At 37.0% G+C, this 137394-nt stretch overlaps 24 protein-coding genes and 1 long non-coding RNA gene across 30 annotated transcripts; 10 read left to right on the top strand and 15 right to left on the bottom strand.

Moving 5' to 3' along the window:
* The first annotated feature begins 5305 nt into the window (after positions 1-5305).
* On the top strand, positions 5306-5962 carry LOC124459934. Its single transcript, XM_047009790.1, has 2 exons — positions 5306-5398; positions 5462-5962. The coding sequence occupies exons 1-2, from the start codon at positions 5351-5353 to the stop codon at positions 5915-5917; spliced, it is 504 nt and encodes a 167-aa protein (XP_046865746.1). The 5' UTR covers positions 5306-5350; the 3' UTR covers positions 5918-5962.
* An 11840-nt stretch (positions 5963-17802) lies between these two features.
* Positions 17803-18503, bottom strand: LOC6652131. The gene is made up of 3 exons (XM_002074806.2): positions 18429-18503; positions 18050-18370; positions 17803-17985 (listed from the first exon to the last, which is right to left on the bottom strand). Exons 1-3 carry the CDS (start codon positions 18501-18503, stop codon positions 17803-17805), a joined length of 579 nt encoding a protein of 192 aa, XP_002074842.2.
* Positions 18504-18884: 381 nt separating this feature from the next.
* LOC6652132 (endocuticle structural glycoprotein SgAbd-4) lies at positions 18885-19665 on the bottom strand. Its single transcript, XM_002074807.3, has 2 exons — positions 19413-19665; positions 18885-19345 (listed from the first exon to the last, which is right to left on the bottom strand). The coding sequence occupies exons 1-2, from the start codon at positions 19574-19576 to the stop codon at positions 19108-19110; spliced, it is 402 nt and encodes a 133-aa protein (XP_002074843.1). The 5' UTR covers positions 19577-19665; the 3' UTR covers positions 18885-19107.
* A 1881-nt stretch (positions 19666-21546) lies between these two features.
* LOC6652133 (endocuticle structural glycoprotein SgAbd-3) lies at positions 21547-22146 on the bottom strand. Its single transcript, XM_002074808.2, has 2 exons — positions 21956-22146; positions 21547-21882 (listed from the first exon to the last, which is right to left on the bottom strand). Exons 1-2 carry the CDS (start codon positions 22090-22092, stop codon positions 21615-21617), a joined length of 405 nt encoding a protein of 134 aa, XP_002074844.1. The 5' UTR covers positions 22093-22146; the 3' UTR covers positions 21547-21614.
* An 813-nt stretch (positions 22147-22959) lies between these two features.
* LOC6652134 (endocuticle structural glycoprotein ABD-4) lies at positions 22960-24600 on the bottom strand. Its single transcript, XM_002074809.4, has 3 exons — positions 24523-24600; positions 23901-24028; positions 22960-23581 (listed from the first exon to the last, which is right to left on the bottom strand). Exons 1-3 carry the CDS (start codon positions 24529-24531, stop codon positions 23314-23316), a joined length of 405 nt encoding a protein of 134 aa, XP_002074845.1. The 5' UTR covers positions 24532-24600; the 3' UTR covers positions 22960-23313.
* Positions 24601-34181: 9581 nt separating this feature from the next.
* LOC6652135 (odorant receptor 49a) lies at positions 34182-35640 on the bottom strand. The gene is made up of 5 exons (XM_002074810.3): positions 35252-35640; positions 34793-35095; positions 34529-34730; positions 34305-34460; positions 34182-34238 (listed from the first exon to the last, which is right to left on the bottom strand). Exons 1-5 carry the CDS (start codon positions 35638-35640, stop codon positions 34182-34184), a joined length of 1107 nt encoding a protein of 368 aa, XP_002074846.3.
* Positions 35641-38190: 2550 nt separating this feature from the next.
* Positions 38191-38833, top strand: LOC6652136 (larval cuticle protein LCP-14). Its single transcript, XM_002074811.1, has 3 exons — positions 38191-38205; positions 38278-38698; positions 38763-38833. Exons 1-3 carry the CDS (start codon positions 38191-38193, stop codon positions 38831-38833), a joined length of 507 nt encoding a protein of 168 aa, XP_002074847.1.
* A 6571-nt stretch (positions 38834-45404) lies between these two features.
* LOC6652105 (larval cuticle protein LCP-30) lies at positions 45405-48049 on the bottom strand. 2 transcript variants are annotated; one of them, XM_002074812.4, is made up of 7 exons: positions 47924-48049; positions 47521-47656; positions 47062-47088; positions 46681-46831; positions 46593-46608; positions 46137-46300; positions 45405-46074 (listed from the first exon to the last, which is right to left on the bottom strand). In XM_002074812.4, the coding sequence occupies exons 1-7, from the start codon at positions 47960-47962 to the stop codon at positions 45612-45614; spliced, it is 996 nt and encodes a 331-aa protein (XP_002074848.1). In that variant the 5' UTR covers positions 47963-48049; the 3' UTR covers positions 45405-45611. The 2 variants fall into 2 exon arrangements, with proteins under 2 accessions (XP_002074848.1, XP_046865576.1); XM_047009620.1 differs by lacking the exon at positions 47062-47088.
* A 3040-nt stretch (positions 48050-51089) lies between these two features.
* On the bottom strand, positions 51090-52530 carry LOC6652106 (microspherule protein 1). Of its 2 annotated transcripts, none has more exons than XM_023181159.2 (2): positions 52354-52530; positions 51090-52301 (listed from the first exon to the last, which is right to left on the bottom strand). In XM_023181159.2, the coding sequence occupies exon 2, from the start codon at positions 52243-52245 to the stop codon at positions 51166-51168; it is 1080 nt and encodes a 359-aa protein (XP_023036927.1). In that variant the 5' UTR covers positions 52246-52301; positions 52354-52530; the 3' UTR covers positions 51090-51165. The 2 variants fall into 2 exon arrangements, with proteins under 2 accessions (XP_023036927.1, XP_002074849.1); XM_002074813.3 differs by having other exon boundaries at positions 51090-52286.
* Positions 52531-56801: 4271 nt separating this feature from the next.
* On the bottom strand, positions 56802-57762 carry LOC6652107 (larval cuticle protein LCP-30). Its single transcript, XM_002074814.4, has 3 exons — positions 57730-57762; positions 57188-57672; positions 56802-57118 (listed from the first exon to the last, which is right to left on the bottom strand). The coding sequence occupies exons 1-3, from the start codon at positions 57745-57747 to the stop codon at positions 56863-56865; spliced, it is 759 nt and encodes a 252-aa protein (XP_002074850.2). The 5' UTR covers positions 57748-57762; the 3' UTR covers positions 56802-56862.
* Positions 57763-59756: 1994 nt separating this feature from the next.
* Positions 59757-61680, top strand: LOC6652108 (nuclear pore complex protein Nup50). Its single transcript, XM_002074815.4, has 3 exons — positions 59757-60090; positions 60145-61208; positions 61281-61680. Exons 1-3 carry the CDS (start codon positions 59886-59888, stop codon positions 61620-61622), a joined length of 1611 nt encoding a protein of 536 aa, XP_002074851.1. The 5' UTR covers positions 59757-59885; the 3' UTR covers positions 61623-61680.
* A 43-nt stretch (positions 61681-61723) lies between these two features.
* On the bottom strand, positions 61724-63414 carry LOC6652109 (coilin). The gene is made up of 5 exons (XM_002074816.3): positions 63240-63414; positions 63098-63183; positions 62190-63031; positions 61924-62130; positions 61724-61863 (listed from the first exon to the last, which is right to left on the bottom strand). Exons 1-5 carry the CDS (start codon positions 63372-63374, stop codon positions 61727-61729), a joined length of 1407 nt encoding a protein of 468 aa, XP_002074852.1. The 5' UTR covers positions 63375-63414; the 3' UTR covers positions 61724-61726.
* A 672-nt stretch (positions 63415-64086) lies between these two features.
* LOC6652110 (cytochrome c oxidase subunit 6A, mitochondrial) lies at positions 64087-64783 on the top strand. The gene is made up of 2 exons (XM_002074817.3): positions 64087-64239; positions 64362-64783. Exons 1-2 carry the CDS (start codon positions 64143-64145, stop codon positions 64592-64594), a joined length of 330 nt encoding a protein of 109 aa, XP_002074853.1. The 5' UTR covers positions 64087-64142; the 3' UTR covers positions 64595-64783.
* A 365-nt stretch (positions 64784-65148) lies between these two features.
* LOC6652111 (zinc finger protein 250) lies at positions 65149-70912 on the bottom strand. The gene is made up of 3 exons (XM_002074818.4): positions 70677-70912; positions 66116-67237; positions 65149-66050 (listed from the first exon to the last, which is right to left on the bottom strand). The coding sequence occupies exons 1-3, from the start codon at positions 70836-70838 to the stop codon at positions 65247-65249; spliced, it is 2088 nt and encodes a 695-aa protein (XP_002074854.4). The 5' UTR covers positions 70839-70912; the 3' UTR covers positions 65149-65246.
* Positions 67871-70403, top strand: LOC6652113 (caspase-1). The gene is made up of 3 exons (XM_002074820.4): positions 67871-68372; positions 69184-69755; positions 69814-70403. Exons 1-3 carry the CDS (start codon positions 68209-68211, stop codon positions 70068-70070), a joined length of 993 nt encoding a protein of 330 aa, XP_002074856.1. The 5' UTR covers positions 67871-68208; the 3' UTR covers positions 70071-70403.
* A 405-nt stretch (positions 70913-71317) lies between the features above and the next one.
* LOC6652114 (exosome complex component RRP4) lies at positions 71318-72547 on the bottom strand. Its single transcript, XM_002074821.3, has 2 exons — positions 72006-72547; positions 71318-71936 (listed from the first exon to the last, which is right to left on the bottom strand). Exons 1-2 carry the CDS (start codon positions 72450-72452, stop codon positions 71481-71483), a joined length of 903 nt encoding a protein of 300 aa, XP_002074857.1. The 5' UTR covers positions 72453-72547; the 3' UTR covers positions 71318-71480.
* LOC124459950 lies at positions 71882-73074 on the top strand. The gene is made up of 2 exons (XR_006953904.1): positions 71882-71942; positions 72002-73074. It is a non-coding gene; the product is annotated as an uncharacterized LOC124459950 (long non-coding RNA).
* A 70-nt stretch (positions 73075-73144) lies between these two features.
* LOC6652137 (phosphatidylinositol 3-kinase catalytic subunit type 3) lies at positions 73145-76556 on the top strand. The gene is made up of 6 exons (XM_002074822.4): positions 73145-73296; positions 73360-73981; positions 74038-74133; positions 74188-75386; positions 75454-75815; positions 75882-76556. The coding sequence occupies exons 1-6, from the start codon at positions 73226-73228 to the stop codon at positions 76325-76327; spliced, it is 2796 nt and encodes a 931-aa protein (XP_002074858.1). The 5' UTR covers positions 73145-73225; the 3' UTR covers positions 76328-76556.
* A 31-nt stretch (positions 76557-76587) lies between these two features.
* Positions 76588-77252, top strand: LOC6652138. Its single transcript, XM_002074823.3, has one exon. It carries the CDS (start codon positions 76588-76590, stop codon positions 77221-77223), a length of 636 nt encoding a protein of 211 aa, XP_002074859.1. The 3' UTR covers positions 77224-77252.
* Positions 77253-77650: 398 nt separating this feature from the next.
* On the top strand, positions 77651-79802 carry LOC6652139 (conserved oligomeric Golgi complex subunit 6). Its single transcript, XM_002074824.3, has 3 exons — positions 77651-78417; positions 78479-78699; positions 78771-79802. Exons 1-3 carry the CDS (start codon positions 77690-77692, stop codon positions 79712-79714), a joined length of 1893 nt encoding a protein of 630 aa, XP_002074860.1. The 5' UTR covers positions 77651-77689; the 3' UTR covers positions 79715-79802.
* A 1115-nt stretch (positions 79803-80917) lies between these two features.
* LOC6652140 (putative uncharacterized protein DDB_G0267716) lies at positions 80918-126558 on the top strand. Of its 3 annotated transcripts, none has more exons than XM_002074825.4 (5): positions 80918-81030; positions 123849-123954; positions 124030-124290; positions 124352-124592; positions 124658-126558. In XM_002074825.4, the coding sequence occupies exons 1-5, from the start codon at positions 81010-81012 to the stop codon at positions 125496-125498; spliced, it is 1470 nt and encodes a 489-aa protein (XP_002074861.3). In that variant the 5' UTR covers positions 80918-81009; the 3' UTR covers positions 125499-126558. The 3 variants fall into 3 exon arrangements, with proteins under 3 accessions (XP_002074861.3, XP_023036779.1, XP_046865800.1); XM_023181011.2 differs by having other exon boundaries at positions 124655-126558; XM_047009844.1 differs by lacking the exon at positions 80918-81030 and adding an exon at positions 104349-104661 and having other exon boundaries at positions 124655-126558.
* LOC26529373 lies at positions 126554-127140 on the bottom strand. The gene is made up of 3 exons (XM_015176563.3): positions 126914-127140; positions 126810-126851; positions 126554-126743 (listed from the first exon to the last, which is right to left on the bottom strand). Exons 1-3 carry the CDS (start codon positions 127034-127036, stop codon positions 126603-126605), a joined length of 306 nt encoding a protein of 101 aa, XP_015032049.1. The 5' UTR covers positions 127037-127140; the 3' UTR covers positions 126554-126602.
* Positions 127141-128887: 1747 nt separating this feature from the next.
* On the bottom strand, positions 128888-130182 carry LOC26528839. The gene is made up of 6 exons (XM_015176564.3): positions 130079-130182; positions 129954-130017; positions 129565-129719; positions 129403-129501; positions 129274-129337; positions 128888-129212 (listed from the first exon to the last, which is right to left on the bottom strand). The coding sequence occupies exons 3-6, from the start codon at positions 129576-129578 to the stop codon at positions 129006-129008; spliced, it is 384 nt and encodes a 127-aa protein (XP_015032050.2). The 5' UTR covers positions 129579-129719; positions 129954-130017; positions 130079-130182; the 3' UTR covers positions 128888-129005.
* Positions 130183-130246: 64 nt separating this feature from the next.
* Positions 130247-131256, bottom strand: LOC6652142. 2 transcript variants are annotated; one of them, XM_023181091.2, is made up of 2 exons: positions 130979-131256; positions 130247-130914 (listed from the first exon to the last, which is right to left on the bottom strand). In XM_023181091.2, exons 1-2 carry the CDS (start codon positions 131126-131128, stop codon positions 130714-130716), a joined length of 351 nt encoding a protein of 116 aa, XP_023036859.2. In that variant the 5' UTR covers positions 131129-131256; the 3' UTR covers positions 130247-130713. The 2 variants fall into 2 exon arrangements, with proteins under 2 accessions (XP_023036859.2, XP_015032051.3); XM_015176565.3 differs by having other exon boundaries at positions 130247-130923; positions 130979-131255.
* A 672-nt stretch (positions 131257-131928) lies between these two features.
* LOC6652143 (importin subunit alpha) lies at positions 131929-133696 on the bottom strand. The gene has a single exon (XM_002074828.4). It carries the CDS (start codon positions 133544-133546, stop codon positions 132191-132193), a length of 1356 nt encoding a protein of 451 aa, XP_002074864.1. The 5' UTR covers positions 133547-133696; the 3' UTR covers positions 131929-132190.
* Between the last annotated feature and the right edge of the window lie 3698 nt (positions 133697-137394).

Here is a 137394-nt window from a genome sequence, read left to right as displayed (position 1 = left end):
CCGCCTCCATAATTTAGAAAAAACCGATTGACTCTTGCAATTTTTTGACCATCGCGATCAAATTTGGCGGACTAGTAAATCTTATCTATTTCTATCAAACTACCAAATTTGATTGAAATCGGACTAGATACATGCAAAATATACGTATGAAGGTATTTTGCTACGCGATCCATAAGGGCAGAATTGGCCGTTGGCTAGTGGCGGCGCTAGAGTGCTTGTGGGTTTGTAGAGTGAGCGAGATAGCAAATGCTATGAGGCATGTTAAAACAATTTAGTAGATATACATTTGGTTTTCGAAATTTTAAATATTTGTTTCACCTGGTGTATGGTATACCCAAGTCGGCGAGACGACTTACTTCATTTTATTTTGTTATGAAGTCTAATTTGTGCTTTAGCAAGTTGAAAACTTATTCCACTATTTTTGAAAGCAGAAAATATGTTAACTTTTTTGGCCACGCCTACCCCTACCACACAGCACATTGCGTAAACTTAATTATAGAGTTGCGGTACCAAAGAAAAGCGAGAACATGATTCACCTGCACCCTTTAAAGGACTCAAGGACTTGCTATTTTCTCCATCGACTCGACTTAATTTAAAAATAAAAATTATTAGTTATAAAAAACAAAAAAAATATGGCATCGTTTTTCTGTTTTATATCACATAAGGCAAGGAATGCAATATAATTCCATAAATTAGCTGTTAGCTTGAAATATTTAATTGAAATACCTTTTTAAAACTTGTCCTCTTGAATTTCAAAGAATTGAAAAGTCATGTCAAACGGATGAGTTAATGTAGTAAAATTTGTGTAAGAATTATGGAAGATTGTGCTCCACACCCAAACTTGAAGATTTATATTCGTAATTTCGAAAACTTTATACATGTTAAGATCGCAGATTATTGAATTTCAACAATGAAATTTCCCGACTACATCCCCACTAGATGATGATATCAGATCTGGTTTGCGTGAGTTTCTCCAGAATCGAATTTTTAAGTTGATTCGGTAAATATTTACCATTTCTTTGTTCCCAACTTTAAAAAAATTTTCAAAGCAGTATTAGTTTTAATTTTTCGTTAAAATTTGCATTTTTGGTTTTTATTCCCTGTACTAGTTGTCCATTGACCAGATAAACTTAAAAAAAAAATCATGAGGTACATCAGTGGAATATGTTGCCGACTACGGTGGAGTGGACATTGCCTATACTGTGAGCCTCATCGATTCGCTGCTCATTTCCTTTAACACCACCTACGCCATCTTACCGTAACCAACGGGGAGCCTCAGCTATTGAGCCACGGCTGGCTCAGCTGTTTTTCCAATTCGCCCCTCAACATATGGTCATTTCGCTCCCAACCAGCCTTGCAGAAGTGCCAGTAAACGCTGTCTGCCAGTCCTCACGTAGACCAACTAAATGAATGAAAGAAATTCATATTTCCAAACGATGGTAAAACAGATCCATCCCGTTGCCCCATCCTTCATATAAGAAACGTAGATTTTTTTAAAATTACCGCCACTATCCGGGTAACATTCATCATTTTGCAACATTAATCTAGTTGCACTTCCCAGCACTGCATTCGTGGCCTGAAAAACAAAGCAAGAAACTCTCGATCTAGCCAAGAAACCAATCATTCATCTGGATAAAGGCAAAAAAAAAATTTAATAGTCCTAAGGGTGAGAGTAATTACAGATGCACCATCTGTTGGCTACTGAGTAAACTCCTAAGGGCTCATCGTTCGTGTGGAACTTTATATTGTGGAAGCTGAGTTATTGACGAACTCTAGATGGCGCTTTTACTTAAACAACAACAAGCTCGCACCCTTAGGACTATTACTCGCACCCTTAGGACTTTTACTCGACAAAGTTTTCACCACACTGCTAACTACTTTCACCTTTTTTTGTTTTATTCAACACAGCGAGCGGTAATGTTCTTATATTTATAGTAGATTCTTTTCGACTTATATTTTAAAGATAATTTTTCAACTCCAACTCAGTAAAACTATAAATTCATTTCCACAGGCCGACATGATTTTTGGTAAATTTAATTTGAAATGTATTTCTAACTAATTCGAAAATGAATGATTTTTCCCTATCACGTTCAAATTTTATAATTTCAAGGGATCTGGAGTTGGAAAATATGCACCTACAAAATTCCAATAGTCGTTTCATATTAAAAAACAAAAATTTCTTCGAATCTTCATATCCAAGTGTGAGATATTTTTATAGCATTTTAGTATAATGTGTTTCGAAGTTCGAACGGCGAAAAAACTCCGCTAACTCCGAAAATTCGAATTCATGGACTCGAATCGAATTTTTCTATTGGTCTCGAAATCAGCGAATTTGCACATTCTCCGAAACTTCGCCACAACATTCTTCAATTCTAAAACAAAAAAACAAAAATAAATAATTGTATCTGAAAGTATTTCAATGAAATATATTTGTACTTTGCGATTTTATAATTGTTTGTCATAAATAAGATTTTCAATTGATTTGAACTTGATTTGAAATCAATTTCGTACTTACCATGGAGGTCTGCATATAATTCAGCTATTATAGCATTTAAAAATAATATGTTTCAAAGTTCGAACGGCGATAATATGCCTAACTCCGCTAACTCCGAAAATTCGAATTCATGAGTGTATATATTATAGTAACTTACTCACCCTTAACACTTACTCAGTAGCCAACAGATGGCGAGAGCAGTAAAGTGGCGTAGGAGTTTACTCCGTAGCCAACAGATGGCGCAGTACAAAAGTTCTAAGGGTGTGAGTAATTACAGTGGCGTCATCGGTCGGCTACTGATTAAACTCCTAAGGGTCTCACTTCCTATCAATATTTTTCGAAAATACTACCTGATGAGAGATGGCGCTGTATGGAATATTACCTCTCACCCTTAGGACTGTTTACTCGCACCCTTAGAACTTTGCGGATAAAAATTGAGGGAGCCGGATAAAATCGGACTAAAAATTTGAGCGGAGTGCCCAAAGCTCCATCTAGCAATCAAAATATTTATTTCATTCTACTTTGCTCTTTTCTTCTCAATTGAATTGAATTGAAATTGAACTTCCAATTGAACGTTGAATTTGAAACTTCCAATTGAGATGGGAGAAATTGAAATTGAACTTCCAATTGAGATGGGAGTAAATTGGAATGTCATATAAAAGGGAGATAAAAGTCGGGTTTTTTTAAGTTTTGTCACTGTCAAAAGAAAAATTAAAAGTAAACGAGAAAGAAAATGGCAAGCCTGAAATTTAATGTTTCTCCTTCGGAAATTGCGGTGCTGAGGAGAATTCCCTATCCTAAAATTGAGGAAGGACTTCTAGAATTCCAGCAGTATTCCGAAAAATGCAAGGAGAATGTGGAGGAACGAATCCTGGAGAACTTCAATTCGCTTGGCGAATTTATGAAGAAGGCTTTTTATATAAGCATTGATGAATTGTTTTTGCCCCCATTGGTAGGTCTTCAGACATTAAAAAAAAAAACATAAATAAATAAACATTGTTTCGAATTACAGATTCAAATTAATCCCGGAGAGGAAGAAGCAGGTACCTCATCCAAAAAACGACGGGTTGGCCGTTCATACTATGGACGACTATGTGAGCGCCGAAACTATAATATACTTCAGGCCGCTGGACATCGAAAACCTCGCAGCAATAGAGGGATTTCGGTTTCCACCGGACCTGAAGGAGTACTATCGACTGGAGAAGGACTCACTGAAAATTGTTGCCCAATCGATCCTTGGGCAACAGTAGGAGCATGTTGCTATGCAACATTTCTAATAATAAGTTAGAAGGGTTTGGGAAACTAGTTGCAAGTGGTGTTAGGCAATACTTTACATTAGATAAGATTAGAAATTTAAGTAATTTTAATTTAGTATTAGATGGGGTTTTAGAGTTAGTATTTCTGTTAGCATTTAAGAGTCCTTGTTGTTGTTCGAAAAAATAAAGAATTCAAATGAAATATACTAATGAAAAATGTAAATGAATTTCATTCCATGTTCCAATTTCGTATGAAAGTTCAATTTGCAACTTGCGGAGTGAACCGCAAGTTGTTCAATTGCAAATTGTAGCGTCTTAAACTTTTGACAAACCAACAAAAAGGTAAGATATTTTGTGACTTTTTCTCTTATTAATTTTTATAATTTCTTGCACCCCTTGGAAAATGTGCGTGCGTATGTTTTTGGCTTGTATTTGCATTCGTTTTGGATATGGGTAGAGTTTTCCCTTCTCTCTTCGCTTTTATTTCTCACTTATGCAACATCTGAAATGGAGAATTCTCTTTCGCTTTTGCATATACATATGTAGAAAAACACCCACAAAAGCCAAAAAATAGCGGTTAGAATTTAAATTCAAATTGAAATGTAATTTGATAGTGTTAGACTACACATAATTTAGCTATAAGAACATATGATTGTTAGTGTTGTAGGGCACAGTGTTGGAAGACACTATAAGGGCTAGTGTAGAAAAGCGGTCACTTGATATCGAGCCGTGGAGAGAAAAGCGTGAGTAAAATTCGCCATTAGTTTTTAAGTTGATTTAATTCGTAATATTTCTTAGGAAATAAAACTCTCCTCACAACTTGGATGAAGTTGGTACCGGGGGCGTTTGGAGGGGGTCAGGAGTTATTATAAGCCAAGGGGTCCACGGCGCGTGGGTCGAGTCAACAAGAACTAAAAGCGAGAAAATACTAGTCAAAATCTTTTTTTTTTACTTTTGCTAGCATAAATGTTGTTGCTCAATTTCAAGTGAGTTTGGGATGACTTAAGAGCCATTTACATTTGAGCTTAACTACAATCCACCAAAAAAATTTCAGTTGATAAATCTTGATCATCATGAGAAGCTGAGTTGATATAGAAATGTCCGTCTGTCCGTCCGTCTGTGCGTATGCGTTTTACTCAGCCATCTTAAGAGGGAAGTATTAGATATAAAACCTCAGATCCCAAAATTTGAATCTGATCGGATAAATAGAACACATGAACTGTATGTGTATGTGTACCGTGCTTTGCTTAGGGAATGATGGAAGGAGAAGAAAAACTTGTAGTAAACAAAAAAACATTGTTTTGTTTGTGTATTGATGAATTCATTTGCAGGGAAACAAAATGTTAAAAAATTATTGCCAAGGACTGCAAGGGTATATAAACTTCGTCATAGCCGAAGTTAGCTTCTTTGATATTTTTATTTGTAATAATACAATGCTATCTTTTTTAATAGATGGAAGAAAACAAACAAATATTCCAACTGACATTGGAATCCCACCGAAATATAAGTATTTTATAATGCATACATTATAAACATTGTAAACAGATTTCCTTTTTTTTTTCAGGTGTCAAGTGCCCTGGATGTGGTCAAAACCGTTGTGATGCAGCAGATTGCCGCCACCAAAGACGCTGTCCAGAAAATTGTGGACGTAAGTACATTTGGATATTTTTTCCCTTTTCAAATTTTTGAAATTATTTTTTTTATTCCACAGAATCGGATGGCGAGGGTGGAACCAGTGTCACAGATTCCAGTGGCGCAGATTCGAATGGTACAGGTTTCACAGGAACCTCTGATCCTGGAACCTGTGACACCGGAATCTGTGCCACTGGAACCTGTTCCATTCAAACAGAACATACGTCCACAGCCGAAAGATGATCCGCACAGGATATCAATGAGAAAAAAGCACATTTGCGTTTTTTTCGAGCACCATAGGGATTGCGTGTACCGGACAATCCCCACGTGCACGAAGTGCAATATTGAATGGCCAAAAGGCGAAAAGGGAATGAGGAACCACGGAAGATTTTGCAAGGAGGATGATCCTGTGATAAACGTCATAAGGCAGAAGCGGGCAAAGTTGGTCGGGTCAGCGGAGCGACTCAACGGATTGGGTGAATTCGCCAAAAATGCCCAGTTAATCCTCCTCCGGCGTTTATCCAGATTAGTATGAAATCTAATTTGAATTAAGTATAAAATTAATATTTGGCACAGTTGTTTATAGGTATAATAAACTCATCAATATTCAATTACATGAAAATAACTCAGAAATTAACGTTGTTATTGAGATAAGTCACTGTTCCTGAATTTGCCGTTTGTATTGGAGCTATTTTAGCTCTATAGCTCTTCGTCTCGTTGTGCTGATGAAGAAAGTATATAGGTACTTATGGGTGAAGATGGTTTTATACGTCTCACACTTCTGACCAAAGTTAATACACCCTTTTGCAAGGCTATAAGCATCGCCAAAAATTAAAACTTCAAAATTCCTAAGAACTCCAACGCTTCAGCATAGAAGATGTGAAAGGTGTAAGACAACAATATAAATAATCACTTATTTCAATTTAATTAGTCAAACAAAACATGGGCTTTGTCCGGATTCCAAATAAACTTTTCAAAATTTAAGTATATTTGACAGGCTCCTTATTCCCCTAACTACACGATACCCAGTACTGAATTCTTAATAGTATTTTGTTGTTCAATACTTCATCTCGATTCGTAAACTTGCGAAGCCACGTATTAACCGGTATTCATTAAACTGTGCCGACACTGGGGAAACTGTTTCGGGTTTGGAATTGCATTGATTTTCATAATTAAATGCTAAATGTTGCGACTTGTCTGTGACGACGCCCTATATGCAATAGACGATGAGAACCGATTCGTGATCCAGAAGAAACGGTTTCAGCACCACTATGGATCAGTTTTGTAAGCACCGTAATCCTTCGAGGATTATTGGTTTTAAATGTGAATTTATTTGAACCAAGCTTCTCCCAAAAATCGTACATTGTTTTATTGTTTTGGCCGTTGGCTGGTGGCGGCGCTAACGTGCTCATGTGCGTACGCTATGTGTAGACATAATTTTGGTCTAAAGAGCTGCACGGTTTTACATACAACGAAATGAATGGACTCTATTAGAGTTGAAATGAGTGAGAGCGTGTGATCATGGCAAAGTAGCACATTTTGTGCATTCATCTCGTTCGTATCGCTTAAGAATAATGGAAGTGAAAATAAGCAAAATGAATACGAAACAAAATTTCATTGTTTCAAGAAAAAGGAGTGAAAAAACTACATACGCTGTCATTCGAATACATTCGAAACCAACCCCTTGCTTTCACGCATTACATTTCATTCAATTCCCTGTGAACATTGTGCGACTGAGTCCTGAGCACTCACTCATTCCAACATGTTCGGACTCGCGATCCAACTCACTCAAATCAGTTCGAGCATTGTCCATTTGAGTGTGTTTTTGTTTTTTTTGGGCTATTCATGCAACACGATGATACCCTTGCAAAGGGTATTATAAAATTGGTGAGATGTTTGTAACGCACAGAAGGAGACGTTTCCGACCCCATAAAGTATATATGTTCTTGATCAGCATGAGAAGCTGAGTCGATATAGCCATGTCCGTCTGTCCGTCCGTCTGCGTTTTACTCAGCCGTCTTAAGAGCTATCGGGCTGAAATTTTTTTTGGGTGTTTTTTATTACCCGGGAAAAATAAAGTATGAAGACCATAAGGATCGGACCACTATATCATACAGCTCTAGAAGGACTAGAAGAAACATTTTCATAAAAATCGGAGTATGCTATGAAATTTACATATGTTATAATATTGGATATAAAACCCCAGATCCCAAAATATGAATGTGATCGGATAAATATAACACACGCAGACGCAACGCTACATGAACGCTGTATGTGTATGCGTGCGTTGCTTTGCTTTGGGAATAAGGGAAGAAGAAGAACAAATTGTAAAATAGAGAGTAAAATTGTTTTGTTTGTATATTGATGAATTGAGTTGCAGAAAACAAATTTTGAACATGTAAAATTATTATTACCAAGGACTGCAAGGGTGTATAAACTTCGGCATAGCCGATGTTAGCTTCTTTGATATTTTTTGTTTGATAATCATTTTTTTTTCTGACAAGCACGAGTCGAATTGTTTCCGAAGTGCCGTTGCCGAACCTACACGAGCATTTACAGCAGGGGTAGGCACAAAGAGAGCCAGATCAAACTGTCAATGTATGCGTGCGCTTGCTTGTGTGCGTAAGCTGCTTTACACTGCGCGAATCGTATGTGAAGAAACGAATAAAAAAATTAAACTGCAAGTGAAACTGCGGAATTTTCCCACAACATTTTTTTACCGAATCGCCTTAAAAAACAAAGTACAGTCATGAGTCTTCGATTCCTTTTACCTTAATGTCATAAAAATGAATGCATATTTTGTATCGGCTATTATATGTATATATTTTTCATACTATACATATACATGTATATCTTACATTTATATTACATTATGCATGTTCGCTTATATTATAATATACTTTTTACCCTATAGTTGCCATGTACGAAAGTGAAGCATTAATTTTTCTGCGTGTAGCTGCGTAACAAAGCGACATAGTACTGCTTTCGTCAAAAGTCTGTGCGACACTAGCTGTTTTTTTACGCTTTGAACTTGTACTTCGTGCTCACATCGGCATGCACACAGACGGCCACACGAGCAATTGCCGAGCAAAAGTGCCCGCACGGGCTATGGGCGCCTACCTCTGATTTACAGTGTATCTGAGACGGCAGAGCTAGGCCCTAGTCCGGGGAATGGACCGTGCCGACCACTGCTTTAAAAAAATGCTGGACTGAATGCTCAGCATTCCCTTGCAACTAAAGTAAAAATTTACACAGCGATTGTGGTACCAACATTCACATATGTATGTATGCCCTTCCTATTTGGGGCTCTGCAGCTACATCTACTGTCAAAAAGGTGCAAACCATGCAGAACAAAGCGCTTCACCACGACCTGAGCCTACCCACGATAGCTGAACAAATAGACACAGTTGAACCAATAGAGACCTCCTCGAAGCTCATCCGAATCCCTTAGCCAATGATTTGGCCGTAAACACCTCCATGCGTAGGCATATTATCCATTATCTTTTTAGCTCTTTTTCTTGTTTTCTTGGTTTTTTTAAGCTTGATAATATCAAACAGATGCTCAATTAAAATTGTTCAAAATGCAAATGCAAGTGTTTCAGAAGCAGTGCGATAAACAAACAGAAGCATTTAAAAAACAAAACTTGGCAATTGCATCATTTTCGACAGTGGCAGCATCAACATCAGCAGCACCGGCAGCAACAACACCGACTGCGTTCGTGACGCCGATTCCACGAGCAGGGTCACCATTTGATCTCGGTGCTTATGACTGGGCCGAGAGGGTCATTAGGCGCCACACCACCTCGATGTTGCGAGGAAAAAAGTGGACGTGGCCGAGGTGGAAACACTATTGAGCCAGCCTCCTCCCAAAAAGGCGAAAATGGGCACGCGCCAGGGAAAGGTTGCAATTCTTGGCACCTTTCCAGGCCCAACACCATAAACTTGCATGCCTTGGTGTTTTCTTGTGTTATTGTGTTTAAATTTAAGGATTACTTCATTATTAAAAAGAATTTTTAGAAAGTTTTGCAGAAATGGTTAGGTTGAAGAGCGCACCAAAAAGAGCATAAACAGGGTGTTAAACAGTTGGCTTTTATATTATTTAAAAGCCAAAGTGTTTTAAATTAAAGATGAAACCTTTTTTCCTCCAATTTGAACCATCCTCGCCCGTGTTTTAAATCGTTGTGCGGCCGCGTGCGGATTACAATTTTACGAATGATGTTTGTCAATATAAATCGGCTCGGCTAAATGCTGCCGACAGCGCTGCCAACCGATGCTTTCCGAAGTCTACACTTAACTTCAGTGCACGTTTACTTGCTGGCAAGAACAATCACATCACCATCTCACTCGCACTCAATACTATGTTCCTTTCACTTGCACTTATTGCAAGTTATTTCATCATGAGCCAACTACACGATTGCTCGAAACCAACAGAACAGACACACATACAGACGCTATCTACTTAAACTGCATATGTGTGCGTGCACACATCCAATTGACATGCAAAAGAGATGGGAAAGGCCGTATAGCGAAACTGAAAGAGATAGACTCTATCCGTCTTTTATTGTTTTTTTTGTTTGCCAGTTAATTCACTCGCGTTATCTTTTTATACCCTTACAGAGGTTATTATAAAATTGGTCAGATGTTTGTAACGCACAGAACGTTTCCGACCCCATAAAGTATATATATTCTTGATCAGCATGAGAAGCTGAGTTGATATAGCCATGTCCGTCGGTGCGTTTTACTCAGCCATCTTAGGAGCTATCGGGGTGAAATTTTTTTCTGTGCTTTTTATTACCTGGGGCAGATAAGTATGAAAATCTTTAGGATCGGCACACTATATCATATAGTTATGTACGAAAAGTAGGCGAAGCAGTTGGAGTATCGCACTAATGTGATAGTATTAGATATAAAACATCAGATTCCAAAATTTCAATCCGATCGGATAAATAGAACACAACTTACAGACAATATAAATCGGTTCTGCTGGCAGCGCTGCTTGCTCCCTTATACGTCATTGGTCGAAATGAACAGAGCAGCAGACCGCACACTTCGTGTGTGTTGCTGCATACACATGTATGCAAAAGCCTTATTTGTGACTGTATGGGTGACGACCGCTCTTTTAGAGTCACCGTGTGTATCGTATGTTCTGTATTTTTTCATTCCATGCTCATAAAGAGAGCGAGAGGCAGACACGCTCATGCAACGGTAAACGAAAATAAAAGTGAGAAACCGAAGCTTCCCGAAGTGCACGTTTGCTTGCTGACAAGAGCAATCACATCACCGTCTCACTCGCACTCAATAGGACACTCAGTATACTATGTTCCTTTCACTCGCACTTGTTGCAAGCATACGTTAAGTGATTGTCTCTTGCCGACAGAACCACTGTATGTTACTTTGTCATGGTCAGAAAGATTGAGTCGCGTTGATTGTCATTCTTTTTCGCGTCACACAATGGAACACATGTCTTTCAATTTTCAATCGCTTTAAATAATAGTTGTGCCCCTTTATACATTGAGTTGGGAGTTTCTTCTTTTTGCTCCTATCAACAGATAAAGTGAAAGCAGACTCGACGTCGATTTTAAAGTGTTCCGATGAAAACACAAAATTTCAAAATAAATTTTATTTTAATAAATCCCCAGCGATCGCTGCCCGTTTTTTGCCGGATAAGGGACAACAGTGGGCGGTTTGGGTACGGCGAATGCTTATGAAAGTGCCGCTCAGTAGACCATACACTTCGCGCACATGTGTACAGTCCTTGTCACGTCGTAGTACTCTTAATAGGGCTCCTGCACTTTCTTTGCCGACTTGAAGCTTCGTCCGCAGCGTAGACAGCCATGCGGAATACCTATTCCAAAATGGCTTAACGAGCAAAATTTCAGTTAGAGTTGCGTGGCCAAAAGTCGAGACTTGTTTGCAAGTTATCCAACTCGGCAATACTCCATTTTGTTTAAGGACCACAACGGCTGAGTGTGTGTGGCATCGTTCTTAACACCACAAAAGAGACATAATGACTATTAAGCAAGAGGATACCGGTCGCGAGGCTAACCCTAACGAGGAGGTTGCTCCATCTCAGATAATGGTACAATGCCCTGCTGATGACAACGTCGAACAGGTGAGTCGGTGTCCACAAGGTAGGTATGCAAAATTTTTACAAATGCCTTTCATTCGCAGATTGGAGAAAACGATCTTGTTCCCTTGGTGGATGCTGTTTTGATTGTGATTAATTAATCTTTGATTAATCCATCAACTGCAGTAATACCGCCAAAGGTATGGATCAACGAGAACCCGGAAGAGCTCTTTGAACAAAATGAGCTTGTTTCGGCTGATGTAGCTGAGGTAGTCACAGACTCCGTTCCAGAAGTGAAAGCGGCTCTCGGCCACAGCCTCAGCGTAGCAATAGAACACAATAACTTAAGCAAGTTTTGATATAAACTCCGTGGTTTATATTTATTATTTTTGCCTGCAAGGATGAAAAACAAAATTAGTTCCCATTAAAATTATTATCCTCTTGCCCTTGCTTACCATTGAAGGAACTCTCGATTGTTTGGCATGATTGCTCAGTATATTTACAACGCTTGGTTGGAGGACAAGTGTCATCCGTGTCATCCTGAGAAGCTTGTCTCTTCCGGGGGTCTATGACTAAACTTACTGTACGACGTGGTCGTCCGCGTTTACCTTTGCTGGATTTTCAATTAGAATGAATTTTCATTCTTTGTTGTTAGAATAAGTTTTAGGGTGTTATTGGGCATTCATTTGTGTATTGAGGTTTGCTTGTGCAATTTCAATATTTTATGTTTAGAGCGAGTTAATTTTCATATGTTTTTCAGAGTTTATCGTTGTATTGAATTGTTATCGTTTTTATCGAGTTATGTTAAGTGTTGTATCTACGGCATAGCGACATATCTCCGACGACATATGTATTTCCGCCCAGTACATTTTTCTGGCGGAGATATGTGGCATTTTTAACGGCGATCTGCGCGGAGATATGTCGTTTCAAAACGCGCGAAATTATGTCGACATGTATGCGATAGTTAGGTATCGGCATCCATTTACATTGGCTGTTAATTAACATTCAGCTAACATTTCTAGGTACCATGTGCTGCTTTCAGGTTCGCCAGGCTTTGCGTACGGCAGGCGGAGAAAGAAAAGAGATTTCGTCAAACAGGAGTCCCGGATTCATCCTTGTCTTCTGATTTCCAGGTGTGGGCGTGTTTGGAGTGGAGGCCGAGTGTAATATGGACATCCCCATTTGACCCACTTCTGATTGGAATCCAAATATCTCCCATACAACAATGTTCTGGGTTTTTCTTTAATCACAAAGACATGAAAGTGTGACCAGTCGTAAAAATTCGAGGAGCCGCACGTTTGCAATTTGTCCGCCTGGCCGATCGGTTTGAAGAGCTTTCATCTTTTGGTGTTCTCAACACCTGCTGGGTCAAAATGACATGTAATTTTTTTCTTCAATAAATATTTCACTTATTATTTGATCAGCAAAGTGTGCATACGTGAATAATCTAAAAACACCACAAATTTGTCACTCGAATTCAAATAATTGTTGAAGATTTTCAGATTAATTCTTTTAATTTGGTTCTAAAGTCCGAGTAAAACTGCGTTCAACGCTGACTCATATTTGCTTTACAGTTTTGTCTGGCATAACGAGTTTCACAACAACATTTAATTTATGGGCGATCATGATCAAAGGGGATACTGTTTTCTCACATCCTTGTTTCCTGGGCGATGCTTGGCAATAGTGTGTATTTTGTTGAACAAATTTGTGCAGTGTTGCGGTATATTTTTACAATTGCGACAAACGGGTGGATCAGTTTCAAATGTTCCATTAAATCAGATTTATTTTGTTATTAGTTCACCAATCCTCCAAAGACCTGGAACAATTACCTTGGCCATGCTCCATGTTTGGAGAGGGAACCACATCGCCATCCTCTTTGCAACTTGGGATTTTAGTTTTGAACACACTTTGCCACATGCCAAAAAAACAGTTCTCGAATTACTACCCTAATGAAATGTCTGGTGGCAGACTATCGATGGTATAATAGGCATTTATAAATGATTTCTTTCGTGTCACTAGGTCATTAAAGTCGTTATGGAATAGTCGGCCAAGATCCATCCAGATCCGGATGATTTCTGCTTTACAAAAATTTGGTCCATTTTTTAATAAAAATGATCGAGCTGCTTGAAAAGCAGAGCAAAGGTCTTAATACTGATAAATGGGCCGTCGTAAGTAAAGAAAAATTGGATCCCTCTTTGGAAGACAATATAAAAAACATTTGTCCAAATCGTGAAGTTGACCTTTTTTTTTCTTTGACGTTTAATATATATTTGTTGAATCTACTCTTAAATTAGAGCCTAACAACAAGTTTGAGATATTTTTCTTACAATTAGTCTAGTACTTAAGATAAATCCTGGGGATATTGCAGGCGGCCCTAATCACTTGTTATTGGGTTGGTCTGTCATTTCTTTTAAGACGAGTTCTATTATTAGTTCGCGTAAGGGAATTGGCAAGAACATTTGGGTGTGCATCCAGTTTCGCAGACAACTTTAGTTGTTGACTACCTATTTCAGATTTTACGCTAGGTATATTTAGATCATTTTGAATGTTGTCGTTCCGTATGTACCACGGGTCCCCCGTGATTGATCTTAAAATCTTCGACTCTTTGTATAATATCGACATTGCTGGTACTTGCATTTCCCCATAGTACGGCTCCGTAAGTCCAGATGGGTTTCAGTACGGAGTTGTATAGGAGGACTTTATATTTATATTGATGACCCAATGTAGGCTACTCGCTTTCAGTCTAAGCTGTGACTTTTTTGCTTCGATGTATTATGGATAGATTCTGTAAGTGTCGAATTTACAAGGAGCAAGTGTTATCAACTGCACTATTATTTCTGGTTGATACAATTCGAATTGTGTTCATAGATGTCGCGATTAAGTAGAAAATATATAATTATATATGGTAATACATTTGTGATACAAAAAAATAAAATTATGAAATGAAAGCTTAACTGTCATGACGGAAAAAAATTAAGTAAGTTAGTCGACTCGCCGACTTGGGTATACCATACACCAGGTGAAACAAAAACACGAGCACTCTAGCGCCGCCACTAGCCAACGGCCAATTCTGCCCTTATGGATCGAGTAGCAAAGTACGTTCATACGCATATTTTGCATGTTTCTAGTCCGATTTCAATAAAAGTTGGTAGTTTGGTAGAAATAGACAAGATTAATTAGTCTGCCAAATTTGATTGCGATGGTCAAAAAATTGCAAGAGCCAATCGGTTTTTTCTAAATTATGGAGGCCGAAGTGAGCGTGGCAACATATTAAAATATATATAGTCTGCGCGCATACTAAGCCAGCATACATACTAAATTTGGTGACTTTAGCTTTGTAAGTTTACGAGAAAATCAGTTTTGTTTAATTTGCGGGGGCGGAAACGGGCGTGGCAAAATTTTTAAATAGTCAATATCTGCGCTTCTATTAGGCTAGTTTACATACCAAATTTAAAGTCGGTAGCTTTCATACTTTTTAAGAAAAACAGTTTTATGTAAATTCTGGGGCGGAAGTGGGCGTGGCAAAATGTTGGAACAATTTTGTTCATACAGACGGACAAACGGACGGACAGACGGACATGGCTAGATCGACTCGGTTGTCGATCCTGGTCAAGAATATATACACTTTATGGGGCCGGAAACGCTTCGTTCTGCCTGTTACATACATTTTGGCGACACCCTATGTGTGCATGGTATAAAAAATAAAGAAACTTTGCTGAAGAAAGTTTGTGAAAAAATGAATATACATATATGCAAATGGCAACTTTGATGAAAAACTACCGCAAAAAATTTTGTATGAAACCATCGTGATAACTTAAAAATCTAATGATGCAGTTCGATTCGCAGGACCCGAAATAGGGTCCAGTTTTATTTACTTTGCAAATAAATTTGGTATGTAGACTCGTGTAGTATGTAAATATATAGAGTTCATTTCAATTTTGGCCACAACTCCTTACGCACCCAGAATTTACATAAAACTGATTTTCTTAAGAACATTAAAAACATTAACACTAACTTTGGTATATATATATGTATGCTGGCCCACGTTTGCACATGCAAAGTAAATAAAAATGATTATCTCGAAAGCCAACAAAGTTAGTCACCAAATTCGACTCGTTTACTATGCGGGCCGATTATAATTAATAGATTTTGCCACGTCCACTTTCACCTCCTCCATAATTTTGAAAAACCGATTGCCTGTCGCAATTTTTGATTATCGATATCAAATTCGGCGCACTCATTAGTTACAACTTAACTAACAACTTAACCTAGCTTTTCATTAAAGGGAAACAATAATAGATCACAGTAGATATTTTCATACGTTGAAATAATATTACATTACCAAATTTACAAGACGGTTGATTTGATTACTCGTGGACCTATTAGGGACATTTTGGGTGGTATCGCTTCAGTCTTCTCTTCCTTGGTCTGTCAGTAAGACAGAGTCTGGCTAGAATATTTGGGTGACCACCGAGGCGTTGCAGATAGTTTGCTGCATATTGCTTCATAGGGAAGTTCAGATCCCTTTTGATATCCTTGTTTCGAATATACCAAGGTACGTTGGATATACTACTAATACTTGATTGTATCACATTAATCTTCTTTAAATTTGTTGTAGCTGCAATTCCATAAATTTGGACTGCATATTTCCATATGGGGCTTAGTATGGCTTTTTAAATTGACACTTTGTTGTGTAATGATAGTTTGTTTCTAGGTGCGAGCAACCAACCATTTTTCCAGTTTTTGCCATTACAAACTGCTTGACCATGGTGGAGTGGGATTTAGTTTTCTGTCCAAAATGTCACCCACTTTCGCTTTCATAATCTAAAAAAAAATTGAATCCCCGTCTCAATCCCGATCCAGATCCTCGATCAAACCCAATTTCAGCATACTAATTAGCCCTATTAATATCTACCAACCTACCAAATAATATCGGTATAAGAGTGTTTTACTAGGTGGTCCGTAAGGGCGGAGTTGGCCCTAGGCTAGTGGAATTATTTTTTAACAAATATATTTTTTTTTTATTATTAATATCATTTTATATCATTTCATTCATCAAAACAAAAAACTAAAGCATAATATAACCATTAGAAAAAAAACATAACAAAAAAAGACTTTCCAAAAGTCTGCGTACATAAAAAAGGACCAAAAAATATATAATATTTTGTATTAATATCTGGTTGGATAGCCTTTTTGCTTTAGCATCTCCGCCAGACGTCTAGGCATCGAAACTACAAGCTTGCCGTTATCGTCTGTGGTTATTTTGCTCCATTCCTCTATAATAACCTCCTTTAGCATTGTTTTTGAGGTAATAGTTTGATGCCACATCCTGCTCTCCTGGATTCAAGTCGGGTGATTGATATGGCGTAGGCAACTGTTTTTTGACGTTGTAGAGGAGCCATAGCTTCACGTTATGAGCTGTGTGCTTCGGATCATTATCTTGCTGAAAGTAAAAATCATCTGCAATCTATAATTTTTCGGCACTCTGCTTCAAATTCTGCTAAAAAAGGGCCTTTGTAGTCTTTGTGATCCATGGTAGACTCAATAAATGTTAAGTTTCCAACACCACTAGCCGCCATACACCGCTAAAATATTACTGCTCCTTCTCCATGTTTCACTGTTGGAACCAAATTTTCTTTTTCGAAGGCTGCTCATCTTTTTCTCCATATCAATTTCTTCCCCTTAATGCCAAATATACAAAACTTGCTCTCATCCGAAAATATGACTTTGTTGCAGAAGCTATTCGGCTTGGACGTGTGCTGATGGGCAAAGTCCATACGCTTTATTTTGTTTGCCTTTGAAATATGGGGCTTCCTATGGGCATCTCTTCCATTATTCTCCGCCTCCTTCCAAATGCGGCGAACAGTTTTATCGGACACTGTTTTGTTGAAGCGTTCCGCAACTTCAAGACTTCCTTGGTGGACAGAAATCCTTGGATTTGAAGCCACCAGCTGAACAACTCGCTTCTTCTCCATGTCTGTCAGCAAGGAAGGACGTCCACATCGGGACTTTGATATTGCCAATCGTCCGATTTCTTGCCAGGATTTGCCCTCCAAACGAAATTTTACAAACTTACATACATTTGGTTTTCGAAATTTGAAATATTTGTTCACTTGGTGCATGGTATACCCAAGTCGGTGAGACGACTTACCTACTTCATTTCGCCATCTGTAATTCTAATAAATTAATTATTTAAAAAAAAATGAACACAATACAGCCGTAAAGTTTTGCCCCGGAGTTAAAAAGATCTAGAGACTTCGCTGATTAGTTATAGCCATCTTGAACTCATATATTTATATTTTGAATAAATTTAAACAACACGAAATGTAGGGAATGCATTAAGAAATTAGTTTCTACAGAAACTTCTTCTTTCTGGCCTGCTCCTTTGAGATATCAAACAATCGGCCCAAAACTGTCACATTTGCCACATGAGCCAGTTTCGGTATAAACACATCAAAATGAACTAAGAAATCGGTTTCAGTTAACAGTGGAGGCAACGAGTCGCCAGCTGTAATGTTTTTGGAAAAATAATTACCCTGCAATGAGAGCGATGGGACAATGGGATAAACAAAATGAAGTTTTCGATGGATTCATACATACGTTGCCAAAAGGACATCTTATTATGGCATTTGAGCCACGATTTAAGCTTTTTACCAACAGATCTAGCAATGCCTTTCGCTTGCGTTCTCGCAGGGTCTTGCACAAGTCGAAGGTCAAGTCAAAGATTTTTGTAAAGACCTTTTTCGAATTGGGAATAGACACCTTAAGGGATCCAGTTAAGACGTTTAGCTTTTGCACAATTCGGAGTGAGGCATCAAGACTTCGATTTCGTGGAACCGAAACTTTGCAAACAAAGTTGTTTATATAACTTTGATTGGACTCACAATCCATTTGATGAATCTCTATAAAATATCCCATGTGCTGAAAGGTGTTTTGTTTAAAGTAACGCTCGGATTACAGCTTTGCTTGATCGTCTTACAGGTATTAGTTGTGCCGTTAAGTGCAGCTGCCAGATGCTGGCCAAAACGATGAAGCGTAAGCTAAATAACAACATGTCTCCAACTCTTAGGGTCGACTAATTAGGTAAGTACATAATCCAAAACGATTCCACTGGCGATGGCTGAAAAGCTTTTTTGTCTAATGGCCGTTTAATTGTGAGAGTAATCGATTGGCCCATTTACATGTGGGTAAATCTTAGATTGAGCAAACAGTTGAATGGAAATGTTTGTGGTTAAGTCAAGCAAAGAGAAGTTGATTCACACTCCGAGTGCACTTCAATGACCACAGATCGGTATCCACACAATGCCATTGCGATGTGGTTACGCATATGAGATTATGAGCTCACTGGCGTGAAGGGCATCACTTTTGTCATTGGTAATATTATAGGCCACGCGAGGCTGGGAAATTGCATCAGAAGGTGTAGTTGCGTTTAATATTTATTTATTTTCGATTTCGTTTGCTCATCGGGTGTGCAATAGGTGTAATTTGATAAATTTACTTAAACCTACAGATTTATGGAAATTAAAATGATGTTTTCTCGCGTTGGTTTCTTGTTTTTGGCATTCCAGGCAGTGCGTAATACTTTTTTGAAGCGAAAGATGAGTAGTAGCTGAGTTTCAATTTAGGTAGGTAAGTGTAGGTAGCTTGGGGGAGTTGTTCTATTGAGGAGCCACTGGCAAGTGATCACCTTGAGGCTGGAAGCCATTCTCATCGGCAACGTATTGTACACTTATCACGTTTCCATCGGGATCATTGTAGCTGTAGGAGCCAGTCTGGACCAAAATTACCGCTTCGTGTTCTTCAATGACCTGTCCATTGGCATCTTCACTCCTCGGTATGGTGATCTTCTTCAATGTTCCAATATTTTCAACTCGAATGCCATTCGAGGTTTCGTAGCTGGAGAAACGGACGACCGAGGACGGATGAATAAATTGGTCATTCCGGGGTTCCCCGTCTAGCTTACCTGCTATTGAATGTTCCATCGGCATTGTTCACATTTTCCTGTTTGATAATTGAAGCCGGTGTTGTGGTTGTAGTTGGAGCTGCTGCCCGCTGATCCTGCGGCCGGGCCAGGGCACAGCTGACAAGCAGCAGGGCTGAGGAGACGAGGCAAACGAACTTGTACATTTTGTTGAGTTTATCCTTTTTTCCCTGGATGGGTGCTGGTTCTATTTGGTAACTGGTGAATTTGGCGACTGATGCCTGGCCAAGCAGATGTCAGCTCTTTTATAGTTCTCGCCTCACACTTTTGGCTTCGTCTCCATTACCGATGGGCGCACTTAGATAAGCTTCGCGGTACTTCTCGCAATAAAATAACGAGCGGGCGCGATGAGTAACTGAAGACCAAAACACACATACATCAGATCGGAACCATACCGCCAAAGAGATGAAGATGAAGAGCGACGATGTCAACAGGTGACATGCCCATGCCAAGCGACAGAGCGTCATGTCTCTTTCGGTCTGTCTCTCCCTGATTTCTACGTGATTTGCGTATAATTCTTTTTTATATTTTTCTTTTGATACCCTTCCTACCAAGCGGGGGTACTCGTTTTCCGTCATAATTTGAAGGTTTACACATTAGGGACTATTAAATCGTTTATAGAATCTTCTGTCGGTTTCGTAAGGGTATGCAGACATCGTCTATCTTTTTCTCTCTCTCTTTCTCTCTTGGGGCCAAGTTCCGTAGAGCTCTACAAATCTGTTCCGTTAAGGGTTTTGTCAGAGAAAGATGATCTATTGATGGTAAATTCCAGGCACGTTTTAATTATGGAAATAATTTGCCAAATGGCCAATAGATCTAACGGTCAACGGTCTACAATCAGGGCAATAAAACAAAGTTGATATTTCTACAATGAACGTATATGCTAGGAATATAAACCACAATTTATGTCACAGCGAGTGGAAAATGTTGAATAATAATGGTCAATGAACTTTTCTAATCGAAATGTGTTTGTTGTCGACACACTTTCTTTCAGTTCAAAAAAAAAACTGAGGTGTTGGAATTTCTTTGATCGATGTAATTGCTGTTTCACTTAACAACAAATTAAGACTTCTGCACCCCACCAAAGTGTAGAGAGATCTCACTTTCAATTTCATTCTCCAGACTTACATAATTCGCAATTCTGCTTAATTCCTAACCTAAACTTGAATCTGTGCCATTTAACCTTGAGTTAACGCCCAAATCAGAGCATTGGCTCAAATACTTGCTTACTCAGGCACTTAGCTCTCAATTAGTGACTGTTTAGCAAGTCTTCTCCTCGCTGCAGATTTGTATGCCAAAGAGTGCCAAAAAAAACTAAATACCAAATGCTAAATGAAACCGATTTAACACACATCATTGAGTCAGCCGCAGCTAATTCCAATTTAGTTATGTACTATGACCAAAACCATTTGAAACTCTTTCATTTGCAACTTCCAGTCCGAAGAAATGCGTTACCAAATAGGTTTTCTTTCGTTGTCTATTCAGAAAATGGAAATTAACTTGTAACCAAAAGAGTTATGAGATCTTTTGTACAAAAAGAGTTACTAGAGTTTGTTTCCTAAGAACCCCATGGGATAGAGTCATCCGCATTTAATGAAAGTTTGGCAAGAATTGTTAATTAAACGAGTTTAAAAAACCTTAACTTTTTTGGTTACTGATTTTATAAGGAGCTAAAAGAAACAGGACACAAGAAGATGGAGTTAAAGATTCGAGAGAAACTATTAATCCGAGATGTGACTGTATATGTAAATGTTTTCTGCAGCTAAAAAGTTTCCAAGAAGAGTTAAACCTGACAGACAAGCTAATCTGATCAAGAGTATAAGTTTATATTTTCACACTGTGCGACAAGTTTTGGGTTGTCATTGTATAGCCATTATTGAGGACATTTGCACCGATTTTTTTATGCTTTATTCTAATCAGCTTAATTCTTTGTTGATATTGTACAACCGAACTAAACTAAGAGTAGTTCAAAGAATATTTTTAATTTCATACCCATATATGCATTTTATGCTCTGCATTTTTCTTCTCTTTTCTACAACGATTTACTAAGAAATAAACTAACCTTTTGATTATTTTTTATTACATTATTTCAGTTCTGTTCAGGTATTTTCACATATAGTTTATACTTGATGCTCCATTTGTTTCTTCTTGTTTTTGGTCACAGTTATGCTGAAGATGGTTTACTTAATGCTTCTGCTCTGGTGGATGATAGGGATGCAGTCTCTGATATTCCAAGGATCGTGCAATCCATTCGGGTGTTGGTGGCGGAGTGGGCAAATGATCGCCAACAGCTTGGAATCCATTCTCATCGGCTGTATAGGATACCACATAGGTTTTGCCATCCTCGCCCACAAATGAATATTTGCCGTGAATCGATTCTCCATCGTGTTGGGCATCCACAGTCTTCAGGACACCATCCTGGGTGGCTTTTGAGCCATCGCTTAGCTCATAGCTGAATTAAAAATGGCATTAGTACTAGGGAAGGAAGGAAGGGGGTATCGTCCCTTAGTTGATGGACAACTCACTGATAATGATATTTGCCATTATATTCCACATTCGATTCCTGGGATATTAAATCCGCTTGACTCTGGCTATTGCCAAGTGCTTGGCATCCAATATTGACAACAGAAATAACAACAACAATTAATGCTATGGACTTCATTTTAGCAACAATTAACTAGAAAACTAAATACAACAATCCAAACGTTCAAAGGTCTCTGGGGCGACTGGCAACTGTTTTAGTTAAACAAACTCTCTTATATATTCCAGAATTCCGACAAGAATTTATTCAAAATTTGAGTAATAAATAATATTGAACTTGTTTTGTTTTTTCCGTTTTGCTTTGGCTTTGGCTTTGGCATTTCGCGTGAATGGGTGTGAAATTTGGTGCAGACAACTTAAAACATTAACGTTAACTAAACAAACAAAAAACTCAAAAATAAAACAAAAACAAATCAAAATAATATGCTAAACACATCGAAAAGTATGGATGGGAACTTGTCATACCCAGAGATGACATTCTGATTCTGGTTCTGCTTCTGCTTAAACAACTTGTCTATATATAACGCCATAGTCATGTATGGTGGAATTTGCATAAAATATATTTGTCCATTTGCCTTGAATATGCAAAAGTCCAAATCAAAACATGGCATAGCCAACTACATAGATAAAAGGTGCTGACTTCAATATACCCTAGATAAAAGTGGAGTCGTACCGGAAAACACTTTTGCGGAATAATCTCACTGAAAGACTTTCCAATTTCGAATCTGGGGAGAAATAAATAACCGGAGATCGTTTTTGAAAGAATCTTTAATTCTTTATTTGCAGCTAAGGCTAAAGATATGTATTAATAGGTTCCTCTTTATCCATCCTCTCAAGTGACAAAACAATTAACCAACAAAGTTCAACATTATCATCAACTAAATAGCTTAGATTAGATGTTCTTTATATATATTACAGACTGAATAGCATATTTATGCATATTTATTATTATAATCTTCTCATTTTTTATTTTTTTTTTTTTGTTGAATTTTTCTTCTTGATTTCCTTTTCATTCATAGATGTATCACATGAGTGGTCCAAAAATGGCAGAGTTCCGGCGACTTAAAGATCAGAAGGAATGTGTATCTACATACACATAATAGATACATTGCGAGGGAATAGGACAAGTGTGTGCAAGAGGGAGTGTGTGTGTGTGTGTGTGTGTGTGTGAGGAGGTTGGGTCAGGTGTCGGGTCTTAAGAGTTGTTGTTTTCAGTCAGATATAGATGTAGGGGACAGCAGATGTGTCCAGAGGGTGCAGATCGTTTAGAGTGTGTCGTCATAGCATATCGGGAATTGGCATTTGGTCATTACTTTCACCTCCTCCTGGTTCCTATTCCTGGTTAACGACGCTTGGCTGGTGGCAAACTCAACAGGTAGTCAAGAGCCTTCTGAATTGCTGGTGGGATTGGTGGTGGTGTGGGCAAATGATCACCCTGTGGCTGGAATCCGTTCTCATCATCTGCCGCATAGTTCAGTGTAATCAAGTTGCCCTCCGGCGAGGTGTAAGAGAAGGAGCCTTTGGCAATGATCACATCACTTGAATCCGGGGAGGTAGCCTTCTTCAAAGTTCCGGTTTCCTCGGCCTTAATGCCATTTGCGGTTTCATAGCTGGCAAAAAAAAAAAAACAAACAAAAAAATAGAATAATTAAATTTTTGCCACATTTTTTATGCGTCATTTAATGGCGCCAAGCCGTGGGTTTTTGGCATTATCATTAAATAAATCCAAATGCTATATCCAAATACTATAATTGGTGATAATTTAGTTCAATAAAGAGAAACCTGACAGCTTAAGATTAAAACCGGAATCTTTCGCCTCCTCCAACGGCTAAGTATACTATGGACTGTCCGATTCGCTCATCTCGCCAAAAAGTATACCATGCTTCGGTAGTCATTTCATTGGGTCAGCTTAAAAGTATATTCACTTACTTGTAATTGTATGAACCATCGGGTTCTATGTTCGATTCCTGACTAATAATGGCAATCGGTTCCTCGGCCCTCTGCGGAGCGGATTGGACCATGGTAAGCCATGCAGCAGCGACTAGGCACAAAGCAAACTGAAAACGAAAAATAAATAATTGTGTGATGAAAATATTAATAACTATTGCTCTGTCTTCATTTGGCCAGAGTTCGGACTGTCCGAATTGTGCAGCATCAGCTGCATCAGTTGTCTCTTTGCTCTTTTCTTGTGACCTTTGGAAATGCATGTTTTTAAGTCGTAATTGCCAGGCCGGTCTGGTCCGTCGGCCAAATGGCAAACACGTTAACTCTAACTTTATGGGTGTCGCCTCTCTTTGTAATATTTGGTTATCTGCAGACACGATGCAAAGGGTTTTTGCAAAAAGTGTTTACATTCGTTTCACTGATTGATTTATGTTGACAGATGAATTATGAAACGCGTCAGACGAGTTGCAACAGCAAAAAAAACAATTTAAACGTGTTTGTGATTGTTTTTTTGCTATTTCGAAGATGCGAAATATATTTAATCACTTGCAGCGCGATTGCCACAGGGTTCTCCCTGGACTATTAAGGACACTCATTCCACACTTACATTTCTCATTATTGCGTATGCGTAATCCTCTGAAAGATGTCACAATTCAAATTGTTCTTAGAGCTGTTGCTGTGGATCGAGTTGGTTGTTCAATGAACAAGCGTTTTGATTGTAATGTTGTCCATTGCCGGCTGCGCAGTCTATTTATACGAAACTGCATTGGAACAAAGCTGCAAAATGTCAGTTTTACACCAACTTGAAGACTGCATTAAGCGGAGCTCAAAAAGCTGTTAGACTCCGCAGAGAGAGACCGGAGGAAGAAGAGCGCAAAAGCTTCTATTAAAATTTTGTTGGCCAAAACTATATAGCCATGGCATGAGCTCAGGTCTGGACAAGTATAATTGAGAATGAGAATATTAGAATAAAATTTAAATCGCAATTAATATATATGTACAAGTAAATATGTGTATAAGCATTGTATGCATATTTATAATAAAGAGTTACAGGTCTCTAAATTGCATCACAAGCAAAGGGCAGACTTATGGCATTTCGTGATGTTTTTTTTTTTCTCTCTGAACAAACAAAAACAATAATTTTGCTCGTATAGGCAGGTAAGATAGGTAGTAGGTTGGTATGTAAGGTGATGGCTGATGATGAAACAGAAATGAGTTCCAAAGTTGAACTGTTTAATTAACCCTTGAGAGTTGCATTAATTATCAAGTTAGTACTTAATATTGAACATTAAGTATATATATCATTCAATTATGAAAACTAACAAATTATCTTCTCGTCGTCACGTTTCTTGAGCCAAAACTAGTTGCGAATTACAACTAAATAGAACAATTTAAAGGAAACATTTCATTATTTTGTAAAAGAACCATTTGATCTAAAAATTACTAATAACGTTGAGGCATTTTCTTCCGCCAAATACCACATTGAGACAAACTTAACAAATGAAGATTATCAGTAAAATATCTTGCCACAGGCAGCAGCAGCAGCAGGAGCAGCGGCAGCAGCAGAAGTTGCCACCTGCTTCGAAATGAAAATGAAAATGGTAATAAAATTAAGCCAAGCTTGCGGGTGAAAAATTGCATTTAAATACGTGGCCATTAATCGGCAAATGCAATCAAAGTCAGTCAGGGAATGGCAAGATGCAGGTTAAGAGCTGCAGCCAGTCCATGATGAAGTTAGCTAAAGTTAAAGTTAAAGCCATACCATGAGGTCAAAGTGCCAAAAAAAGAAAGAAAAACAGAAACAAAAAAAGAAGAAAAAAAATTGCTAAACGCGTCGTCGTCGCTGCCAAAGTGTAGGCGCGTCTAATGAATAGCTATAGCTTTTGGGCCAGCAGATGGGGCCAGTCTGCGACTGCGCTGCGACTGCGGCTTCAACTTCAAATTCAGCTCCAACTTCGAGTCCGACACAGACAGACGGCGATGGCGACAGAACATCGTGACAAGATTGTCCCAAAGATTTCATTGCTATTGTTGTAGTTGTTGCCATTGCTTTTGTTGTTGCTAAACTAAAATACAATTGCCAGTTAGCGAGAATTTTTGTTTCTGTTTTTTGCGCAAAAAAAAACAAAAGTGTCTAAAGTAATCAAGTTAAAGTCGAAGTCAAAGTCTGCTACTTTGGCTTGTTCATTGTTTTATTTTTGGTTTTTTAATTCTGCTTATGAAGACATTCAACTGCATTAATTTTAATTTTTAATATTTATTATACTATTTTTTTAATGTGTTTTTTTTTTCCTAGTTTTTTCTTCTTTTCTTTTTGGTTTTGTTCTATCGGCAGCAGTAAACCTTGAATCGTTACGCATTACCAACGAACATCGAAAATGTCAGTTGTTTAGGTTTGTCCGGTTCTGTTCTGGGTATTCATCTTCTCATTCTTTGGATGTAATCTGTAACCTGTTCTTGCACCCGCTGACCACTTCTGAAGGTCGTCTAGGTACACAGACATACACACATATATGCTAGTTATATGATGGGTTTTCTTGAGGCCCCAAAAAAGGCAAACATTTATGAGTAAAATTATAATTCGCTCCATCAAACGATCAACTGGCATCGTCTTGAAGGGTATTTGACTTTGAGAATTTCGCAAGTAGCCGGAGTCCAACCGACCCCATTTGGCACACTTTACATTGGGCTAATGCTAATACTAATGCTAATGTCAATGTAGCATTAATAAATAATTGCAGATAGCCGATGCCAACAACTGACTAACTGGAAGGTTGTAACTGGTTACGATTAAATGTCAGCGGTTTGGTCACATCTCACAAGTCAATAGATCTCTCGCTCGCTCTCTTACCTGCTAAGTAGCCCGCAATTCCTCATATGTATGAACGGGGCTTAAATGCATGCAGATAGGTTGTTGGATAATCTAATCTTTGCAAGCCTATTTCATGGTCAAGGAAGAGTCAGTCGATTGATCGGTCGGCATGCTCTCGTTTTCTATGCGAAACTGGTTCACTGCTGCCACCGGCTGAAGGAGAGAACCTGACCTTGCTGGAGTGAGATCCGAGATCTCTGAACTTCAGAACCCAATTCCCAAGGCTGGCTTAGCCGTCTGAGTATCTTCTTGGGCTCGTTGGGCCCCACGTTTAATGCATTTTATGCAAATTAAAATACTCGTACTTTAAATGGCAGAGGGATTTCAGCCAAAGCAAATATCTGTGGGCGTTTCAAATGATACGGCATATGTGTAATTAATGTCAGATGCTCTGGGTGTGAGTCTGATCTTTCTGCATATTTCAAGACACAAGACATAAGCTATGTATAAGTTATGACGAGCCAAGCAAAATAGTGAGCGGAAGCAATTGCAACATAGTCACAGTAGCTGTGTCAGCTATTTAGTCGGTCTCACGGTCGTCCGAAATATGATCCTCCAGCTGAGGCGCATTGACCGCGGCCACCAGCGAGGCACGAGGCGCTGATTCAGCAATTCTTGGTTGGCTGTGGGCTTCTTTGGGTCTTTATAAGATATTATAAGTTTAGTTTCTAAATATATTTCGAGTCGGCAAGTTAGCCGCTAATAAAGAGAACAATAATTAAATATCCAACTTAAATAACTGGCGCCCAACGGCATAAGAAAAATATTTAATATTTAAAATAAATATATTAAAATAAATAATCGAAACTCCGTGGGTGAAAGTCTACGTAAACCAAACGCGAATCCACGAAACGCAACGCGTGTGAATAACAACAATTCAAAAAATTTTTTGTGGAAACATAAAACCATTAGGAGAGCTAAAGGCGAAAAACTACAAATCCAAACATCGAACAACGTCATCACCGCCCGTCACACCGACATCTGACTGACACTTGGGGAATTTGTTATAACTAAAATAAGGAGGAAATATCTTAAATTGCAGTCAATGTATTTCATGTAAGTGAGATTTTTGTTCTTGATTTCCATTTTTTTCCATTTTTTAATAAAAAAAGGAATAAATAATAAATAAAAAAATATATTAAAATTTTAGTTATAAAACAAAATTTGCTCTAATAAAGTGTAATAGGAAAAAAATTCCTTATGATAAGTGATTGCAGTGACGAAGAGTTGGTAGAGCTGTGTAAAGAAATAAAATCGAGTGCTGAAAGTGAAGAGAATAAAACAAAAATGAATGCCCAAGAAGTATTTAATTTAATGCAAGAAGCAGTGAAATCTGCTTTAAATGCTCAGTCTCAACAATTTTCAACACATTTAGAAGAAAAAATAGGAGATTTAACCAGACAAGTGAATGAGTTAAAAATGTCCACACCGGAAGTGGAAGTGTTTGAAACAGTAAAAATAGTACCAGGAGTTGAGTGCAAAGAACCACTTGACATAGTGAGATCAGTCCCTGAATTTAGTGGTAGTCAAGCAGAGTATGTTGCATGGCGGTCAGCAGCAACATTTGCTTATGATTTGTTCCGCCCATACAATGGGAGTTCGACACACTACCAGGCAGTGGGAATAATCAGAAACAAAATTAGGGGTACAGCAAGTTCGACTCTTTCCTCTTACAACACCGCGTTAAACTTTGACGCCATAATTTCAAGATTAGACTTTACATATGCAGACAAAACTCCAGCTCGTGTTATAAAACAGAAATTGGGTATACTTAGACAGGGAGAACTATCTCTTTTGGAGTATTACGACGAAATCGAAAAGACCTTAACTCTCTTGACAAACAAAACGTTAATGACGTACGATACATCGACGGCTTTAACCCTTAATGAACAACATCGCGAGGATGCGTTACATTCTTTTGTTTCGGGACTGGAAAAGTCCCTCAAAGCACATGTCCTACCGGCAAGGCCCAAGACTCTGCCAATTGCACTTGCAATGGCACAAGAGGCTGAAGCCAGTAACGAATACGCAAATTTCGCTGCAACCTTTGCAAAGGTTGCAGACGACAAAAACAAAAATTCGGTTAACAACCAAGAACAATCAAAAAAATCACAGTACCATCAAGATGGTAACTCAAATTCGGGTCATAACAAAAACCCACATTTCACTAAAAAACAGAACTACCATGGCAAAGGGAATCAAAGTGCCAGACAATATAATAGCTCAAAGTCCAAGTTTCAAGGCAGAAATCCAATTCAGCCTGTTGAGCCAATGGATGTTGATCCATCTACATCGCGCTTTAAACAGCCAACTGCATATCAACAAAGAAAGCCTTTCGCAAATTCGACGCAAAGCCGTCAAAATGTGAATCATAATCAAGTTGTGCCAGACGGTGACGAAGATTATGAATCAAAAGCAGAAGATGCTGTAACACATTTCGAGGATGAGCAATCCGACATTGAAGCCTGTAATTTTTTAGGCCAGCATCCTTCCTCCCGTACATCATTAAACAATTGCACGGGAGAACAATAAAAATTCTAGTAGACACTGGGGCATCAAAAAATTACATTAAACCATTGTCCGAATTAGAACACATAGTCCCAGTGCAGAGTCCGTTTCAAGTTAAATCTATCCATGGCTCCTCTTCTGTTACCAAAAAATGTAAAATCAGCCTCTTCGGAGAAAAATCTTTTTTCTTCATTTTATCCACTTTAGCTGACTTTGACGCTATTATAGGGTTAGATCTTTTAAGAAAAGTAAACGCCACTATCAATTTTACGAAAAGTAAAATTTTTTTTAATGGGGGCTCTGAGGATATTATGTTGCACAAATGTGCTGACGTAAACTTCATTGAAATAAATGATGAAGATGTTCCTCTTGCTATAAAAGAAAAATTTAAAAAAATGATTAAGCTAAGAGCTTCTTCCTTCGCGGACCCCAAAATAGCTTTACCTTTTAATATAAACACAGTGGCAACCATTCGAACACAGGGAGAACCTGTATTCTCAAGACCATACCCATACCCATTGGGGGTATCTGATTTCGTTAACACGGAAATAAAGCAACTTCTAAAAGATAAAATTATACGACCATCGAAATCGCCATATAATAATCCCATTTGGGTTGTAGATAAAAAAGGCGTTGATGAACTCGGCCATAAAAAGAAAAGAATGGTCATTGATTTTCGAAAACTAAACCAGGTAACTGTGTCGGACAAATATCCGATTCCCTCTATTACGACAATACTGTCGAACATGGGAAAATCACAGTATTTCTCGACTTTGGACCTAAAGTCGGGATTCCACCAGATCGAGCTGGCAGAGGGGGATAGGGAGAAAACCGCCTTCTCTGTCAACAGTGGGAAGTACGAATTTTGTCGACTCCCATTTGGACTAAAAAACGCCCCAAGTATTTTTCAGAGGGCCATTGATGATGTTCTACGAGAACACATCGGTAAAATATGTCACGTCTACGTGGACGATGTCATTATATTTTCCGAAACAAAAGAAGATCATGTTAAACACATTGACATAATTCTTCAGTGTCTTGGTGATGCGGGCATGAGAGTTTCCCAGGAAAAATCGAAGTTTTTCAAAAAAAGCGTCGAATACCTCGGGTTTGTTGTTACTAGGGGAGGTATAAAAACTTCACTAGAAAAGGTTCAGGCTATACAGTCTATTAAACCACCAACATCTTTATACGAGCTAAGGTCATTTTTAGGCCTATCCAGCTATTATAGGTGTTTTATAAAAAACTATGCCGCAATTGCTAGACCACTTACGGAAATTCTTAAAGGAGACAATGGGAAGGTTAGCACCAACCACTCCAGAAAAGTCAAAGTCGAACTTACAGCTACACAGCTGCAAACATTCGATAGACTTAAAAATATCTTAGCCTCTGAAGATGTCATGTTAAGATACCCGGATTACAAAAAGCCATTTGACCTAACTACAGATGCCTCGGGGCACGGCCTGGGAGCAGTATTGTCGCAGGATGGAAGACCCATAACAATGATCTCGAGAACATTGCGGGACAACGAACCTGACCTGGCGACTAATGAAAGGGAACTCTTGGCAATTGTTTGGGCTTTGAAAACACTTCGAAATTACATTTACGGAGTTAGGGACTTAAACATTTATACCGATCATCAACCCCTCACCTTCGCAGTGTCCGATCGAAATACAAACGCAAAAATAAAACGATGGAAATCTATTATAGATGATCACAACGCGAAGCTTATTTATAAGCCAGGGAAAGAAAATAAAGTCGCCGACGCGCTGTCGAGGCAAAATATAAATGCTTTACAGTCTCAAGAATCGGACATCGCTACAATACATAGCGAAGAATCACTGACCTACACCATTGACTCAACGGACAAACCGGTCAATTGCTTTAGGAATCAAATTATCATTGAAGAAGCAGATTTCCCTTCGGTAAGAACATTCTTACTTTTTCAGACAAAAACAAGACATGTTATTCAAGTGTCTGATAGGAGCACATTAATGCAAACGTTGCAAGATGTGGTAAATGCGGATGTAGTCAATGCAATTCACTGCGAACTTCCAGTGCTTGCCCTCATTCAGCATAGTCTCGTAGAAATGTTCCCAACTACAACTTTTAGGTATTCGAAGTACCTAGTCAGCGATATCCCTGACCGAACGGAGCAAAGGGAAATATTAACCACTGAGCATAACAGAGCTCATCGAGCAGCTCAGGAAAATGTTAAGCAAGTACTTCGCGATTATTTTTTTCCAAATATGAACAGGCTAGCAACAGAGATTGCTGCAAATTGCAAAATTTGTTCAGTTGCAAAATATGACAGACACCCTAAGAAACACATATTAGGTGTCACACCCATTCCTTCTTTTGCAGGAGAAATTCTACATGTCGACGTCTTTTCAACAGACAAGAAGCTCTTTCTTACATGTCTTGACAAATTTTCCAAGTTCGCTGTAGTACAGCCCATTGCTTCCCGAGCTATTGTCGACATAAAAGCTCCATTACTCCAGCTAATTAACCTCTTTCCGAAAATTAAAACTATTTATTGTGACAACGAACGGTCACTAAATTCTGAGACAATAAAATCATTGTTGTCAAATAATTTTGATATTCATATTGCAAATGCACCTCCATTGCATAGCACTTCGAATGGGCAGGTGGAGAGATTCCATAGCACCCTGACGGAGATCGCAAGATGCAAAAAACTTAGTTCTCAAACCAACGAGACAGTTGATGTTATACTGATGGCAACAATAGAATATAACAGAACCATCCATTCGGTGACAAACAAGCAACCGATAGAAATAGTCCATACATCAACCGCAGAAATGGAGGCGACTATTCGAAAAAAACTCGAAAAGACGCAGATCAAACAATTGGAACAGGGGAATAAAAAAAGGGCTGAAAAAAGATATCGAGTAGGAGACAAGGTATGGGTGAAATCTAACAAACGATTAGGTAACAAACTGACCCCACTCTATACAGAGGGTACGGTTGAGGCAGACCTGGGAACGTCTGTTCTCATAAAAGGGAGGGTGGTCCATAAGGACAACCTTCGATAAAATATTTTTCATTATTTTCTAATTTTTAATATTTCATTTAGGATTAAACTTTTGTTGCCGATACTAACGGCTTTATTGGTGGCTTCGGTGAAATTGACGGATTACTCGATGTCCAATTACATACCTGTAATGGACGGAGATGTAACTATTTGGGATGACTACGCGTACCTTGGACATACAACAAACGTGACGTCATACCAAACCTACGCCGAAGAAACGAGAGTGTTGGTGGAGTCGTTCAAACAAGAACATGTGAGGAAAGTAATACTAGCAGATATCGATAGAATTAGTACACTAATAGGGACATTAAGAGTTCATCATAGGTATGCTAGGAGCCTAAACATATTAGGCACTGCTCTTAAAGTAGTTGCAGGTACACCCGATTTTGATGATTGGGAACAAGTAAAATTTAGACAAAATCAGTTAAGCGAACAAGGAAATAGACAGATTGAAATAAATAGCAAACTCCAAGATAGATTAAATAAGCTCACTAACTCTTTAAACGAAATAAGCAAAATTGATGAATTAAATATTGAACACTTATTTGAAACTGTCCTGGCAAAAAATAGAATGGTAATTTCAGACCTTCAAAATTTGATATTAACTATTACACTTGCTAAAGCAAATTTAATCAGCCCCGTAATTCTTAATGACCTTGATATTGAGGAAATCAAAAACAAACATCTCACTAACATTAGTGTAACTGATATCCTAGAGGTGGCTAGCATTAAGGCTTTCCAAAATAACGAAATCCTACACTTTCTAATTAAATATCCTAATCCAAAATTAGCATGTAAGAAAATTAATGTTTATCCCGTTCAAAGAAAAAATATAGTTTTAGATTTTGAAAAGGGTAGCATAGTTGCGGACTGTGGTACAGAGTCGTATGCGGTTACTGGGTGTGATGTGGCGGTGAGCACAACATTCTGCAGAAGATCACCAACACCAAATTGCGCGCAGAACCTCATATCTGGGACACCGGCGAGATGCGGCACTCGTTCCAGTCATCTGGATCCACTGACAGTGGTAGATGATGGAATAATAATCATCAATGATGTCACCGCAACCATCACCAACAGGGTCAATCAAACACAAGTGGTTGCTGGCACATACCTAGCAACATTCGATGATGAGGTAACCATTAACGGCACCCTGTTCATTAACAACTATGGGGCATTGAAGAAGAAACCAATGGTTGCAGCTATCTCCCAAATCAACATAACAAGCCATCGGGAGAAACTAAGTCTGCCACTTCTACATGAGCTAAGCTTGACCAACCTACAAAACATAGGTCAACTTCGCTCCAACCTGGTATCTGGTTCCATCATCAGTAGTGGTGCTACTTTGGCCATAAGTGCGGTGGCAATCTTCATCATCTACGAGGTTCGTCGCCGTTGGAAATTAAAACATCAAGCCCAGCTGATTACAAGCCTTAAGACCGCTTTGAAGAAGTCCGAGGACGTCCATCACTTAGCTGAGGGAGGAGTTATGACGAGCCAAGCAAAATAGTGAGCGGAAGCAATTGCAACATAGTCACAGTAGCTGTGTCAGCTATTTAGTCGGTCTCACGGTCGTCCGAAATATGATCCTCCAGCTGAGGCGCATTGACCGCGGCCACCAGCGAGGCACGAGGCGCTGATTCAGCAATTCTTGGTTGGCTGTGGGCTTCTTTGGGTCTTTATAAGATATTATAAGTTTAGTTTCTAAATATATTTCGAGTCGGCAAGTTAGCCGCTAATAAAGAGAACAATAATTAAATATCCAACTTAAATAACTTATATTTATAGACATTTTATTCGAATGATCGATTAGCATGATTCCATCATAAATAAACTACTTGGCCAAGACGGTACGTACTACGGCGAAGAAACGAAATGTTATGTTGATCAACTGGAAATAATTGAAGGAAACAATTAATTATCGAAATATATGAAATATCTTGAGAGCACATCTTACTATCGTAAATGTGTCCAAGGAAATAATAATAATTCCTCTGGCCGATAGCTCGGCTGGCTTTTGAGCTCGCATAAGTATTAACAGCAAAGATTTCTTATAACTTGTCGCACTGTCATACCAATTTTGCTTATAGGCAGCCGCTGCGATGCTGTTGCTCTAAGAGATAGGATAAGAGATGGCATTAGTTTAAATATTAGTAAAGGTAAACACTCTCGGCGACTCACCGAATCGATTAAGATCTGACCAGAATGACAAACCACATAGAATTGAGCTGCTGTGGTGAAAAAGAACAACAGATATGACAATCCTTCAAGATTTAAGCCCTGAACTATCGTATACAAGGCCACGCAGCAAAGTGAACTGGCCGTGCTGAAGAGATTATAGGCCAGAAGCACTCCAAACAAATGATTTAGTTCCTTATGCAAGCTAATTGAAGATGTTAAACAGAGAAAAATTCAGGGTCCTTAGGATCTTTGTAGTCCACTCACCTAAATATCAGTTGATGTTCATTAACAAGATCAATCACAAATTGATGATTCTCTTGCTCGTTACCATTGCTCGGATTGTATTGATTTAGCTTCTTAGCCACATGGTCGAAGTGCATGGAGATTTGTGTGGACAGACACACCAACCAAAGATCTGTACCCAAATTCACATTCATTGTCAAAAGACTAAAGGCAGACTCGACTATTGTGGCAATTACATAGCCGCTCAAGGTTTTAGTACTGAAACCGAGTTCCATGGGATAAGCCCTTATGAACTGAAATGTATCATCTTTTCCCATTTTGTGCCTGTGCATTAAATACGATACAGTCGTTTGGGTAAAAGGACCCAAAATCACTAGCAATACCGCAAAATAATACAAATAAAGACAATAACGAAAAAATTTCGACCAGAAATATTTGTTCACTTCGTAATCCAAGCGTTTCCTTTGCTCTGAGGGGTACAATCTTTTAAGGGCCGAATTTAGTAGACGCAGTCGTCTCCGATATGCCACAAATGCAAAAAATTTCACATCCGAATTGAGCATCACGAATACCATGATGGCATAGCGCATTATCAACTTGGGATTACCACTCAAAGTGTCCCATTGTAGGATCCGTAGGATCATATAATACGATATGTAACAGTTGATGACAAAACCCAATCCGAAATATGCACTCAGTAGAAGATGCTGCCACAACGGTTTGCTGCCCGATAGAAAATCATATCCCATTGACTTAAATACCATGTTCGGTATGTAGGTGAAGTCATCGTAATCATAGTCACATCGTTGTTGTTGTTGTGGTTGCTGCTGCTGCTCCGGCGATTGCTGCAGTTGCTCGACTTTTGGCATTTGGTAAAGGTTCGACTGGTTTGAACTGAAGTGCAAGCCCCTTTTATACCCACAGGAAAAAGGATGCCTTTTGAATATTTTATGGCCTAATTGTTTAGTGGTAATTAATTTTTCCTATTTTTGGTGTCAGACAATTAACGCGTTGCATAATTTAGTTTTGTGACACGCAACAATGAATTATTTATTTGCGAATAACCAATAATTGGTTGTTGTCATTGATTACATGAAATGTCCATTGTCTTCCACTAATACATATATCTATTTTTTACTCATGCCAATGTGAGTGTGAGTGTTTTTGTGTGCCTCAATGGAGATGCCATAATGTTCCAATGAATATTAAAATATTTAAAGAAGCTCCAAAACTAATAGCGATAAATAAATCCGAGCCAATTAATTAAATGAGAAACGAACACAAAAGAAAATCGATAAAACCATAAACTTAAAAAATTCTAGTATTTATATGTATACTCTAACAAAGGGAATAAAGCACTAAGAATTAAAAATGCAGGGTATCAGTTTCAGGTTTAAGAAAGTCGCCGTAAATGTTTTAGCATATATTTTGTTGAATTTTGAAGAATTAAGCCCATATGAAATAATTTAATACGTTACGAAATCCTTAAAAATTGTTTGCCATGGCAATTTCGCCTTGTAATTCCCAACTTGTTCGAGTGAAAAGTTTTTTTGTTACCCAATTTCGACAATGAATTCTATATAAACTTTTTAAAGAATAAAATTTAAAGTTTCTCTTTCAAGTCTATGAAATTAAGTTTTTAAATTTTAGCTTATTGTGTTTTATGTGCAACCTGAAATGTTTCTATATGAGACTGAGAAAGGGGAAGAATGCAGCGTCCCATTGGTTCGCTGATCCTCAGTCTACAGACTCACCCTTATTGTTTCTATACCTGAAAACACGACCTTTTACTCAATTGGTTCTTATTTAGAGGATAACTCAAAACACACCCCTTTAAGTGTTTATAAGATGGATAAACGTTAAGAAATTAAATTAATACCCAACATGGCGATTAGAGTATAAATAAAACGATAAAACCTCTAATTTATGCAAAATGACAATAAATATCTTTTGTTTGCCTTTTGAGTTTAATCTATTTAACGCATTCTGTAGACATTCATTCGGTTGCGAATGAACTTGTTTGAAATCTGATGCTGGAATTGCTTTTATTTTAATCCGATAGATATAATCTAAATGGTTTGTGGTGTCAAACTCTGATTGCCTGCTGGTCACAATTTGTATGTTTCTCCCATTTTTGCATAATCATATAGTAATAGGGTATATTCACTCTGAGAAGAGGTTTGCCTGACAGGTTACTAGGATCTTATTGTTAGTCAAGAAATATAGACATTATCTTATGATTTGAGTTCAGCGAAAGCATCATTGACACATCAAATCAGATTTTATATAGATTCTTGTTCAGTATCACATGTCGTGTTAATATAGCTTTTGCCTCATTATCTGTTTTAAAGCTATTTGCATAAATCCTGTGAATTTTGCATTTTATTGATGTGAAAAGCAAATGTAATCGGAACAGAGTACCAGGCGTCTAGTGTCCATTAGAAGTACATGTGCGTGAAAGAGATAGACAAAGAGTTTTCCTAATTCAAAACATACGTTAAGGAATCATTATTTAAACAGATCGAACTACTATATTTTAAAAAATCCTATTGTCTTATATATCTAGGCTAGACATCGTTATAGGCAGGGTATACAAATGTAATTTCGACTGCTGATATCCCCGCCCTATTCATATTATGCAAAATTGTTTGAGCATTTGATGATTGGGTTTGCCTTTGTCAGTAAATGGAGGGTATAATTCTCATCAGCTAGGAGAAACAACAAATTTTGAGAGGTGGCTTTTGTTGTTTGGTTGGAATTTGAGATGAACTGGAGATGAAGTTGAAATTGTGGGCAATCTCAGAGCTAGAGCTGAATAGCTTTTGCCATTCTTGGCAATCTCAAGTTACACGCGAAATGTGAAGGCCGCATCATCAATGCAATTGCCTTTGTCTGCTCCCCCTCACAGCATCGACACTCTGTCAACTTCATTCATATTCATGCATTCATTCATTCATTGAAATCACTCATTCATGCTGATCTCTCTAAAAAAAAAAAAGGAAACACTACGTTAATTACAAAATATTCATTCTAATTTTATGCTGAAGCATAAAAATCATACATACATATTAAACTCTTCCGATTTAAGCCCTCCCAGCGAGTGGTAACCGCATTTTTCTTTCTTTTTCTGTGTTTGTTTTTTTTTTTTTTTATTTTAACTAACCGTTTTTGCTTATAATATTTGATTAAACATAAGCAGCGCGAGTCAATTTGTGCCAATTTGGCGAGTTGTACAAATTTAAATAACAATCAAAATTCTAAACGGAAATTGACAAAGCCAAAAAAAAAAAAACAAAAGATTAAGTTTATAGACCGAAATTTGATGCTTTTGTGCGTTTCGTTTGGCTATATAAAATGTTGAGTGGTTGGTTGGGTCTGTTACAGTTTTGTTCAATCCATCAGCATCGAAAGTTCTGAGAATGTCTTTGAAGACGGTAACAAATTGGAGAGCGATTAACTAAGGAATGTGTGAAATGTATTTTCTGTGTTGTGTTGAATTCTTCTAGATATCCTGCATTTTGGCCGCGTTGATCTTTGTGATCGTTGCCAGCGATGCCCAACGTACTCAATACAATCCATATCTGAAGAATCCCTACTATAGGGATCTGTACTACAAGAATCGGGATCTATACAATTTGCGTCGTTATTATGATAACTTCTACACCAAGTACAATCCTTTCATTGCCAATGCTGTGGCGCGGGCTGTACAGCAATCGAATGACGTCAACACGGGCTCCGGTGCCTACCGATACAGCTACGAGACAGAGAATGGACTCCACGGTGAGGAACAAGGCGTTCCCGTGAACATTGGCAACGGCGAGCAGGAGGAGCAGGTGGAAGGAGCCTATTCCTACATCTCACCCGAAGGTCTACGAGTTGGAGTTAAATATTTGGCCGATGCCAACGGATTCCGCCCTGTGATCACTTGTAATTATTTATATCATTTTAAATTAGGGATCCAGCACTTGACAGAAAACTATTCTCTTTTCAGATGATGGTGTCAATTCAGCCTTCTATGCCAGCCAGCCAGCGGCAGCCAATGTGGTTCACACCCTTCACTAGAAATGATCCATTACTTATACATATGTACTAGGTAGCTTATACATCTCTAATAATTACCATTCACTATGATCAGCCTTCTTCAATTAAAGTACAATATACATACATATATTCAACTATAAATGGTCAGTAGAACTGCAAGATTTTTCCTGGGGAGACACGTGATTATTACTCCCACTGTAAAGCTTAAAGCAGCGCATAGACATAGCCCGTGACCAGGGCCGTCGAGAAGATATCAGGGCCCGGTGGTAGTAAGCTACGGGCCCCGCTAAAAAACTTCGGGCCCGGTGGGAATCCCACCTTTACCACCCCCCTCTCGTCGGGCCTGCCCGTGACCACACTTTTCTTTGGCATTTGATTAACTCGAAGTTCACTTGAGAGCATAAAATCAGAATTAGTCTCAACAGCATTTCGACGCGAGCGCCTTTGTACACATATGTAAATACACATGGAAAATGAATTATGGGGTTGTTTTCATGAGAAAACAATCATTTTCTTGCATCTGATCATCGGTTGTGCTGGTTCGAGCGATTGAGACATATTTTACCTACTTTTCATTTTTCGAAGTGTAAAGCATTAACATACATTGACAGTTTGTGCTGGCTCTCTCCCTGCCTACGATACAAAGAAGTAAGCCACTACATACATATATAGTGGGAAATTGGGTTGTTGGTATATTGGGTTTTAATGTACGCACATTATTAACCCATAAGCGATCGAAATCGTATGCTGGGTTTTGTTCAAGTTGCGGAATTTCTGCATGACAATATTTAAAAAGTCTATGCATACATATGGAGAACCGAAAGAAACTTCGTCCCGTCGTTACTTTCTGCATTACGAAATTCAATAAAAAGTAATGGAGCTTGTATTAGGTTTTTGAATGTACACAGGCGAGAAGTAATCCATTAGTAATCGATGTAATAATGAGAATTTCCGGCACTGGGCCCCTGCACTAAGTCCTCTTGATTTTTTTGTGTGAGGATTTCCGTTGCCGTTCGGCTTACACGCATAAGAGATGCCGAACGTGTTTGTCTCCCTGCCTTAGAGCAACTAGTCCTTCTCTCGAAGTTTACCAGGCTTTATCTATTGGTATATGTTTACTTAAAAAGCGAATGATGAAATTTGAACCCATCTCAATTTTCTTTGATAATGTTCTTTATTGTGCAGTCTGATACTGGTAATTACTAACGAAAAAGACAAAACTACATATGTATGTATGTATCTTGCCTTGAGTAAAGTTCGGCCCGATATCAATCCCTAATCCCAAAGAATACATATTTTAACTCAGACTAAGAATTCTTAACATCAACTAAAGAACCTTATGAAAATATCTAACGAAAGAGTACAAATGTCAGACAGATACTACCGATTTCTCCTCAATATCCTTTTCGATTATTAATTTGTTGCTGAGGTTTGAGGACATTGAGGTAATGGGATCCTCCAGAATTAAATCATTTGAAACATCAATAAACTGTGGCTATTATTGAACTATATATTCGACACCTTGCCGCTGATTTGTATGCTGTAATTGCAGATAATTTCCATCGCTATTCCTTCTAGTCTTTTTGAACGCGTTATTAGTTGGTCCCCAAAACCTTCAAATTATTCAAGACGGTTTGAAAAGCCTCTCCCAAGAATAATCACCACTGTAAGACACTTTGGCTAGATAAATAAGTATTCCAGCGAGAAGGAAATAAAACCCTAAAAAATAAAACCTTTATTCACTGAATTCAAAACACTAACTCATTAATTTAGAAAAGTGTTGGAGTTTAGGAAATCATAGGCTCTAGGAGGTGACAATTATGGAGACAATTCTATTGTTGTGACCCACGTGTTCGGGAGTGGAAAATTATTTTTAATCTTTGCTTGGCGTTGGCCACTTGGCACTCCACTCGTTTTTATATTAAGCTAGTTTCTATTCTATAAATATTTTCCACAAAGTGTGAATGCGTGTTGTATATGACTACAAACAAAAGTACAATTTTATTGATGTGTGTTTAATCTTCAATATTGGCAATGACTTTTTCGTATTTAACATAGCTTACAAAATTTAAAACTGACAGTAGAACAATTAACTAACCAACTACTAAGAAGCCCCTAAAAAAATCGGTTAAAACAGCTTCAACCTAACCAAATTAAGACTCGGAACTGATTAATAACTGTTCACTCTGTGGGCGCTTGATATAAAAATGAAGTAAGTAAGTCGTCTCGTCGACTTAGGTATACCATACACCAGTAAAGCAAATATTTCAACTTTATTAAACAAATGCATTTTCACATGCTTCTTACAAGCATATCTTAGTATCTCGCTCACTCGACCTTATGGAAAAACGTTTATATGCAAAACTCGACTGTTTTTTTTTGGTATTTTGCTAGATGTTAGTATTAAATTTAAGTGTGCCAAATTTGATTGCATAAGGTAAAAAAATACGGGAGATAATCAAGTTTTTCAAATTACGGGGGCGGAAAAGGGCGTGTCAAAATTTTTATATATACAAAATGTGTGCATTTACTAAGCAAATATACATACCAAATATGGTGTCTCTAGCTAGAATAGTTTTTGAGATAAACGCTTTTTTAAATTGCGGGGGCGGAAGGGGCGTGGCAAAAATTTGAAATAAACTTGATCACTCTGCATACTACACGAGTCTACATACCAAATTTGGTGGCTCTAGCTCTTACAGTCTCCGAGATCTAGGTGTTCATACGGACAGACGGACAGACGGACGGACGGACAGACGGACGGACAGACGGACATGGCTAGATCGACTCGGTTGTTGATCCTGATCAAGAATATATATACTTTGTGGGGTCGGAGATGCTTCCTTCTGCCTGTTACATACATTTTGGCGACTTTAATATACCATTTCACCCTATGGGTGTATGGTATAATAAATATGAATCAATTTATGACAGATTTTTTCTATGGGAACTATGAGATAAAGTATTCCGATTCTGATAAGACCTAAGATATACAATCTTTGAACGAAGCACTTTTCAAGAGCTGCAAATGCAATTCCCTTAAGACAGATAAAAGATAAATTTAACTTCTTGACTAAAACGGCCAATTGCGTCTATAAAGAGGATATTGCTTGTCTCTTTACAGTTTATTATATTCTGATTTATAATTTATATAAATTAAAAGTGTAATGAATCATCAGAATAATCAATTAAATTAATTGGCATAAGATTGCAATTATCTCAACACCTGATACACATATAACACGATAGCAGCGTTCGGATCAGAATGTATTAGTGGCGACAACAAATTAGTCAAAAAAGCTTAATTAATGTGGCTTAAGCGTTGGAAAAGCTCGTCTCAATTGTTTTCAAGTTTATTTCAAGTTAGAGTTTGTGATATCATTCTTGCCTACTTTTAGGACGAATGAAACTGGCAATATTAAATTAATAGCATTCAATAAAAATGTAAAAAAAGTCGAAAAGCTAGCATTTAGTCGTTTAGGATTTAGATTCACTAAAACAGTGAAATGATAAACCAAAGTGCATCTGTTTGTACCCATAGATCTCAGAGTCTATACGAGCTATCAGTCTCTATCTAAGACAACAAAATTTAAAGAAACAAATTGCTGTGGTTTTTATAACCTTGCAAAAAGCGTATAATAACTTATGTCAGAAGTGTGCAAGGCATAGAAGGAGGCATCTCCGACCATTTAAAATATATATATATTCTTGATCAGCGTGAATTCATATAGCCATGTACATACGTTTGTCCGCCCGTCCAAACAATCGGTCGAAAACAGTGGCTTTTATGAATAATGTCGTCAGGCCCGGACTGGCCCACCGGGCAACCGGCCAAATGCCCGGAGGTCCCTTTTGATGTAGTAGAGTAGCAGTTTTTAGTCACTAGGGTCCTTCGTACGAGGTTCCCAGTAAGAATCATTTTTTACCATAATAAATCGATGGGCGCTGGGGCCCCTGTCGTTCACAGGAATTAAATCAAAATATTAAAGCTTTATACTTACAGAGCAATTTACTTCAAAAACTTTTGACTGTTTGATGATTTAAACGCCTTTCGTAGAAGTGCATTGTTGAAAAAAGATAGGCAAATAAAAATGTTTGTTTGTTTGTAAGAAGTCGTTTTTGTTTTATTCACATAAGCGATCATACTTGATGTAAAAGGGAGGCCCTTCAACTTGAATGCCCGGTGGGACCTCAGGGTCCCAGTCCGGGCCTGAATGTCGTTACTTTTGACGCCATTGCTTTAAAATTACATATTTGACGGTTTAATATATCTGTTAATGACTGCAAAATTTTATGAAGATCGGGTGACTATATTCCATAGGAACGATCGGTCAAAAATAGTAACTTTTGTCAATAACTTTGTTACTTTATTCCAGCCTAAAATTGTAGGCCGATTTTTCGCGAAACGTTAACAAAAACGTTTTTCCAGTTTGACGGCTATAGGTAAGGGAAGAGTAAAAAAAAAAAAACTTGCAAGGGTACGCAAACTTCTGCGGGGTCGAAGATAGCCTCAGGCCCTCTGGTTTCAAAATTCTTTATGATAATAACAGAAGTAAAGATAAAGCGATTAGTTTTTCAATGTGAAAGAGAATTCAAAGTGTCACAAGTTTCTATAGACATCGCCGCCCTGCGCATATTTTATCTGCTCGCCTTTTTTACTGCAACGATCACAAGCTTTTAAAAAGAACGATACAATATCCATAAGCTAAAATGTACAGAGTTGAGTTTGTCCCAAGTTTTATAGATATCATTAGTGCCTATAAATCAAATTTGACATCGCTAGTATGTAGATGCAACCTTTTGGGCATTTAGTTATTTATTTTTTATGACTTTTTTAGCTGAAACTGACTTAGTAGAATTTTTAAAGCTTTTGTATCGCTATACAATATGAGACGATTATTTGGCCCACTAATCGGCATTTTTCGATTAAATCAAATCGCATGAACACAATAATCGATTACTGCTTGTCATATGATTAATCGCGGTATATGTATACTAATGCAAATTTATTTAAAATCATTTTTCGTCTGGCAGTGGTATATACTTACATCTTCAGAACGCTGACATCTTATAGTTGCCGATTCCTGAAAATTGTCTTTAAAAAATTATTACAATTTAAGTAAATCTTAAGCAATCGCTTAATTTGTTTGACTTTCGCTAGGTTTTTTCTCCGATTTTCTAGTTATACTCTATAATACATACATACATTTATGATGATTTCATAAATTGTTTGACTTAATTTTGTTTTTTATTGACAATTATCATAAAAAATGTGGGAATGGTTTGGCAATCCTATTTAGCCAACCCTAGTTAAGTCAGCTAATTGAAGAAAAGGAAGACAATGTGGCAAGCCGGCCAGACAAAGTGTGAAAAAGACGAAGGGTGAGACGACACACAACCAATAAGAAAAATGAAAAGTTTAAGAGGAAAGCTGTCAGAGTAAGACGGAAAAGACGAATCTAAGACGACAAAAAGGGTTAACAAAAGCGATGAAAGACATTGAACACTAATTTATTTAAATCTACTATTATATAATAATTAATACGTATCGTAATATTAAATAAAATAACTATAAAACTTTAACCGGGACTGTGTTTATTCATCAGTCAATACCCCAGTCCCACAAAAATGTCACAATGAAATCGTGTTAATGAACCTCTTTCTTAATTTTTGCATCTTTTAATCACCATAAAAAAGCAAACAATTAAATAAACCATTAAATAGCTTTTTATCTAAATCGATTGTTGTTGATTTTTATTGACTTGTACTTATTGCACTTCCGGCACCAAATTTATTAATCGACTCTCCAGTCGCCAATCTTTATATTGCTTCGCGAGTCAAGTGCAAAAAGTAGACAGACCAGGACTAACGAGACATTTGAATTCAGACATTCAATTCAAGAGCTTACGTCATTTTGCCTAAACTGGATACAGGATATAACATCTTCATTCAAAATATCATACATTATGTTTTGTAGTTTCTGTTGCGGATTTTTCTTCTAAAAATAGGAACAAATGGCGGAGATAAGAATGCATTTTGGCATTAGGAATTTGTATGATCCAGATTAGTAATTAAAATGTGATATATTAATTGGACATTTTGCATTTCGATCATTTTTTAAATGTAACAAAAATAAATTCCCTTATTTGGCTGAATGTGGGTCATCTCGCTCTTATCGCCACATCAGGTTATCCCCGTAGTCGACACCCGAATTACTTGCTTACGCGACTTTAATAATAATATTATAATTTTTTTTTTGAACAGAAAAGTTCAAGAAACCCATTAATTTATTAGCAGAGCCCGCATTCGGTATAACAATTTGACAAAAACTGAGGCCGACTGTTTCATTATCAAACGAATGTGATTTGACCTATGGTATTCCACATTTCATAGAGTATACATATGTAGAGTATTTCACAAATATCAATGACTCAATTACTAATCTCTTTGTTTTTTTTTTGTAACAAATATTATTTTGAAATTTATTTCAATAAACATTTTGGGTTTTTCGATTTAATACACAACAAATTTAATAGTTATAGCTTGATGTTTCAATAAATAAAAAATAACATATATATATATGTATATCATATATATCAACAGAGATGCAACTCAGTTTCTCAGTGTTTAGTTTCTTAACTCATCTTTTCGTTTGCTTTTTTTTGTGATTTTTTTCTGTTTTAGCATGGGGAATGTGGGGAAGATTGGAGTGGATGGCGGTGGGTAGGTGTTATGACTTTGGGGGTAGGTTTTTAGGAGGTGTTATGGGGAATCCTGGATGATGGTCTATTGCTTTTGCTTAAGCCTTCTTGGCTAGGGCTGCTTTACGCTTGCGTTCCTGACGTTCCAGCTCGGCTTGCTCTTCGCGTTCCTCTTCCTCGGCCAGCTCAACTTCATGTTCGAGCATTCGAATTTGATCGCCGAGTTCCTTGGGCATACGCTCCAAATGGATGGCTTTGAGTTGGGCTTTAATGTCCTTGGTCATGTGATTAATGCGGAAGCCACGATGATCGAATTGAGCGCCATTCTCTCGATGCTGCTCCTCCACATACTTGAGGGCACGGGCAATAGCCTCTGGAATGGGCGGTGGAGTGGGTATGTGCTCACCCTCGGGCATGAAGCCGCCGTCGTTTGAGGCATAATTGACGCGATACAGTTTGCCATCGTCGCCGGTGTATTCGTAGCGGCCCTTGGCGTGAGTGCCTCCGGTATGATGCAATTTAGCCTGCTCCTCGCCGTAGATGCCGTTTTCAGTCAGGAAACTGTGGAGTGGAAAGTATTCATAGAATCGAGATGCGATTCGAGCTCCTTTTGTCACACTTACGCGTGATCATATTTGTCCTTCTTGCGGATCTCTTCTTGGTGCAGAATCTTATGGCGTCCCTCATCATCGTAGTTGAACAGAATGGGTCTGGGAGTGGTAGTTGTTGTTGTTGTAGTGGTTGTGGTTCGCTTAGTGGTTGTAGTGGGTTTCTTCGTTGTTGTGGACTGTTTATATTGAGTTGGGTTTTTGATTTTGAGTCAATGCAAAAATTGTGTTTCTTCATGCGCTTTTGGGTGGGATGTTGTAATCATGCAGGATTCATGTGAATTTTGTTTGGTTTTTTGTTTGTGGTTAAAAATAAAATTAAAGGGCTTCTGAATTGTTATGAAAGCTGGGGGATGTTTGGATTGGGGGGTAGTGGGTGGGATCCTTTGGTGGCGTTTAGTGATGCGGTTCATGATCTGGGAAGCCGTATTCCAAGCGTATTTCAGGCACTTTGTAATCGGCATTACTTACTGTGTACAGATCGTGGCTAAAAGCAAAAAAAAATAAAAATTGCAGTTAGGACAAAGTTAATCTCTTCAATCAGTTACATTCGACTTACTTATATGGTCTGGCATCATGTATATAGGGTAGATTTAGACCAGCATAGGGACCATAACCTCCATCGTATGGATATGGAATATGGTGATATACGCCCAATTCCCGATGATCGCTCACATGTTGATAAGGCTGGACCATGTGATGATAACGACCTAGACAAAAATTAAATTGTTCGCATTTGATAAACTTATCGATCTATTGAGAAAGCTTTTTCGGGTATCAGATGAGTGATGTTAACAATTTTGTACAATATCTACATCAAGTAAAAATACTTTTAGTAAATTTAAGAAAATTACTTCAATCTAAATCGATGAATATACTATATATATATATATGATATATAATGTGATTGTGTTGAATTGAATTCTATATGATGTTTTACCTAAAGAATCCTGTGAGATACCTCGGCCTATAAGAAATCAAATGTTAATATAACAATATAATAATTACAATGAATGCGTTTGATTATTTCGAAAGAGAGATAGAGGAGAGAGATCACTTTAGCTCGCAGCAAGAGAATTTTGAATCATTAATTTTGCATATTAAAACCCTAAGCTTGAGCCACCGTCCTCATTTCGTATTTCGCTTATCAAGTTAATGTCTAACATTAGATGTTATTAATTTTTGTATTATCAAAAATATTGTGCAAGTGTGTGTTTGTGAGTGTGGTTTTTAGTATCTGTGTGTGTATATGTACAACAATAAATGTATACACAAATGTTAGTAAATTTTTCACAGCAATATTTAGTATTTTTGTTTCGTTTCTCTCATGGTTAGTGGGCGTCGGCAACAACATGCGATCAGTAGGCGTGGCGGCATCAATAGAACATCACGAAAATACCTTCATTTGAGCCAGAACCATGGTAACGTCCATCGTCTTGTGGATGATATTTGCCATCGTTTAAATTATGCCCTGAACCCGTATACTTGCCATTGTCGTTATCAACGGGCAGACTATAACAGACTGCAATGAGGACCTACGAAAAGGCAAAGCGAAACGAAACAAAACGAATAATTATTTATTGTTGATTGAGTTTTAATTCAAAAACTGGCTAATTTTTAGGTGATTTCATTTCTTTATTTTTGTTTTTTTTTGGTTTAATTTTGTTTGCTAATTAAATTCCATTGCGATGTGTATGCGAATTTGTTTCTATTTAAATATCGTTCATGATTGAAAGCACTTGCACTTGTTGTATCACATTTTCACAGTTTCAGTATATATCCTTGATCTTCGGCTTACTCACCACCAGCACCAAATTACAAATTAACGATTTCACAAACATTTTGTGTCCTTTTGTTGGGGATACTTTTTAAAATTTTATTCTGTGCGTGAGATAATATTATAATCCTGCTTGCTGTTCAGGCAACTGGAACAGGAATGTTTGATTTTCGTTCAAGTACAACCGAATTTATATAGCAAATTGTGATCTGAACTGAGCCGAGCTCTCCAATTCTGTCGCTCCTCAAAATTCTCAGAGTACAATCAAGCGAGAGACAGAGACAGAGAGAGAGAGGGAGAGTGAGAATTTGCCTGTTTTCGGTTTCGGTTCATTTCAGTTCAGTTCAGTTTCTCTTCCCTTTGATTTAGACAAACGATCTCATGATCTTCACGATGATGACGAGTTCTTCTCTTTGGCAGTGTCTTCTTACCTTCGGTTGTTGTGTTAATTGTTTTTTTTTTTTTGTTATTGTTGCCATAATTTATATGCACATATAGCGTATCAATGTCTGGCCTAATTTGAATTACATATTTTATCAATTAAATACTTCTTTTTAATTATAATTTAGTACATGTCTAATATAAACAAATTTATTATTTTACTATGCACCAAAAACAGATTATTAATCAATGAATCATGGCAAATAATCAGACTTTATATAGATTAAACTTTTAAATGTTTATATATATATATATATTTGTTTCTTTTGGAGGATGGATGTGATGACAACATTCGGTAAATTCCATCAACTACCTAGGGGCACTCGGAAGCGCCATAAAAGTGCCGTAATGAAATCATAAATAACACAGAAACGGAAATACAGACAACCAAAAAAAACCAAAAACAAAAAAAAGGCAATTTTTTAAAAAATTGTACTCAAAACAATGCGCACGCCTGCCACAATGAGAAATGCATTAAGATATGGGGACAATGTAGATGAAGTTGGAACCGGAATTTGTCGTTGCCGGGCTTATGTTGACGGCGAAATAAAATAAATACATATGATGATTTTAATTGTTAAATTGCGGGGCAAACATGGTAACTGGTGAGACTTTTGGGCCAAGACATGGGATGGGCTTGGAATGTGTCCTTAACATCTTAACGGTTGCTTTCCTCCTCGCCTGCGCCGCCAGACTATGCAGCCGGGCTTAAGACAATTAATAACGAGCCATAAATATAAACATAAACAGTGATTAAAAAGTTTGAAGATCTGCTTCGTCAGTCACTGCACTCGAAAGGTCGTACGCTGAACCCTCCAAAAACACGAAATCGAAACCGAAACCGATTCGAGGCAGAAAATTAAAGTGGAAGTCGATTGTGAAAACCAAAAATCAAAATATTGCCAGAGAGATCAGAATGAATCACGACGCGTGCTGTTATTGGGGCTTTGAATCATTTGGCTCGAATTCATTCGGAATCCATAAAGGAGCAAAAAATTACTGCATTTACATCATAAATATTCAAATAAGTAACATTTCTCTCAAACAATTAAAAGATCAATTTTTGGGGTTGATATTGCCATTTGTTGACATTTACCCATATGAATGAATGTGCATTGAGAAGTCGGAAAGACGCAATTGTCACACTTTGCTTATCGGCTCATCGAAATGAGATTGTTTTCCAAATTGATTTGCGATTTATCTATAAGCTTCTTAGACGAATAGGAAATGCTATTGACACACCCTTAACACTAGCCTTAGATACTCGACTGGAATTAAAATAGTTAAACAAGTTTCACATTCGAATCAGTGTACACAAAAATGGTTAACGATGCTTCCTATTTTTGGTTTATTACTTTTGTTTGTAGCATTTTTACTTTAAATCCGAGGAAATTGTATTTGTCTATGGGAAGAGAAATTCCGCATTATTGTTTTCAGGGGGGATTCTTGATTGGGAGCTTGTTTTTTTGACCCTTTTAGCCGGCTTGAGGTCAATTGGCAACACAAAAGGTGAGCACCGCACTTTGCAGTTGCAAGCTTTGCCGTTCTTTTTTCGCTTCATGTAGTTTGAATTCCCAACTACTTTAAGCGTTGAAGATATAGTATGCTATACAGACAACCTGCACACCTTTAGTGCTGCCTATAATTAAAAATCTTATAAATTAGTAAGATTTATTGAGCTCAAGCCAGCTGAAACCCAGTTTTGATTAACTTCAAAAAAGGTTGAAATCTAGACAAACAAAAAAATATTATGTAAAAAGAGAAAGAGGTATTGGAATTATGTTTTGTTTTTAATTAAGAACAAATCAAAGTTAAATAAGAGGGCTGCTTAAAAAGTTCTCGGTTTCCAAACTTAACCAAATAAGAAAAGGCGTCCTGCTGGCGGTAAGAGTAATTCTGATAGGACTAGAAAATTTTGGTCATTCTGCATCGATTGCACTTTGTTTCTTTAAAATTGGTTCAATGAATGAATAAGACGAAATGTGCCGAATATAATTTCGATAGTCCAAAAATTACGTAAGGCAATTGGTTTTTAAAAAATTATATGGGCGAAAATGGGCGTGGTAAAAATTTTATATAATCATAAGCTGCGCACATACTAAAGTCTGCATACCAATTTTGGTGGCTTTAGGTGGCGGAATAAGGGCTTGGCAAAAATGTGAAGTTAACTTGATCGCCGTATTTCTAGATTATGAAGGCGAAAGTGGGCGTGACAAAAATTTGTAATATCATTAATCTGCACGGATACCAAACAAATTTTTATACCAAATTTAGTGGTTCTAGTTTTTGAGAAAATGTGTTTTAATTTTCGGGGGCGTAAGTGGGCGTGGCAAAATCTGCGCGTGTGCATATTCCAAATTTGGTGTCTATAGCCAGTAGTCCTTGAGAAAACCAGTTTTTGTAATGTGGGGCGTAAAGGAGCGTGGCAAAAATTAATAACAAACTTGAACACCGTAGGTATTACAAGAGTCTAACATAAGTAGCAAATTTGGTGACTCTAGCTCTTATAGTCTCCGAGATCTACGTGTTCATACGGACAGACGGAAGGACATGGCTAGATCGACTCGGCTGTTGATCCTGATCAAGAATATTCCGGAATATTCCTTATGGGGTCGGAAAAGCTTCCTTCTGCCTGTTGCATACATTTTGGCGGCTTTAATATACCATTTCACCCTATGGGTGTATGGTATAAAAAAAATCAGACCTACATATCGTTAGTGTTCATTAACTTTATGAGAACTTGTTCGAAATTCCATAATCTGCATTATCATTTTATTTATAGAACTCGTTATTCTACTTTTATATTTGGCAGAACTTTGGCAGCGATTAGACAAGAGGATTTGTCGTCTTGGCATTTTCCTGTCGTATGGCATTGATGAGGTCATAGTAGACAAGGAAAGTGAAACGTAATCCACATATCTCCACGGTGCAGTTGTTGGCTAGTCGTTTTTTGTTACCACTGAGAAGTGGAGAGCCATCGATGAGGATCGCCCTCTTACCCTCATTGGCAATGAAGAAGTCACCGTTACTGCGCAACTTGATGGTGCCCTGACGTCGAGAAATCTTTGCCGCTGGACCCTCTAGACTAAGATCCACATCGACCGCAAAATCCTTGGAATCACGACCGAAAGAAATCTCCTTGGAGCGCATCAAGTAGCGCACATTGCGGCCACATAAGCAAGCCAATGTTTGAGTGTCGAAATTGGAGGTTGCAGCTGTGCCCACCAGGACACCCCAACGGGAGAGCTCGTTCTCTAGAAGACGTATTTCACGTTTTATACGGCGATCATTACGGATAAGTTCTTCTTCCAAGGCCTCATCATAAGGCTCTTGAAGATCTTCATCGTTGATTTGTTCTTCAGCATCCGAGAAGCTTAACGGCTCCGTTCCATTGAGAGGATTGACGCTTTGATCGGGCAGCAGGCTATACTGCTTGAGAAGAAGCCAATGTTTCTGCAGAGACTTGCCAGTGCGAGCCGGATAAAAGACCGATGCATTCAGGTTTAGGAGCTCTTGAAATTGCTCCACGCTAGGAGTCTCCGTGCTCTTTATAGTGCCTAAAAGTTCCTCCTCTTGGTCGCTAAACAAAGCCTTTCGTTGTACGGATTGCACCGATTCCGGATGCAGGTTTCGAATGGCCGAGACAGCAATTCGAGATACGGTTGGGTCATAGAGCAGAGCATACCAACGATGCTGCAGCTCTTGCAACGTAAACTTGCTCGAGAACTTGACTCCCAGATGGACCGTCTGCAAATCACTTGTTTGCTGAACACCAATGATAAGGGCCAAATCGTCGATGGGCTTCCAACGACCTAGATCCTTTGGGGCCTTAGGACCCACAGGACGGCGACGATGGGTCTTGACTTTTGGCCGTTGCACCTGACGAGGACGACGCTCCTTTTCCATTGTAGGCAACAAAGATTTCCAAGAAGGGTTTGCGGCAGCTCCTAAAGAGGGAAAATCTGTAATGGAATATGTTGTCACCTAAATTGCACTACCAGGCGAAAGACCAACCTCAATAACTCTTATCCCTGTGTAATTTCAATAAGTTCTTCTGTAGCGATTTTTGGTTTCGTCACTTTGTATTCGACAAATTTTTATTGTGAAAATATTTAGCTTTAACTTGTTTTAACCTTGTTGAGAGTAATTCTCTTACTGTCTACTTCGCAGCGTCAATTAAAACATTTATTAATACTAAAACCATCGCCTACTGATTACGACAATGTGACATCAAAGGCAACTAGATTAAAATGTATTTTTCTGACTCAAATAAAAGTGACATTGATTTTATCGATTACATCAGTTCAATGCATTGAAAAATATCAAAATCATAGATGATTATGGTCATCAAATCGGCAAATTCTTTGGCGATTAACTGCACTACCAAAATAAAAAGATTCTTAAAGTTCAATATTTTTCGAAATTGTTTTGCTTTGTCATAAAAAAAAACAAAACCTGCTTGACTAATCGAATCGGCGCAAACTCAGTTGACTTTAGAAAATTCCAGCTGCTGCTCCGATGACAGCATTGTTCGCTCTTTTGGAGCTCCACCTTGTCGTCTCCAATTGCAATTGCTCCACTTATGATTTACGGGTCTGTTCAACTCTCCGGCAATTTTTGCAGGCGTTTTTTGATGGTGAAATTTTTATAGGAAATTAAGTTCTTTGTGGCAGTGTATTTGCTTCTAATAGAGATTTTTAAATGGAATCAAAATATATGTATAAACCACAAGCCGATTAATTGTTTGAGGGCTACAACTGTCCTTTCCAACACTGCACTGGACAGATTTTTAAATTTAGTTTTTAATAGCAATTATTTGATAAACTTGAACTTGCAACCATTTAAGTGAAAGACACTACAATAAATAAAACTATTTTTGGTCTAATTAGATCTGCACAAAATGACTTGACGAGGTTAGTTCAAAGAGTTTGTATTTATAATACTTATTAGGAATTATTTACTTTATTGATTTCAAATGAGAATAGAGCAAGGACTACGAATTCAATAAAGAGTGTGTAAAATTCGTACCAATTCTCACAGGCTTGTAAATTGCAATTTGTTCACAATATTACCATAAATTGTTACTTGCTTATTTTCGCGTGGGTTTTCACACACACTGATCCTAAAAATTTGTTTCTCGTGGCCGGTTTGCAAAGTTCATTGATTTTGTATACCTTGCACCCATAGGCAGGAAGAGTATATCGAGGTAAGATAAACAAAATAAATCATTTACATTCTGTAAATACTTATCTTTGCTATTAAAATAAGGTTTATATGCTTAAAGTTTTGGGATTTCAAAGTAAAAGTAATAATTCACACATTCGGTTTTTATTTGTACTAAATAACTATCATTAAATTAAATTAACGTACCATTTATTAATTAATAACTACAACAAAGGGTATTAGAAACAGAGACCGAGTTTGGAATTCAATTTTGGGTGAAATTGAGTGAAATATTCAAGAGAGTTTAGAGAGAATTTGGTTTCTTTTCTTTAATTAATACAGATTGAGGCATCACATAAATCGAAAATTGTATGGCCATAAATATTCGAGAAGCAGGCAAAAACTGAAGCCTGTTTAGCAACCGCATATAAGAAATAGATGGATGAGTTTCTGGTAGCCAGTCGCAGTGATATTCACATTTAATCGATTCAATTAAACCGAAATGATTTAGACCATTAATTGGTGAACATTTGTTTTAATTTACAAAGTCAGACATGAAAATCGGAGCAAAAATTGTTTGAAAAACGAAAACAATCAAACAAATTATCCGAGCACAATGAGTTGTAATTAGATATATATTTGTGGGATGGATCAGTATTTGAATCTGGTATCAGGCATCAGTTCAAAGCTCCCACACAAACATATATTAAGCAGAGCTATAAATTTATCTCTCTCTCTTCCCCTTTTTGCCACCCTTCAATTCCCCTTCAATCTCATCCCAGAATTATACCTTTAGAAGTTCAAAATTATCCAGGTAACATGATTACATCGACATTTCAATGCCCTTACGTATTAAAGACAGATCTGTGAATACACTGAAGATTATCTAGAGACTATCCTATATGCGATTTATGTACTTTAGCCTTTTAGGTCTAGTCTTTGTACGGTTGATATTATATAAACCATGACTGAATCCGAAAGACCAACTTGGTTTTTGGGTGCCATTTCCAAGGGTATACAAATTTAGTCACATTGCGAAATTTGATCGACTCTCTGGTTATTTTAAACTTTTTAATGCCAATTGTGAAACCCAATATCAAATTGGACAGATCTGCATTTGGAAACATAAATTTCTTCAACATTCGACAAGTGTGAAAAAGAGAAATGAACAACAAATGAGAAAAAAATAAAAATAAATGAGTAAAATGACAAATGACATCACCTAAAAGGAATTTCGCAACCAAAAGAATCCCCATAAGTATGTACATTGTATTTTTCCAGCTTAAAGTAATTAAAGTTTAAATAAATTTTTGGTAGGCGCCATCTAGACCCTGACAAAGTTAGTCACTTACTAGTTAAAGGTTAATAAAAATTGTTTTTGCCATATTCATTAATTTTGTTTTATAAATTGTGGTAATTTGCGTTTGCATATAAATTGTTTTTTGCCCGGGAGGGAAATTGGAATTTTACACATTTTATTTCGTGTTTTGTTGTTGCGATTTGTTGTTGTTTTTTCATTGTTATTTTTTTGTTTCTGAAATTAATTAATGCATGCAAAACACCAAATTACGCACAGATCTTATTTATTTTGTGTGTGCTTGCATTTGTTCATTTGGTTCGATGAATAATTTAAATTTTAAAATGTTAACAGATTCCTTCAGGTTCACAGACAGAAAAGGCGAGAGAGCGACAGACAGAGAGAGAAAGAGAAAGAGAGGGTGCGAGTAAGACGCCATATTAAATTCAACATTCAATAAAAACGCTGTACCTACATTTATAGGGCAACGAAGGGCATTTAACAATAATAAATAATCCATTCTAATAAGTAATCATTATATGCATGTAAAATATTAATATTTACTTCAATTTATATTCTGTTATTCATCATGATTAAATGTAGTATAAAGCAATTTACAAATTAAACAAAACGGATATGAAAATAAAGAATCGCATAATTGGCACAAAACAAATTCATAATTTTAATGGAAATTTTTTATTAAATACTCAAAAAAAGGAGCACATGTTGGATAATGGCATTTTCTAGCCCAAGGTTTCACTAATGTATTACAAAAAAAAAAAGTTAATTAAAATTTAAAATTTCAGAAAACTTAATAAAAAACTCAAAAATTGCCTGCTCACATTTGTTGAGTGTTGGCACATTTGTTAACAAATCGTCGTTGTCACAAAAACTAACTAAAATTGTCCAATGAAAACAGGATTTAACGTAACTAGTTAGTATTTCGAATTATATCCATTAGCCTGTAAGTAATTAATATTACAAGACATATTAGAACCCTATGAATATCCTATTTCAAGTACCTTTTCATTAACGCTAGCACCAATTTTGAGACTAATAGTGGAATAAATATTTAAGATAAGTCCTTAAGTATTAAACAAATAGATTCAGGATTATTTCGTGTTACTACTAGCAACTCAGAAATAGAGGAAAATGTTTAATGTTTCCATTTTGACTGGCGTATCTGAGCTTATCCTTCTAACCTTTAGCCATGGGGGAGGGCAATAATCGTAGAGCTTGCTTCCTCCTTCCAAAAGTCTATTGAGTCACTCAAATTATGTTAGGAATTCTGTTAGCAAAGTTCAAACATGGATCATCAACCGACTTATCTATCACAACTAAAACCTTGTCAAAATATAAGCCGCTTCCGATCTCACACACAATTGGCATAACGAGTTTTCCTGTTCTCACCTGACAAGGCCCAGCGTTAAGTGATGATCAGTATGATTAAACTGTTTTTTGTTGACCGATCTCCGACATGATCATGATTAATAGTCGGTTATTAGCTGTGGGAGTGGCTCATTAAGACAAATGAGACGCGTCTCACTTGTTTGTTATGCGTTTTTAATCATGTTTCAATAATATTATTATTATTATGGATGGGATTTGTGCCTCATAGTGGCTTAAATAAGCCAGTTTTCGATACAACATCGAATATGATCCAGATTCGAGTTTTAATTAGATGTAAAAAGCACATTCCACAAGTTTTGGGCCAAACAAAAACTTTAATCGAAACCTTATAGAAAAGTTTAAACTTCTCTTTTTAAATTTGAGCTGGAATTTCGAGATCGTATAATCAATCAGTATTATTAAGGTCCCCAAAATGTAACAGACATCAACAATTATTATAATGGCTGATAATTAATTACGTCAAAAAAAGCACCCAAATATTTGATAAACAATTATATTATTTTGTTTAAGTTCAAAGTTCATCAGAATTTGAATGTATTTATACTTAAAGATGCAATAAAATGAGGTCCAATAAACAAAATTTGTATTTATGTCCATGTATTATTCATCAATTTATTATCACTCAATATACATAGGATTATAAATTTTAATCATTATTTCTTTTTTGCGGCATTTGCCTCCAAGTAGGCCAACAATTTTGCCACATATGGAGGAGGAGGGGGAGGAGTAGGTAAATGTTCAGCACTTGGCACAAACCCATTATCGTCAGCAGTATAGTCAACACGATAGAGTAATCCATCGTCTCCAGTATACTCATAGAATCCCTTGGACCGTAGACCGTCTTCACCTACCTCTAACTTCTCGATGCGTCCACTTTCTTCGGCTAGAATGCCGTTTTCGGTCTCATAGCTTATTTGGCAAACAAGTTGGCAACAAAGTTGGATCAATTCACACTTGATATTGAAAACTCATACTTACAGATAATGATAGCCATCCACCTCGACGTCGTCCTCTTGGCGTATAATGGCCCAGCCATTACCGCCTTCTCCCGTTCCACGACCCTTGCCCAAGTTTGCTGTGAGTGGACGCAATGTTGACGCAACTGTGGGTCGTGTTGACAATCTTGTGGTGGCTGTTGCAGCACGCCCACTTCCACTTGCAGCTCCACTTCCACTTCCACCCCCACCACCTCCAGCTCCTGATCGACTGGCTCCACCCACGTATCGTCCATTGTCTCCCGCATATGGGTCAGCCAGGCGGCTATCGTGTTGATATTTGTTGTCCACATGAACATATCTCCCGTCATTACCTCCACTGTATCGGCCATCGTTGCCTCCCCTATAGCGACCATCGTTGCCATCGCGATAACGGCCATCTCCTGCTCTTATTGCGGATGTTGGGGGCGGGCGGTATCTCCCATCGTTTTGAGCCAAGGCCACCGCAAAGCAGATCAGCAGGGAAATCTTAATGGAGGACATTGAGTCAACTTCTAATTGATTATTGATTTTAATCCAACTTACCGTTAGATGCCACCACATAGTGGAATAGTGTTAGATCAGCAATGAGCAGATGCAGCCTCGAGCCGCTGGTTTTATATCTCTGCACGTTGCAACGCCCACCTAGTGATCGCCATTGGATAGACAGAGATTCACTCTCGTATATGCAAATGAGTTTGCCTAACTGTTTGCTGATTCTAAATGCATACAATATGTATAAAACTTGATCAATTAAGCACTTTGGTTTACGATCCGATTAATTCATAATTTGTTGCCCGTTTACTGGGCAGGTATATAAAAATTTCAAGAAGATGCCGCAATTTTATTAAGATTAATTACATTAATTTTATAAGCGACCTCATTTTATGTGATTTTGTCATAGCTTTGGGTCGTCTGTAATCAAAACTTGACCAACAAAATTCTCCTTCTTTATCAAGCAATTCTATGTGAACATTTATGTAAAAGAGTTTCAAGTATTTTATAGAATCCCCGATTGCATGCAATGAAAATTTTTCCTATAATTTTCCATACTCAGATTCAGCCAGAAAGATGCCCCATGGCCACCTGTTTTTTCAACCTGTCCAGTTAAAAATGTCAATGCAAATTAAACGGTCAAGGCTCTTAATAAATAAGTAAAAAAAAAAATTAGGTTTTTATTAAATGTGTGTGTCCAGAATAAATATTTCAGTTGTTTTCACCTATTTTAAAACGAGTAAGGCATTTATGTAATTGTCCTACCTTCCCAATTAGTTAATGTTCATAAGTCTTCATTGCACAAAAGAGAAAACAAAGCAGTCATTAATTTTCTAACTCTTGCAAAATGATATATTAATTTTGGTCAGAAGTGTGCAACGCATAGAAGGAAGCATCTCCGACCATATAAAGTACATATGTATATATATTCTTGATCGGCACGACGAGACGAGTTCGTGTAGGCTTGTTCTCAGAAATTAACAAAGTTATTGGGAGCTATATGATATAGTGGTCCGACCTGGCTGAGATCGAGATTTACAACCTGTGCAGTATATACTGCACACACTTTAATTTGATACCTACTAATATCTAGCAGAATACCAAATTTGAACAAAGAAGGGGTCATCAAGGGACAACTGTATTGCTTGAGTTGAATTTTTATGAAAATGTTTCCTCTAGAGCTATATGATATAGTGGTCCGATCCTGAATTTGCATACTTAATCTGCTCCAGATAATAAAAAGCACAGAAAAAAAAAAATTGAGCCCGATAGCTCTAAAGATGGCTGAGTAAAACGCATAGGCACCGACGGACGGTCGGACAGACGAGCATGGCTATGTCGACTCTGCTTCTCATGCTGATCAAGAATATGTATACCTTATGGGGTCGGAAACGTCTTCTTCTGTGTGTTACAAACATCTTACCAATTTTATAATACGCTCTGCAAGGGTATAAAAATGACAAGATTTTCTGATAGATACTGGATATCACCAGCAGTGTTGTCAAATCAGCTACATTGTAGCTAGAAATGGCTATTAGCTACAAGTCCTGGTATTTTCAAAAATCACAATTAGTTAAATAAAAGTGAACTAATAGTAGAATTAGTTGCATATTTGTTAGTTTCGATAAATTTTTTTGCTAATTTACCATCAAAACTACCGAGACGCATGGTTTTAAAGCCAGAGTTCTTAGACTGGTTGAGAAAAGTGTCCACAGATCCAACTGAAAAGTACTGTGTTTATTGCAAGTGCACGATAAAGACAAAATTGTTTCATTTGAATACACATAATCGTAGGAGTTTTGGGCAGAATTACGAAATTTCCATCGAGATGAGATTAAATTACAGATTAAATAGATTTTAGCTGTTTTAAAAGTATGTTAGCTACATTTAGCTTCTGGTTCAGCTACTTTTGCTGAAAAAAATTTCGGCATCACTAATCCTTAGTGTTACTTTTTAGTTTTTAATTTTTTCCAGTGCAGACAATTTATTTTTATCGGCTATCGGCGCAAAACTGTAATTTCATCAAAATGTCGATTTGTTATCGATAGGTGTAACAGAGCTAAAAATCAATCGATATAAAAAACCATCGGATGTGCAATCGCTAGCACAGTTTATTTTTTCGTAGCACAGTCCGAAAATTGCCGCAGTTTTTTTTATTTGCATCATAGTTTTAAAAACAGGCTATCACAGTTTGCAAACGTTGTACAATGTCTGCAAAGCGGCAAGCCACATCCAATCTCAACCATGAGAACTGGGATCAGGAGGAGGAGCCCGAGCAACGCGGGACGTTTAAGACAGCCACCCAAGAAGAACTGAACTTGCGCGTTATCAAAAAGGCACGCCGCAAGGTTGCCGGCGCCGGCAAAGACGAGACTGCAAGCGAAACGAAAAACGTGTTCAGTGGATTTTCAGGTAAATAAAATGGATTATTACGTGATCATAATGATGATTGATATGATTGTGCAGGTTTTGGTAAGCCGGCGGCATCCACATCGTCCCCCTATGCATTTCTGTCCAAACTGCCAGCATCAACCAGCGAAGTGGGCACAACATCATCGCAATCTACATTCTCATTTCTGGGAGGTGGCGATAGTGCAAAGCCAAAAAACGAGGCAGCGCCAGCGGGAACATTTTCTTTTGGCGCCAAGAAGGAAGCAACAAGTACATCGTCATCCTCCACCCCCTCCTCTATATTTGGCAAAATAGGCAATGAGCCGGCGAAATCCATAGCTACTCCAGCCGCATCCACGTCTATGTTTAAAGCCTCTGTGCCATCGGAGAATGCTCCAGTAGTAGCAAAATCATCATCTAGTAATAGCCAGCCTTCATCTGAGTATCGTGAGAATGTCGCCGATTTGAATCGTGGAATAATTAAGTTTATCAAAGATAACATAGACGAGAATCCGTACTGTATATTAACGCCCGTCTTTGATAATTACAACAAACACCTAGAAGAGCTGAAGGATGAAGAGGCGGCCAAATCAGGCAAAACAACATCTACTTCTTCATCAGCAGAGACTGCGCCAAGTTTCAGCTTTGGAAAGCCCTCCAATCCGATTGGTGGCTCGACACAACCGTTACTCTTTGGAAAGAAACCAAATTGTACAATTACCAGTGGAACATCGACCACCCCAGCCCCCAAGCCTTTGTTTTCCTTTGGCCAATCAACCACTAGTAGCACATCCACCACAACATCAACTACAACAAGCATATTTAGTCTCTCCTCCTCCACGCCGGCCACATCTGCGAGTGCAGATGCCACTAAGCCTGGTTTCTTTAGCCTTGGACGCAAAGACGATGCAACATCGCCGCCTAAAACTAATGGGTTCAGTTTTGGCTTAAAAACAGACGGTGATGAAAAGCCAAGTACTTCAGGGTTTTCTGGTTTTGGTAAACCGGCAGCAGCATCCGAAGGAGCTCCAGCAACAGGTTTCTTCTCCTTTGGCAAACCCGCAGAAACAGCACAACCAACGGCTGCAGCCACTGAAAACGAGGAAGAAGACACCCCACCCAAGGTGGAATTCAAGCAGGTAAAATCTTAGGAAAAGTAACGATCTTTTTTTTTTTTTTGCTTCCAAACTAATGACGTTTGTTTCGTTTAGGTCGTTGAGGATGATGCGGTATACTCCAAGCGTTGCAAAGTGTATGTCAAAAATAAAGATAAAGACTTTGCAGATCGTGGTGTGGGCACTCTTTTCTTGAAACCAGTCAAGGATTCGGAGAAGACTCAACTTCTGGTGCGAGCTGATACCAATTTAGGCAACATCCTGGTCAATCTAATTCTGAGCAAGGGTCTGCCCGCCGAACGCATGGGCAAAAATAATGTTATGATGGTATGTGTACCCACTCCGGAAGAGTCGAAGGCCACCACTATGCTGCTGAGAGTTAAGACAGCCGACGATGCCGATGAGCTATTGGATCAGATAAAGCAACACATTAAGTGAAAACAGTTTCTGCATTGCATATACATACACATATACACGCATTTTTGTATCATTTTTACTTTTATTATGGGTTTATTACTTATGAAGGAATGTATCTAGCTGTTTTAGTCTACAGTTGCTACGCAAATGCTGGCCTCAATAAGGTCATTGATATTTACATTCAATACAGGGACATCTGCTTCGCTTTCATCGAGATTGCTCTTGTATTGACGCAGCAAATGCAAAAGATGTTTAGGATACGCTGTAAATGCAAAAATTGAGAAATGAATCAGAGTTGGCTTAGGACAAAAATATTACATACAGATGAGATTTATGGTTATGACTTTGGTGCGTCGATGCACATAACAGCAGCTGCCAGCTAAAAATTCCGTAAGTCCAGATTTCGGAGAACCTTTAATCTTTGGCAATTTGAAGACAATGGTGTCACCTTTGCTTGGCAGGTTTTTCAACTTAACTCCATACTGCAAAAGATCTGAGATTACATCTGTAGTTTCAGTTTTTCTGGAACCTAGAAAAACAGACAGATTAGTTCTTTCCATCGTCTTTTTGAAGTTTAAGAAAACTTACCCACTGAGGCAACGGGTTGTACATCAGAATCTGAATCCTCCAGTACCATAACATCATCTTCAGAATCAGAGTTAAGTACGACATTGGCAGTATTCGCCTCCTCGATGGCTTCTTCCTGCTTCTCTGTTGATTCTATTTCGTTGATTTGAGTTTCTTTTGATGTTTCCAGATCAGGAGTTTGATCCTCGGATTCTGATTTTTTCGCTACATCCCGAGTGGGTTCAATTTCCTTTAGTTCCCGAATGGGTTCAATATCCTTTAGTTCCCGAATGGGTTCAATTTCCTTCGGTTCCAGAGTTCCAAATGGTATAGCTGGTATAAGAATGTTCTCCAAGATCTTAACAGGCGACTCTTGTCTGGGCAATTTAAATACCCGTGGGGTATTCAAATTTATCTCCAAAAGAGCGCAACGAAGAACTACCTCAGGACACCTAGGAGTTGGTGGCTCCATCACGACCTTTTTATGGCTTAAGTCTGATTGTAAGTTTTTTGTAGATACTAAAGGAGATTCCTGCTCCGTGGTCGCAATCTCAAGAGTATTCTCCTTGTTGCTAAGATCCTCTTCAAGAGTATCGGCATCATTTTTTAAATCCTCCTTGGCTTCTACTTTTCTCGATCGTTTCTTTTTGGTCTCAAGCTTAGGTGATTGCTTCTCAGTTGTGGCTAATATAGAACAGGGTTGATCTAATTGGTTTCTTGATCTCTTTGCATTATTCGGGGTGGAACTGGCTAATTCCAAATCTGATGAATGATTCTTTCGCCTTTTAGTTGATTTTCTTGTAGAAGTGGAAGCCATTTCCACAATTGTGTGATCCTCAATGGGAATTTGAAATTGAAATGCCCTAGCAGGATTTAAGAACAAATTTAGATGAACATATGTATCTATTTAATAAATAATGTATATCTACTTCAGGCAATCGGCATTTCTTAGTACTTCAATGGATTCCTTCGGCGGCAAATAAGAGCCATCGCCAGTCAAAAGACTGATGCCATTCTGAGGAAGTCAAAGGTTAAAGAATGAAAAATTTCAAGATCGTTCCCACAACTTACCAAATGAAAAAGATTTTGTATATGATCTTGCAAGTTCTTGATATTTTTCCAGCTCACATCAAGAAGGATTAGGGAGCATTTCCTTTCATCGGTAAAGAAATTGGAAAGGTCCAATTTCATTGGTTTATTGTGCATTGTGGCTAACTACTGCAACAATATGCACAATAGTTAACGAATTATTAAAGGATAGCCCACAATTGATTTCAAGAGTGTCAGTAAAGAACAGCTGGCAGTGCTGAATAATCTTCGAAGCTATGTTTTAATAGTTTTGGCGTTGCCAGTCTGTTGGTTTTTTGGAGCGATATTTTGAACTGTGCTATTTCGGCGTTTAAGTTTGAACCCTTTTAAGTTAAACCTGGATGAGCTAACGCTAGCCAGTTTATCATGAAATCTAGGAATATTTGGTTGCTGTGGCAGCAAAATGTGGCATCTGGCAAAGCACACTATCTGAAAATTTGATAGTTTTATTTAGATGGAAACTGCTACTTTTAACTCTATACCTGCTGAAAGCATAAATATTATTTAGTAATTTCAAAAACACTAGGCAATAAATCACCAAGCGTACTCAAGTTCAAAGTCGTGAAATTTTTTCCTACTCGTTGCATACAAATTTATATACCATAAGGGTGTTTTAGGCTCAATTAGCTTAAATAATAATTAACTCTTCCAGAAATCCACACTTTGGACACACATCCAAATACATGTTACAGTGTTTGCCGTTTTCTTTTTCGCTCTAAAGGACTTTGTAGTTGTTACAAGTGATTCGCATGAATGCGACAGCCCTAGTGTCATTATGACATAATTTGTAGTATCTGGTATTTCTAGCACTGACAGCTTCTGGTCACACTGTTAAGAAAAAAAATAAAATAATTTAATTGGAGACTAGATATTTAACTGAATAAAATGTCTGCTGTTCTAAATCACGCAATTCGCCGCCAATTGGTGGCAACTGGAGCCAGGAACATGTCCGGCACTGCTGCCGTGGCTGGTGAACATTCCGGTAAATATCCATAACCGATTTAAGTATCCTTTCAAGTTTGTAAGGTTAAGGTTATGTAATTTTGCTATTGGGCAAGAGTTATGATTGCAGTTTATAATTGTTTTCTTTGTGCATATTTCCAGGTGGTTACAAGGTCTGGAAGCGTCTGTCTTTCTTCGTGGCTGTTCCAGCCGTTGGTCTGTGCATGTTGAATGCCTACCTGAAGCACCAGGAGGAGCATGACCATCCCCGCCAGGAATTCGTCAAATACGAGTATCTGCGCCGCCGTGAGAAGCGCTTCCCTTGGGGCGAGGGCCAAAAGAGTTTGTTCCACAACCCCCATGTTAACCCATTGCCCGATGGCTATGAGCACTAAATAGGCGTGTGCGCGGGGAGAAACGAGAAGGATAGATGAGGACGATTGTGTAGTTTGTTTGGTAATCAAAACTGGCCTGGCGTATTCACATTTCAAGTTGTTAAGATAAGCGAAATATACAGACACATGTTGCCGCTGCCCAATGGAAATCTTATTGAAATGGAATAAAAACTGAATCAGTGAATCGAATCAATCTCGGGGTAGCGATTAGTTTATATGGATATTTCAATAGTGATCCATGTACGCCCTCTTAATGAGGACGAATCGTAAAACATACAGCCATCGGGAACGGACAATCAGCACCACGATTTTATGGTTTCCCCAAGAACAAAAGTTTATTCCTGTGTTTAAATTCAAGCATAGACATCAGTCAACTGACTACGTATTATAAATGTATTATGTGCCGGGAAACCTTTCCGAATAGTTCCTTGCAATTACTGTAGGTCTCTTTGGAGAATGTTCCATAATAATGGAGCAATGTGTTTGAGGCTTAGTTTAACTCGGGCAATGAATAGAATATATGTAATTATACTGGGATAACCAATGGCAAAATATTTTGAGCATATGAAATTTTATTCAAATTTAATCGACTTTACAAGTTGGTGATAGCTTTTTGTGTATATAAAAGTGAATGATAGAAAATGAATTTTCCTTAAGCGGGATGTTTTTTTGCTTGGCCTGTTGGTTTTCCATTCCTTATTAGGCGACCCTGTTTGTTTATAACTTCCTTCTTTGGTTCACTGTCCCTATGTGGTTTCTTGACCGTCTCGTGTGACTTATATTTTTTAGCACCATCTCGGCTGCGTGTCTGGCGCTTGTCTTCAGGGGAAGAGGGCGAGGTTGTTGTGGTTTTCTTCGGGAGAGACAATTTGATCATTTTTGCTGGCGGTGAAGCGGAAGACTTTGTGGATTCATCCACCCAGTCCTCGTCAAGAAGCTCTTGAAGAAATTCCGTTTCGTCTTCAGATTTCACCTCAGCTTTAGCTTTATCGGCCTCTTGATAGGGCACCATATCAACCACATGATCATCTTCAATATGCTTCTGAAGTTGGTTCTGATTGAGGAAAATATAATCGCAAAATTCGCAAGCAAATCGCTCGTTGTCCTTATGAGTTTGCAGATGACTCTGAATTTGATCGGTGCTAAGGATATTCTCCTTGCACAAGGGGCAAACCAAATCCACTTCTGCATGACCTGAGGAATGATCCACCAGACTTTCATATGTTTGATGCGTTTCCCGGCAAATGCTGCAGGCAAATGAGGTGCCGGATACCTGTTTATGCACTCGCAAATGTCGGGACAGGTGATGGGAGAGCAAATATGATTTATTGCAGTATTTACAGGGATAGACACGCTTGCCAGCATGGGCCACCAGGTGACGGGCCAATTTACAGGCGGTAACAAAGCTTCGATTACAGTGCTGACACGAGAATGGCAAATTGTTACTGTGGATAACCTGAGACGCAAGATACAAAGAAATATTTATTATATACTTTCGTTTAATGAAATGCAGTTTCTCACCTCATGCCGCTCTAGTCCTTGCTTAAAAGCAAACGACTTGTTGCATACGCCGCACTGGAAATTTCTTTGTTTCGTATGCCGTTCCGCGTGCTTCATCATCTCTTCCTTGGAGAGGAATGGCTTTTCACAGAATAGACATAGAAATTTCGGTATATCCGTATGGGTGCGTTCATGGCGATGCAACAGGGCCTTCCGTGTAAAAGCCTTATCGCACGCTGTACATTGGAACGGCTTCTCGCCGGTGTGGATAAAGTTGTGCTTCTGCAGATCATATTTCGAGAAGAAACTTTTATCGCAATCCGGACACTGGAAGCTGCGTTTTCGCGAGTGATTCAGACGATGAATCTCTAGCAGCTGCTCCAAAGGAAAAGAGCGTTCGCAATCTGGACAGGGGAATACATTGGTTGCCACAGGGGCAGCATTTTTAGTGGGATCTTCGGCTCCGTCCAAATCACGTGGATCAATTATTTCCGTAACTATGGCCGCCACATTGCCATCCTCATCCCTTTGGATTTGGGGTGTTGAAAGGCGTGGCTCGACAGGCTGAGAGGCTACCTTATTTAAAATTCGCATTGACGATTTGTTTAATACTTTGGGTCTACTTGGTACGACTTCAGGTGTTGGCTGTGGAGCAGTGGCCGGTGTTGGAGCACGTACAGATGGTGGATTTGGATTAGAAGGAGTGTCTTCCGGTTCAGTGGCCAAAGCTTCTTCCTCGAGCTCAGCAATTAAATTGTGCACATCATCCATGGACAATTCTTGGTTATTCTCTACTTTCATTTGATAAGCAGATTTACCCTTCTTTGAGGTAGAAATTGTAGAGGTCAATGAGCTGGTCTCCATCACCTGGACATCTTCTATTACCAACTGATTCGATTTAACCAACGAATTTAATAATTTCTTTGGTTGTGAATCTTTAAGACCCAAATCCTTCCTCGCTTGAGTTGCTATAAGAGGAGCTCGTGGTTTTTCCAATGGCTCCTCAGGCAACGACCCAGTCAATGGATATTGCCTCAGTAACGTCTCTGCTCGCTTACACATTTGCTTAAAGCGATAACAATGCTCAAAAAGTAACCTGCAGTCCAAGCAAATTAAAGAAGGCATCCCGTCGTCGTTAATCACCTAAGAAAACCCGTTATTTAAAATACAAAATTAATAATTATTGTCGTTAACTTCAGAATTATGGTACGGCTGAAGGCTGCGCACCAAGAGAAATTCAAATATTACTTAAACAAGTGACTGTAACAGCTTTTTTAAAATTTTTAAAATTTTCAAACACTTTTTAGCTACATTTTTTATGTTGTTTTCGATGAGTTAACAACACTGGTGCAGTGATGCCATTTTCGAAAAGAAAGATAAGCTGAATAAAAAATCCAGGTGATTTGATGATTAACCGACTGATTTTAAATTATTTTGGGGCACAGTTAAATAGAAAATAATCTTGTACACGCTGGATGCCTGGCGATCAGTGCTCATAAAATGTTTTCGAGGAAATGGAAAAAGCAAATTTCTGTTTAATAATTTTTGTTGAAGTTTGCAGAAGAATTAGTTATACACAATAATCATTAAGGAACACTAAACGGATGTAAAACTGGGCGGAATTGATTTTACAAACATGAAACATTTAAATAGCCAGTTATCCGCTATATTTGAATTTTTTCCCGCAATCAGACTTTCAAAACAGCCAGATCTGACGGGAAAAAAGCGGAAATGGCAGCACTACTCACACATGCAGGCACAACTACAAATGCAATCGCAGTTTGTTTTTGAAAGCGGCGGCGACTGAGCACGCTTAACCTCCGTTAATTAATTGATTACAACAAAAAATAACGCTAATCGTGTTTACCAAAAAAGGACATTTCGTTTATTCTGATTTGCATTAATAAAGTTAACAAAAACATTAGCAACAGCTGTTTGGCTATTGTTTATTTAGTTAAAAAGTAATTCAATAAAAAACAACAACAGTGAAGAACTCTTCCCCCCACCACCCGCGTACTGTGGAAGGGACAGAGAAAGAGAACAAAAGGAAGGCAGGGCCCAGGCACAAGGAGAGCATAAAGCAGAAACAGAACATTTGAAAGAGAATCGAGAGAATGACGGACGAATGCATAACCAGAAACTTTAGTCTTCTCAATAGAAGCAACAGCGGTGGCAGCAGCAATGGACAAACCAAGAGCAATCGCAGCAGCATTATTGATAACACTGACGCCAAGGGCTGTATGGAAGGAAGCAGTGGTGGTGCAACAGGAACGGGAAGGTAAATGCATATGTATGCATGCATGTGCTAGTGCATGTGCGCGCGTCTTTGCTTCCCTTTCGCACTTGAAGTCTTTATTTGGTTTTTGTATTTGTATTTGTTTTGTGCCCTTGGTTAACAGTGATGCCCAAAGAAGAAGAGTCACAAAGAGTTGAGAAAGTAAAGGCCGAAAAAAGCCAAATCGGGTGAAGTGGTTATTGACCAACTAATTTGGATTTCCCCCCAAAAGTATTAATTCTGATTCATCCTTCATTTTTTGCCTACCAATATATGTAATTCCCACAAACAGAAAATTAATAATCGATGAAGGAAATTATAAGTTACCAAGTTTTTGAAAAGGAAAAATCTACTTTCATTCAATTTATCAATACTATCTTTATCGAATTAACCACATTTGACCAGTGAGAATTGAGTTAGAAATCATTTCCTTGAATTCGAGAATTTTTTAGTGGGGCGGGGGAAAATAATATTAGAATGTAATGTAAGCTGAATGTCTTGGCAAAGAGAAAAGACACGTATTACAATTACAAAGCTGAGATTTTACTGCATGGCTCGTAAAAAGTCCATTCGCAAAAAAACCATTTAAATAACTTCATTAGATCACAAAGGAAAGAGTTCAATTAACCAAAACACAGATTTAATTATATAAATAAAACTTTGCCATAATTGTTAGTTTTCCTTTGTTAAATGCAGAAATTAATCATCAAATACTTTTTTCATAGATTGATTACTTATCACCCACTATCTAATCTCACTAAGATTATTAACCAATTTAGTTTGCCAATTTTTTGTTGTTTTTTGGCTCTTTTAGTGGTGTGCCATCCTCAATAAATAAATATGTAGCCCGAATGCCAGTGGATCGTTATGCCAGCGAATATAACATGAACCACAAATATCGCGGTCAGGCTATAATCTTTAATCATGAGTTTTTCGATATACCCTCGCTAAAATCAAGAGCTGGAACTAATGTTGATGCCGAGGAACTGCGCAAAGCTCTCAAGAGTCTGGGGTTTGATGTTTCAGTGCATAAGGACTGCAAATTGAGAGATATTTTGAAATATATCGATAAAGCCGCCTCACTGGATCATACGGATAATGATTGCATAGCCATTGCCATTTTGTCTCATGGCGAACATGGCTATATTTATGCCAAAGATGTGCAATATAAACTGGATGCCATTTGGCACTATTTCACAGCGCATATTTGCCCCACGTTGGCCGGCAAACCGAAGTTGTTCTTTATACAGGCCTGTCAAGGCGACCGTTTGGATGCGGGCGTGATGCTGGAGAAAAACGGGGTTACTGAAACGGACGGCGAGTCGTCAATGAGCTATAAGATCCCCATACATGCCGACTTCCTCTTTTCATATTCAACGATACCAGGTAAGCAATAAATTGGATTGGCAAATTATTTTCCTAAAACTTATTACATCATTTGTAGGCTACTTCTCCTGGCGCAATACAACGAATGGATCTTGGTATATGCAATCGCTTATCCAAGAGTTAAACACAAATGGTAAAAAGTATGACATTCTCACTCTGCTCACTTTTGTTAGTCAACGTGTGGCTATTGATTTTGAATCGAACGTGCCCTCTACACCTTTAATGGATCGGCAGAAGCAAATACCCTGCGTCACTTCCATGCTAACGCGCATATTGCGTTTCACAGATAAACCTAGTGGCAATAAAGCTGGCTAGGTATCACCATCATCGCTATCATCGACCATTCATCCATTCCCGCTCCCATCATATTCTTCCAATGATTTACATATACATATATATCTGGATTAAATTTGCTTCGCTTTAATTTAGTTAATGACTTATCTTGAGACTTATTCAACATTATGTGAAATGTTATTGTTGACAAAATTCATTCTTTCTCATATCTCAATCGCCACAAATTTAGTTTATAAGACCAAGAAAATGCCCTGAAGAGATGCATTTATATATATATACACAGACTTATATATACATATACATATATAAGAACAAATTTGATAAGAAAAATAAAAATCTGAATACAATTTTGAATAGTGCGGGTTTTTTTGGTTTACTGGTAACGCCGAACAGCTGTCATTTTGCCTTTACATGCGTTTCTGTGTGTGTGTGTGTGTAATGTAAGAATATTTAACAATTTCGGATAATTGTATGAATTTTTTTACAATTTGTGTTTTGTGTAGGGTATAAATGTTTAAGCACGAGTTGGAGTTGGTCGTTTTTGGTTGGATTAGCTTCTTAGCCAATTCTCTCACGCAATCAGTCTGTTCAGAAACCATTTTTTAGTTAGTAAGTTACAGTACCCACCTCGATCGAAGTAATTGCCATTATTTGAAGCGGCAGAGCTGCTGTTGACTTAATACGTTGATTTTCCCGGAAAATTGACGAGAGTTTGTTCTGCGCCAAACAAAAGCGGCAAATTTGCTTTTTACTTAATTCCTCCTCGCGTAACTTTGTTGTTTCGTCCATGGTTAAAAATACTTTTCTCTTCTCAAAATACACAAAAAGGCAAAAGATGCAGCGTCAATACACAAACCCGAAGAGTTGCCACCTTATATGAAAAATACTATGTGGCAGCCCCTATTGAATGGCAATTTTTTCTACCCTTGCAAGAAGAGTAGATTAAATTTCGTTACAACTGTGGACCATTTAAATTTTTTTTACGTTTTTAAGAATGTGAAGTAGAAAATTTATTAGCAATAATTTATTACGTTATTTGTGTATTTTATACATTATGTGTTGGAGGGGATAATCACATCGTGATTGTTTAATCGTTTTAGTGTGTCCGAGCAAATGAACTAAATATATGTTCCTAATCAGTTCGATCCTTTTTTTTAGATGTATCAACGCAAACTCCTAGAATCTTAGAACTACAGTCCAAGAAAAACTAATGGCATGCATTAGTGACATTCAAGTTAGGAAAAGTACCACAAAAATATGGAAAGGTGTATTGTTTCAATCTTTTAGTTTTTTTATCTTTTAAAAACCATTCCCTGTAAATTCACAGGAAAACTTCATTTTACACCTGTACAATATATATACAAATGCATAATCTATTTGAAGGATACTGGGTCACTTATGTACAATCAGGTTTTCTTTCAAGAATATTTATTAACTTTGTTCGCCAGCATCTCTCAGACGTGCCTGCGTCTGTTCGCCTATATCATGGATAACATTTTGCTGAAGCAATTCGTAGGCTTCGTATTTCAGAGACTCGTCGAATGCATACTGAATACTTGTATCATAGAGCATAAGTTTACATTTAGCCAGTGCCAGGATGCAGTTGCGCAGCCGGGCAATCACTTCACGTTCGGGACGTGGAACTACTTCGCTAAGATTCTGGGCAAAGCCTCCCTCGCCGCCTTCCTGATTCTCAGCCTTTGTGGGTGCAATCCAAATATAACCATTGTTACCCAGGATGATTGACGCTCCACAGGGAAGATTATGGAAATGCATTTTTCGCCGCTTGACCAAGGCGGGGAAAACTTTGACCAGAATGCCCTGCGAAAGTTTTCCATACTTCAAACTGCGCGTGTAAAGCGAAAGAGTGCCTTCTTCAAATATATTCTGCAGGTGGTAAATAGTTCATCATTCCCGTGTACATATATTAAATTATTTCTCTCATTCTTAAGTTACCTGCACTTCTGCGGAGATTAAATCCCCCTCATCCAAATAACGTCTCATCATTTGCTCATCCTCGGCCGAGCGACGTCGGAGCTCTCCACCTGGTAAATTAACCGATGAAAGAAGCAGTACCGAATCCAAGCGAGAATTTGTGTCCACCCGCCATCGTTTCTGTTGCACGTCTATGACACGTGCCACCACTACATCGCCAATCTCACCCACATAACGACTCTTGAGAGGGCGGACCGAAATCAATTTGTTTACTTTTTCTATAACACCGGCGACTGAAGCCTTAATATTCTCCTCCTCCACAAATGTGCCGTGTCCCCGCATGTAACCAGCTTCCGGCATAAGAATCTCACCGGGCGTGTAAATGCGCGGCAGCCGATCCTGATGTTCTGCAAGATCATTCCAGTCTACACGATCCAGAGCCAGTCCAATAGTCGCATTAATAGACATTTTAACTTTAAATTAAATGTATTTAAATGATCTCAACAAAAACAAAACGTGGGAACCAGGGTAAGGAATACCTGGTCACACTAGACGCCTACACTTTATTGTTAAAGTTAGAGATCGCAAATACTCTAATTACAGAAGCATGAATAGATTCAAACAATTTTTTGATATTTTCACTCTACGACGATTCCAAGAATGTTTTCGAATAAACGTTAAATTGGATGATTATTCAAAAACATTGTTGGAACGTTAAGTTGGATGATAGTTTAATGTTTTCGGCTTCAAGTAATTTTTTGTGATTTTTAATTTATCTGGGTAACATACGGAATTTTCAGTTTATTTAAGTTTCCAAATCGTTCAATTTTGATTCTATGTAAGGGACTGCAAGTGCAGTTGAATTTTGTAATATATTTAAATTACACTGTTAAATAATCTTGGAAAAAACACTTGTTTTCTTAGAACCTATGCTCTTGTAATTGTTGTTCTCAATTTCAGTTATCCAGATTTTCCAATCGATTGTGACGACAATAATAATTTTAATATTAATTATTTATATGAATTTTGTCAAAAGATACTGATTGATCTTTAATAAATAGTCTAAGTTTTTGCCTGCTGGTCCACTAAATCAATATACTCTCTCTCTCAGAAAGTGTATTCCACACTAGGACTCTAAACAGCTGCTGCGACATATGCTACGGTCACACTGTTAGCCATCAGCAATGTTATGGGTTTTTCTTTGTGCTTACAATTCATAAAAAGTGTTTAATTTATTGAAAATGGATCAACCCGATGACCATTTTCGTTATATACATAGCTCATCACTGCATGAGCGAGTACAGATTAAAGTGTATGCAAAGTTCGGGTATTATCTTTGGGAAAGCAATGCAATTTGATCCTTTCTCATTTTCAGAGGTACACTGGAGGGGAAGAAACGTCAGCCAGATTATGAGAAACTACTGGATGATCCTACACTACGGTTCTCTGGTCTCTATTCCGAAGAATATCCCTCCTTTCAGGTGCGCCTTCAGGTTTTTAATAATGGTCGGCCCTATTGCCTTCCCGTAAATAGTTCCTATAAGGCATTTGGTAAGCGATGGAGTTGGAATGAATGGGTAACGCTGCCCCTCCAATTTTCCGACTTGCCGCGCTCGGCGATGTTGGTGATGACCATTTTGGATTGCTCGGGGGCGGGACAGACGACAGTGATTGGGGGCACAGCTATATCAATGTTTGGCAAAGATGCAATGTTCCGCCAGGGTATGTACGATCTGCGCGTTTGGCTTGGTCAAGAGGGCGATGGCAGCTTTCCAAGTAAGACGCCTGGCAAGGGCAAGGAATCCTCCAAATCGCAAATGCAACGCTTAGGAAAGTTGGCCAAAAAGCATCGCAATGGTCAGATCCAGAAAGTCGATTGGCTGGATCGTTTGACATTCCGTGAAATTGAAGTGATCAATGAAAGGGAGAAACGTATGTCGGATTACATGTTTCTAATGATTGAGTTTCCCGCCATCATAGTCGATGATATGTACAATGTAAGTCACCATGTTTAACGAAGAGACTTTTTAATTAAAATGTTTATTCCTTTTAGTATGCTGTCGTCTACTTTGAGCCCGATGGCGATGCCAAATATAAACTTCCAGCAAAACCAAAACTGGTCTCTGTACCAGATTCAGAAATTCAAATGGTAAACTTCAATTGTACTAAGAGTGCTCAATCTCATTTTACTTTTCGTTGTTAGGAAAATCTTGTGGAACGGAAACATCATCGTTTGGCTCGTTCAGAGCGATCTGGCATATCGGATCGTGATGCCAAGCCAACAGCTCACATACGAGATCAACTGCATACCATTGTCTATCGCCAGCCACCTACATATGTCCTAAGCAGCGAGGAGCAGGATTTGGTGTGGAAATTCCGCTTTTATTTATCGTCCCACAAAAAGGCTTTGACCAAATTTCTCAAGTGCATCAACTGGAAACTTGAAGATGAGGTAACGCAAGCCCTTTGGATGCTGGCAAACTGGGCACCAAACGACGTTGAGGATGCCTTGGAACTATTAAGTCCACAATTCACACATGCCCAGGTTCGGAAGTATGCCATCAGTCGCCTGGCTCAAGCACCAGATGAGGATTTACTCTTATATTTGCTGCAATTGGTGCAAGCTCTCAAATATGAGGATCCGCGGAATATTCTCCACTTGCACAATTGCATTTTTCCCGAGCGGGATGTTGTACATTCTATCCTTGATGATAATGGCTCCCTGCTAGATCAGAGCAGCATTTCGGAACTGAGTGGGGCAAGCAGTGCATTGCACAATTCGGTAATTGCATCCAGTCAGAAAGCAGCGGCAACTGGAGTTAGTCCGGGTGGCACTGGAGGACGTGGAAGTCCAGCAGCCGGTACTGGCGATGCCTCATCCATAGCCTCTGATTCAACATCGAATGCATTGATTCTACCAGAGGGTATCAGCATTGGCACTGTTCCCTCCAATCTCTGTACATTCCTTATACAGCGAGCCTGCATGAATCCCACTCTGGCCAATTATTTCTATTGGTATCTGTCGATTGAAGTGGAAGATGTGGCGGAATCAGTACGTAAACAGGATGAACGGGCCCATGACATGTATGCCATGGTCCTTAAAATGTTTCTCAAAGTCCTGGAGAATGGAAACTTCAGTTTACGAGGTATTTTCTATAATCTCCGAAAGCAACGCCGTTTCATTGATGAGCTGGTTAAACTGGTCAAACTGGTGGCAAAGGAGCCAGGCAACCGCAATAAAAAGACAGAGAAGTTTCAAAAACTTCTTAACGAACAGGACATGTTCAAGGTGAACTTTACCAACTTTGAGCCCATACCATTTCCCCTAGATCCAGAGATTTGCATAACCAAAATTGTTCCGATGCGCACATCGCTCTTTAAAAGTGCATTAATGCCGGCCAAGTGAGTAAACGTGGAAAGGATTATTGAGATATCTAATGCATAAATTTTTCTCTATCCCTCCGAACAGGCTTTCGTTTGTGACTTCTATAGCTCATCATGAGTATGTGGCGATCTTTAAGCATGGGGATGATTTGCGTCAGGATCAGCTTATCCTTCAGATGATAACCCTTATGGATAAGCTGTTACGCCGCGAAAATCTTGATCTTAAATTGACCCCATATAAAGTGTTGGCCACCAGCTCAAAACATGGTTTCCTTCAGTACATTGATTCCTGCACTGTGGCCGATGTATTGGCCCGAGAAGGCAACATACACAATTTTTTTAGACGTCATCATCCCTGCGATAATGGCCCTTATGGCATATCAGCTGAGGTGATGGACACCTATATAAAAAGCTGTGCTGGTTACTGCGTAATAACCTATTTGCTGGGTAAGTAATTCCATGCCGAAGCTGATGGATCCGAGCGTATGTACAATTTCTGATTTTTGCTTGCAGGCGTTGGCGATAGGCATTTGGATAATCTCCTATTGACAACGAACGGCAAACTTTTTCACATTGATTTTGGTTATATATTGGGACGAGATCCCAAACCAATGCCACCACCCATGAAACTGAGTAAGGAAATGGTCGAAGCTATGGGCGGTATCAGTTCGGAGCATCATCATGAGTTCCGCAAGCAATGCTATACGGCATATTTGCATCTTCGTCGGCATGCCAATGTGATGTTAAATCTGTTCTCGCTTATGGTGGATGCCACAGTGCCAGATATAGCTCTGGAGCCGGATAAGGCCGTTAAAAAGGTGGAAGAGAATCTCCAGTTGGGTCTAACAGATGAAGAAGCTGTGCAGCACTTACAAAGCCTGCTCGATGTGTCCATCACCGCTGTAATGCCGGCACTGGTCGAGCAGATTCATCGATTTACTCAATACTGGAGAAAGTAAAATCTTAAGAGAGAAAAGAGGAGTATCTCTTTATTATGTGATAGGCAGGGAATGCAATTTGGGTAAATAATTGCGTGACAATTGCTTTCGCTTTCCCTGACTGTTATTGACTCATTTTATCTGACGATGTCTTGCGGAAATCGAATGAGATCTTACATTACATTTCTAAACTGTTTTAGTATGTCATGAAGCTGTATATATATATATTTATTCTGTATGTGCATATTCCTAGAGATTATATTAATTTAAATTCCTAAAAAATGCAAACTCGTTCCAAAAAGCCAGTATGGCTGCTATTTAAGGTGCTCGAGCTAGTGCTCAGTGGGGTTGGATGCTACGTTCATATTAGATGCTTTCAAAGCGAGGGCACTCCGCATATATTTCTACTGTGTGCCACCTATGGAGGATCGGCCATTATTTGTGCTTTGTCCATAATTGGCATGTTCTATGCCGAGAAGCCAACGATGAAATTGGAGGCGGCAATAAGTGGTCTGCTAGGCACTCTTCACATGCTCACCGTCTATGCGAATATGTATCTGGCCGAGCATGATATTGAATTGATGTTTCTTAAGAATCGAGAAGAACACCAACATGCATTCTATATATGCTGCAAAAAGAATGCCATAATAGCTTTATATGCGGCCGCTATATTCTATTTGCATTGCACCTTTGCCCTGGACCTGATGTACACTCATCGATCCGCTAATTTGATAAGGAAGCACCCCCAAAGGAGTAAGCGACCATTGAAATTGTATTTCATTAGCATTGGGGTGGAGCATTTTTTATCAAGATTCAAATGGTTCCATTTAATGTCCGCCAATATGCTCAGAAGCCGTCAGCAATCTGCCCGTACTCTTCAAGGTGCGGATATAGAACTATCTTTGCCCCATTTGTAGTAAATAAATTTTATGAGGATGTTATTAAACTCATTTATTTCATTTTAAAATAAAAAATTTATAGATAAAATGTCGTTATTAAATAATGCAAGACTTGGAGTTAAGTATAGAAATTTGAATTGCTTTAAAAGTATCGATAAATATCGATAATAAGTGATGATAACATCATTAAATTTTGAATCTCTATAAAAAGTACTCGTATTCAAATAATAACAGGAATATTCAATATAGACCTTAAAATAAACTAAACATTATTGAAACCCAATATATGTATAATAAATGACAAAGTACTTCTAAGCTTTTTATGGAGGTACATAATTATTTTGTTCTTGATGGCAGCAAAAAATAGAGTAAATGAATTTCGCCTGCGGACTTTTGTCACCTACTGTAAGTTAACATTATGTTAGTTGTGTCAATGTGTCAATTCTGTTAATAATAAAAATATTATTTCTTTAAAACAGACAAAATGACTTCAGCGCAGGATAAGTCTCAGGATGCTGATCAAGATAGGATACAGAGACGTGTCAATAAGATACTCGAGACTCGTCTGGAGTCAGACAAAGACACGCTTGATGCCCTCAATGGCCTGTCCAGTTTCTTTGGGGAAAACACCTTAAAAAATCGTCGAAATCTTCGATCCCAGATTGAGCACCGATCGGTGGGCATCAATGAGAACTTCCTTAAAGCATTTCGGGAAGTAAAACTGTCCCTAGATGCCGTTTGTGACGATTTGGATACCATGGCCACATCCGTGCAGACAATGAAAACGGATTTGGAGACTTCGAAAGCATTGACTAAGGATCTTATTGAGCAAACTAACACAATGCAGCAAGAACGCGAGCGGCTGGAAGTGCACCAACAGATAGCCCAGGCTTTCCTGGCGAGATTTCAACTGAGCGTCCCCGAACATCAATTGCTCTACGGAACGGCTAAGGATGCACCAATTGTGCCAGAGTTCTTCAAAGTTCTGGATCGGGTGCAGTCCATACATGCCGAATGTCGGCTTTTAATGCAATGTGGCTATCAGACGGCTGCCTTGGATATCATGGAGGAGATGACACTGCATCAGGAGGGAGCACTAGAAAGGCTCTATCGATGGACTCAAAATCATTGTCGAAATCTTGAAAACAATGAAATTGGTCCCCTAGTTGTGGAGGCAATGAGCCGTCTACAGGATCGACCAGTGCTCTTTAAGTAGGATTGAATGAACAACATTTTTTGGCTTTCAATTATATCAATCTATTCCCTAATTTAGATATGTCATCGACGAATACGCTATAGCACGGAGAGCAGTTTTGGTGCGTCTATTTATTGAAGCTTTGACCGAGGGTGGACCCGGCGGCAATCCTAGACCCATAGAGTTGCATGCTCATGATCCTAAGCGTTATATTGGCGATATGTTCGCATGGCTTCATCAGAGCATACCCAATGAGAAAGAGAATCTGGCTATGTTGTTTAAGAAGTGTGATAAGCATGGTGAGTAGATGTCATCCAAATCCTCTATGGATAAGAAATTATTCCCACTTCTTTACTCATATTGTACACAGATATTTCGGAGCAGATGCAAAAGGCCCTGTGCTATATAGTCGATGGTGTCTGTCATCCGCTTAAGGTGCGCGTAGAGACAATTCTCAGCTCAGAGAAGGACACCATTATTTTGTTTACCATATCGAACCTGTTGCGTTTCTATCAACAAATCATGAAGCAAGTGGTCCTTGGTGGCAGCTTGGAACAGTGTCTCATTGATCTACAGAAAAGTAGTGAGCAAATCTATCTAAACGCTTTGGCCAGCCAAGTGCGCAGTGTCCTGCAGCGTCCTGCTGGATCTACATTGGCATTGGAGCCTCCTCAGCGGGATCTGGTACCACCTGCAAGTGTTGCTCGATTGCTGAATATGTTGAAGGAGATTCTTTCGGTGGCCACTATGGTGGATGGTCGTCAGGCAGACATAACCAAAATTGTTAGCTGCGTCATCGATCCTCTGTTGCAATCAGTCCAAGAGAGTGCCGCTCACTTGCCCACTATCGATATGGGTGTTTATCTACTGAATTGCCTCTACCACATGCAATCCACTCTGGCTGTGTACGAGTATATGGATGAACGAGTGGAACGTTTGCAAGCCCAGTCGGATGCTCAGTTGGACACCCTTACCTCAGAGCAAGCGTCTTCACTGGTGGCAAACCTTAATTTGGGACCCATTTACACCATTTTGCAGAGTAATCAGACTAAAATCGAAACGAATCTTTTGAAGATATTTATGTCAAAAATGGATGCATTCCTTGAGCTGCCCGATGTGCTATTGTTGCCACAAATACAGCTCATTATGTCAAGTTCTCATCGAGCTACTGTCCAGCGTCGTGCGTTTAATGTAATTGTTGCGATTTATAAACAGATCTATGATCGTGTCCACGATCCTGCCAATGGTTTTCAACCCGATCAGATGTTGCAAAAGACACCGGAACAGGTGTCCCATATACTCCTGAGCCCATGATGTGAAGGGGGAAGTGGAAGAAACTATAATTAATATGTACATACCTATTATTCGTATTCCAAACTAAAGTAAAAAGAAACTTAATCAAGCTATTTGGGATAGGTCACTATATAGGGGAGTAAGGGGGACAAAGTCAAAATTTCGAAAATCTACCTTTTTTGACCCCTTTTTTTGGTCGTAGGTCCTTTATTTTTTGACCGATCCAGAATATCCTAGTATACGCCAGAATGGTGGGTATTAGGAGTAATTTTTAAAAAAAAAATATTGAAAATCGACATTTACTGAAGTTATGTTTGGTTTCGAGATAATCGCGTTTAAAGTTTAAACAACTTTTTCCAATCAAACATAAATTCTTTTTAATAGATTTCAAGCATTCATTCGTTGCATTGGGAATTATACCAAATTTTTTTCGGTATATTATATCTTGTTTCCTATCTTATTCTCAAAAATTTTTATTAATTAAAATCACAATTTTTTGGTGCAGTCGTACCACTATACCAAACCCCCCTATTTGAGCAATCCTGTATTTCCCTGATCCCCCTATTCGAGCGATGCGACGCTCGAGACTGAGCGGCGAAATGTTGGAAACATATTTTCCTGCTGCAGGTACCCCTACATGAATGCATTTTTCTTGAAAACGTTACGAGGAATTTTAATGAAACTCTCTGAGCATATTCCAAAAAGTCATACCTAAATTCTGGCATTCAATCTTCATAGAGCCGTTACCATATAGTCGAGATTTTCCAGATAAAGTCGGCGTAATTGTTTGCACATTTTGTATGGAAAAACTCATGGTTGGTTCAAAAAAATTCAATTTTTTCGAAAACTGTATGAGGAATTTTAACCAAACTTGGTGGAAATATAGATAACTAATTGGGGAAAAATCTGGCATTCAATCTCCATTGACCCGTTGCAGTATATTGGAGCTATACGCAAACGAAAAAAGGACTTTTTCATGGAGAAATTGTCAATACTTGGAATGCTGAAAAACGACCAAAATTTAATTAAAACGAAAATTTAATCTATTCTAAATAATTTAACGCTTTATTTGTTTCAAAGAAGTTTATAAATAACTAAAAAATTTAAAAATAAAAATGCAAAAAACTTAACAGAGGGTTAACAGAAGACCGTCGATAACTCTAGTTAAACAGTGTTGGTAACTTGACAGACATAGTACCGCAATATTTTGAAAAAAAAATTGACAATTGTTTTAGTTGTAATTTGTGATTTATACAAGAATCTACGGCAGTTCCTTCATCCTTTTTTGTTGTCTCGGGCTTAACTCTCTTTTTTAAATGGTAATGGCGAGCACTGCGGTAAGTTTAAAATTGTACGCTTTGTTTAAATTTCTGTCTGTAAAGTTTTCTTTGCCATAACAGTGCAGTTCAATGCGTGGTATTTGTGCCGGCAAACTTTTCACCCCATTCCTATCTTCCTCCCGGTTTCCTTATGTATGTATGTATGGATGTGTGTGTGTGTGAGTGCCTGCTTAGTTAGTGGCAGGTACTCAAATCAAAAGTTTTTGCTAAAAGTTAGCCGGGGCCACTAAAGTTTTGACGCACCACCGCAAATTTTACATTTGCCCAGTCCCTGGAGATTCCAAAAAAGGGGGCATGACGGAGTTAGGATCTAAAACTCCATATCAACCGAATTGGACTTGGGGCAAAAACTTGGGACAAGCATTTTTGCTAGTTTTGTTACTAATTTATAAATGCAATGTGCTCTTAGTCTTTGTCTCTATCTCTCTCGCTCTCTTCTAACGGACCCAAGAGAGCAGGCAATTGCATGCGGCAAGAGCAGACGAGAAAGAGAGAGAGTGAGTCACCTACAACAACACAAATGCATTCAACTTTTGGGCTTTGCATTTTGTTATTGTCTGGTTTGTCTGGCGTCAGAGGCGGCGTAATACCAAGCTATAGTTTAGGAGATTTTCCCCCACGCTCCCCACTGCCATGCCCTTCTCTTCCAGATTCGTCCTGACAGGCACAAACTTGCAGCACGTGTTCATTTTCGTGCAAAGTCACTTGGAATGCCAAGTTGAGTGGCAGGCAGACCGCGGTTGAATGTGTGCAAATCTACACACACATACATATGTATGTATGTATGTAAGTGTGTGTTTCATGCGATGTGTTTGTGTGTGTGAAGTGTTTACTAGATCAAAAGAAGGAAAAAAAGTTGGCAGCTAAATTTCACTATGTGTAATTTTTAACGGTCATTGTTTTTCCTTCTTTTGATAAGAAACGATAACTTTTGATTTATTCAGATATTGAAATTAATTCAGTGTAATTTACAAAACCTAGAAAAATTTAACTGTACATTTATGTAAACGATTGCGCTGTATCATTTTTGACCAAAACTCGAATTCTAAAAATCTAATCAAATTGACTAATTTTTTTAATTTCGAAAACAGTTTTGACTTAATAAGGGGACGAAATGAATTACTTCTAAGGAACATCCATTTAACAGTGATGTTTGTATTTTTATTTAAAACTTTGCTACATCGGAGATTGCAAAACTTTCTAATAATTTTCGTTAAGTATCCCATTCGATTCCAAATAATTTAACCGATTTCCAGTCTAAGAACTGCAATTCTATTAAACACGATGCTTTTAATGTAATTCTAGTGCTAACTTTGACTTCCTATAGTATGACACAGATTTCGTATGGGTATGCAATACTTTTAGAACTTGACTATCTTGGATGTCGTCCGAGAATTGAGTCGTAGTCATTCGTTGATGACGGTTTTGGTTGTTGTTGCTGTTGTTTGTGTTTTACTTTTGAGAATCAAACTCCCAAAATGAAGGTTTCCCATAGCGCGCTTTCAACCAAACGTTATGTACGTGCCGCTTGTGCAGCTCCATAGATTGTCGTCGTCGTCGTCGTCGTCGGGGGTAATCAGTTTACGCTGACGTCGTTTTGGTTCCCACTAACCTCTCCTCCTATTCCTCCTTCGCCATATCTACGTGTGTGTGTGTGCATATTCAAATCCAAGTGCAAGTCGTGTAGCTACATGCGAAACTCTATGTAAACCGAAATGGTTTTCGTTTTTTTTTTTTTTTTGTTATTTTTATTATTTTCATGAACCCATACTAACACGGGTGCTACTATTTCAGTTGGGTTACTAAACATTTAGTGCCCAGCAAGCGGGCTGACTAAGCGAACGGCAAACGACGCCAGCGAACTGTCGCGCCATATTAACCAGAGTCGCCTCACAAGAGCCCCTTCGCAAGCCGTGCAAAAGAGAGGGTCTCCCCCCTCCGGTCCTCACCCCTCTCCCCACACCTCAGTAGCCATCCCTCAGTTACAGTTCGCGTTCGCGGGTTGCATTTTCTGCTCCATATTTAGTTGTTTGTATTGGCTCAGTCTATACATACACACACGGTTGAAAGTGAAGTGTTTGTGTGTGTGTGTGTGTGGCGTCCACACAACGTGATAAAAACTTTAAACATTGAATTGTGATACTTCGTCACTTGGTTGTAAATTGAAATAAGACCCACAAGTAACCAGCAGCACCTCCTCCGCACAGCCCTCCCCACTCCGTTGTCGTCGTTGTCGACATCCATTCAATCGCCACCATCTCCAACACCATCCAACCCTAGTCGGAGCACAATTCTATTGCAATTGTCAGCAAAAATTTCTTCAAAGGGAAGAGCGGAGAAGAGAGTAAAATAAAAACAAAATATTACACTAACAAGAACAACAACAACCACATGGGAGACTTTTGTTTAGTTTGGTTTTTGCAGTTTTTCATTTTATGATTTTAGATATTATTTATTGTTTATGTGAAGCAGCGCACGCTCTTTAAGGTCTCGGATACCAAAAAGAAACAAAACGACAAACAAAATTCCATCCTTCCTAGTGCCCGCGATCAGTGCAAATCGGTGCTCTTCGAGTGGCAGTTCGGTAACTTTCGCAAATAAAAAAAAATACGTTTTCCCTAAAGGTGTTGGACGTTTTATAGTATACATAAACAAATCTGCACTTAAGAGTTTGTAGTTCCCCAAATTATATGATATCTTTTTGGTAAGTTTCACTACATAACACTTAAGGGAATTTGATTTAAAAAATTTCATATACTACATACATATGTATGTATATATTTTGGATTGAACCGATTTCGCAATAGCCGGCACATGGGAGGGACTGTGTACAATATACAGAACAATCATTGAATTTGTCAAATTTAAATTTCAAACGTTATTTTAATGTTTGATGAATTAAGATTAAATTTCAAACGTTATTTCAATGTTTGATGAATTAAGAAAATGCGTCTTTTTGTCCCATATTTCAATATAACTAAAACTATTAAGTTTAGTTATAGAACTAAACTAATGTAGAACTAAGAATACTTTTTGTGTGGATATAGAATCCAGAATTATACTCCTAATGTGAAACCAAAATTTGGTATTTTAGACCGATTGCTCACTATAAGGTATATATTTTTAAAATATATGGAAATTTAAAGAAAATAGTCAAGAATTTTAAAATTTTTATTCAAATTTTCCATCCTGGAAATTTGTATGAAACTGCATTCAAAATTCGCTTAAATAAGAGAAAAACCTCTTAATTTGTTTAAGATTTAGTTTGACAGTTAGAATAAATATACATGTGTAGGTGTAGACGGGCTAAAAAAAAATTTAAATTTTGACCTCTTTGAAGTTATTAAAGTTGGATTAAATAATTGGGTAAATTCTATGAAGTTTCGTTCAATAAGTATTGAATATATAAAATGGATCAAAAATAAGCATGATATATTCCTTTCTAAGTCTATATCTTTTAGTCTAAACTTGGAAAGTAATCACGAGAAAATCAATGTTTAATTGGCTTAATTTTACCTCTAAGGCAAGTTATCTTTATGATGCTTGAGTCACACTCTCAGCGTGGAGAGTGTGGACGATTATTACGTCTTTTGACGACCAACCGCCCTCCCGCCTCGTTATCTGATAAAGAGAGAGAGAGCATATACCGGCTATTTGTATGGTTTGTTGACCCCGACCGATGTCTGATAAAGATTTTGCAGAAAATAAAGACCGCAAACTTTTGCACGAAGATCATCTTGTCAATATAAAAAGAAATACGGTTTTTTGGTTTCTTGTTTTTATGGCTAAAACGCACTTGGATAAGTAGTGTTTACCATAGAAAGAATGCCTAGAGAGAGATGGACTGACTATATGGTAATTAAGCAACGACAGAACACAACTTGGAAATGAGAACTTTGGCTCATAAGTAAAACCGCACACGTAGAACAAATAAAAATGGTAACAGAACTTATGCTAAAATGGAGTGACAAGAAAATTAGAATCGCTGTTGGAACGCAAAGTCGAAATCTAGTTATTTTTTTGTCTTGTCCAAGGCCAATCTATGTACAAAGATATATACATATATACACAGATACATATATCTGTATGTATATCAGTTTAATTACCTAACCATTGTTAATCCTACCTATAGACCAAAAGCAAATCAAGCTCAGTTAATGCCCCCCTCTCCTTTTAAAATAGTTGTTAGTTTTGTGTTGTTTTTTCTTCTATTTTTTATTTTGTCTGTGGTAATAATGAATTCAATTATTGTCACTCGAGTGCGTTAAGTATGCGGCTAAGGTATGTATTGTCTGACTCTCTGTATCGGTACGATACATGTCTATCTGTATCTCAGTCTTTTCTGGGTGTGTGTGTGAGTGTTTGAGAGTGTTTGTGTGTGTGTGTGTGGATACGTGCCCAATGTGTAGGCAAAAATGCTTGTGCGTCACTTGAAATTAAAATGTTTGCCTTTTTATGCAAAAATGGGGGGCCAAAAAGGAACAACAACAAAAACCACACAACTCACAACTCGACTCACAAAAAAAAAACAAAAAATTAAAGCCCAAAACTAGTTTTCGACGACGAAATTGTTGATTTTTGATTTTTCGGAACGAAGGGAATTTTGTAGAGAACGAGGATATAGAGTGATCAATTTTCTGTCCATTTAAATGGCAAACTCTGTTGACTTTGACTTTTAGATAACCGAAATTATATGTATTACTATTTCCTTAAAAAATACAATTTTTTGCATACATTGATCTTCGAAAAAGTTCTTCGTAAGATTGTAGGGACTTAATGTTGTTATGTCATTTCGATCAGCTTACTATATTGAGTGTTTTTGATTCTTGTGGTATGCCAACATTGAGTAAATTAATTTACCCTGAAAGTGCAATGGTATTTAGGTTTTAGTAAGTGTTTTACGATCGGTAACTTTTAATTAGTACAGTTAAAAATGAGTTCTTTTACAAAGCGTAAATAAGTAAATGTGTGAACCTTTTAACTAAATAAAATGCTTTAAGAAAAGTTATCGCTCTTTTTTGATAATATTTTACTGCACTTACAGATTCAAATGAAATCACCAACTAAATTATCTAATATGTTAGATTGCCATTATTTAAAAGATAAATTGGAAAAAGTACCTTAAAACTCGTTCACATGATTAAACTTGAACCAAATAAAAAATTATTTATTTCAAAGGTAGTTCTATTTCAGCCAGTTTATAAATAAATGATAAATACATATTTGCAAGACCATTTGTTTAATAAACTAACAGAACTTCTTAACATAGTGACTAGTAATAAAAGTAATAGCTTCACTTACTACATATGTATCTAAGTAGGTATATACAATTATGTATAGTGTGCCATTCTTTCCAATTAGATTGAACGACTAAACCACTCTCATAGGTCAAAAAGAAGCGTTTAGCGGAATATATTGTGAGCCCAAAGCAAGCTCTGGCAAAAAAGGAATTTACTTTGAAGCAATGTGCATAAATTGGCACTAGATAGAAATCAGAAATCATCATTCTTATAACGATTAGACAGTCCTTTTGTTTTGCCTGTTACTTACATACATTTAATACCGTCTGTGTATGATATAAAAATGGTAATTTTTTCTTTAACTTTTAAAATTTTTTAAGCGCATCCCTTTGCCTTTAACTTACGTTTCCTAACATGATGGCACAAAAATGTTTAAACTTTATGCTGCGGAATTAGATAATACTTATTACAGATGTGTTTGGATATAGTGAACTATTCGGTGTAACGAGGTTGTTCACTTTATCAAAATTTAAATTGCACAAAAACTCCTCAAAAACCGTTCTGTACAGTTTGAAAACAAGGGACAATTAAAATAAATGACTAGTGAAAGCATTAACATCAACAATTTCCCTTTTAATCTAAATCGCTGTTCGTTTTTCCTTTAGCTGTTAAAACTATTGCGGGGAGCCACGATGGATCATTTCTTATAAAGTCAAGGAATATAACATTTTGAAGCAAAATCAAGAACCTAAATTCAAATTGGTAAAGTAATCTTTTTAATTTATAATTTGGTCTTGTATCATTTGCTGCTTTTTGCCTGAAATTATTTTTAAAATGCTTTTCACAATTTGGAGATCAATATTGGGCGTTCACAGGGAGATTCAGTGTACCCCATACATGTATGGAATTTATTCAGATTAGATTACTATATTTTGGCACATTAGATATTTATATGTAAGGCCTTTATGCATATTTTTTAAAATTGTATAACCAAAATTACAAGTTTGAACAGGATTTTAAACATAAAAATACACGAACTTAGCACATTTGGTATTTTCGAACATTGATTCTGATTTTCTCAATTTTTTAAAATAGCTTAGTGAAAAAATTTAGTTTAAGTTAACTAGGCTTATATGTAACTACTTCAACTATTCATAGGTGTATCGACAAAATTAAAGATTCAAAAAAAGGAAAAATGTGCTAAAGAACCGGCTAAATGGCGCCATTTTGTCTTAAAACGCAACTGACTGAAAGAGGGTAAAACGAAATTTTCGGATCATAAATCCCCAATGTGTTAAATTCTTAACTGTCACTGTGCATAGTAATGTATGTATTCAAAAAATGTTTCAAATTATAGTATTTGACTCTCGTTCTAGACAAATGCTAGGATCTTAAGATTTATTAGAAAAATCGGTACCATAAAAAACAAAGGTTATTTACGAAAACAGCCCATATTAATTTTATTATGAGTAAATCTTTCGCTTCATTGTGTTTCAAACAAGATCCCAAAATTAAAAATAATAATAAAAAACTACATCCTTATTGGAAAAGTTGTCAGATAAAGTTGTTTAGTTGTTGTAAATATAGTTTTTGATCCGCTACTTCTAAATGGGGTAAGTACCCCAATTTGCAATTCGTTGTCTTCGATTGTGTAACAAAAATTGTCACAATTTAGACAATTAAGATCCAGCATATTGATATAATGATGGTTATATTCTTCGGAAGTACATACATAGTTGGAAAAATCTTATAAATACAAAATGCCCATCTTTAAGAAATCTCTAGTTAATCTACCCTTGGCTCGAATTTTTTATTAATATTTAAGACGATATGTAAATACATTTGTATTTATTTATTAAGAATTTATTTCTATAGATATATATAGTCGTTCAGTATAAAATATGCATCCCCCGCAATATATTGTGTGCGACTACGTGATTATATTGCCATTCAAGAAACAAAATAAAAAAGTTTATAATGAATATCAAATATATATATCGTCGTTTGTGCCTTCTCTCTCCTTCTTTCTTTTCAAGTCCTCAGCCCATTCTAATTTATTAATTTCATTTTAAGATAAGTGCTAGCAATTTGATTTTGTTGCCTTTTGCTTTTTGTTGTTGTTGTTGTTGTTATTGTTTCTTTTAGCTTTCTGTTCTTTTTGGGCTACGTTTCGTACCCCGCCTTAAGCTCTCGACATACAAACGTACAAAAAATTATTTGGTTGTATTTTTTTTTTTTTTTTAAACAAATGGATGAGCCTTCTCTTTCGCACTTTTCTGACTGTGCGGGCTAACCCCTCTTGCTTGCTCTGCGAGAATATGGTTCTTTGTATGAGTGAATATACCGATGTTTGTGTGTGTGTGTGTATGTGTGTGTGTATGTGAGCTTTTATAAACATGTTTTCGCATTAATAATACATTTTTATTCGCTAATTTAAATAAACCAGTTAGTGGTTGGTCATATAAGCGATATATGTGTATATAGTACAAGCACTTGGGTGGAGCCTAACAAAAATATAGTGTTTTTTTAAGGTGCGAGCGAGCTGGTATTACTAGTACATAGTACAAACAGGGTGACTATGCCTCTAGCCATATTATCCTAATATTTCCTGTAGACGAAGATCGTTTGAACATGTCTTGAATGCTAATACGAATGTATTTTCATCGTGCCTTGAATTTGAAAAGAACTCCAATGCATTTTCCCGTCCTTAAAACCTTTTGATTTACTGTATTACAAGAATTTCAAGTTTCATCATTCTGTAAATATATAGAAAATGTAATGAAACACTTTCGGGTGCCCTACATCCAATACATATGGAGGAGAAAAATGGAACACTCCGCACACCATTTGAAATGCGACAATTTTTGTTGTTTTGTATTTTCAGAGAGGGGGGCCGGCCCCTCGTCAAGTGCCAACAATTTGAGTTGAAGTTTTTTTGAGCAATCACAGCAGGAGGAACTGCTTTGGGGGCGCTGGGGCAATAATAATATTACACCAATCAATCCCATGCAAACCAATCCAACTCAATTCAATTCAATCCCTTGTAACCAGCTGCCTTTTCGTCAAATTCGGAAATAAACAGAAACCATTAGCAAATGTATGTAAAAACACAAGATGCACAGCATGATCGTCGACTACTTACTGCGACACTTGAGATCAGATACAAACATACATATGTACATATAAATGCATACACACATAGCTGGTGCATGTAATCAAATCATAAATTTTATATACCTACATATACATACATACTGCTATATTCTATTAATTTCCATTAGGGTCGACGTTGTCGGCATCGATATCTAAAGCAAAATGACGCTTTCAATTTGGTTCAAGTATCTCAAAAAACAAACTGTACTTTGAGCTGTAAATTTGTTTGTAAGAATATACTACAAGTCTGTATATGTGTCTGTCTGTGTGTGTGTGTGTATGTATTTACCAGCTGAAACTCCTTATTCTTTATCTCTGATTTATATCAAACTATGTATTTTGGGTATCCCTCTTCTCTAACATCCCTCAGAAAAAAGGACAATGACAGTGATGATAATGACGAAAGTGCCGATGACGATGATTCGAAGTTTATGTCGAAATCCTGCTTCTGTTTGTTGTGATGCCTTGACTCTCTTTCGCTCTCATTGTTTTTAAATACCCTAACCCAAGGATATATGAAAATTTGTGGTCAAATTGATAAATGATGCAAAAAGTTTGACAAGTATGCGAAAATTATCCAATTAATTATGCCGACTTCGGGGAGGATTTATGCTTATTTTTACATTCTAGTATGACTAACTTTTTGTCAGATTGATTGGACTAAACGTGAATAGCTTTTTAAGGACATAGTTTTCTGTTATTTTAGTAAGTCGAAGATTGTTTTTTTATTAGTTTAGTTAGTTTAGTTTGGTTAATTTGTATTCAAAACAAAGTTAGCTTAGTATGAAATAGAGTATTAACAGAATAAAATTCTGTTGGTAAATTACTTCGTACTACCCCAAAATAAAATAACTTAACAAACTTAAAAACCATTTGTTAAATTCTCAATAAAAGGAGATTGGAATCAGGGTATATCGTAAGTCGTCCATGACAAAACAATGCTCTTTAACCCCTTTTTCTTAACATTGATGTTATTGTTGTTGCTGTTGTTGTAATAAGCCAAAAGAAATTCAAATGGTAGTCGACGCATATTTTAAAGAAATCATTTCTTGATTACGACGTTTGAAAACAATTTGTCTTTTACTCTTTCGCTTCTGCCAGTTTCGTTCTCCAGTCATTTTTTGGGTACTTATTTTATATATGTATGTATGTACATATCTTTGTATAGATTGTATAAATGGAATAAATGTATATAACTAGGTGTGTATGTATTTATGTGTATGTAAATGACAGTCGGTATATACATATTTTTGTATAGATAGCTCAAAGTTGTCTGACTTGTTGAGACTTTTGAGAGAGGCTGAGTAACTTTTTCCATTATTCTTGCGCCCATTTTGATTTGTGTAATTGTTGTTGTTGCTTTTTGTTGTTACTGTCGTTTGTTGTTGTTGTTGTAGCTTTGTCATTGGCTTTTTGAAAATTCAAGTTTAAATTGAGGTTCTTGCTGTTGTTGTAGTTGATAAAAAAGTGTAGACCGAAAAAAAGAAGATAAAATTGCATTTTTAATTCTTTTGTATCCGCTTTTTGGGCTATATTCCTTCTGCTCATCTGTTCTTGTCCATGAATGAATTGGGAACTGGCAAGGACACACACACACACACACATACATGCATAGTAACATATATATATATTTATAGGACATCATGAGCAGGTCAAAAATAGTCAAAACAACACCTGTTGAGGCTACACACGCAGTATTCCCCATCACTTGCTCACTCTCTCCCTCTCTCTCTCTCTCTCTCTTTGTCTAACACATACTCAGACACGCGCCCAAAGGAAAAGACAAAAAAAAAGGACAACAAACGTCGACGCAGTTCACTCACTCGTTGGTTCGCTCACGTGCTCTGTGGGCAAGAGAGATGGTGGCGGGAGGGAGAGAGAAGAGTAGCAGCCGAGGTCGTCGTTGTCGTTACCGAAACTCACTCGACACATGCTGGGAGTACGCACAGACACACACACACACACATACACATACACGAGTGTGCTTGCTCCGTGTCCCTTAACCCTGTATCAAGGTGAACGCACACACATATACGCAGACTCATGCATACAGCAGACGATTTCCCCCTCGTTTCGATGTTGTTGTTTTTCCTTCTTTTTTGTTTTGGCTATTCGTTTTCACATTTGGCAACATGTGCATAGGTCAGGGATCAGGACTCTTTTGCCCTATCCAGGACATGTTTGGTAGCTAAATAAATGCCACTAAATATGCAATATAATGTAGTGGTCCTTTCTTCTTCTTCGTGTTCTTCTCCCGCCTTTGTTCCCTTTTAATAGTGTGAGCGACAGCAGAGAGCATGTGTTCAGTGTTAGCCCAGTAACTGGTAACCGGTACCTTATCCTAGCTGTTGTGGCGTGTCACAACAACATTGCCCCGAACTTACCATATCGGCATGTCATGATAACAACAAAGACCACCAACAACAGCAACAACAACAACAAATGAAAGAAGCGAGTGTCAACAGTTGGCATCTTCTAAAACACATGTTGACTGTGGTTATCGCCAAGGAGGAAGTATGAAAGGAAGGAAGGACGGGATCGTAATTTTAATTTTAATCCATAGAAAATTATGTACTATTAATTTTTATTGAAGAATTGAAAGTAATTGTATTTAAAGTCATTTTTAAATATCGTCTTAATCAGTATTTTATATACGTTATATTTCATAAATTTTGAAAGAGACTAGTTTTCTTTTAAATTTGTGTTTTTTACTTGACTACTTCGAATCAGATCGTAAGGATCAAATTAGGTTATATATTTTTTTTTTGTATTGCCGGATATTTTTTTCTGCAATCTGTGCGAGTAATAACAATCAGCAGAAAACATTACATTACTTTTATTGAGAATTTTAGCTCTCAAAAAAGAGAATATAAATATTTGAATGATATGGCAATTAATCTTTGGTTATTTTTATTTTTGTGAAATGGAACTTTGTTATTAAGCCTATAATGGCATTTTTTTCCAGAAGTTCGTTAATGTCAACAGTCTAATTGTAGTCTTCTTGGAAATTGTTGAGAGATTTCTGATCATAGTGCCTCCTTGGAGTTCGCAGCACTGTCTATATGCAAATGAAATATGTATACATGGATGTACATCTAATCCATACATCTGTAATTTACATTATGACTATGTCACGAATGAGCCGGTTTAAGGTAATTTTGAAGCAACCAAAAATAAGGTGGTTATCTGCATAGCGCTATTTGGAGAACTATCCTTTTACCCAGAAGCAGACTTCGCTACCCACTCTAGAATTGTAATGCCATACCACAACTTCAACACTAGAACCTGTTGGGAATTACAACTGGATAAGCCGAAAGGAGGAAGGCATAGCTTCCAGGTCCAAAGTTGAATTTTTTGGAACAAAGTTCCAATGCTTCACTTTGTAAACACAGTGATGTGTCTTTGACATTGTGATTCATATATATTATTTCATTCGTTTGATTGAGTAGACTCGAATGATTTTTGGCACAGTCGGTTGTAATTCCCAATTGGTTTTACTGTTGAAGTAGTGGTATGGCATTGCGATGGTAAAAGAAGGTTACCAGTTTGCCTTTTTTTTTCAATGTTAGTAATCAAATGTTCAAAGTCAATGTTTAAGTATATGTGAAATTTAAAGGATATTTAAGTGTGTCACTGTTACGAAAGCTTCCTAGGCTGCAATGTCGTTGGTTGTGATTTAAAATGAAAGGAGTTCTGGAAGAAAGCAAGCCCACGATATTGGGAATAGTGGCACCATTTTAGAAGAGTGAAAATATTTTGTTGAAAGCGTAAACAATGAATGCTTTTTAATTGAATAATGATGGATTTCAACATCCCCTATGTATGTAGTTGGTAGTTTTAGTTTGGTTAAATCTCAATGGGTCTACCGATTTCACAATTTACCAATGCGGATTGTCAGTTCTCCCATGGGCCCAAAAAAAAACACCAACAAATGGGCGCAACTAATTTGCACATCTTTCAGCACTTTGTGCTTCAGAGTTTTAATGTAATGTGAAATTTTAAAATAACAACCCTTGAAGTACAGACAAATCAACAGCCCTCTTTGAGAACCTTAGAAATAAAAATTTGATAGATAGATGGAGGAAATATTGAGGAAGTGGAAGGGGTGGTCGTTTGCTCGATAGCTTAACTTAACCCACTGACAGTGCCATATTGCGCGGGCACAGGCTGAGTAAGAAAAGTAACAAAAAAGTAGACAATAAAACCAAAATTGTATTTATGAAACAATAAGAGCACGAGGAGCCGGAGATGTGGAGGGCGGAGGGCGGAGAAGGAGCCGCCATAAGCGTAACAGAAGTCGAAGCTGAAATTCAAATTCAAACTCTCTGCCTGGCTGCCTGCTTGCCTGCCTAATGGCTGCGTAATCAAAAACTTGCTCATTAATATTATTTTTGCTATAGATGGATGGATGGATGGATGGACAAACGTAGGCTATAAATGTATACATATATATATATATTTGTGTGTGTGTGTGTGTATTATGATGATTATTGCCTTAGCAGCTATCCCTTAGAGTTGAGAATGATGGTTCCCCCTTTTTGTGTGACGTTACGTATTCATATCTCAGGGTAAATATCTAACTCGAGCTCTATCTTTGTCTCTCTACTAGAGAGTGTGTGTGTGTGTGTGTATGTGTGTGTGTGCAACCCTGCACTAAAAGTATCTTTGTGCGTTTTTTTTTTTTTTGCGTCCCCTTGCGTTCTTCCTTCTTGCTCTTTCTCTCTAAAATGTAAATACATTTGCCTAACTTTAGATTTTGAAATCGTTTCGTTCAATCAGCACTTCACTTCACACAAAAGGGAAATTCAAATATGACGACGACGACGCTCTCAACAGTTAGATTTGAATTTCAAATATTTTTTAGGTACAGTCAAGTTTCAGTCGGCAGTCAGCCAATAGTTGCTTTGTTGCTGGCTGTTAAATCTAGATATGAATTTGTCGTAGATACTTTTGCCTCACTTTTGCTCATAATTTTTGCCCATTGCCACCGCTGCTGCTGCTGCTGCTGCTTCTGCCGCCACCCTTTTTGCTTAGAAAACAATAGCCGCCTCAAAAACTCTGGCAGACATTTTAATTTGTTTAATAATAGTTTGCTAGCTTTAACCCCTTACATTTACACAAAGACTGAGCGAGCAAGTGAAAGAGAGAGAGAGCTTTTTATACCCTCGAAAAAGTATTAATAAAATTATTAGAATTGGTCAGGAATGGAATTTAAAACCTTGTAAAGTATAATTATTCTTGATCTATTTTTATGAAGCTCTGAATATAAAACTTTTTATTAACATAATGAAAGATTTGTAGGAATCAGTCGTAGTCCTCGATAAGAGCTGTATGAGTGTGAGAGAGATGGCCTTCGCATGTTTGGCTACAAAAAAAATTTAAATTATTTTGTGTTGTGAAACGGAAATATGTAAAGTACAACTTTTGAGAGAATTGACATAAAGAGATTTGGTTTCATTAAGAACAAAGAAAGAGAATAAGTTCTTTGAATAAATTGTTAAAGAATCTTTAAACTTAAATATAGTAATTACATTAGAGTAGAAAAATAGAAGTTGAACAATTTTCTTGAAAGAGTAACAACTCTCAATTAGTTTTCTGAAATTTTGAATATTTTGACATTGTCGTCGTAAATATGAACAGGTTAGAGTATATTAACTTCGGTATGTCCGAATACAACTTTTTTAATAGTTACCCAGTGGAATTGGATAGAGTCGCAGGGGGTCGATGGGGTTGCAGTTTTAACTTTGATTGCATTATTAGTGTGGAAGAAAGTTTTCAACAATGGCAGAAGATGATGGGGTATCTAGGGGTTGTCGGACGGCCACCTGTCATCCGAATCAGGATGATGATGACGATGATGATGGAAATTCGATCTCTGTTTCCGTGATTTGAAGAACTCTAAATGTATAAATATGCGTACAAATACCGACTATGTATCTGTTTGTAACTGTGTGTGTGTGTATGTAGAATAATCTTCAAACAAAAGGACAATCTATAGATAGTTGGCAAATGGCAAAAGCAGCTGCGCAAAAAATAAGTAAAAGAAGCAAAGGAAGGAGAAGGAGGAGGAGGAGAGAAGAAATAATAATAAAAAGGAAAACCAGCAGAACTAGAAAATATACACCCAAAAGAGTGAGGACGATATAGAGAAGAAGAAAGAGAGAGAGAGAGAGAGCGATTCACACACAATGAACCATTTAGTTTTCCCTACAAATTCCTTTCCTGCCACACAGTTTTTCATTTCATTTGTTGATTATATGCCTAGCATTTAGCTTAAGGAGCCGACGAGGATTGGCATAGATTTCAGCATTAGGCGCTGTTATTATTCCGTTCCTTAATTCATGAAAGGAAACCAGAACCATTAAAGAAAAAAAGGATAACGTGTTCCCTTTGTTCGCTTCGTTCTCTCTGTGTATAGCTTGTGTTTGCACAAGACGCAAAAATTTTTACTTGGAACTTGGTGACGTACCAAAAACTGAATTTCAGGTAGTCAATGGTTTTTTGCTCGGGGGTTTAGTCTCTTAGTTTCTGCGTTTCGATTTTGAGGCATTGCCAGGGCGGCGATTACTATGGCTATAGTAGATTTATGACGTTGCTGAAATTAGAATTGAAATGGACCAAAATGTTATATGATACAATACTAGTCGTTTGTCTCGTTTATTTAATGGATGATAGATATTTTATATTGTCTCTCAACATCTGGCACAAACTGCCAACTGTATTAAAAGTGAATTTTATGAAAAGACAAATAGTTGTCTATAATAGGGAAAGCTAAGAAAAATAGTTTGCTTGTTCTTGATTGATTTGGAGTAATTGTAAAGGATCTTTTTTGTAATGCTGTCTGGTTTCTTTCCGCATCATTTGTAAAATTGACAGAAAAAAAGAATTATCTGGTCAATTGTTATTAATTAATTTTCGAACTACATTAGTAAAAGATTTTATTACTTAAGGAAATATGTACACACAACCATCCTAAAGATCTAGCAACTTACATGCTGATGATATCTGATACGATTTAAGATACATTTTTATACGCTTGCAAAATGAATATATTTATACCCTTGCAAAAAGGGTATATTAATTTTGTTCAGAAGTCTGCAACGCATAGAAGGAAGCATCTCCGACCAAGCATTCTTTATCAGTACGACGAGACGAGTTCACATAGCTATGTATGTCCGTCCGTCTGACCGTTTGTCCGTCCGTCCGTCTGGATCAGCGAAAACTTCTCCTAGACCGTAAGAGCTACAGAGGTTGTATATACTGCACAGTTTGTATATCTCGGATTGAGCCGGATCGGATCACTATATCATATAGCTCCCATACAAACGGGCATGTCACGAACAGTGACTTTTATTAATAACTTCGTTATTTTCTGAGGTATTTAATATTGGTGTGTTTATTACACCTAGAAACGACTCTGCCAAATTTGATCAAGATCGCGTGACTGTATAGGAAAACATACAAGGAAGCATCTGCGACCATAAAGAGTATATAGATTTTTGATCAGCACAACGAGACGAGTTCATTGGTAGCAATGTCCGGCCGTCCGTCTGTTCGTCCGTACATCACATATGAAATTTTTCTTGTGAGCTTCTTTAAACTGCAGGGTTTGTATATTTCGGATTTAGACAAATCGGTTCACTATATCATCTGCCTTCCATAAAAACTGCAAAATTACGAAAGGTGACTTTTGTCTAATACTAATGTATTCGTTACTTTCTGAGCTATTGTCATAAAAATTTGTCAGTTTTGTGTGCCTATAATTGACTTTACCCAATTTTAACAAAATTGGATGACTATATTATATAGCTGTCACATAAACATACGATTAAACGGCTATAGATAAAGAAAGAGTAACAAATAAAACTGGAAATGGTATACTGTCATCGGCGCTGTGGTTAGCCGCGGCCCTCTGGTTCTATAAGGATCAAGAATGATTCAATATCAGCAACAATCTTTCAAAACAAATTTGATCAATCGGTCGTCAACATAAAATACGTACTTACACAAATATACTGAATAATAGAATCAATCCATTTGATTACCGAATCATAACTGTTTGATTTCTTTAATAATTTAGTAAATAAACGATTATAGAGAATATAATTTGAATTTACAAATATTTTGGAAATTTCTGAACATACCAAAATTAAAATAAAAACCATTTTTATATTTTAGAAAAAAGTCAAAGTAAATTAATACAAATTCTTGTGTAAAAGAAGAATATATATTTTGCTTAACCTCTTTCACACCGCAATCAAATTGACATTTGAAAAATATTTTAAAAACGTTTAATTTGTCAACACATTTTTTGGTAGGTATCCATTCGTATAAATGGAATCCTGATTCAATTGAACTACCATTTATGGTCTGCTTTTCTCCAGTTGATTGATCTACGATCAAAAAAGGACGAAAGCGACTGATTTAAATTTCCCACACATTGCATTTCCAATGAAATTCCATCAACTAAATGACAATCATTGCTCACACATGACTTCTTGTTGTTGTATTTTCCATTGTCTAATGGCTTTACTTACAATAATTAATTTTCCCCAATCGTGATATCAGTTTATCTTAAAAAAAAAAATGTTTTTATTTTTTCTCTAAGCTGCACCCCTAACAAAAAACCAAAATGGAAAAAGAGCAAACGAATTCAAACAACAATGAAAGATTCCTAAATGGAATTTCAAAATTTAATCCTCACTAGGTACACGGCTGTACCTTTCTCACACATATCTATGCACAACACGTATATATATATGTCGGTTTGCTCTTAACTAAACCCAAAAAAAAAAGAGGAAAAAACCAACCTTAGAATGCAAGTTGATGTTGTTGTAATTCATCACCTACAAATCAATCATTTTGACGAACCTTAGTCTCTAGGAAGAAGAAGCAAGATAGAGATAGAGAAAACACAAAAACCGAGAATTGAGAAGCGTATAAAATGTAAAAAGCAATGCACACACAATAGATCAATGCTATCAAAAGAACCACGGACCAGGCCTAGACCAGTCGGCTGACCTTTTAACATAGACCCCAGAGCCTAAGACAGAGAGCCAAAGACAGAGATAGAGATGGAGATAGAGTTCTTTAGTTGATGCAAGGGAGATGGAAGCCTGTCTGAACTAATTGTCCGCCTGTCCAAATGTCTCTTGGCTTGCTCGTCAGCCTTTTGCGCTTGCGCATGAAAAATGTTTTCATTTCAAAGATATATAGATATAGTCCCTCTGTTCTCTGTGTGTGTGTGCCGGTGTGTGTGCATGTGTGTTGGCACTTAATTTGTTGTTTTTGTCTACAAAGTATTTTTGGTGTGAGATTACGCATTTTACCATATGCAGAGGCAGAGGTTCGACCGAACGACCTTTGCCCGATCTTTCTTTTCTATAGATTGCTTGGCTGTTATGTTTTTTTTTTCTTCGTCGATCCTTTAGAATTCCAATCTTGTCTTGGCTTAGTTTTACAATGCTCTTTTGATTAGGCTACGAAGGTGGCCCCTATTCTACCTCTCCACACTACTCCCCCGACAATTTACTTCTCTCTCACTCTTACTCTCCCTTTTTTCTTGCTTTCTGTCTGTCTACGTGATTGGTATTATTCATCACTACTTGTCCTGTCCTAGGAATCTCTGCTTATCAGTTAAAATTTGTTTAGGCTCTGAAATACTACTTGTACCTTTTTTTCTTCGTTTTCTTAGTGCTTGTGGCATGTTTAATTTAAATTTTAAGTATGTAGCCTCTACAGGTAAAGATATGAGTTTCTTCTGGTAGGTAAAATAAATACTTATTTACTTACTTACCTACATACATAGATGATATTCGTATTTCTATGTTATTGGAAACTATTTCCTATGGCAGGAAGTAATAAAACACATTGCCATAAGGAAAGACAAATGGCAGTTCTTGACTTTACGCTATCGCAACTTATCGGCTAAGTCACAAATGTAAAACCATCCTTTAAACTAATTTAAGTAAATAGCTATTGACCTTAACGGATTGGTTAGGTTATCGGTCCTTATGCACTAACAACTTTTTAACTTTCATTATTGCATAAAATTTTTTACAAATCTCCCTGGAGTTTCCGTATATTTCGAAATGTTATTACCAACTAATTTTAGGATAATTTTCCTCGTATAAATACAAACCCCCGACATTCCCCGATGAAGCACTACATCAAGTATATTTCCATCGAGGATGATTGGCATACGCTAGGAGGTCCAATCAAAAAAAGAATATCTTTCTACTTCAAAACTTACAATTCGTAATTTTCGTTGTTGGCATCTGGTCAGTAGACAGTCTATTAAATTTACATGAACATTTCGAAGACTCAGTAAGGGGTAAACGATAGCCGAAAAAGTGGAGAATCTTTGAGAAGATCGATATTTCAACGGGTTCCTTAATCTCATTAAGCTTTTTGTTCTTTTTTGTTTCACCACTTCTTTTCTAGTTTATAAAATTAAGATCTCAAACATTATGGCCGAGGAATCAACATAGGCTAAGAAGAAATGTATAGTACCAGATATTCATATGGAAGCTTGAGGTTTTTGCATTGAGGGGCGTTTATTGGGCGTGTCCTCCCATTTACCACCCACTACATAAAACATCTCTAAATATTGTAGGATCGATCATTTTGTTCCCAACTCTTGGGATTTTAGCATTTCTTTCTTTTACAAAATATAACAATAAATTAGAGTTTAATTGGCAAAGTTTTTTTGCAATTTCTAAATTGCAATTTATTCATCATTTTCATGGCTGCCTGGAATATTTATGGAAAACTTTATTTTAACTAGACACTTGCAGGTCTTCCAGTCCAGTTCAGCTCTGGAAGTTGCCAACACCCAAAAAGAACAAAAAAAAAGAACCAACCAAACCAAACCAAACCGAAGCAAAGCAAACCAAAACGAAACGAACCGAAACTTTTTCTAGAGTCCTGAGAACAACAATGCAATGTCGATAAGTATGGCATAAGTACAATTCATTCAACAAATATACAGACGATGAGAAATGAAACGAAATGAAATGCTTCGCTAGCAGCAGCCCAGCAAGTACCCCTTGCCCCCCTCCACCCTATGCCACCTCATCCCACCCTCATACCATTCTGAAACCAAAGTAAAACTCAAAGTCAGACCCAAACCCAATACCAGCCGACTCAAGTCAAGGCACAGCTGTTCCATTCCATTGAGAAGGTGGAGTAGCGAGGAGAGGGAAGGGGAGGGGAGGGGATGGGCCGGGCCGAGTCTCAAAATAGTCATTGTAATAAGAAAATTTTGATTTCATTTTTAGTATTTGTATAAAATTTAATAACCGCCGCCCAAGATGGCTGACAATGAAGTCAACGTCGTCGTCGACTTCGACGCCGACAGCGCTGCCAATGCCAATGCTCTCAGCTGAAACAGGAGAAGGGATTGGAGGGGTGGACAAAAAGAAGAAGGCAGCAGGGCAGGAGTCGACGGCAGGAAGGGCAAACTAAAACGCTTAAAACACACAATCTCGTTTTTGGGTTCGGTTTGGGATTGGGATTTCGGGGTTACGCTTAAACTCTAAGTACATTTTAACTTAACTGCCTTTTTTTTTGTTGAATTTGTATGCTCCTCGTCCTTGCTTGGGCTTGGGCTTGGGCTTGGGCATGGCGAATTGTAAGGCGAGAAGGCAAACCAAAGCCAGAGCGAACGAGGAGACGATGATGATGATGATGGCTGTGATGGGGTGGTGGCTCTTGTTTTTGGGTGGTGGGTTGAAATTCCATCTCTCTCTCTCTCACACACACACATACACACTCTGCCACTCGCCCTTTCACTCTTTCTGTGTGTGTTTGTGTGTGTGTGCACAATTATAAATTTTTGGAATTGTTGTAATTTAGTTTGTTTGTTTGCCTGTTTGTTGGCTAGTATTTCTACTATGTATTTGTATGTATGTACATATGTAAGCCAGTATATACTTATGTATATATGTAAGTATGCTATATATACATACTCTGACTTTCGTTTGTACTTTTATTTGTATTAGTACGTCGTCTATGTGGCAGTTGGAAAACAAGTGAGATGATTGCAGTAATAATGATGGGCCGAAAGGACTATTAAATACCCAGTAATTGAGTTCAGAAATATAAATGCTGGTCGCTTACTTTCTCAATGTCATCAGGAAAAATAAGTAAACTGAGAATGATTTTGAATAGTTTTCTCACTTGCCTAGACGTTAATATTCTAGCGAAAAGTTTAGAATTATCTCATCTCATAACTATCCCAACTAAGTTGGTTATGACTCTTTAGCCATTTCGAGCATTTCATCAATATTAATAAATAAGATTGATTTACGTTTTGGTTGAAACTTCTTTGTAAACAAAATAATTTCTGTTATTTATAAAAATATTGATCTTTGCGTGTTTAAAATTTTCCGAGTTAAATTTTACAGTTTCAAAACTTATTCACATATAGTTTGGCAAGAAAGTGTTTACACACAGAGAAAACATTTTAGTTTTTGCTTTAAAGCGAAATAAAAACAGTAAGAATATGATTATCAAATTTTTTGTTTAATGAAAATATGTAAATTAAACTATAACCTATTAGTAAACATAAAAATATGTTTTCATTAACAAAAGAAAATAACAAAAAAGCAAAAAAAGTAACAAAAATCAACTGTCAAGAAAGTGTTTACACAAGTAAAATTATTAATTCATTATAGCGTTTTAACTACTTTGTAGTTAAAACTCCTAAGCGGCTATACATCCATCGTCCATTTGTATTTCCTTTCCGTTTGTTTTAACTTTTGACTAATCCCAATATACCCTTCGAATACTTTAGAAACATTTTCTTTTTCCAAGGGTATTCAAAACTTTGCTGCTTTTGCTGCTGCGGCTGCTGATTATTACGATAAAGCATAATGATTACATTTTTAGTAGCTGCTCTCCGTTTATATGAAGGAAGATGGAATGAGAGGAAGCAGGAGAGGCAAACGGAGTGTGAGTGAGAGCCAAACAATTCGCCTTGTAATTGTTGTTGTTCACAGAACTCGGAGTTTTGAACTTGTTGTTGGGATTTTGGATTGAGTTAGTTTTTGGGTAGGAAAAGGAATACGAGGAGGGTTGCTCCTGCTGCTGCTGCTTCAATTCACAGGGTTAAGAGTTAGGAGGAGAGTTAGAAACGATTTTTTTCTTCCTTTGTGTCTCTAGTTGGCATTGGCTTGCACTTGATTAATTGCGATTTATGTACAATATATGTATGTTTGTATATGTATATGTATTGTGTATGCGTGTGAGCGGGAATGTTGTATGTATGTGTGTAATTATAATGAAGATGGGAAGGGCAATTGAAGATCGACGAAATAACGGTCGTTGACATGAGGGTAAAAGGATATTTATTTTATTTTTTAAAAATGTGTAAAAAAGGCTTGGGGTGGGGTTGTAACTCCCTGAACTATGCTATGCAGCTGCAACATTTCCTAACTGTATTCCTGAAAGGCAAATAAAAACCAAAATAGCAAAATAAATGCATCAGAATTGCTTGCGAATTATATGTGGATGGCAGCGGGGAGAGCATTCTATTGTGGGGGGCAAGATGTGGACCATAAGCATTTTTTGCCTTTTTGTTTTGCTTGGCTCATTTGGCACCGAACCTACACACACACACGCACACAAATGTAATCAGACATACAGAAATGCTCTCCCACCCACTCAAAATGAGAGTGATAGCCAGAGAGAACGAGAGAGAGTGAGGGAGTTTAAAAAAGAGAGAGCTAAAAAGAGCACAACAATTACAACAATTGCCGCTATTGTCATTACTTTTGGCCCATATTCAAACCGACAATAGTGGCCACAAGTATAGTACAACACGCAGCCATACAGGAGGATAATTTATTAAAACAATTTTTATTGCTAATATTATTAGGATTCTGTCGTTGAATTCTAAATGACGCCAGAATATAAATTTGTAGGAAATAACTTAAATTTTCGTTGCGTTTAAAATTATCTTGAATATTTGCACTTACATATGTAAAAGTAATAACCTACGGCCTAGGTCTTTCGATTTTATAATTCATTTCCCTTCGCCGATTAATTTGTACTAAGTTGGTTTCGAAGTTGCGTTGTTTTGTGTTTAACTTAATCAACTTTTTTAAAATTTCTGGAAACGACAACATGGATTTTGAACTCTAGACATTTTTTTTTTTACATTTTTACGTTTACGTTGTAGTTTTATTTTTTTTTTTACAAAATACCTGATAGTTATGAGGTTTTATTGGAATTAGTACCTGAAACCTATCTTTACATGGTTTGTTATAGAAAGTCTTGATTCACTTTGCGTCTTGTTTTTTTGGAACACAAAAAATTAAACTGCATAAGAGACCAAAATGTATCTTCAGTTTATAGTTGGGTCATAGCCCCATGGTGCACTAGTTATGTGGCCACTATTATAGAAAAACATAACAGAGAGCATAAAGACAGCTAAAATGTTCTTGCACTCTCTGTCTCTCTTTTCTAGCACTTCGTCGTGTTGGTTGAGCCTTCGGGCTAAAACAGTTCGGGTTTTAACGAATCTCCGTAGCATGTTTCGGTGTGTGTGCGTTTGTAATTGATTTTATTAGTTTTTGGTTTTTGTTGTGTGTTTGCTGCTGTCGACGCTGGCTTCGACGTCGACGTCGACGTATTCAGTATGGCTCGGCGAGACTATTCACAACGGCTGGGCGAATATTCACTATGGCTGAGAGAACTCGTGTGGCTGGGCGAATTGGCCTTTGGTTTTTTTTGAATTACCCGCCCTTAGTCATTGACTAAACGTGCAGCAGTGCGAACGCGCGCAGCGGCAAAAGAAAAATAAGAAATTGGAAATATATATTTTATTAATATTATTTTATTAAAATATAGTAATAAACGGAACAGAGTCTTCCGTGTTAACAACAACAACAACAACAATACAATTGTGTTTATTTGTGTGTGAGAGTAAATTTCCTTTTTCAACACGGAATCGGCACGCGTCCAACAAAACTATCTAACTAACTAAGTGCTTGACAAGAAGAAGAAAAGAACCCACGAAATTGAATTTGCAAAACTTTTGCAAAAACTTCTCTAAACATTTGAATATGTGTTAACAAAAAAAAAAACAACAACAATAACAACAAAAATCGAAAACTTTTGCAACTCTTTGGGATTAAAAGCAAAAACAACAACAAAAACAAAACAAACTTTTGCACCGACAAAACTTACCAGCAACAAAAATAAAGGATAATCAAAACCTCAAAACAAAATGGTAAATACTTTAAAAAACCCTTATGAATTTCACAGATATATAGAACCTAGATATACATATCTACAAATGTATATAAGTACATATACATATGATTCAGCGGATCATTTAGCTAATTTCTATTTTATGAGCTAATTTTTGCTGTGTTCGACCGCTCCTTAGTCTTAGTCATTAAAAAAAAAACCAACAACCATTTAGAAATAGAAAAAAGTATAAGAAGAAGAAACTATACAAACTATATATTACGATTGCATATTATAAAGATTTGAGTGTGTTTGTGATTTTTTTTTTTTTTATGGCACGCATTCAACGACCATAGAACGAACGTTGCTCGTTGCTTGTTGCAGTGACGTACTATACATATAAATTTGTCTTAATCTCTATTGCTTATTCTTGAATATTAATTGATTTTTATTCATTATATTTATTGGCATCTAACAATATCCGGAGAATACGTTTTTAGGCCCTTAAAAGGAGCTTAGATTTGTAATTTAGCACCACATAAAATCAAACTACATTAATCTGATATAGAATTTCCGCTTGGACTTATGCGGATATAATTGAGGAAACACATGCAAACACTAGAACACTTAAAAACTATATACACGCACACACATACATATACAAAATGATCTCGGGGGTCTTTGATTTTTGACCATACAATATGGGTCCCTTAAGTGCCTAACTCGACTGGTGATTTCCCGACCCAAAATATAAGGAAACGTTACACAAAACCTTGATAAATTTTCAATTCTCTTAAAAACTCGAAAATTAATTTCATTCCTATGGGATATAATTTAGGATTCTATTTACCAAGGGCACTGAAAGTGTTCCTATATAAACATTTATAAAATCAAAAAGGATAATGAAATGAACTGACGTTTTTTTTAGAACAAAATTCAACTAAACAAACATCTCGATAGTTTTACATCTCTTAAGGCGTACTTAAATTAATCGTCTTGAAATTGCAAATGTATAAATTTTATATAGACCAAAATTCTTTAACCATATGGGATGTATACATTTACATATTGCAATTTCTATTCATTCGAGTTTCTATGTGTGTGTGTGTGTGTGTGTGATTCGTGAATTTTGGCACATTAAGAACATCACAAAAGTGTTTTGGGGAAAATGAGAAATACTCGAATACTGAAATTATGATTATGATGTTGTTATAATTAGAGAACAACGAAAGCGAAAAACGATTCATAATTATTCAAAAATTGACTTAAAACAGCCGCCGCCATACATATTTCTAGATAGATATAGAAAAATACATATGTATGTATATATGTCATGTGTATATGTATATGAATGCCGACCACAGTCGTCGTCGTTCCCTCGTATGCCCAGATATCGTTCAGATAGATCTGTTTTGGCCATAAAGATTTTAGTTATGGTTTAGCATGTGCTCCACTCGATTCGCCTTTATGAGAACGCCCGTTTCTGGCTATTTTTAAGTGCAATCCACCAATACAAATGCAATTGGAAATTACACTTAAAGTGCTTAATCACAGCTGAATGCCCGATATTGCCGAGTAGCGTCGAAACTTTTACACAAATCATATTTTCGCTCCCTTCCTTCTCATAATTTTCCCGTGTTTTCCTTGGGCGCGTCTCTTGCGTCTCTTTCAATTTGATTTTTTTCATTTCATTCGTTTGAAAATGTTGTGTTTTCTTTTTTTGTTCATTGAGAAAAATGAAATGTGGTCCACAATGTTGTTGCTGTTGTTGTACTTATAATTAAAAGCAAAGTATGTTTTAACTCAACGAACTCAGGCCAATTTCCCATTACCAATACCGATTTCAATTTTCCCCAAAATGCGAAATAGCCACATTTGTTTTATTAATTGGTTATAGTTAACACGATATCGAGATGAATACATATATATGTAGATACATACATATGTATGATCGATAATCGTGGCATAGATTATAAATAATAATTCTTAATCATTAAATATTTGAGTTTCAATGGATTTAGCCCTGGGACAAGGTCACTTTAGATGACATTATTCATAGAAAAATGTTTGCAGTTTCCATTTTACAAACAGATTCAACAATATTAATATTTTAAACTTGAAAAAATAAAAATATATTTATTAAAATTCTTTAATTTACTTCCGAAATATATGTATGTAAGTGTCAACATTTAACTTTTCTGCTTGGTGATTCATAAAATCTTTTGCTAAATGGCATTCCGATATTTATTACAATGATATGAAAATATGCTGTAATCACAAGACTTCTTAATACATATATCTAAATGGTATGTGAGCATTTAATCTTTGTAATAAGAGTTTTTCGTTTTGATATGCGAAAAATAAAAATGAATAAACATTCTTTGCATTCTTTTAACGTGCAAAATACTTCTGAAGATAAAGTTTACAACTAAATACTGAAGTGGAAATAAAGACTTTTTACCTAGTAACTTAAAATTGATCTGATATCAATTGCAATAAAATTATTATTTTGCTCTATAGGTTTTCATTGAGTTGGGGATTCAAAGGGCAAATATTTGTTACCATAATAAAATTTCATAGTGCATAATGAATGAATAATGCTGATCTATATGCTTCTCATTAAATTAGTCACTAGCTATTTGCCAAATATAAAAAAAATAAAATTTATTCAAATGGCAATTATTTGAATACAACAATTTTCATTTATGGTATGTGTGCATCTTCTTTGCGCTTCTTTTGCTTCCTCTTTTGTCACTATCATCATCCCATTTGTTTCTCTCATTTCACCATCTGGCGGACCGGACCGGCTGACTTGACTGTCTGTGTGGCTGGGTGAATGTGACTACTTAATTTCCAAGTGCCATAAAAATATGTAGACCCAATCACATTTTCTATGGCGTTGAAAATCAGTTTGGCTTATTTATTATAGCCAATGCTTATAAATATTTAAAAAGAAAAGAGCTTTAAATGAAATAAACAATTAGGTTTATTTATTGGCACTCAATTGCCGACAGAGAGAGAGAGTGAGAGAGAGATAGAGAGGGGGACAGGGTGGTCAAAATGGGAGACCTAAAGTACTCAATGCTGAAAGGTATTTGGGATTCTGTTTATGTTCAATTGAGTCCCTGTCTATAATGTAAAACGATCTACTCCACACATACATACCCTGTAATTCGCTTCATTTAAATGCACTGTCGATACAGTCAAGGTTCGTAAATTAGAATCACTTGACTCCAAAGAGTTATTTTCTATCCTTTACACGGACTCATCACCTTACAAAGACAAAGATAGGGCTTTAATTACTAGATTTAAATGTAAATTTATGACAATCATATTTGGCGTTACTCCCGTATGAATTAAAAGTCACACCCCAATGAATTAGGTCTTAATAAAGATCGAGAATATATATGTGTATGCACTCCATATTCTCTGGCTATAAATATTGTATGCTAATTCGTTCCATCACTCTTTTCAGTCAGTCTTTTAGTGGAAACTCTAAAGAAAAGCATAGACAATGAATGCATATGTCCATCTATCAGTCAGTCAGTCAGTCAGTCACTCAGTTAGCCAAATGGCTTGAGTCATTGCATCCTTATTTGATTTTAAGCCGAAACAATAAACTGACCATCAATCAAATGTTTTTTCTTATACTTTTTATTTTGATAATGCCGACCCCAAAAACTTGACAAATCAGTTAGCTTAGTACTTGGTGCTTTTTAGATCTAACAAGAGAATGTCTACAATACCAGAATGTAATTAAATATTAATTAAAACATTGCGCAAAAGACCACAATTTCATATGTATGTATAGACCAATTGGTTATGTATAATATATCAGAGGAATAGACGGACGGACGGAGAGACAGACGGACGGACAGTCAGTCGTCACCCAAAAACAACCCATTCGAAGTCGCTTCAATTAAAGACGATTTAAATTTATAGATACACGATTGGCCAATGCAACAGAAATAATAATAATAAAGATATGGGAAATGGGGGGCGGAGACAGTAAGACAGTGACTGAAAGAAAGGCGGAGGCCATACTACATATGTATGTATGTATATCTATACAATACATAACAAAAATGTCTTAATTAATTTTAATTATTTTCAATGGGGAGCGAGCAACTTTCAAGGCGCACAAACTAACATAAGACCCGCGCGATAAGAACGGCAACGGCAGCAATTAAGTAACGAATTAATAGCATTTAGTTTAGACATACATATACACATATATCTACATACATATGTATGTGTATATAGGGGTACCCTTAGGCTTAGCTCATGTGACAATTGCCTTATAGAAAGACCTTAACCCGCTCTTGCTACCAAATTAACAAAAACAACAACCAAACTCCACACACACACACACACACAAATAATTGGGGTAAAGTTTTTCACGCCAACTAAAATTAGGGAACATTTATACATATATATTTTTTTTTCCATTTCTCTCTAATGTTTATTTTAACCGACAAATGGCTGCAGATGCGGGCCTCATAACCGATTCCGTCCTACTGTCAGTCCGTCAGTCAACAGAAACAACAACAATGAGTATTCCACGATCTGCCGCCCTCTTCCCCGAAAATGAAATAAAAAGCCCATTAATTTATTTGTCTGCAACATGCAAACCAATTGACAACCAATCGCAATTAGTCACAATAAAATAAAAACAAAATCCAACTAAATGAAGGGGGGAAAAACGCATTTTCTTTACATTTTTCTTCAGTTTGGACTTCTATCAATTAATAAGAACTATTTCTTGTTTCTCGTCTTCAAGTCATAAATTATGACAGCTTTATGAATCCCATGGATCTCAGGTAGCTCCACCTGGTAACGCCCCAAGTTGTCGGCGCCTCTGCCCGACCCATCCGAAATGGGGCAAACCAGAAGAACAGAACAAAATAACTTAACTCTTAACAATTAATCATGGCCAAAACGAAGACAAAGGCTTTTAAAACAGAAAAACATATGCCAAAAATATTTAAACACCATCTTTTATATTTTTATGAAAATTTAATACTATTTCCATAAAGAAGGAAATGTCTTTTTACTAAGAAAATGCGTATTATTATTAGTCATAGCTAAAACATTTTACTTAATCCCTTGTGTATCAAACTAATAACTATTTCTTAAGAAATTTTAAAAACACTTTTGGGTACTTTATTATCGGGAATTAAAACAATGAAAATATTATTATTATTTTTTATTTTGTATTTTTAGAGAAAAGTCAAAAATTGAAATATTTTGCCAGAATTATAGTCTTAATATCTAATTTAATACCTTAAAAAACAAACTATAACAATTCTGCGACCTCCCTCTTCATTCAATATAATCTCACCCCTTAAAATCGCTCATTTTCTTATATATAATATTACCAAAAAATGCATTCTTTAATCAGATGAAAATGTTGCTCCGAATTTGCATATTTCGCAGTCTCAAATAGGAGAAACAGAAAATTGTGATTTAATTAATACCAAGATTTGCGTACTTACTGTATATAAGGGGGTAAAAGTGAGTTTTAAAGGGTTCTATGTATACAAAATCCTGTTAGTCGGTCAGATGGCAACAAAAATGAATTCAATGCAAAGAAAACAATTTATACTTCTACCCTCGGTTTGGGCCTTGACAACTTTTTTTTTGAGTTTCGTACTTTTTTGGATTTGGGGTTGGGCTCCGTGCACTCTAATAATATAGGATTAATATTTCAAAGTGCCATTGTGTCGACGATAGCATCTTTTTAGTGTCTATCTCTCCGTCGACAACTGCGCAATTTGATGCCAAGGGAAGTGCCTCTATGTGTAGATGGGTTTTAAATAGAAATTTAAGGCAACCATCGAATAATTGAAACGCAGTTCTAACTCGCTTGGAATTTAACTGAGAACTTAATTACCAAACAAGAAAAAAAGTATAAGTATACCAAAAATGTATACGGTAGGTATTTTATATCATAAATTTGAAGTTATTGTTGTTGTTGGTTTTTGGTTTTCTGTTTTAAGTTTCTTCGAAATGAGTGAATGAACAAACATTATTAGTTTGCTGCTTAATCGCATAACCCAAATCATTTGTCAAGAATTAAGAGCTGAATCTTAGCTGGGTGTGTGTGTGAGTGAGTGAGTTAAAAGATACAAATACGAAATCAATGCGAATTCGGTATAAAAAAAGCTGACGACATTTCGTTGATCCTCTAAAATCGAGACTAAAATCAAAGACACACACAGGAAATCTGTGCCCAGTCATCATCATCATCATCATCTTCTTCGTCATCGTCATCGTTGCTAGGTGGGGGAGTTTTACCTGAATGAATCTCTGGAATCGTCTGCCTTTTATTATCGACGAGTTCGTGCGATCGCATTGGGAAGGCATATTAAGCCAAAGCAAAAACACAAAACTCCAAAAGAAGAACGAAACTCTAACTGAAAATGTACAATCAAGATTAGGATTTAATAATTCAAAGTGAGTATCTGCTACTCCTCTCGCTCACACACACACACACACTCTCTCTCTCTCTCTCTCTCTCTTTCGCTCTCTGTGAGATCTGTTAAATGAAGGGGATTAGCTGTCGTCGTCGTCGGCGTCGGCGTTGGAACGAGTCTAATGCGAGAGTGTGCGTACTTTAAGTAAAAACTGAAATCATGTTACGTTTTTCTCCCCCGCCCCAACTCCTTCTTCTTCTTTTTCTACTTCTCTTCTTTTTGACAAATTCGAAAGAAATTAAACAAGCTAAAATATAGCTGAGGTAGATTATGGTAGGGGGCAAGAGGGTGTGCTAGTGCGGTAGTATGTGTGTGTGTGTGTGTGAGTGCGATACGAAAGGAAGTGGTGGCAGGCAGCAATGCGCAAGCGTTTCGAGCTATTAAAATACAGAACACACCCAAAAATATTTTAACGACAACAAAAAAGAAAAAAAAAAACAATCAAAATGAAAGAAAAGACAAGAGAAGAGGTGAGTTGTGGGGAGGGGGGCAAATCAACGAAGAAAGACGAACGACAAACGATCACCATAACCGACGATCATCACGATGATGACGGACAAGACATGGATGACAAAAGGCAGTCAGAGAGGAGTAGAAGTTAAATCAGAGAATTCTCCCTCTCTCTATCTCTCTCTCTCTCGGCGACGGGGTGACAACGCGCGATTTATGCTCAAGTTACGCGTTGATGCATAAGTTATGATGCCTCCTCGACAGAAAGTATCTCACAGATATACACATGCCCATGCCATATGACAAAAGACATCAAACTGCGAATTAAAATGCTCCCCATACAAACAAAAAAGGACAAATGGCCTTCATGTGAGCTAAGCCAAGCCAAACCAAGCCGAGTTAAGTCGAGCCGAGCATATCACACAGCTGCGCGCACTGTCATTATTTCAATAACTGGTTATATTTAACCCAGATGCGTTAACATCAAAAATACAAAATACTTATTCTACAGCCCTTCAAGAGGGGAGGGGGTAGGGGTTGGCAAATTATCAAAGTGAGAAATTATCATACAAGTTATCGAAATTTTTCATCTTGTTCTGGGGCGAATTTTATAAGAGAAGCAGCTTCTATGACATAAGGCTTGTCCTGAACCATTTTCACTCAAGTGGATCCCGTGTCCTTAGATACTTGTTCTTTGTCAAATAGCAAAGTCGTTTCTATGACCTTAAATTTGGCCTAATTTAAATGCCCTGCTAGACCTATGTAATGGTATGAGAACCACTGAAAATCGTCATACATAGTACATATGTATTTATTCATAGATTGAATGAAATGAAATGAAAGGAATCAAATAATGTATTTATCAATGGGAAGAAAATTGTATTAATCAAATGCGAAATAAACATAAAAATATTTTTCTTCCAATTGTAAATTTACTTAGACAGATTAAATGATCAGAATTTGTTTTTTTTTTATTGAATAGTCACCGTTATTAATTTATGAATAATTTAATGGTTAAGCTTAATAATAAATTTATGCATGTATATGTATGTTGTCTAAACGAATATCTCGCTCTATATGAGTCATGCATCATAGTTGGGGGAGGAGAAGGATAGACGAAAGGGAGGGAGGAAAGGTAGACGTCGGCGCAGGCGCAGCAGTTGCTGATTTTGTGGTCCAGTTGATATCAGAAGTCTTGGTTTTGGCCGAATGGCTTGGCTTTGGCTGCTGCTGGCGTTTTGGGGGCTTATTGTTGTTGCCGGGTCTAGATTCTAGATACCCACCGTTGCGTCCAGGTGTGCACTATATACATACAGACAAACATATGGAAAAAATGTGCAAGCTGTGTTCAAAATCATACAAGAGATATGTATGTCTGTATGTATTTATAGAAATATGTATCTGAAATAGTTGTTGGACTATTTTTTTTTCTTATTTTTTTTTTGGTGTTTAGCGATTTGACCGAGTGCCTTGGGCATTTGTCACCCACCTTCCAGCCAGAAAAAGAAAAACCAACAACAAAGACAACTTAATTAGCGTCATCTATCACATGTCTCTTACCCTACATAGTAGTTCTTAGAGTTAAAATTTTATAAGCCCCTCTAAACGATGCAATTAGCAATTAAATTTCAGTTCAATTTAATGCAAAGTAAAGTCAGTTGACTTATTTATCAATTATATAGACACAAGGTGCGTCGAGTAGATAAACAAAAGAGCTCAACATTCATGCACACGCACACTCACACACACACACACACACACATTCAGACACACACAAATTATGTAGCCTTAACAATTTGTTGTTGATTTAACAGACATAGAAACGAAAATCACTCCCATGACTTTAATTACAATTTAATATTTATTTAGTTCGATAAGGCAGCGGCAAAAAGGTAATTATTGTATAATGGTGAAAATACTTATGACTACACCTAAACTTACAAACACACACACACACACACACGCACACATAGACAAACTTATGTAGATACTATATGAGGCCATCAATTGGGGGCGACTTTCTTGTGTAAATTTACTTAACTTCGTCACTGATACCAATTTAATTTTCGTGGCTAATTAAAATTTAAATCTTGTCTTTATACATATGTAAATGCTGCTTAAGGCATATACATACATACATACATACGTAACTTTATATTAAAAAGTGCCGACCCCTAATTCACTATCTTAAAGATAATACAAAAAACTTGTTTACATAGACTTACGACTGTCCTAAAATTAGTCATTTCATGGCATGACTTTTGACTATCCATAAGTATTTCAGTTAATCCTGATCAATATAAAAAAACCTGAGTATTTAAAGTATAAACTTGTATTAAATTTGTTGTTTAAGTGATTAGTCTGTTTAATAGATTTACATTTTGATAAATTTAATCAAAATTTCTTTAAAATCCAACAATTGTAAATCAATCGCTCTAAGTTTTGTATTCATTTGATTACCAATTGATGTAATTTTTTCATTAAATTCGATACACTTTTGAGCTCCAATTTCTAATTGACAATATTTAAATGGATTTCAGTGCATTACTCTCATCTTAAGCTCCAAAGAAATGGATTCCGAATAGTCTTAAACACATAAGTCGAACACTTTCCATAATGTTTGGCATAATTCTTTACTTGACTTAATTAACTTGGATCACGTTACCATCACTAAGCCTAAGTACACACATCCGCTCCTAGTTTTCAATTTTTTTAAACTTTACGTAAAACTACAACGGGAAAGAGTTATAAACTATACAAAGAAGGCGTCACCAGGCTAGGCCAGACCACACCGGAGCAGGGAAATGTCTTTGGGTGCGTTTTTTTATTCGTTTCGTTTCGTTTGGTTTCTCTCTTGTTTTTTTGTTTTTTATCAGAGAATAAGTTAACACTTTTGTTGGTCTTACTGAGGGCATAATTAAACAATTTGTTATACGTTATGCGCATTTAATTTAATTTCTTTCTCCTTTGGCTTTAGCCGACTTACCGACCGACCAACTGAACGAACGAGCTGGCGACCTAAAGATGATAAGCTCATAAAAACACGCCTAAGTAAACATTTAAATTGCCGATTGCAAAATGCAAAATATATAACGATAAGGAAGATTACAATGAATGGTTAACAAAAAGAAAAAAGAACGTTAAAGTGCCAGCTGCATTTATTTGTTGTGTGTGTGTGTGATCTAATTCTTCTAATGATTCCCACAATGTGACACGACTTTGGCAACAAGGATTAATAATTTAAGAGTTAACCCAAAAAATGTATCTGAAAGATAGGAATTGAATGCGGAAAGAAACAAGAGAAGAAGAGGGGGGAGAACATGTGGTACAGCAACGTGATTTACAGATATGCCATATCCACATTTATATATATATATATATATGTATATTTGTATAATGCGAACCAAGTACAAAGACTTGGACGCATGCACAGAGACTGAGAGACAGAGAGAGAGAGAGATACACAGATATAGATACTGAGATCTGACAGATACACATAAGTTTTGTCTTGCTGACAAGCTCAAGCAATCTGCGTGGCTACATTTTCATATACATACATATATGAGCAATTTTTTTTGCTCTGAACAAACATTCATGTTAATTAATGCCATGGCGCATAACTGAAATGCCAATTCAATGAAATGTAAGTAGCTCATTGAGAGGAACTTAACTTGAAAAATGAAAAAGGACAAGAAATTCCATCTTAAAAGATATTCGATTCATATTTTTCGTATTTGAGATATTTTGTGATCAAAACATTAAATAAAACTATTGTTCCGTTCTAGTCTATAAAGACTATTTCAGTGTGTGTATGTGTGCGCACATTAAGATCAGATACAAAGATAGTATATAGTACCATATTGTAGGCGGATGGCGATGGGAGCGCAATTAAAAGTGCTTTTGAGCGCGCTTCGTCGGTTCGTCGTTCGATTCGATTGAGCCAGTCGATGGGTCTGACTCTTTGGCTTTTGCTACTTAAAGATACATGCCACATATTCGTACTCATACCACTACATTCACGCATCAGAGCTACGCTTCGATCGGCGGTCTGGCCCCGTAGATATAAATAAGCGATACGTGTAATTCGGGTCACTAACCGTTAACAATAAATTTCATTTGTTTAAAAAAGTTTTTGCCCCAAAGGGAGCAACAGGGTGTGAGGCGAGACAAGAAGCGAATGTAAGAGAGATGGAAGTGGCGGAGAGAGACAAGCAAGCAGCCTGTAAAATAATATTGTTACAAAAAAAAAATTGACATCTGATCATTTGTAATTATTATTGCGCATTGCGACATGACAGGGCGGCGGTGGCTTGGATTGCTACTGCTTTTTGGGGCGTGGCTTCGGCATACGATATTTGCCTTGCCATTGGCTCACAAATCATTCTAAATGTAGCGACGAGATACATATGCTCCCCATTCCTACTCACTCCCCACTCCCCTTCAATCTAATGATAATCACTGGGCCATAATTTACATTTGCTTAGATTTCGATTTAAATTGTTAAGTTCGTTCAACTCTTCTCTGTGCCTCCCCCCTTTCCCCCCACACACCTCTCCATCTCCCTTCAATCAATCTTAGATTCTCAGCTTGGGGAACAATTAAAGCCAAATACTCGAAAAAGTAAAAAAAATAACTTTGAGCCGGGACGAGACATGAGATGAGGCTTTCTTTTTACTTACTTCAAGTGGAAGAGTTTCGTTTCGTTTTGGGTTTTTATAATTTTTTTCTTCTTTATTTCATTTTAAGACCAAGTTAAATGGAACCAGAAATTATTTTGAACGCCTTCAAGTGCTACAGAAAATAAAAACGAGAAATATCTCAGGGACAGAGAGGAAAAGAGAGAGAGAGAGCGAGAAAGAGATGGATGATGGAGAGAAAGAAGTCAAAGTTGTGGCACAATCATGACTTGATGCGATTATAAAACCAAAGAAATATAATGCTCAATAGAAATAGAAATAGAAATTAGATACACACACACACACACACACACATAATACAACACATCACATACATACATACATTCATCTAACCATATTCAAATGAATTTTAATTTTTTCTTTTTTTTTTTTTTTGAAAATGACTAAACCAAAAATGCGGCGAGTGCTTAGAATTGTGTGTATATCTTGTTGTTTTCCTCTTTTTTTTTATTATGTGTTTTTTTTTTTATTTTTGGGTCTGGGTAAGAGTTATAATAATAATAATAACAATCAAAAGTTTGAAAACCAAGTGAAATGCTTAAGAGTAGGAGACACAAGACCCCAAATGGCTGTTAACCCACATCAAGAAAAAATATCTCAAAGTAGTCACACACACACACAACACACACACACACATATGCATGTATTAGTTTCATACAATTAAGGAAACTTTTTGTACAGCAAAATGAAACAAAAATTGAAAATTTAAATGGGACGACACAAAATGTCATAGCAAATGAGTTATTTATAAGGAGCAAAGGAAGGGCAGGGAAAATCCACTTGAAGCCGCCAAGAAAAAGGAGAAATGGGCATCGATTAGGGCTTTCTAAGAGTTGGAGTGGCTAAATCAAATTTGCTAGCAATTTGGCCGCCCAAGTTAATACATAAGTATTTCTTACTTGACTATTCTGACTTTGAATTTGTGCATAATATGTAATTATTATTATAATCGGAATAGATTTCACAATTTTCCATCTTGGAAAAGCTCAACTAACGATGAAACAGGACAAAAGAATACAGAGATTTTATAGGACAGCTCTTGTTTTAGTAATTAAGAAAAAAACGATCTTAGCTGATTCCGGCCTAAAGCAGATATGTGTCCGAAAATCTTTTTTTATCACCGATATTCTTTGGCATAAAATTTTAGGTCATTTCCATTGACAAAGTGCACATAAATCTTTCGATATTCTTGACTAAGCATAACTTTTGATGTGTAATTCGTTTCCTTTAATTATCTATTTAACGATTCAAATTGCTCACTAACAGAGTTGTATTTGTGTGTGTGTGTGTGTGAGTGGTAAGATACATTTGAATCATCATCATCAAGATCATAAAACAATAACAATCAAATATGACCATATTGGGAGAGGCCACAATTTGTGATCTACGTAGGAACACATGTACGTACATATGTATACGTACGTGTGTATGTATGTATGTGTCTCTTTGTGGTGGGGAGTGCGGGAGGATGGGGGGAGGAAGGAGAGTAGTGTAATGAACTTGTTGTCAGTCATAACGATTTTAGGGTGTGGGCTCTCGCTGTCTTAAGAAAGCTACAGACACAGATACAGATACATATAGAGAAGGAAATCTAAGTATATTGAAATTGTCTTTGGCTTTGCTCCATTTGTTTTTTTTTTCCCCACTAGTAGACCAAGTAGAGCTAAAGGTAATCCATTTTGTGCCAGTCGGACGACTACTTGCTGATATCTTTTGGGTAACTGTCACACACACAACAGCAACAACAGCAACAGCAACAACAACAAATACAACAATAATAATAGCAGTAAAAACTATGCGCAGCTGCGCTCTATACCTAACCTGGATTTACGTTTTTTCGGGGGTTTGTGTTTTTGTGGGCTGCCTTTGCGGCCGGCGTCGCTGCTGACTAATGAAAATACAACAATAATTTAGTACCTACGCATAAGCAGCCAGAGCCAGAGTGAGCAGCAGCAGCAGCTTGAAGAGTGTGAGCGAGTGAGATGGCAAAGTCGATGTCGATGTCGATGGCGATGCCAAATGCTTGGCAATTGTCACAAACGCAATTTGTCTCAAAGTCGATGAACTCTCTTTCTCTATCACACTCTCTTGTTGTCTAGCCATTACACTCTTTGTTTTCGATTTTTCATACCCTGTACTTATGGTGGGAATAAAGAGTTTGCTTACTGAGTGGAGAGAGGGCGAAAGAGGGGGGAGTATGAAATGTTGTCTCAGCTCTCAAATAGATATTTAGTTATCCCATCTGCTAAAGGGTATCGCCAAGTCGACTTCAATTCTGAGTACAATGAATCTTTATTTTACTTCTTTTTTTTGGGTGTAGGCACGTTTGACAAAAATCGGGAAACCAACAAAATCTTACACTTATTTTTTTTTTTAGCTAGTTACAATTGTAAGTAGCACACACACACACACACACACTCATAGCTTTGGCAAACTGCGCAGGCGCGCAGCGTTGTGCGTCATGAAATTAGTTTATTTGTTTGCATAAATATGTGCGAGAGTGTTTGTAATTGTATGCATGCACGTGTGTATGTCTATCCCCAATGTGTGTGTGTGTGTGTGTGTGTGTGCAGCTAGCAATTTCTAATAAATTTGTTGTTTCTGTCATGCACACCTGGAGCATAATTCGTTGCCAACAGTCATGAGTCAATTTCCGCCTCAGCCTCAGCCCAAACTACTACGATAGCAGCGCAGCCAAAAAAAAAAAATACATACAAATACAAAATATACTTCAACAAAACTACAACAAATTATAACAAAAGATACCTATACACACATAACTATATACATATCTATTAATGTAAGCATGTGTTTGTTTGCATAAGCGAAACTTAAATGCTCTGACTAATATCGGTTAGGCCCTGAACATAAAACCAGGTTTAAAAATAAAATGAAACCAGGTAAAACTGAACAGTATGATAAAACTGAAGCCCAATATCCTGTGGGATCTATTCCCGTGAAAAGTTTATAGTCGGAAGAACTCCCAACGACTTATCCTTATATAAAAGGAGACGTCTGGCAATGGTTACACAAACAAATACGGACTTTCCAAATAATATCTAAGGATTTTATAAGAAACACGCTCTCTCAAGGGATCAAGCCAGGGTTCATGTAACACAGTAGGCACAAATTGTTCACAATGGAGCTAAAATATACTATCCTGGAAATGGATGATACTGGAAAAATTGGCAAAAATAAAATATTAATTTAATGTTTAAACACAGACACAACTATTTACATTTTCATTCAACAAAAAAGAGTCGCCTACACCTAAAAATTCTAGTGTAGCAATACTTTTTTGACTCACTGTAGTATGTCAATTGAAGAAATGCTTAGGAAATATATCGTCCTGGGGAAAAGTATTGTGAATTGACATACTCGAGTAAGTTACATAATGTAAATTCATGCAAAATTCCCCTTTTTATCACTTGAGAGTCGTTTCTATAACTTAATTTTGAGTATATCCTTCCTTATTTGTTAAATTTTATCAAACGAAATAGCTTTATTTTCTAAAAAACACAACTATGAGCAACTGTCGAAACAAATATAAACAAATACATGCACACAAATGTAGATAAATGTTAAGTAATAATGTATACTAAAAGACGTTGTAGAAAATCTCAAACATTTTCTTTTAATCTATGAATTTTGGAGAAGAGTTTTCTAATTCGGGTCATTATAATTTTCTACTAGATCTTTCGAAATGTGAAATTTTAATTTAATTTACCCACAGTTTACGTAATCTCTCGTCTTACATTATTTTCAAAATTGTTCAAATAATGTATGGAAATGTGGCATATGGTTAGAAACTAAGTGTATTTTAATGGGAGGCGGCGGCAGTTATGCCGCGAGCATGGATTTTACACTCCGGCTCCTCCACTTAAGCGCAACAACTATGAGTGCGTCTACTCCACCCCTGCCTCGGACCTCCCCACTCCATTACTTCCCCTCTTCAAAACGGTAGAACAATAAACACACATACACATACATACGTACATATATATTTTTTGTTGTTTAAGCATGAAAAAACATATTCAAATCAATGCCTAACTGCTTGCCGAGCCACTCGAGTTCCATAACCAATTTTAAAAACCAAACCCAATCTCGAACCCAAACCCAAAACCAAAACCAAACCGAAAACCAATTGTAGCATTCAAAGTCAGAGCTCTTTTTCGTCCACTTCAACGTTCGATGACATTTCGTTTTTAGTTTCTTTCTCCCTCCTCCTTAGCAGCACCCTTTTCTCTTTCTCTTTCGTTATGTGTAATTATTATAATACATAAATTTGGGAAAAGTGTAGAAACAAAAAGAAAAAAAAGGAAAATAAAAATAATAATAATTAAGAAAAGAATTTTTTGGTTTTTGTTTAATCATTTCAAGTGGCTCAAAACGAGGTACTCCCGTCCGTTGACTCGGAGTACTTTGGCCTTCCAAGTACTACTCCTGTTCCCAAGTGGTGGATACCAATCCCTAGAATTTGTCTAATCGATTTTTCAACATTTCTAAACTAAACTAATTTTTCATTTTTCAAGTACAGTATCTTCAAGTACTTGTGCCCTAAGATTTACGGAGTTCCGTTGCTTAAACCTTCACATATATTAACTACTTTTAATCTACATTTTTATTCTATAGTTATGGGCTAAAGTTTAACGATTTCGAAGCATAGGGCATAGCTGTACTCTGACGTTTCCATAACTGGCCAAAAATAGTTCACTGTACTAAGTTTTTTGAGTGTTTGTTTGGTTGTTGTTAATTTGTGGTAATTACTCAAAAATATTTCGAGCACCGTGGTCTCTGGTCTCCAGTCTCGTCGCACTACAAACTTGACGTCGGTCGTCGGAGTCGTCAATGTGGGCAAAACACAATGCCTTCGCTTTATTTTAAGGCACAAGGTTGGACTTTTGTGTAGGTTCAGCCGCAACAATTGTAAAGTATAGCATATGTAGTATATATATACTACTACCAGTAATTATTTTGGTTTTTGGTAGTAGTTTCTTTCCAAAAACCTAAACCAGTTTTCTTAAAGTCACATTGATTGGAGTGATTATTTCTTTTTGTTTAATAAATTGTTGTTTTGCGACGCTCAACGATTTTCAGTGTCAAAAGTGGAGAGAAGTTCGATAGATCGAATCTGTATTTTTGTGGTTTTTGGTACTCCTTGTCATCCTCAATTCGGTTAACCATTCAAAAAACAAAAACCGAAACTGAATTATTAGTCACTTATTTAACCACACCCTTATAGCAGCCAATTGCCACTTGGCTAGAATTTAAATGAGTCTCTAGAACCTCATTTTGCAGCTCATAACTAAAATTTAAACATTACCATATAATAATTATTATTAATTGTTAATAATATAAACTGGAAAAAAGTAATAATAATAAGCGCACGCGCCTCTGCCGCGTCAATGAGTCAAAAAGTTTCCTTTCAATACTCGCAAATAGACGGCAAAAATACATATATAATACATACACATACATACATACATACAGACATAATATATTTACTTTTATATGTTGTTTGTATATAGAAATTGTAAATCAGATACGGCATAAATATTGAACACATGGCGCAGCTTGTGGATGCTTGACTTGTGGGGGAGTATTGGCAAGGGGGTAGGAGGGGATAAGAGAAGCAGGAGGAGGATAGGGGGAGGGGTGGCTAACTGAGAAATTGAAATGAAATAAAGCACATATAAAATGTACTTAAGACTCTGACGATTGTGTTATTGTTGTTGTTGTTGTTGTGTTCAAAGATGGATAACGAGTGGTGGAACTGCTCCCAAGAAGTGGGGGCCAAGAGGTGGGTTGGTGGTGGGTGAGTGGCGAGATGAAAGAGTTTTAAGTGAGCCAACAGCAAATAACCCGATATACATACAGTTTGATTACACTAAAATGAACACAATTTAATCATTGTGTCACAAATGAAACGAAGGAACTTGTTTCATTTCGATTATTTTAATATTGATAAGGTTATATGTTTCAATTATGGTAAATCCCATTTTATTTGTTGGCCAAAATTGAATTTCTTAGTTAGAAAATTCTTAAATATTTGGAATGGTAATCTAATTGATCAGGACAAATACAAGTTTCATTGCTTGTGTTAAAAAATAACATTTTTTTTAATACTAATGACAGCATTTGAAAATCTACAAAATATCCTGCGACACATCTTGTTAACTTGATATGATATGAATGTCAAATGTTGCCTTTTAGCCACAAAATCCTTACGTATATTGATTAAATGATACATACATATGTATGTGAATAAAGAAATCGACCTGCCTTTTGCGTTAATATGTATGTGTGTACCTAATGAAAAAGTCAATTTAGTCATAGATTCGGTTTATAGAATGTTGAATATAAAAGTTGTTTTCAGGAAACTTGCAAATCTTAATAAAATTTGTATGTTTTAAAAGAGAGGAGTATTTTTAAAGCAAATGTTCTATTAACGATTCAAATCCTTATAAATGGGCGAAATTGCTATTAGAACTTTCTGAAAAAAAAGGATAATTTTCATGTCCTTCTTTCTTCACTATTTTTTGTATTGATTCTATTGCGTATATGTATATAAAAAATCCAACACAAAATATATGTAAAGCAGTTAAGGGATATTAAAATCCTAATTTACATGTTTTATACATATAAAACTACATAGTGCCATTTAATGTCTTGTCTTTTTGATTTAAATTTCAAATGATGCATATATATTTTTTACTTTAGGCATGTTCTACTGTATTAAATCTTAAATATTTGTATATATAATTTGCTTTATATGCTGTAAGAATATAGATGTACATATATATAAATATATATGTATATATTTTGAAGTTTTTTGTGAGTGTATTTCTGATCTTGCTATAATTGGCTGTCAAAGCGACGTTTGATCGCCTCACTTCACACACACACACACACACCACACTTAAGGCAAAACAAAATGTCGGCAGCTGTCGTGTGTGTGCGTGTGTGTGTGTGTGTGTTTGTTAATTTATAAATTAAATCGCGCTCTTTATGTTTGAATGTGTGAGTGTGTGTGCAATTTATTTGATTGTTATTCATAATTTCTTAGCCCATTTCAATGAGGTCTGGCAACATTTGTTGCCAACTCAACGGCTATTGCTTGTATTGGCTAATTGAAAATCAATTAATGTGACTGCATTCTATATATATTTAATGCTATAGCCCGTTTTATATCTCACATCTCATGTCGGCTTCAAAAATCCTTTTGTTTTCTCTTCTGACTCTTCTGTTTCGAAAAAATTAATTGATGTGAAATTTCAATTCGATTCATTTGGTGTATTTGTTGTTATTGAAACTCAGGTTCATTGAATGCTCAAGTATGTGTGTGTGTGTGTGTTTGTGTGAGTGTGTGGATCAAAGATCCCAGACATTTCATTTCATTTTGGAATCTGTTGGACAAGTTTTGCATGATCAAGTAGCTCAGACATTAAGACGAGAAAAAAAGAGAGAACCGAAACCCCATAACCATAGCCATAAAGAAGGCGAATTATAACGCTCATTTATTGTATATTGTATATAATTTAAAGACTAATCAACCATTCTCCCTCTCTCTTTCTCTCTCTCTATCTCTCTCTGTACTTATGCAGGTCAACAAACAGTATACAGCCAACGATCTGGAGGCCTTTATGAAGATCGCCGCCAACTGGCAGAATTCCAATCACAATTTGCTAGAGGGCGTCGACTTGAAGACGGGTAAGTAATCCAAAACTAATAGAAAAACTTCTTTTCTAACTTTAAAATTGAAAATTATTCTATTTTTTTGTGTAGAAATGACACAATACATGAACAGTCCCTCGATGAACATGTATAAGAAACGTGAACGCACTCAGAATTGGAATCATCAGGAGAAAAAGTACCTATTGGATTTGTGTCGCAAGGATATGAGGATTATAGAGAACAAACGTTTGGATGCAGGACTAACGGCAGTCAAGAATAAAGCTTGGAAAATAATCCATCAAAAGTTCTCTAACCAATTTGGCACAGATCGCACTTGTAATCGCCTCAAGGAGCAATGGCGACGTATGAAAGGTGTGTTCAAGACGAATAAATTTCTATGCATTCTTTATATCCATTTTCCTCCCGCCCTCAGCTTGCACGCGTAATGAAATATTGGACTATAATAATCGTTTGGCCAGATTTGGGGCAGAGGTGGCCGATCGCAAGAAGCCGTCGCCATTTACCTTTGAGGTCTGGGATTTCATGCAAGAGGCGAAAAAGGCCTGTAAATCTGAGGCATTGGATGGCATAGATTATTCCAAAATTCCCTTGGCATTGGAAGAAGACTTCGAGTATCGTGGCGATTATACAGCCGATGAGCATGATATGGATGAGTAAGTTAACTTTTAGTTTGCACATTAATTATTTTAACTAACTTTGCTGTTGTTCTCTTAAGCAGCAGCCGCACTCCGCCCCAGGAGCTGTGTGATGTCGATATCAAAGAGGAGGAGACAAATGAGACCTTCAATGAGGCATTTAACAGTCATCATCATCTTCATGATGTCTCAAATGGTGAACGTTTGAGTGTATCACCCAATCACAGTCGCAATGGCATGCGCGAGGTGGAAAGTCCTGCCACTGTGTCGACAGCCTCTGGGCTGTGTGATGCCAGCTCTGGTGGTGGATTTTTGACACCCAGCGGGGCCGAAATGTCTGGATTTCAGGCTAATTTCAATATGAACAACATATCCGCCACATTGGAGGCTCTGAATGCATTGAGAACGGGACAATTTCCAAGTGCAGCAGCGGCGGCAGTGGCCATACAGCAGCAGCAGCAGGCTCAGGCGGTGGCTCTCCATCAGAACAACAACAACAACAACAATAATAACAATAACAACAACAATGAGGAGGACGATGATCTGCCCAAACCATTGGCCAAGAGACAGCGTACCAGCAGCGGCAGCTTAAATAACGAGGAGCAATCAACTCCACTGAGCACAGTAGTCAGCCCATCCATTGTACACACATCATCGGACAATCAGGCCTTGGAGCGATCCACCACAGCCACTGGCAGCAGCAGTAACGGACCAGGGATCACATCGTCATCCGCAGGAAATGGCCACAATAACTTCGAGCTTCGTCTGTTTATGGACATGCAGAGCAAGGAGCACATGATGCGCATGAAAATTCTGGAAGTACAATTGCAGGCGGCCAAGCATAGTCGGGATCTGGTTGAGATTAACAAAACATTGGCTCTCCAAAAGCTTCAGGAATTGGCCACCAAGCGTTTGCCCAGTTAGGGGCTCAAATTTAAACTGGTTTTATGTTGTTTTAGTTGCTAATGTTTTAAATTTAATGATGATTTACATAGTTATTATTTAAGTAACACACATACATTTAAACCCACACACTTACACACACAAACACACATAGAAAAGGAGAGATTATGAAAGAGAGAGATAGAGAAAGAGAGAGAGAGAGAGAGAGAGAGAGTTGCATACTCTACAACATTCCTGGCATTGTTGAACAGTATTTTTTATTTTGATTTTTTAATGGAGAAAGCTAGAAGCAAAACTAAACGCACACAAATCGATCATAAGAGAAAAGGACCAGGAGGCGCTCAAAAGTATGCCATATTATTTTTTACTAGACTCCCGCTACCTCACACAAAAACACCATCCACACACACAGACACACTCTCACACACAAGATGTAGAGGATGCACTTGACCAAGTCGAGTGCTTGTTTGGAAATAGAAAGAGTTCGCATCGACAGCCAGTCCAGCATTCAATTTTTAGATCACTAGTTCTTACAATTAGTTCTTATAATAGTAAAAAAAAAAGCTCTCCAAGTTGCTCAAACTTTACGTACTTATAAAAAAAAAAAACATACATATGTATATGTTCTTGACTTGAGTTCTTCTAACTAACCCAAAACACCAATACACACCCACCCACCCACACACACTCACACACACACACACAACCCTTTTTTGTAGTCCTAAGTTATCAATTAATCTGTCACAAACTTATTTGAGAAAACGAAACAAAGGACAGTATTTATAATTTATCTTTGTACAGATTTTATGTTAATGTTTTGTTTAAATGCCATACGGAAAGGAAAACAAAAACCTAACCATTTTCAAATTATCCTTTTTTCCTCCCAAGAAAATTGTTACCACACACGAAAAAGAAACACACACACATGAAACTACTATATAGTATATATACAAACTATATACATATATACATATGTATATGTAAAAGAAAAATTATTAATTTAAAGAAAGCTTCATCGTAAAGCGTGTAAATGAGAGAAATACAAAATTATTTTAAATAAAAAAAAAAGAAAAAAGTTTAATTCAACAAATTTCAATTTAATTTATTAACACTCAACTGTGGAGTTTAATCATCTGAAGTTGGATTCAACTTATTATATTCATCGGTCGCTTTCTTCAACTGCTGCTCATTCAAACGCAATCTAACCTCAATATCGGATTGTTGCCTCTGGATATCGTCGCTCATCTCTTGCAGCTTTTCGCGTTTCTTACAAAGAATATCAATCACCATCAAAATAAAGCTGAAGGATCTTATTATGCTTATTATACTTACCACGACTAGCATTTGAATGCGTTGCGACCAGGCTGAACGATTCTATACAAAGGAAAAAGGATATTGATATTACGAATCATTCAAAATAAAAAACTTTCCTTTACCTTAATTTCATCGCTCTTGGTGAGCTCTCCATCATCAGATAGCAGACGTTTTGTTAAAAACAATTTCACCGGTTCCGCGCATCGTTTCTGATCTAAAAGTGTTGACCGAAAACATTTCCACATGATGAAGAATCAGAAATTTGTTCTCTTAAATTTGAGTTTCTGGTAAAATTGTGAAAATCGAATGAAAGCAAGAGAATCGACTACTCTCTAAGTGGAACTAAATCTGACAAGTTCAAAAAAAAAGTAGTCAGTGTTAAGTTGATTGAGTTTCATTACATTTCGACTCCTAATCAAGTGACAAATCGTTATGTTTATATCAAAATGGACAAATCTTAATTTGGATTTCTATGGCCAAAGCCAACCTGAAAAACAAGATGGTACCCAGTGGCAAGTTCTTGTGGAATATACTAAGTAAAAATTTGGGTTGAAATTGGCATTGGATGCCGAAATTGGAAAAGTACCAAAAGTTATATCAAACCTCCAGGCGATTGCCATTCATTCTTATCAAAAGCCGTTTGGGTGTTCTAAGTGATATCTTAAAAAAAAAAATCATTAGAAATTTGATGCAGTAACGCTGCTGGAGTCATTCTGTAATCATCTATGCGAAAACTGATTACTTAATGAAGTAAGTCAGCTTACGGCCAACTCCACCCGGATGGACCACCCGTAAAATACGTTTATGAGCATAATTGAAATATTTCCAGTTCGATTTTAATAAAATTTGTTAGAATTTAACAAGACTAGTTCAATTGCAATAGTCAAAATCAGTTTTATGCAGAGCTTGGAAAGGGCGTGGCAGAACCTTGAAATAAGTGACCAACACTGTATACACAAGTCTACAAACCGAATTGTTTGTCCGAGATCTAGGTGTTTATACGGAGTTGGAAATGCTTTCCTCTGTCTGTTCCAAACATTTTGGCGACCTTAATAAACCATTTCACCATATGGGTGTTGGTATATCGCTTATTCTTAACGATCAACTACAGGTATACTGAAAAATATTTAAATTTTGTTCAGGGATATCTTGAAAGCCAATCAAAATGTAAGTAAAGGGCACCCATTGAAACAAATTAACCACAGGAGAACATTTCGGAATTTCCTATGGACATCTTTTCCACCTTGCACTTTGGAAATGGATTAAACACAAAAATGTATGTATCAAGAATGAGTGCTTTATTTTTTTTTTTATAGAAATAAAAGTGTTATATTGTTTTTGTTATTTCAGCCTTCTTTCCGTCGTAAATCTATTAAAATGTGAACAAAATCGGTCCCACACATGAATTAAGGGCCATTGGAATGTCGTCTAGGGCTTAGATAATGGGACTCGAATGCACTTGGATGTCACTTATTTACATCCTCATCTTTGTTGTTTGTTTTCTCCCTATGGACTGTAGATTTACTTTCAGGATCTGCTACTTTGACGAGTTTATCAATTTTGTCATCCACTTGATTCATTTTGTCGGTAACCTGTTGCTTTTCATGGAGCTTCTTTCTTCTCAAGTTCTCCAACTGTTCACGTTGCTGGAAATGAAAGAGGACGAGGATTTGTGGTTACCGGGAAACTAAATAAAACTCGAAATACCAACAATTTGCAAGAAGTGTATATTCTCTCTAGCCCTGCCACGTTCACTTATGCTATATTTCCTGCGAATGTACATGGGATTAGGATTAGCTAGTCCTTATCTACATACGTATTAATGCCAACTTACATAAAGTCCTGCATATAGCAAGTTCTCATGTGCTTCAAGACAATGATTGGTTTGTTGGACATCATGCCAATGAAATAATTTTGATGGGAAAGAATAGACGGAATTTTGAAGGCAATAGATCTGGGCCTAAAGAAGAAAGTGAAGTTACTAATTATACATTGAATTTTACAATGATATCTGACAAATTATTCAATCATCAGGTGATTTGATATCTAACTATTTTGAATTATTTCCCAAGGCTACTTTGAAAACGAAGCAAAAATATGCTTTATAGATAGGTTGATTTAATTGACCAAAAATAGTTTTTTTTCCAATCGGCCTAAAATTGATTCACATTTTGAGAAGACTTTTCGAACAAGTTGTTTAGGAATATGATTTTTTTAGCGTTTCTTTCCACCCAATATTTTCATGATATCATTGATAATTTGAATTATCTCTTGAATTTTTTGCTCTAGTTCCTTCTTCCTTTCCTGATAATCGCTGGTCCTTTCCTTGACTAAATCATTGATCTCCTGTTTGATGGCTTCAATTTCAGCTGTCAGCTCTTCAATCTTCTTTTTCCTAAGCTTATCAAGTTGTTCCATTTGCTACAAAGAAAGAGATATGTATACCTGTGGAAGATTCCAGTTAAGATCAAGAATTACATACAAGTTTATTGACATGCATTTTCTCATCGCCTTTGCCCTTGTCATAGATATCTTTCATGTGGCGCCTTTTTAATTGGAAATTAGTCACAATTAATCAAATACTCATTTTAAATTCAGGAGGATCACTTACGTTACTGCCAGCTGAACCAATTGGGGCTCAGGTTTCAATAATCTAAGGCTTCTTAAGCCCATTGAGAAAAGTCCTCGACTAATCATTTTTGGATTGTAACTAATGCCGAAAAGTAAAGAGAAATTTTAAAGGAAAAAGACAACTAAATACCAGGCAACTTACTAAATGGATTTCATCTACTTTTTTTTACGACTCTCAGGTTCAAAATGCTTTTCCTGCATTTCCACAATTTTCCCATCCAAGCGATCCAATTTAGCCTTAATAAGAGCCTTCTCCTCCTGAAATTTTAACCGCAAATTCTTCAATTGTTCCCGTTGCTGAAATTTAAAAAAATGATATAAAGTGCATTTGTCGGGTCTAATTGGGAAATACCCTGCACAGCAAATGGAGAGAAACATTAAGTCAGTAGACAACTTTTTTACTAAAGGTAACAGACATATTTTCTCAACTGATGAAACTAAGAAGACAAATGACTTCGAATCAACAAAGCAATATTCTTCCATGGATGCAGGGTATAAAATATAATTACAACAATTCTTTACATCACTAACCAATTTCATAAAGTGAACGTTCTCCTGAAACGTCACTCGCCCGTAGATCTTTTCACAGAATCGACTAAAGAGCGAGATTAGATTTATAGGAAAATTGAATATCAGATACTACCATATTCTCTTACTGTATGCATTGCCGATTATAAAGATGATTAGCTTGCAAAAATTTTTGATATACCAAAGAACTGGGAAAGATTATAGCCGAACACATTTTTTTTTGTATTTTTTTTTTATTTTTAATTTTCCAAATCTGACTATTGTTAATTTTGATGAAGTAAAAGTTGAAATGAATCTCAAAGGTATACACAATTTTTATTGTATTGATATTCTTTCTCTCTCTTTCTCATAAAGTTTTAATAGTTTATTCAAGATTTAAGCGTACATAGTCCTCGGTTGATTTGGCAATCTGGGCAGTGGAGAATCATAGTAAAATGGCCGAGATGGAGGTGGGGGCTGTCTAAAGGGATTTCCTCCAGGAGCTTGAAGTGGTCCACTGTGCCGAGATGCCGCCGACAGGCCAAAAAGTGCCAGTACAAGTCCAAAGAGTGCCAGTAATTTCATGATGTAGCTTCGATTTGCGGTTTACGACTGATTGAAATCCCCCTCAAGCATCAGCAATTTATAGTCGCCCTCCAGTGTCTAGAATGGTGTTCCCCGATTGGGATTTTGTTGTCTTAGTGCCAGTGATAAGGTTTTTAAATAATAATACAAAATATTACAAAACACCGGCAACAGAGGGTGCCGCTGCTGCTGCTGATTATTATTTATTGCTTGACATAGTGTTTCGTTGCTCCTCGCCGGCCCCCGCTTCTGCCGCATCTTTGTGTGGTTTCCCTTGCTCTCGCTGCTTGTCATCGAACTCCATTTGCTTGATGCATCTGGTCAACTCCGTCAGCATGACTTCTAGACTCCTCTGCTGCATGGCCAGTTTCCCGGCATGCGCTTGGAGCTCCTGTCGTTCCTGCGTTAACTAGGCAATGTTTGTAAGCAAGTTTCAAACTTGAACTCCATGCTCATCCACTTACCGTGCGCAACTCTTCCATTTTCAAATATGCATCGATGTCGCCAGAATTACTGCGAAACATCTTTGGCATATTGATGCTGCTCTTGATGAAGTATTTCCCAATGAGAACGCCTTCAAATTTATTCATAAAGCGTCTTAAGAGATGAGCCATTGTGAAGAATAAAAGCCTAAACAAAAACTTTCGCAAAAATATAAACAAAAACAATCTGATTTCTAATCGTAATTTTGAATAATGATACTGTAAGCAAAGCAATTGACAGAGAGAATTGTAGAATGAATAGTATACCCGACCGTACACTTTATAGCTGGACGGCAGTGTTGAAAAAATTGAGTATCCATGGCATACTTTTCGGCTAAAAATGAATTAACTCGAACTCGTACTTACGAATGCTCTATGGTATTGCTTATGATTCACAGTAATGCATTCGAGATGACCATTGCAATGGTCACCAATGCACCAATGCATTGGTATGGAATCTATGATCCTCTAAACAAAACAGTTCTTAACCGAAATCATTCGCTCCATCAGAATTCACATTAGAAAAATGGATTTTATTTGAAACTCGCCGTTTCCGCGTTTTAAATCCTTAAAGGTAAATTTCGAAAAACCTTTTTAATCAGGTCCGGATATACTAAAATGCCGCCTCAAGCACTTCGTAAACTTTGCAATCTTTTCATAATTTTTAGAAATTAAAATTTATTTACAAGTACATAAATCGAATTAATCGACGGTATGAAATTGTAAACTATATAAAAATATAATCAGGGTCGAATTCGAGGTCCACAGATTCTAGTATGATACAGCTTTTTGTGTCAGGAATAGTGCAATATTCTTATATGTATAACAAAACATTTGTAAAAATTTGTCATTTGGGTAGTCCATGAAGTCGACGGTCCATACCCCTCGATCCGACCCTGTTTATGATTAAGAAATAAATATTGCTAAACCAATTAAAGGCTGTTCATAACGAATTTCAAAGATCGGACCAAATGACAAAATCTTTTTTTAAATCTGAGCCCAATATTCAAAATTACTTTATTCTTGTTGGTTAAGATCAGCGATTTACAAAATACAATTTAAAATTATTTTACAATTTCCTAGTCTCTCGATTCTAAAATACATTACATAACATTGATGAAAACATTATGGTATAGGGTGGAGTTTTATGTTGTGGGGGATCAATCGATAGCATAGGTGGGTTTGTGTCCATTTCTATTGGGGCTCCAGAATATCGTAGTAGTTAAAGTAACTATCAAGTATTTTAGTGGCTTTCGCAGAGACTTCTGCATTCTGATTGTATTGAAGAGTTTCCAGTTTCTGCAATCCATCCATTTCCTCGACTGTCTGGCAGAAAGTCTGCAAGATGCCAAGTTCTTTAGCCGCAGAAAACAGATGTTCCAATCCGACCAGGATCACATTATTGGGACTAGCGTCACTTGCATTCAAATGATTCAGGAACGGTGGCAGTAGATTATTATCCTGAACTAGCTTCACGGTCTGCTGCGTAGTTCCCGAGACAATAGCATTGGCCACTGCCCAGATGGCCTCCCTCTGAGCTCGGAAGTGTCCACTCTCCAGAACTTTCTTTATTTCGACGTATATTTTAGCTTCCAGAAGGGCCTCAATCTGCTGGCTATCTCCAGCAGCAATATTGCTCACTGTCCAGGCGGCCTCTCTGACTATATCGCTATTCGGGTGCTGAAGCAAGGGAACCAACTTGGGTAAGGCCCCATTAAGAATCACTGTGTCAGTCTGATCATCTGTGCCTGCGGCAATATTTCCAACACACCGCAGTGTTGGAATTAAGATGATATCTTCATGCTTGTCCAACAGATTCACCAACAAACCCACTGCGTTGGCTTCAATCACGGATTGAATTTTGTAGCTGGAATCATCCGACAAATAAAAGATGGCCCAGCAGGTGTCCGAAAGCACTTCAACATCGGAATGCAACAAAAGTTGCCTTAGCACCGACATCAAACGATTTACTTCGACAGTCCGAGGTGGAGGATTCTTAGAGCGACAGAGATTCATCAATAGTTTAACCAACTGACGAAGCAGTGGAAGCTGAGTCGTAACTGTGTCATCGGAAGGCTGCGCGGTAGTTTTAGCTTTTGGCGACTGCAGCAACGCAATCAGCTTAGGAACTGCTCCGTTGTCCATGACGCAGCGAGTTTGCTCCGTATTGCCAGACGCTATTCCGAACAACACTGAGGTGGCCGCAAGCTGCACTTCCGGATTGCTCCCGTGGCTCAGGAAGTTGATCATTACAGGGACAATGCCGCGTTCGATTAGTGTATCAATGGGCGGAGAATCTTGACTCAACAATTCGCGAAACCAGCGCACGCCCTCGATCTGATTCTTTGTAATTTTGCTGCGAATCGCCTCCAGCATTTCCTCCATCTTCAGTTCTAATGGCGATTTAATAGTTTGACGCTTCATTTCTTTAAAAAAGGCAATACGACGCTGTGCCATCTCTTCTTTGTTTTTGGACTTGCGCAACGTAATATTGATCACGCAGCGTTCCCACGGCTGCAATTCTTTTTCGGATTCCTTTTCACTCTCCATGTTGACAGTTTCTTTACGTGAGAAAATATATTTTGCAACTGAAATCGGACGACAAAAATCAGTTTTCGACTAAACGAACTATCAGATGTAAAGGAAATCACTCTGAAACTTAAATCGGAAACCTACTAGAAGTTCATATCTATGACTTTATTTTGAGCAATGACAAATTAGTTTATCTCTTACGTTTCCACAGAGAAGCATTTGATTAAAAGCTAAAGTTATCGATAAAAATGCTTTACAACGGAACAAACCTTATTTTTTGAGCCTTTATACCATGCATCCATGGAGTAAAATGCTCTAAAAGGGCGCTAAGGGGAAGGGAAAGTCTTAAATTGTTACTAGACGGGAAGTTGGATTGACTAAAGCGTTAAGCGACATTTTGTTTAAGACGATTTCACCTATATCATTGAATCTGGATTATTAGAGTTGTTTGGAAATAAAAATTTAAATAATTTTTAATCGGATTAAAAAGAGTTAAAAGATAAACGGATAGACGTAAAAAGTCAATCAGGTTGACGAACAGAGCATAGATGGCGTTGTGTTTGAATTTCATTAAATTTTAAAGACTTGTTTCACTTCGTACATGGTAGACCAAAGTAACCTCATTTGATTTTTGCATATCCTTACATAAATTTTAAGAAATTCTTATCTGATATCCGATTTTGGTTCCTAATTAAAGTCTTAGTATTATTATTATCACATTTTAATCAATAATTTACATAAATCTCCTTTCGGTGATTTCCCAAATATTTTTTATTTTATTAATCTTATCAATATGACAGCAAAATCCCAATCGGGGAACACCATTCTAGACTCTAGATGGCGACTATAAATCGCTGATGCTTGAGGGGGATTTCAATCAGTCGGAAACTGCAAATCGAAGCTACATCATGAAATTACTGGCACTCTTTGGACTTCTACTGGCACTTTTTGGCCTGTCGGCGGCATCTCGGCACAGTGGACCGCCTCAAGCTCCTGGCGGAAGTCTGTTTCGCCCGCCCCCACCTCCAGCAAAACCATTATACTATGATTCTCCGGTGCCCAGATTACCAAATCAACCGAGAACTAGTTATGCTTAATTTCATCATCAATTTAAAAATTTTTCCTAACATTTCTAAAATAAAATAAACTAAAAAAAAACTTGCAACTTGTTTAGTGATTAGAAGATAATTTAATTTAATTTTAGATATTTACACATTCCTTAAGATAGTGGTTTTGTATAGAATTTTTTAAATATACATTTTTCCCAGACTTTATTTTGACTAATTTCTAACCGATTTCGAAAAGGTTTATAAAAATTTAATTCCAATTTTATTGAATACTTGGCTTTTAAAACTAATTAGTCAGTTTAGACATAAATTTAAAAAAAAAATTAAAATTATTTTCTAAATTTTCAAAAAAAATAGTTTTTGAGATTTAAATGTAGATTGTAGGTTGTTCTTTCCTGAAAATAAGGATATGAATTGTTCAAAATCTCGAAGCAAGAATTTTGACATATTTTGTCTCGCTGAGTAAAGCGAACATAAAATAGTTTAAATAAATATGGAAGTTAAGAAAGAATATTACCTTGACATTGTCCAAAATTAATCACATTTCAATGATGATGAAAATATATTGAAATTTACAGAAATTACATATTTCAAATTGTTAGCATTCACTCTTTTGCCTACAAAAATATAAGGTTTTTTTCAACTATCTTGTCAAAGCTGAGGATATTGTAATAAATTTCGAACTGATTTGCTTAAAAGTTTGGAGAAATATTGTTGAGAATTGGAAGATTTTGATTCGATTAGACATGTTTAAACATATTTTATTTCTTTTGGTCTAAGTAAATTTTGAATTTTTGATCATTTCTGTTAAAAATTCTGCCTTCTGAGGAAATTCCCACATAATCTTATAAAATTGGCGCCAGGTTGGCGTTGGATTAATTAATTTTTAAAAATAACCTTTTCTCGAACCCGTTTTGTGTTCAATCTTGTTTTTTTGTCCAAAATTACAGGTGATACATTAAAAATTAAGTTTACTGGTTTTTTATGGAAGAACACCGAAGGACATGTCAATGCAAAGTAATTTGTCATGAATTTTGAAATACTCCGTAATGGAAAATAGTTAAAAGCTAATTTTAAAGTATAATATTGTATGAACATAACGGTAGATTAGGAATGTTTGTTATAAAAACCAGAATAGATTCTAAAATTTTATATAAAGGCACTAATATAATGTAAAAATGGTTTTGTTTATACCCTGCTTGTTTTTACCTAGTTAATTGCATTGCAAACTTGGACGAATTTATTACCCAGGTCTTTACTAGTATACGTGATGATCGTTTATTGTTTTTTTTACCAGTGATGCTTCTACTTTGGGTATATTCATTTCTAATTTATAACTTGATCGGTTAAATTGAGGATCTCTGCTTTGGGGCATTTACCTATTAGTGCAAAATAGTTGAATGCTTTCGCCAGTTGTTATTTTTTTTTCTATTTGCATTTTATATTTCTAGCGGCGATTGTCAAATTACACTGTAACCGTAAAATTAATGCAAATGGGCAAACAAAAATCAATTAACACTTACATTTTGGTTTTCTAAAATAACGTCACGACAGAAAACAAAACAAAATCAGAGGGCCGGGGCTAACTTCGACCGCGCCGAAGTTTGTATACCCTTGCAAGTTTTTTTGTTAGCCGTCAATGCGGACAAACGTATTATATAAAAAGTCTAATGTTAGAGTCTAACGCGAAGGTACGGCCTATAATCTTTGGCTGAAGAAATGCAGAGCATACAGCATTTCATTGTCTATTTGTATGACAGCTATTTAATATAGTTATTCGATTTCAGTTATTACAGTCATTACGAGGTATTTTTAACTGACAAATATTAACTTTTATGACAATAGCTTAGAAAGTAACGAAGTCATGCAAAAAATTCACGGTTTTCGGCCGATCGATCCTATTGGAACTATATGGTATAGTCATCCGATCTTGACAAACATTTTCATACTCATTAAAAAGTATACAAAACTAACAAATATTAATTTTTATGACATTATGTTAGAAAACAACAAAGCTATTGAGAAAAGGGACTTTGCCATTTGTATGGAAGCTACATATATGATATAGTGGTCCGATCCGCCTGAATCCGAAATACAAACTGTGTAGTATATTTGTATAAGCGTACATGCAAAATTTCTGTAGTTAAACGATCTAGGAGGAGTTCGCGTCGATCCAGACGGAAAGACAAACATGGCTATATGAACTCGTCTCGTCCTGCGGATCACGAATATATATACTTTACATCGTCGGAGATGCTTATTTCTATGCGTTGCACACTTCTAACTAAAATTAATATACTCTTTTTGCAAGGGTACAAAACACTTTTGTTCCATTATAATTTACACTGATGATCTACCATAACATGGTAATTATACTAACTATATATTAACTATATTTAGTAAAGCAATCAGTACAGTAATAATTTTGTTTATTTTATCGTAAAAATGAATATATTTTTCTCTTTCTTGAGTGATGCATTTTTTCCTAACATGTAGTAGGTCCATTTCGTATTTTATAGACCATTTTGAAGAGTAATAAATCTTAATTTTTATATATTTTAAGAACAATCCGATTATTTGTAAATTTTGTTTTCCTTTGATCTGAACTAACTATCTATCAAAATATATATTTTTGATAGATTATAAATTTATGCGACAATTGACATAACCATATAATTAATACTTCAATTGTTTTTTCATACAATCATTCGAAATTCACTTTATTCATAGATAGTTGAGGGGTTCGAACTTTTTGATACCCTATATCACGTTCTAATAAATAACATAAATTAGTTTACA

Source organism: Drosophila willistoni, assembly GCF_018902025.1.
Source record: "Drosophila willistoni isolate 14030-0811.24 chromosome 2L unlocalized genomic scaffold, UCI_dwil_1.1 Seg168, whole genome shotgun sequence".
NCBI lineage: Eukaryota > Metazoa > Arthropoda > Insecta > Diptera > Drosophilidae > Drosophila > Drosophila willistoni.
The sequence above is the reverse complement of the archived record's forward strand: the minus strand, read 5'-3'. Positions and strand labels throughout refer to the sequence as shown.

What these genes read in the sequence shown, in the direction of transcription:
- LOC6652110 (XM_002074817.3), top strand. Translation starts at nt 64,143, where the DNA reads ATGTCTGCTGTTCTAAATCACGCAATTCGCCGCCAATTGGTGGCAACT. An exon ending in CGTGGCTGGTGAACATTCCG is followed by an intron (nt 64,240 to 64,361) that starts GTAAATATCCAT and finishes GCATATTTCCAG; the next exon opens with GTGGTTACAAGGTCTGGAAG.
- LOC6652136 (XM_002074811.1), top strand. An exon ending in ATTCCGCCCTGTGATCACTT is followed by an intron (nt 38,699 to 38,762) that starts GTAATTATTTAT and finishes TTCTCTTTTCAG; the next exon opens with ATGATGGTGTCAATTCAGCC.
- LOC6652139 (XM_002074824.3), top strand. Translation starts at nt 77,690, where the DNA reads ATGACTTCAGCGCAGGATAAGTCTCAGGATGCTGATCAAGATAGGATA. An exon ending in GATCGACCAGTGCTCTTTAA is followed by an intron (nt 78,418 to 78,478) that starts GTAGGATTGAAT and finishes TCCCTAATTTAG; the next exon opens with ATATGTCATCGACGAATACG. An exon ending in TAAGAAGTGTGATAAGCATG is followed by an intron (nt 78,700 to 78,770) that starts GTGAGTAGATGT and finishes TATTGTACACAG; the next exon opens with ATATTTCGGAGCAGATGCAA.
- LOC6652108 (XM_002074815.4), top strand. Translation starts at nt 59,886, where the DNA reads ATGTCTGCAAAGCGGCAAGCCACATCCAATCTCAACCATGAGAACTGG. An exon ending in CGTGTTCAGTGGATTTTCAG is followed by an intron (nt 60,091 to 60,144) that starts GTAAATAAAATG and finishes ATGATTGTGCAG; the next exon opens with GTTTTGGTAAGCCGGCGGCA. An exon ending in CCAAGGTGGAATTCAAGCAG is followed by an intron (nt 61,209 to 61,280) that starts GTAAAATCTTAG and finishes TGTTTCGTTTAG; the next exon opens with GTCGTTGAGGATGATGCGGT.
- LOC6652111 (XM_002074818.4), bottom strand. Translation starts at nt 70,838, where the DNA reads ATGGACGAAACAACAAAGTTACGCGAGGAGGAATTAAGTAAAAAGCAA. An exon ending in TGGCAATTACTTCGATCGAG is followed by an intron (nt 67,238 to 70,676) that starts GTGGGTACTGTA and finishes GGGTTTTCTTAG; the next exon opens with GTGATTAACGACGACGGGAT. An exon ending in AAGGACTAGAGCGGCATGAG is followed by an intron (nt 66,051 to 66,115) that starts GTGAGAAACTGC and finishes CTTGCGTCTCAG; the next exon opens with GTTATCCACAGTAACAATTT.
- LOC6652138 (XM_002074823.3), top strand. Translation starts at nt 76,588, where the DNA reads ATGCAAACTCGTTCCAAAAAGCCAGTATGGCTGCTATTTAAGGTGCTC.
- LOC26529373 (XM_015176563.3), bottom strand. Translation starts at nt 127,036, where the DNA reads ATGTGGAAATGTTTTCGGTCAACACTTTTAGATCAGAAACGATGCGCG. An exon ending in CCAAGAGCGATGAAATTAAG is followed by an intron (nt 126,852 to 126,913) that starts GTAAAGGAAAGT and finishes TCCTTTGTATAG; the next exon opens with AATCGTTCAGCCTGGTCGCA. An exon ending in GCATTCAAATGCTAGTCGTG is followed by an intron (nt 126,744 to 126,809) that starts GTAAGTATAATA and finishes ATTCTTTGTAAG; the next exon opens with AAACGCGAAAAGCTGCAAGA.
- LOC26528839 (XM_015176564.3), bottom strand. An exon ending in TTGGTTCAGCTGGCAGTAAC is followed by an intron (nt 129,338 to 129,402) that starts GTAAGTGATCCT and finishes CCAATTAAAAAG; the next exon opens with GCGCCACATGAAAGATATCT. An exon ending in AAATGCATGTCAATAAACTT is followed by an intron (nt 129,213 to 129,273) that starts GTATGTAATTCT and finishes CTTTCTTTGTAG; the next exon opens with CAAATGGAACAACTTGATAA.
- LOC124459934 (XM_047009790.1), top strand. Translation starts at nt 5,351, where the DNA reads ATGCAGCAGATTGCCGCCACCAAAGACGCTGTCCAGAAAATTGTGGAC. An exon ending in CTGTCCAGAAAATTGTGGAC is followed by an intron (nt 5,399 to 5,461) that starts GTAAGTACATTT and finishes TTTATTCCACAG; the next exon opens with AATCGGATGGCGAGGGTGGA.
- LOC6652131 (XM_002074806.2), bottom strand. Translation starts at nt 18,503, where the DNA reads ATGTTGTTATTTAGCTTACGCTTCATCGTTTTGGCCAGCATCTGGCAG. An exon ending in TAACGGCACAACTAATACCT is followed by an intron (nt 18,371 to 18,428) that starts GTAAGACGATCA and finishes AACACCTTTCAG; the next exon opens with CACATGGGATATTTTATAGA. An exon ending in TAAGATGTCCTTTTGGCAAC is followed by an intron (nt 17,986 to 18,049) that starts GTATGTATGAAT and finishes CTCTCATTGCAG; the next exon opens with GGTAATTATTTTTCCAAAAA.
- LOC6652114 (XM_002074821.3), bottom strand. Translation starts at nt 72,452, where the DNA reads ATGTCTATTAATGCGACTATTGGACTGGCTCTGGATCGTGTAGACTGG. An exon ending in TAATCTCCGCAGAAGTGCAG is followed by an intron (nt 71,937 to 72,005) that starts GTAACTTAAGAA and finishes TACCACCTGCAG; the next exon opens with AATATATTTGAAGAAGGCAC.
- LOC6652134 (XM_002074809.4), bottom strand. An exon ending in GATGGTTCATACAATTACAA is followed by an intron (nt 23,582 to 23,900) that starts GTAAGTGAATAT and finishes TTTTTTTGCCAG; the next exon opens with CTATGAAACCGCAAATGGCA.
- LOC6652113 (XM_002074820.4), top strand. Translation starts at nt 68,209, where the DNA reads ATGACGGACGAATGCATAACCAGAAACTTTAGTCTTCTCAATAGAAGC. An exon ending in GGTGCAACAGGAACGGGAAG is followed by an intron (nt 68,373 to 69,183) that starts GTAAATGCATAT and finishes TGGCTCTTTTAG; the next exon opens with TGGTGTGCCATCCTCAATAA. An exon ending in TTCATATTCAACGATACCAG is followed by an intron (nt 69,756 to 69,813) that starts GTAAGCAATAAA and finishes CATCATTTGTAG; the next exon opens with GCTACTTCTCCTGGCGCAAT.
- LOC6652105 (XM_002074812.4), bottom strand. Translation starts at nt 47,962, where the DNA reads ATGTTTGTGAAATCGTTAATTTGTAATTTGGTGCTGGTG. An exon ending in TGGTTCTGGCTCAAATGAAG is followed by an intron (nt 47,089 to 47,520) that starts GTATTTTCGTGA and finishes GATTTCTTATAG; the next exon opens with GCCGAGGTATCTCACAGGAT. An exon ending in AAGGACAAATATGATCACGC is followed by an intron (nt 46,075 to 46,136) that starts GTAAGTGTGACA and finishes TCCACTCCACAG; the next exon opens with TTTCCTGACTGAAAACGGCA.
- LOC6652135 (XM_002074810.3), bottom strand. Translation starts at nt 35,640, where the DNA reads ATGCCAAAAGTCGAGCAACTGCAGCAATCGCCGGAGCAGCAGCAGCAA. An exon ending in GTCAGATCTTAATCGATTCG is followed by an intron (nt 34,461 to 34,528) that starts GTGAGTCGCCGA and finishes CCTATCTCTTAG; the next exon opens with AGCAACAGCATCGCAGCGGC. An exon ending in CCTTGGACACATTTACGATA is followed by an intron (nt 34,239 to 34,304) that starts GTAAGATGTGCT and finishes AATTATTTCCAG; the next exon opens with TTGATCAACATAACATTTCG.
- LOC6652132 (XM_002074807.3), bottom strand. Translation starts at nt 19,576, where the DNA reads ATGTACAAGTTCGTTTGCCTCGTCTCCTCAGCCCTGCTGCTTGTCAGC. An exon ending in GATGGAACATTCAATAGCAG is followed by an intron (nt 19,346 to 19,412) that starts GTAAGCTAGACG and finishes CCGTTTCTCCAG; the next exon opens with CTACGAAACCTCGAATGGCA.
- LOC6652106 (XM_023181159.2), bottom strand. Translation starts at nt 52,245, where the DNA reads ATGGAAAAGGAGCGTCGTCCTCGTCAGGTGCAACGGCCAAAAGTCAAG.
- LOC6652142 (XM_015176565.3), bottom strand. Translation starts at nt 131,128, where the DNA reads ATGGCTCATCTCTTAAGACGCTTTATGAATAAATTTGAAGGCGTTCTC. An exon ending in AAATGGAAGAGTTGCGCACG is followed by an intron (nt 130,924 to 130,978) that starts GTAAGTGGATGA and finishes AACATTGCCTAG; the next exon opens with TTAACGCAGGAACGACAGGA.
- LOC6652107 (XM_002074814.4), bottom strand. An exon ending in GTGGATGGCTATCATTATCT is followed by an intron (nt 57,119 to 57,187) that starts GTAAGTATGAGT and finishes TTGCCAAATAAG; the next exon opens with CTATGAGACCGAAAACGGCA.
- LOC6652137 (XM_002074822.4), top strand. Translation starts at nt 73,226, where the DNA reads ATGGATCAACCCGATGACCATTTTCGTTATATACATAGCTCATCACTG. An exon ending in TAGTCGATGATATGTACAAT is followed by an intron (nt 73,982 to 74,037) that starts GTAAGTCACCAT and finishes TATTCCTTTTAG; the next exon opens with TATGCTGTCGTCTACTTTGA. An exon ending in CAGATTCAGAAATTCAAATG is followed by an intron (nt 74,134 to 74,187) that starts GTAAACTTCAAT and finishes TTTCGTTGTTAG; the next exon opens with GAAAATCTTGTGGAACGGAA.
- LOC6652140 (XM_023181011.2), top strand. Translation starts at nt 81,010, where the DNA reads ATGGTAATGGCGAGCACTGCG. An exon ending in TGGTAATGGCGAGCACTGCG is followed by an intron (nt 81,031 to 123,848) that starts GTAAGTTTAAAA and finishes GTACTTATGCAG; the next exon opens with GTCAACAAACAGTATACAGC. An exon ending in GGGCGTCGACTTGAAGACGG is followed by an intron (nt 123,955 to 124,029) that starts GTAAGTAATCCA and finishes TTTTTTGTGTAG; the next exon opens with AAATGACACAATACATGAAC.
- LOC6652143 (XM_002074828.4), bottom strand. Translation starts at nt 133,546, where the DNA reads ATGGAGAGTGAAAAGGAATCCGAAAAAGAATTGCAGCCGTGGGAACGC.
- LOC6652133 (XM_002074808.2), bottom strand. Translation starts at nt 22,092, where the DNA reads ATGAAGTCCATAGCATTAATTGTTGTTGTTATTTCTGTTGTCAATATT. An exon ending in AATGGCAAATATCATTATCA is followed by an intron (nt 21,883 to 21,955) that starts GTGAGTTGTCCA and finishes TTTTTAATTCAG; the next exon opens with CTATGAGCTAAGCGATGGCT.
- LOC6652109 (XM_002074816.3), bottom strand. Translation starts at nt 63,374, where the DNA reads ATGCACAATAAACCAATGAAATTGGACCTTTCCAATTTCTTTACCGAT. An exon ending in ACAACCCGTTGCCTCAGTGG is followed by an intron (nt 62,131 to 62,189) that starts GTAAGTTTTCTT and finishes CTGTTTTTCTAG; the next exon opens with GTTCCAGAAAAACTGAAACT. An exon ending in CATAACCATAAATCTCATCT is followed by an intron (nt 61,864 to 61,923) that starts GTATGTAATATT and finishes TTGCATTTACAG; the next exon opens with CGTATCCTAAACATCTTTTG.